Here is a 144,179-nt window from a genome sequence, read left to right on the forward strand (position 1 = left end):
TACAAACTTACTCGTACGCACACCTAAAAGAAAACGAAGAGAAAAACAAAAGACCTCCCACACACACACGCATACACGCGCAAACACTCACACACACACACACACACACACACACACACACACACACACACACACACACGCACACACCTGCTGTACATGTATGCATGCGTGTCATAGATGTGCAGTGTAACAGTACTCTTGTTCCCTTGATTAATATTCCAGTCTAATTAACATTGGTTTGACTAGAGGAGTTTTCCATGGGCATTCAACATGCCTACAGGTATACTGTATAGTGTCACCTCAAACCATCTGCATGAAGGAGGGTGTTAACAAAACAAATAGCACATAATTACTTCAGGGTGCCTGATAATAAGGAACGGGACATCCTCTTGATTTCTTCAAAAAAAATGAAGAAAAGAAACAAATTACGACTTTAAGCAAATTAATTTGTGATCCTGTTGCCGATCAGTGCCGTGACACGATTTCAAAATAAACGTGACCTCATTCTTGGTAACCTTCTATGCCTGAAAGCAATGGGAGAAATTTTCTTGTTTATACCCCTTGCACAGAATAAAGTTAAGTAATGTCATGTGTCTGCTTTTTTCCCACAAAGACGGTGAATTCAGATGGTAACATAAAACTTAAATTTTGATGGTTGAATCTCCAGGATGAAGACTTGTGGAATTGAATTGTTCACTTGCGGACCTAGTTGTTTTCCCTGACTCTGGCCGTGCTTGATACAAAACGTAAGTTTTGATACACGCTGTAGTTGAATCTCCTAGATAATGACTTTCGAAATTGAAGTGTTTACTCGCGTACTTTGTTGGTTTCCTGACTTTTATATCCATGCTCATGAAGTGTGCGTGATCTTTAGCTGATGATAAAAAACCAGGACAGACTTTAGTGGCCTGCACAATTTCACAATCTTTTCCATTCAATTCATTTCTTTTTCTTTTTATGAACATACCGTTACGCATAATGAAATGTATCCCCATATATCACCTAACACTACTAGAATAAACGTTAGCGATGAGAGTGTACATAAAAAAAGCTTCAACATGGTTGCAGGTGTTTCCGTTTCGCAACGAGAGTTTCAGGGACACCGGCCTTACTAATGGTCTGTTTGTTTGGAGTTGCCGTCAATTGTTGAGGTTAATGAGGAAATCGAAAAGTACCGACCATACCCTTTAAGCTAGAAGACTGTACACTCGGTGTAGTTGTCACAATGTGGCTCTTTCTTTTCCAGTTATTCTTTATAGTAAGACCAGGAAACCACACATATGGAATAAAAATCTCGAACTTTACAGTTAATATTAAGAAAGAAATTTGAGTGGTAGAGATTATGCACTTGAATTGCACTCAAAATAGTGATGTAACCTTCAGATTTTATTCTTTAAAAATACATCAAATTAAACTGTGACAATAGGCCAGATAATTTGTCAGAACTCGTCGATAAAAAATGGTAGAAGCAACATATGGGGGGAAAAGACTGCCAGTAATGATACTTCGTGGCTATCCTTTTCGCAACCATTTCTAGCTACTACGTACAGCAGACGTAGTTACGCGTTCTCTTCTCATTTTGTCGGTTTAGTATATAAGAGGAATTGGCATATTGTCGATCACTTCAATTCAATTAACAGCCAATGCACAAATGCACACACACACACACACACACACACACACACACACACACACAGACAAGTGCTGCAATGACAATGCACGACTCGCAAGTTCATTCTACTCGCTTAATGATAGGTGTAGATGCCCTGGAGTCAAGCAAGGAGCTTCAAACAAGCTCCTTTATTCAAGGGTGCTAACGCCCTGCGCTAACGGTGCCATTGTTTCGTTTTCAAGCAGCCACGGAGAGCAATAACGAGTCATTTCACTCTTCGGGTTATCAGCACGGTATTATATCAGTGAAACTCTGCGCAATTTATCAAAAAAAAAAATGTAAGGCACGACTTAATGCCGACGCCATTCCCCCTATTTGGTCGTGATCGTACATACAGTTCCTACTTTGTGACCTGAGCAAAACCTCATAAAAGGAACACCAGAATAGTTTTTTCAAGAATCCCAAATAAGATCGACCAGTGGTGTTGAGATTCTCTAGAAATATTAATTTTGAGGCTGATAGATCGATGTATGTTTTTTGCTTGTTTGTTTGTTCATTTCCATCTGAGAAGATGGCTGGATAGCTAACATTCAGCTACGGTAAGCTGGTCTTCCATGGGGTCCAGGTGGATGTGAGGGGGGACCACTTCACCGGGTTAAACACCCTGCTCTTTGCGATGAATGAATGAAGCGGGATCTTTTACGTGCATGAGTTGTGACTCTCTCATACACGAGACCTCCATTTTATGTCCTATCCGAGGGACAGAGTGTTTTGCCTCTTGCTAGAGGGGACGGTATGTTTACACACAACATTGCTCAGTCCAGACTCGGGTTCGAACCTGGGTCCTTCGGATCGTGAGGCAGACGCGCTACCGACTACCGACTGAGCAAACTCACCGTATGTATGCATGTGTGTATGCCTGTATACATATTACACGATTTTTTTTTTCCAGGCGAGATATATTACAATATTTCCGTTATCTGGTATGGAAATTGAAGTGCGAGTGACATTTGTCCACAAAGAACTGAGATATCTAAACATTGCAGAATATGTTGTTGTTTTTCATACTCATGTTGGCTTTCGTAAACCGCAAAAGAAACTCTATCAATCTATCTATTTATGCACACACGTGTATGTGATGTATATATGTATATATATACATATAAATATATATATATATATATATATATATATATATATATATATAATAAATATATATGTATGGTTGTTTTTTGTTATGTTTATATCAGAAACCCTGACGAAGACTAGTAAAAAGATCGAAAGCTCGGTATCATTAAAGGCAATAATAAGTGAATGACTAGATACAACGTCCGCTAGCTCCTCCTTTGTCACGATTACTTGTATACAAAGTGTGACAGCACCCGTGGCAAAGGCAATTTCACGTTATATCTTGCATATGTATATATATGTGCAATGTATGTGTGTGTGTGTGCGCGTGCATGTGTGTGTGTCTCTGTTTGTGTATGTCTGTGTCTGTGTGCATTGTACATAATCAATCGTTGGATTTCACAGACATACCAATCAAAGGATACCTGTTGATCACAATCTTACAGTGCGTTTAAAAGGCAATAAGAACAAAGGGGGAGTAAAATGAGGAAATATAACAAAACCGCAACTCTAGGCGAAACAGAAAGTTTATTCACCCCTTGTTAACGTCGCTGCATGGAACCGTTCACTCTGTATTTCTTCTCACGTGATACACTATGACACACATTTCCAACTTGAAATCATTTGTACTTGCACAATTTCACAACATTTTATTATTATTATTTTTTTTATAGATAGAGTCTGCAGTACTGATACTGGCAGGTACCATTTCATAATTTACCATCCTCTCCTCCCTGCACGCTCTTTCTCCCCCCCCCCCCCCCCCCTCTCTCTCTCTCTCTCTTTCATTATATATACATTGTATATATATACATATATATATATATATATATATATATATAATATTATATTGCTGATATATATACATATACATATATATATATATATATATATATATATATATATATATATATATATATATAATGTATACCCTACAGAGAGAGAGATTAGACAGGTAAATAGATATTTGACAGAAAATAATGCATTATGAGTTTAAAAAATGTAATAATGCTATAATCGTGTTTGGTTTTCGTTGATTTAATTTTGGGGGTAATCTTTTTTTTTTCAAGTAGGTCTATATCTACTCGTTATCCTCTCATAATACAACTAGGTTATAAACGACTCGCATATATATATATTCATATATACATGTATATATGTATATATATATATATACATATATATATATATATATATATCTCCGCCAGTCGTAAGAAATATTCATGGAATCTGAATGTTAGGACAACAGTGAACAGAACAAATTTGATGATTGTCAACATCTATCTATCTATTCTTTACTAGGGTATGAAACTTCTTTCTTTCGCTTATTCGAGGATTCGCCAAAGAATGAATTTTAGATCCAGAACTGCTGGTTGTTATCATACATCCATGACCAAGGAATAACGAAAGCAAATAGGCCGAGGGGAAAAAAAGGTAAAGGTCCACATTCGTCTTTCCCATATGGGTGAATCTTGTAATAAAAGCCAATCAATTTTATAACCATGGACGATATGCACACAAGATGTATGGCGGAATTGCTGTTATGTTTCCTCTTGTTTTGATATTCTTTCCCAAACCAATACGATGCTATATCAAAGGTAACAACAAACAGACAACACAAAGCAATAATTCATAGGGCAAAAGTTCGTATTATTTTACTCTATAAAGCTGATCGCCATGTTTCTACCAGCCACTCTCATCGTTACATCAATGCTGGCGTATTTAAAACCAGATTTATTTCTGTAAGAACAGGCTGGTTATCATGCAACACCAGTAATGTATTATTAACCCAGTATGAAATACACGCATAGGAGAAATGCAGCTTCTCTGACTATGAGTGTCAATCAATATTGATACGCGTGGCACGCACTGCAAGGACTTCCTCTCTCCGGCTAATTCAAGCAGGTTTCAGTCGAACTCCTGTTTGCTGTGATGCTCATAGAATTCATCACACACCGATGTTAGAGCCATCGCATCTTTATATCTGGTTGGTATATCAAAAGAGTTAAAACTGATGGATCGGCGTGGATATCTATGTCACTTTCCGGGTCATGACCCAAGCCGTGTCGCACTTTGCCAGGTCTGTTCAACAGGCCGTAAAGGGAGAAAGGCGTATAATTCATAAGAAAAAGCCATTAACCGTCATGATCAAAACAGTCCAATGGGAATACGGCGTGGCTTCCAAATAACGGACACTTCGTGGAGTGGTAGTCACTTGTGAGGAAACTACATGTAGTCACACGAAAAATGTTTATTTTCTCTCATTTGTGTTTCATATCTTTTCTCTCCAAAAACCAATCCGAAACAGAACAGAAAAAAAAACAAAACAAAAACGAGACATTATATCCTCACAGCCACAAGTGTGATGCCTATCTACGACAAAACAACACTCACAACCTCGACTAAGACGTTTTCAAACAGAGAGTGACGCATGAACTGCTACCTAGACATTTCACATTTCATTGAACATTTTGTATTTCACATGTGTTTCCATTTTCAAGTTCAAGTATGACACAAGATGAACACATTGAAGTTTGGAACATAACTTGTAATGATAAACATACAACAATGCAGTTGTATAAGGTGGAATATTACAAGGGGAGATCACCAGTAAGGCAGGTATAAAGTTAGTATCAAGAAAGCATGTAAACCATAGAAATAACAGGGCCGGCGGAACGGGGGGGGGGGGGGGGGTGGTGGTCAGGGAGCGCGGTAAGGCTTTTTGTTTGTTTGTTTGTTTGTTTGTTTGTTTGTTTGTTTGTTTGTTTGTTTGTTTGTTTGTCTTTTGCTTGTCAGCTGAAAAAACCCGGAAGTGGCAGCCGATATTGCGCTGAGGGCCTCCCCCCCCCCCCCCACACACACTTTTGAAAACGTGCCGCCGGCCATGAATGACACCTATGGAAAAGATGACTTTGCCTATACCATCGGCAATTTAACACTATATTACAGGACATGTGTTAAGCACTGCTTTAACCGTACATTTTCAAGCTCCATAATGTTTCGCACAGACAAAAAAAGTCTTCTACTTTATTTTTTAGAGCAGAGTAGAATTATATCTGAAAGAGCAGCATTTCGTTGGAGGTTGGTGCTGTTACTTGATTAAACTAGAAATATTTCTCTGTAAACAACATTTAAAATGCGTCTGCCCCTCTTTCTCACTGTTGTTGTTGGAACTATGTTAATGATTATTATCATCACCCACTGGAACGTGTTTGTGCACAACCCAGAATGCCCACTGTATGAAATTAGTACATAGAAACAGTGTCAACAGAACACGGGAGACTGCGAAAAACTATTCGGGAAATAAATGGATTAGAATCGGTTTCTGGATATTGTACCCTTTCGCGGACGATCCGGTGGAAATGAAATTAACTTAAGTGAAATCGCAGAGTCGTCTCACCTGTAGCTTGAAACCCTTACTCATCTTATGTCTCTGGCAGTGTTTACATCGATTATTGTCGGATGGCATCAAGTCTCTGTAGTCTGAAACAGTCATTCTTTTGCCTCTTTAGATATTCCGCTTTCACTTCCGCTACCATTACACAGAACAGTTACATCATCTTAAAAACAAAATGTAATGCAGTGTGGACAGCGGCGGCAATACACTGAAACGTCTAGGATGCATTATAATTCAATCAGCTTCATTCTGGACACACGGAAGTCTCTATAGAACCAAAGTCATTCCTATGTAAAAATCATTATCAACCTCATCCGGGAAAAGGCGACATGTTGTCAGGGAACTGCAGTGCTTCTTTGAACGTTCACGCCAAATATCGGGAAAAAAAAAACTCGTCGACCAATCACAGTATTCCCGGTAAGAAACATCAAATTTTGTGTCTACAAAACGCAGCCTTTTCATCATGCAATATCTCCTCTTTAAAGAATTTCACTTATCATTTATAGGCCTACATCTAAAAAGCAACCATAACGATTTAATCATCTAATAAGCGACAATTAGGGTTGTCAAAACATGACATTGCTCGTACGCTACATTTTTAGATCGTATCATTTATGATGACAGCAAATAAAGAGTGGCCTTCTTATAAATATTATGAATCTGATATGTGCGTTTATGTCATATTTGTAACAGCTTATGCCCACAAGCAATGAGGTCTCGGGTTCGAATCCCCATGGAAGCCCATTTTTCCTCTCAGTTTCATTCAGATTGTACGTTTCTGATTAGTTTCCCTTTGGTTGGCGGTCATAAAGACAGTGAATTCTACTTAAACATCAACATTCATAAAAACGATGATGTTTATAAAAATAGTGACGGCTCTTAGAAAGATTCGAGGAATGTGGAAAGACCATTTTAGAGTGGGGTCTCTTTGTTGTCGTGGAGTGCAGATTTGAAGTGTTGTCATCAACTTCAATGTCTGTCTTCTCGAGGCGGGTTTTGTCTGAACATGAGCAGAAAGACAGATCGTGACTTATGATAACTCCGTAACAAGGAGACGCACCAGCAACGATTTGCCACCAAAGTGATGACACTATCTTCCGCAGTACTTAGTCTGCAATGAAAACTGCACGCACGGGCGCTAATCAAATCGATGGGGGAAAATATGAATCTTATTTTGTTCTAAACTATAAGATTACCTCTGGGATTGCCTATTAAACAGACGCTGAACATAAAACTACCAGTCTTATAACGATGAGAAAGAAAAAAATAAGCAGAATGCTCATCTCAAATGACGTTTGAAATGTTCGCTCCTGCTCAATCCACAGAGTACGGATCGCTCTTTCAGTTTGCGATAATATAAGGGTTACTGACATTTTCATAAGGTTTAACAATGCACAATAGATTTATCAGAGTCCGGTTTTTTTTTCTATTTCCCCCTTACCTCCATGCAGTAAAATGAATATTCGTACACTTAATACAGTGTATATTATAGACATAAATGTGTTTTTTTATTTGTTCCTCAGCAGATACTTTTCTGTATTTTCAAAGTAAATGTTAGCAACAATTATCATGCTAAAGATAAGTTTTCGTTGCTAAACAAACTAATAATAAAAACAAATAATTTGGTATTTTATGAAAGAGATATCAAATAAATATGAAATAAAATACTATACACGTCATGATATCAAGTAAGACAAAGTTGTGATTTGTTTCCACATAATTCGACCTTTTATCACTGATTGTGCAAAATATCGATATATGCATGCACAATACGTACTCTGCACAGATCGGCTGAGGGATGGATGAAGATAGGAAGAAAGACTGGGTGTGATCAAGATTTTAATCAAGAAAACATGACGCAACCATACGCCTCCTCTCCGAACAAGTAATCAACATAACCATTTTTTTCTTCTTTTTCTTCTTTTTTTTTTTTTGCTACGAAAAACTCATATGGGCAAAATTCCGGCTAAATTCAGAGAAACGTTCTTTTGACACCCTTTCCAATCATATTTTCCAGTCCTCTAAATCTCTCCTTTTATGACGTTATCAGTCAATACACATATTCCACACAGTGTCTGACTTTGGTAAGTTCAGTAAATATCCTAATATGTTTGTTAAACCAAAGCAATAATAATGATGGTAATGGTGGTGACGATGATGATGACGATAATAAGAATAGTAATGATAATAAAGCAACAATAATAATGATGACAATTGTAACAATAATGATAAGAAGAAACAAAAGATGATGATGATGATGATGATGATGATGATGATGATGATGATGATGATGATGATGATGGAGATGATGATGATGATGATGATGATGAAGAAGAAGAAGGACTATATTAACGTATAACAATAATGATACTGGTAATGCTGAAATGCTGTGGTCAATGCGTTGTCTTCAATACCGCCTTTTCGTACAGGCAGATCAATTAATTCTTACCCAAATATTGTTAGTATGTTAAGAAAGACGTCAACTGTTGTCTTAAAGGGCAGTTGATACACGTGATATAGAACCGATTTCATCATTGTAGAATGAGTGACTGTGTGCCTTACCGATGTTTCTTGGGAATACATACCAATTTCACATGATACCAGCACAGACTTAAGGCCGTGTCAACCTTTCCGGGCAAGCTACTCGGGCTTGTTGCGAGGAGGGATTTTCCAGCGCGCAGGAGAATTTCCCCGAGCGGACGAGAATGTTTGCGAGTTTTGCACTTGTTTCTTACCAACTAGACGCGTGCTACTTATTTTCTACTTGCCTGTATTCCGTGTGACCTGCCTGAGAGCTTTGAAACCGATCCGTTTTCTGTTACGAGCGACTTACAGGTACTGAGAAGTACCTGCGTTGGAGTTGCCTGAGAGGTACTGCCGGTAAGGGTCTCCTACAGGTGTTCTGCGTGTACGTCTGCGAGCGAACCTCCACGACTCACTCGGAACAAGTTTTGAGCATACTCAAGGCCTTGTCATACCGTATCTGGGAAAGTTTTGCGGCTTGACTTGCGGGGAAACAAATTTGCTACCCGGCGCTCTCCGCAGTTGGCCCGCACCTGACAGTACCTAGCGCGTATCTCGCCTGTAGTTGGCCGGAGCTGCTCACGCAAGTCCCATTTAACCGCAGCCAAGTTTTGAGCATGACCAAAACTTTTTCCGGTTGAGTCGCGGGGATGCCCGGAGAGGTCCACGCAGAACACCAGTAGGAGGCCCTTAGCGGCAGCACCTCGCAGGCAACTCCCATGCAGGTACCTCGCAGTCCCCGTATGCAGCCAAGATAATGACATTCTGTGGGACTTCTGCCATTCCTTCAGAGGAATTCCTTCACTGAGTTGTCAGCACCCACGCGACTGGTACACAGGTCACACAGTATACCCGCAGGTAGAATTTAAGTAGAACGCGTCCAGCAAGCAAGACACATGCTCTGACTCGCTCAAATCCTTGTCCGTCCTCAGAAATTGTCCGGTATGCTGGAAAATCCCCCCACACAACAAGCCCGCGTAGCATGCCCGGAAACGTGTGACAGGGCCTCAACATGGTTGCGGTTAAAAAGATTTGCGTGCGCACCTCCGGGTGACTACGAGTGAGATACGTGCTAGGTACTGTCATGCGGGGACCTCCGGGTAGTAAAAATTGTTCTTCACAAGTCGCACGCAAGGTTTGTCCGGAAAGGTGTGACACGGCCTTAATACATCCTGCAGAAAAATGTGTTGAATAAGATTGAATAACGAAATCTTTGATCTGGGTTACTAGTTGTTTCTTCTTCTTCTTCTTCTTCTTCTTCTTCTTCTTCTTCATTTCTTCTCCTCCTCCTCCTCCTCCTTCTTCTTCTTCATTTCTTCTCCTCCTCCTCCTCCTTCTTCTTCTTCTTCTTCATCTTCTTTTTGTGCTGGCATATGAGTAGACATGTTTATCCTCTTCACTCTTAAGGCTGTGTCACGCCAGCCTTGCATGCGACTTGCAAAGAACAATTTTGACTACCCGGAGGTCCCCGTAGATATCGGCACATGACAGTACCTAGCATGTATCTCAAAAGTAGTCGCCCAGAGGTGCGCACGCATATTTTTTTTTTACCCGCAACCGTGTTTAGGCCCTGTCACACCTTTCCGGGCAAGCAACTCGGGCTTTTTACGTGTAGGGATTTTCTAGCATACCGGACATTCCTGAGGGCGGAAAAGGATTTGTGCAAGTCAGCGCATGTGTCTTACTTGCTGGACGCGTTATACTTGCGAGTATACTGTGTGACCTTTGTGCCAGTCGCGTGGGGGCTGACAACTTAGTGAAGGAATTCCTTTAATGGAATGGCTGAAATCTTACAGAATTTCATTATCTTGGCTGCATACGGAACTGCGAAGTACCTGCGTGGGAATTGCCTGGGAAGTACTGCCGCTAAGGGTCCCCTACTGGCGTTCTGCGTGGACTTCTACGGGCATTCCCGCGACTCACCCGGAAAAAGTTTGGTCATGCTCAAAACTTGGCTGCGGCTAAATCGGACTTGCGTGAGCACCTCCGGGCAACTACGCGCTAGATACTGCCAGGTGCGGACCAACTGCGGAGAGCTCCTTGGAGTAAATTTGTTTCCCCGCAAGTCAAGCCGCAGAAGTTCCCCCGTACGGTATGACAAGGCATGAATGAAAATTGTTCATTCTTGTTCGCCCGCTGAAAATCTTCTACGTGCTGGAAACTACCTCCTCGCCACAAGCCCGCGTTATGGTGTGACACGGCCTTTAGCGGGCATGCACTGCTTACGGGTTCTCAGATTAAAAACTAACTGATTTTATGTTACCCAAAGTTACACAAATTCTACGCCGACACAAAATAACCACAAAGTCCCCTTCAGCTCCAGCTTCCAGATGAGAGAGGTTTTCCAGGAAATCGACCTCATCAGTGACAACCCACCTCTTTTCTCCGAAATGGAGCACTCTATCTTTAAAGGGACTGTACAGTACTGGTCAAAGTGAAGATTCAGCTTTTCACGTTTCGCGAGATATTGAGAAACCACTCTATGGGATGTCAAAGCGCATACAATTCTAAAAGGGGTGGAAAGTTCATTTGATGAAAATTGGTTTTGAAATGACTGAGATATCCAAAATCGAGGTGAAACAAAGAGATCTTAATAAAAGTTGTGGCCTGTCTGTCTGATATTCTTGAAGCGGTCTTGTGATCACTGATGGGGCTTTGAAGAGTCCATTCTCCTGACAAAGTCACTCAGGCCGAGTTCCGTTCTTCTTTCTTGTTTATGGATAACATTCCATCTACAGAGCATGGAAAGAAGCAGGTTTTAATATCTTGTTGCAACCTTCGGTGATTTCCGGCTAAAGTCGGGCTCGTCGATTCCATCCCAAGGCTTTCACGAACACCTATCTCTTCCGTCACGCGTTGACGCTTTTCAGAAATGACTGAAAATCTTCTTCAACACTACGTCATCAACGACAGGTCGGTGCTGCGTAATTATACATAAATAATGATACTAAATGGTGTGTCTGAAATGTGAATTGTCGTCATAAGACCATCACCATTAAGACGCAAGCATGAGAACGAAACAATATTGTCAGTATATGGAATATGGATGACAGAATTAATCCCAAGCAAAGAATTTGAATACATAAGTAACAGGGTGTATATTTGTAGATAAAGAGTATAAATGCAAAAAGAAAACGTGAGCAAACACAATAAAATATATCCAGTTTTATTAACTTGAGATATTCGACATTGAAGATGCTAAAAAAAAACCATAAGATCACCAAACTGCATTTTACATTTTTTTATTAATATCTTTGTTAATTGTTTGCAAATTATATAAATGCATGCGCGCGCGTGTGAACATGTGTCTGTATGTCTGTCTGAAAGTCTGTCTGTCAGTGACTCCCGTAGAGTAACCACGTACGGCAGCTTGACGAAAGCACAACATTGTCTATATATGGTAACCATTGCTGAAATTCTGCCGACAGCCCATGTCCTAGAATATGTTGATATGATCTGTCATCTTGAATTACGAAATGCCTTCATTTCACTTGATCTTGGCACAAAAAAGGAAATAGAATAAAAGAGATCAGATAAATCAGATAACTAAAAAACAGACAAGGGCTCCTCGGGGGCTGCCTTGTCACAAGTGTTCATTGCAGTCATTTCTGAAAACATGGATGGCAATGAACATGACACACGGACATGAAACTGACATGCAGGAACCTTGACTACACTTTCTATTCACCTTATCGACCTGCAACAAAATCCACATAGTTTTGACCAAATTCTTGAGGGGGTGGATTTCGTTGTTGTTTTTATTATTGAGTGTGTATGTGTGTCTGTCTGTGTGTGTGTGTGTGTGTGTGTGTGGTGTGTGTGTGTGTGTGTGTGTGTGTGTGTGTGTGTGTGTGTGTGTGTGTGTGTGTGTGTGTGTGTGCGTGTGTGGGTGGGTGTGTGTGTATGTGTGTGTGTCACTGCGCAGTATAACCAAAATGAATACTGCGCGATTTGCTCACTGGCGCCTAACACAAAATGCATACGATTCCGTCAATCTTTTTTGTCTGCCCAAATGATCTTTTTAAGTTGTGGAGTGAATTCTCGTTCAAGTTAAGTAAAATACAATATTTCAGATTCATATAAAAAATAATGATGTTTGATCTCTGCATGAAAGATACATTACATCAGTCTACAAATAGTTGATAATATATGATCGAGACGATATAGCAGCATGCTAAGAGTACTTGTCTATGGTTGTCGAATTTCAGATTTTTTGGTGCTTACACTGTATTCATTATGACTCTCGAATGGAAAGATAGTTTGGCATGCTTTCACAATTACTGTGATAGTTTGCGTAATTTGGTCTGTTTAGGCCAGGAAGGCGATTGTGACTTGTGTCGACATCGAACAAACAATAGTAGTATGCCAATTTCATAAGGAGAATCGAATTCCGGAGTAACTTTTGAACTCAAAGAATTATCAAATGCCATAAGAGAAATCCCCAAGAATGTTTTTTTTTCCCACAATCAACCAAGTTTAATGCACATACAACACACACACACACACACACACACACACACACACACACACACACACACACACACACACACACACACACACACACATTCATACACCCTCAGGCAAATAATATTTTGTACAAGAGTCTGCACAGCACCCTTCGGAGTAGAAGGAAGGAGTAGAAGAAGGAGGAGGAGAAGACATATTTTGAGAAGAGAAGAAGAAGAAGAAGGAGAAGAATGAGGTAAGGTTAGAAGGGAAAGAAGAAAGCAGAGCAGAAGAAGATAAACAAGACGAAAAAGGAGGGGAAAGAGAAACCAAACTATGCAGCTGATCAAAATCCATTTGTGCAGGAATTAGGGGAACCACTTATAAAGGATTGTGATTTTCCACGAATATTCTGTAGTATCAAAGTAACAGAAGCGTTTAAGAATCGTATTGTCCTTGCCTATTATCAGTGCACTTTCATCCCTTCAAAGCAAAATCGATTTGAGACTAGTTGGTATGGTGAATAACACATCTGAACCGATCAATTTGGGTTCAGGCCTACCCAGAGGAATCAAGCGTTGAAAAAACAAGTTTTGTAGACAGAGGTCTTTCCCTTCACAAACAACGTGAATGCTGTGTCCACTATAGATGGGACCTTCAGTTTGTTCAGTGGGAGGTTCTGCGTGATTTTATATGAAATCTCTAACTTTGTCTGAACTTATCCCAGAAAAGCAGAATGAAAAATCAGAAGTTCACTCCCCCCCCCCCTCACTCCCATGTAGATAATATTCACGTACCCACAATAAGCGCTCACATCGTCACGCATTGACTCCTCATGCTTAATTCTGTAGACATCTCATGGTATTTTCGCCACCCGCTAATCATAGCAACAAATGCCGGCAAAGCATCTCACGTCATGCGTAAGATTCATGTCGACGTTTCTGGGGATGATGAAGGTTGAAAACAGTATCTTAAGTGTGTTTTCGTATAAAAAGGGTCACAAAATATAGGCGACACGATCATTACATTTCTACACAACGTCCTTTCTACATAACGCCGCCCAAGGAAGGAGAATCAGAAGAATGTGTCAAATTGAATTAGAACCCATATCAACTTTAACCTCGATTGGCACGTAAGAGTAATGAGCATACAAGGGCGCAGAGGATTCCTCTTCAATAACAATAATGGTGATACATAATTATAGGCCTACTTAAATAACAGATAATCATGTGTGACACATTGTGGTAGCCGGGCGCCTTTGAATGTTTCTACAGATAAATGGCGCTATACAAATGATACTTCATCATCATCACATGCTGCCAGTGATAATAATGTCTAGACGCTTTACAATTGAAAGCATCTTTGACAATCAAAGTGATGTAAAACAAAAAGATAACAATAAGTACAAAATACTTCAAATGATATGAAGTGCAAACTATTAAACATACTGTTTAATACAAAAACATACTGTTGAATTAAATAAGTTTTGAAGGTTACTGGAATTTGTGCTGTACGAAGAGAGATGGGTAAAGTGCTCCAGAGGGTAGCGCTATACAGAGAAGGAACTTAAGCCGTAGTCAAATCCTTGTCAATCCAAAAGGATGGCGAAATTAAATTCGTAGAGTCGTGGCTCCACTTTGTTAATTTTCTTCTTTTTTTTCAGTAGTTGAATTGTGAGCAGTGCTAAACAAGTTATTGTTTTAACCCCACGTAAACGTTGACAAACATACCCGGCAAGTTACAACAAGTGAATTTCCTTTCAGTAAACTTGGAAAATCTGCTAATCATTACAGGAATTCATTTGCAGGACAGGGCAGGGGCAGGAAAGGCCAGGTGCTGGAAGATATCAACGTCGAAAACGTGTAAATACACTGAGTAAACACTTAACAATGTAAAAAAAATGACGACCGTACAGCATATCATAAGAATGCCTACATACAACTACGTCATATCCGCCAACCAATATTTACGTCAATCTTCTGCCAGAGATTTCCTTTTAAACGCTTTAGAAGGTTTTGAAACATGGAGGTATACATATCAGCATGCTATAAACTGAGGAGAAAAGGAAAAAAGAATTCATAGAAAGAGATTTACAAATATGTATATGAAATAATAGAAACCATAGAAAGATAAATACATATAGTTGGATAGATGAACAGACTTTATAGATAGATAGATAGATAGAAAGAGAGATGAATATGATGTACGGGGAGATAAGCGAGAGAAATAACAATTTTATTTTTCTTTAATTGTATTCCTCACAATCACTGTTTGATATGCCTATGAATACAGCTCGCATCATAATGACCATAATTATCGCATTTAAAGATGTTCAGGAAGAATTAAGATGTCCGTAATCCTATTGGTTCTTAAGCATTTTGATCTATACTAAAAGCGCCGTACAAGATGATGAAGGCAATTATAGCAACGTGTGTGCAATGTGTTACTCTGATGTTTTCTCCATCCGCAGCCCACGCTCACATCGTTAATATGAAGCCCCTTTCTAATTGCTCACTCATCTTCACATATTTTCCAGATGATAAGTGCATCAAAATTGAACAATAAAAAACATACGCACAGTCCGGATACATCCTCTTGAAACGAATACTATTGTGTCGATAATTGCATGATATATTAAGACTCAAAGCTAAATATTACCGTGCTTCACGAACGTGCCTTTGTAGCGTGAAACTTGTGAGAAATATGTGACAATTTTAACCTATTTTCTAAGTATATCGGTTATCGTACTTACTCTCAATATTTCATCACTCACTTACCTTGCCCTTCTTTGGCTTCTGTGATATCAATTCGAACTCTGTTTGAATCTGAATTATGTAGACATGTTCGATCAAACTATGAACACATGGAAAATACGTAAATGTGTTTTCGAGATGTATCAAATCGGAAAACCAAGAAGGTGTAATTATTTTGTGATAATTCGCGCTATTATAGATCGCAGGGGCTGAACATTATCTGAAATGATTGTGAATGGCTGGTCGCCTCAAAAAGGAATGGCGCATGACGGGGCCTGTCTTACTGCTCGTGGTAAGGATCTATAAACAACTCAGCGGAAATCCGGGGTTTTAAGATCTTTATTAAATCAAAGTAGGCCCTATACATTTTTTTTGGTTGCCAATAGTGTGTGTGTGTGTGTGTGTGTGTGTGTGTGTGTGTGTGTGCGTGTGCGTGTATGTGCGTGCGTGCGCGCGTTTTTTTTGTGTGTGTTGAGTAGAGCAACCCCTCCACGTGATCAATATAATGATTTATTATGGTTTTATCTTTTCTTAGATACCTTAATTGACTTTACTCACTTCCTTTCCACTATAGTGTGTGAGTAAAATGCCAGCAGATAGAGTGAAAATCTGGAATAAGAGTCTAACATTGAGGTACTGATTATGGAAACAACCGCGCAGGGAAAGACGTCTTATCCTAAATTTGGATACACTCATGAGATTAAAATATCAAATGTTATACATGTCAAATACAAAGATTGAAGAAGAAATTTTTGTTAAAAGCTAAGGGAAACCGAGTTGAATATTGCATAGTCATAAAAAGCGAGAATTGATTGGCAAGCGATTTCATAAACGTTATTTTTGCCATAGACCTTTAATCTGCGGAGCGAGATTAGAAAATTGTTTTAGCATCAGAGTTGCTGTAAATATGCAGAAAAATAAATCTTAATGCCTCCGACATGACAGTCTCCTGTTATGTTGTCTTCTATTTGTTCATAAAAGAAGTAGATAGCACAGACAGAACAGTTGGGAAAGAGATCAAAGAAAACATCATTGAAAACTTCTTCTCATCGGAACCCCATGCCTCATCCACCTTTCTAATCGATAAACTGACAAGTGCAATGAAGAAACTGCTCGATCGCTCCTTCCTCTGCGACGGGATGATGAACTAAAGACGGTCGGGATATATATTAATATCTTTGTATATTGGGAAAGATCTATGAATCCTAATTCAGTCAGGCTTCCCAGCTTCGACTTAATTTTGGAATTGATATTTTCGGATTACTACTCAAATGTATTTATCTACCTGAAGAGAAAACGCTTGTTACTGCAAATACGTAAAAATAAAGAAATGTACATTGGATGCAAATGATGGCCTAGAAGCATGATCGTCTTGTCAAGATCAGATCGGATGTGAGAGTATGCCGCAGTCTTGAACGCACAAAAGCATACCCTGACGGATGCCTTATCATACAAAGTAGGCATTTTGACATTTTTTCTGATACCATTCCTTTTTACTAACAAGCAAGATAGCAAACAAACTAGCCAATGACAAACAAAACGCAAACAAACAAACAAACAAAACAACGCAAAAACGCAAACAAACAAACAAAACAAACAAAGAGGGACATTATCTCCAACAATCTCCATTTCGAATAGGAGGAAATTATAACATCAATGGATGGAAGTGGACAGCTGACAGCTGTATACGTTATTGTGTTCTTGTGGTCTGTGTTTCTCACTATAATTTCGCAAAGTCTTGATGTAAAAATATATACACTCCGCCTCCTACGAAAGCAAACGCTCACTGCTACAAATACGATGCGACACTAAAGAAATGCACAAAAATGACATAATAGTTGCAAAAGAAGAACACGAAAATTTACAGCAACATAATGCCATATACAGCTTGCATTGACAGCTAGTCATCAACTTACTTAGCATTCCTTCGTCGCATGTAATGACATGGCCTCAAAAAGTGAAAGAAAAAAATACCGAATGCTCTTTATCAATTTTCTCTTAATTGAGACACTTTACAGTAGGCCCCTAACTTCTTTAAAAATATGTTAAAAGATAGTTTGGTAAACGTCGCCCAATCATTTAAAGCTGTTATAAACACACCACAATTACACACACACACACACACACTCACACACACACACACACACACACACACACACACACACACACACACACATATATATATATATATATATATATATATATATATATATATATATATATATATTTGAGAACTGAATTCCGGCTAAATAAGGGCACTACAGTCACACTGTCTGCATATTTAACCTGCCGTCATCTACTTTGTAGGCCTAACCTGTAATAGAGGAGCTTAAAGGGAATAGAAGAAGAATGCGATGGAAGCTGCTCAAGTAGATTTAAAACACATAACCGTGACGTCATCACTATTCTGATTACCTATCCAATATGCCTGCCAGTCACATCAATCTCCATCTGTTCATCACGTTTAAATGTATTCTTTCATCATGAACATCATTTCACATATTCAAGTAGTTCATCTCAGTTGAAAACGGATCATGTCTTGTCATTGTTGGATGCTAAATTTTGTAATTCACGGTGAATGAATAGCCTGACTGCATAGCCTGCTTTATTCTTGCAAAACTGATCACGAAGTGACGAAGTGACGAAGATTATCTCGTCTCCACAGATTCAAGCAGCATGCACCAGCGACACTACGAACGATGTCATCTTCCGAGTTGCGATGGTGGTCAGTGGGCTACATGCTGCCATTTTTTTCCTTGAGAAGAACAGACATAAGAGGATCCAACAGATGTGGAAGGAGAGAGAGAGATATAAAGTGTGTGTACAGGTGTGCTATCTATCGCTTGCACTGACAGTTCTCATTATGCTCGTGATTGATTACACTTAGTATGAACTTGTGCATTATTCAAAACTGGAATTCCTGAATTAACTATATATAGTTAAAGTTTAAACGCTATTTTTATGATACAGTAATTGAACACGGACAACATGTCTTTCGCTAGGCGACATTGCTCTTGTTTTCTTTTGATAATCCTGTGTTCATGGCATATAGGTTTGGTTAACAGCCAAGAAAAAAAAAAAAATGCCAAAGAATGCATCAATGACAATCTGTAGTTTACGAGTAATTTAGCCTCTTGTTTTTTTTTTAAATTTGATTTGTTTTAAAGGCCTAGTGTTAAACTAACTCCTCCATGTCCTCCCGTTGCTGGATGTGGCAGACTAGTGTAAAAGTGTAACTTTGTTTTTTAAGTGAACTCTTTGAAAACCTTAATGAATTCCTTCTTTAAGACTGTATTTTGTGATAACATAATATGATATGAATAATAACGGTTAGTCTAGACCGAGTTCATCCGTGTGCCCTTTCTGGATCTCCTACCTGCCTACGAAGTTTTAAGTAATCAATTCTGATGTATTTATTTATTGATCAATCAATCAAAATATTGATATTCATAAATTCATTTTGGTATTGATGATTTCGAATTGACTACACGTATTTCATTTTCGGATTAACGAACCTTTTGAATAAGCATGATAAGGACATAATGTTTTGATTAATGAACCCTATTTTCTTTTCGGATGAACGAACATCTAGGTATACCGAAATTGTATGTTTTGGAGTAACGAGCATTCGGAATGACGAACTTTTGTGTCGTGTTCGTATTGACAAACCTTCAGAATAAAGAAAATCACCCTTACATTCCTAAGACCTAGATTTAAACTATGAATACTAAAAATGCGATTTTCTTCTGATCCTGGACATCACAAAGACAAATATCCGGCAAGCATGTCATCTTGTGAAGTTTTACAATCATTGCCAAGTAAGCTACTTTCCTTCACACATATCTAAAGAGATCAAAACAAAGAAGCATAACGCCACTGCTGTAGCAGATGTACAGTGCAACCGACGTGCTTCTTAAAAGCCTTAACCACTTTTAACGTCTTCAAACCAATTGATTTTAATTGATTTCGAATCATGACATTACTGAAGGCGGTGAAGAGATTACGGCTATTAGAATTTTTGGGGGATTTCACAGGGGTCTTGTTGTGAAAAGAGAATGCAGTATAGTCTTATCGAATGATTAGATTTAACTGCGAAATTAATCATCATGCAAGCGGAGTTTTTTTCACCATGTGGTACAAACATTATTTCAGAAGCCTCCTCGTTCGTCATCCGAACAGACGTGACTTTTTGTTTTGATGAGATCTACATAAAGTCATCTGAGCAGTATCCGAGTGCTATCATATTTCAGTTTTCTCATTTCACGTTTCCATTGTCTCGACCGAAGCCATTCTAGGTCACTCGCTTTAACAAAGATTCGAAGAAATTTGATGCTATTTTTCATTTTTTTTTCCAACAGAGAAGTGGAAAAGGCAGGCCGAGAGTAGACACACAAGGTGACCACCTATGGCTGTTTACGACCCGCAATGTCGATCACTGTCATTACATGGTCATAGCGACACAAATGAAATTAAGGGGAAAAAACAAGTCGAAATACGATTTTCCATAACCACACCTGAGCCCTTTCTACAAAAGCCAATTTCAACAAAATCTTACAAAAGCATAGACAACCTTAACACCTCATATCAACTTTTAAGGATTTTCATTTGCTGGACAGGGTATTTACGTCACCGATGAACGGTGCGTACGCATGCTGCACAAAGTTAGAAAATTCTCAATTAAATAAATCACTAGTTTGCATTTTACGTTCACATATGAACTGAATCTCAGACTATGTGCCTACAATAAGGAGATGAATAGATAGATAGAGAAATGCTGATAGAGTCAGGTCTACAAAATACGATGATTTGAAATGACCAAGATTGTAAATGTCGATTCGTTTTAACCCTTATATACAGTAGATGTATATTATCTTTATTTTCATAGTAAGAAGTATGGAAATCAACAACTGCACAAAAAATCCAGTCACCGCCGATTGTATGACAAATTTGTTTAAACAATGGCATTTGACAGATATGAATGACTATTTAGGGAGTGCCCTTTCTTGGTGGGAAATGTCACTGATTGATCTATAGTCACATCATAATATCCAGATATTCCCCCTACAGAGAAAGGAAAATCGTGGACAATTATCATATATCGATTAATATCAATACATTTAAATATCTGAGTTAGTTGTTTGCAAACCTGTGTATGACGAAACAATTACAGCAGGACTGAAATCAGAACACGAATTTACAAAAGAGCTGGTCCAATTGGGCCAGCAACCATAATACAAGTAATTTGCAAGAGTCTTGACTTTGCGTTATTATCTTGCACAGATTCGATTGCAGCGTCTCATGTCAGACATTGCTGCATTATGTTTTATTGGTCTGTAAATGGAATGCATTGAATGTAGTATTCCCCATTAACACTCCCCTTCAGCAAGCTAGAACTCAGATATTCGTGAAAGCGAGGGTACTCCTGCGACATGAATAAAGACTGCCCTATCATTTGTGGCGTGTAGTTTCGGATTTTATAGTTGTTTAAACCTTTTTGTCTCAGATTATGCTTATTTTTGTTTTTGGATAGATGTAGATGATCATAGAACGCTCAACGATTTCATGACTAATGCAGGATTCGTAGAAGTGTGAAGGTGATTACAAATATATCATTGTGCGATTCAAATAACTTGCTATGTCTTACTACATTTACTCTAGATTGCCAATGGGTAATGCTTAATCAATTTTAACGTAGTCGCCATGGCAACGAAGGTGCCTTATCTTACTCCACAAGAATCATCATCAGTGTGCTGAAATTGCGATGGAAACGTAATTCGTTGCCACATATTATCACGTTGTCCTGTATGCCAAGAATCAGGATGCGAGTCGTAGTATTTCATATGCTCCACAAAGAAAAAAAAACTCCCAAACGACCTCGGGGAGATAATTTTGACATATTCTTATTCAATTTGGGGATGTAGGTTCGTACATTGCGGGCAAGGAAGCAATTTGGGGATTGGAATGGTTGCTGTGTGAGCAGCGAAATGGTCATACAAAATAGAGCCATTGATAATGGCAGTGAAAGTTTCATGGCTGTTATATTTTCTCGAGGTATATATATGCAAAGATATCGATAAGACTCAAAACAATAAAAAAGATGCCGACATCCATTAATGATTTGAAAACTTCCTTCAGGAAACCAAATATGACAAAATCACAATCAAGTTGCATTTTTTCCTTGCCAATGATAGTCGCTGTGCACCAAGGAAGGGTTTTCATTACTATAGAAACAAGTTGATTGTATAGTATCCTATTTTGTGAGAGATTTCAAAATGGAAAGTGGAATATTCTCAGCCAACACCAGAAAAAACAACAACTATGCGGTAGAGAGTGCATGTTGTAAGGTGTGCGTCTAGGAAGAGTTTATGTGAAAATGTGCGTTCAGGGAGAAGAGATCTATTTAAAAAACTAATATCTACACTCGTAATTGGATAGAGAGACAGAATGCGTGAATGGATGAGTATGTGGATATGCGTGTTTTGGTATGATTATGAAAGAGCAGAATTCAATTCAATTCATTTCAATTCATTTCAGTTCATTTCAGGTCAAGTCAAGTCAATTCAATATATTCGGAATTTTCTGCATGTTACAAATGGTATACAGTCATTTCTTTTCCCAACACAATTAGGCACACAGTTTGTGCATCCGAACATAATTGAAATTTACGCGTACAATAAGCTGTTAACAGGTTGAAGAAAAGAAAAAGGAAACACGTCGATTTGGAGATACTTAGGATAATGAAACAAATGATCTAACTGAATTATGGTACATGTCTTTGGAATGTGAATGCAGAAGACTGTCGTCAAATAAGCATATAGCTTGAAGGTACGACAGTCTTGAAAGAAAAAACAAAACAAAATTGGGCAATACATACATCGCGTGCACTTATCGAAGACAAAAGAAAACAAAAGCCAGATTATGAGCTACTCTGATATCACATTGCGATAACAAAATAAAATTGTTTAGATACAAGAGAGTATAGCGTCGGCCTCATGCCAAAAGGGCACTAATAGTGTACAAAGTCTATGGTGTTAAGGCCCTTTTGGCATGAGACCGACGATAGGTGAGTGTTGTGAGTGTGGTAAGTGCTGGTGCAAGTGAATGTGCTCAGCAGGCGCGCGGTACTAGAAGTATTTTTTTTTAATTCTAGAGATGAGACAGAGACAACTCAAGAGATAGAAGCAAGGTACAAGTGTGATATTGATAAAAAGGCCTTCAAAAAAGCAAACCAATGTCCTGTAAGTATAGAGAAAGCGATACTGATGTGTGTTAATCCACTCGCCTCATGTAGAATCCGAAAGACTGGTTTAGAATCCTATTCAGCTTCATGGAAATCATATTCAATCACTGATGAATAATGCATCAGCAGAACAACCTTCAAGGAGAACTTACGAATGACACACTTTTATAGAAAGCATAATTTTTATAACATTTCACAAAAGAACAAAAAAAAATATGATTGATTATCAAAGAGGAAGAGAGAGTTTGCCTGTTTGTATTGCAATATTTGAATCTCAACAGCATTTCATAAACAATTACATTAGAAACTTAGAATGTCCCCGTTTGTTGTTTGTTTGTTTGATTGCTTGTTTTTTGTTTATTTTTGGAAGGGTCATGGGATCTCCAGTACTATACTGCTCAACAGACGTCAATGTAATTGCCATTCCGCGTAGTCTTCTGGGTAAATCAAGTGCCTTCATTCCTTTAGGGTTTACAACAGATTAGAAAAACACTATAGAGCCCAAATGTATCCAGTTTTAACCTACTGTAAGTGCAGTGTTTAATTACGGGACTGTAAGAACATGACAGTGGTCATGGTGGTATGATAGAATACATTGGGTTTTTACATTTTAATTTTCTTGAACTGTGAATGCTCTGTAGTCATACATGTATTTTTACTCTGTACGCATGGCACAATAAGTCTGAGGACTTACTGTAATGCTTTCTTTTGATTTGCAATAAAACCGAATTGAATTGAACCGAAATGAATTGAATTGAATTGAATTGAAAATCAAACCTAAACATGATGATAAATGGCATGAATAGTAACATTCGTGTTGGTTGTGGTATATTTGAGTACAAACGCTCAAATAATGTGTTTGCCGTTGTTGTTGTTGTTGTTGCTGCTGCTGCTGCAGTTTTTTCATTTTCAATTCAAAATTCATTCAAAATGGCCATCTCTTAGCATGTTATCAGCTCATCTCCCATTGTTATTTTACAAGATAGAGTTACAAAATATTTTTGAAAGGTCAATATTTCAACAAAGTACGCTTACACGGCCCCTTTCCACTGTTTGCTTAGATTATCATCAATGTGACAATTTTATACACAATGTAACGCAAGAAGTTATGAACGCTTTCTTCAACTTATGCTACGAATAAAATTAAGTGAATATTGGTGTACGGATATTCAAAAGACAATCCTCAATAGCCATATAATATATAGGTCACTGCATCAGATTCGCGTAATGTCTTTGAAATTGTTATCATTGCTTTGGGAAATTTTGTGAAATATTGGTATTCGATAATGTGCTCAATTCGTGTCAAATACGGACGAAATGACGGGATATCAAAGTTTAATGGGCCGTTGCAAGAAAGTTGAGTTGCAATCGATTTGTAGTAACTGCATCTAAATTTCATAGCTGATTTTTAGTGAACTATAAGTTTTTCACACACGCTTCTACATATACATATGTGCATCACCCTGTGTGTGTGTGTATGTGTGTGTGTGCGTGTGCGTGTGTGTATATGTGTGATAGTTATTAAAAGCGAGGATCTACAGAACAATACTCAAATGACAAATCCTCAAGAACAGCACTGAATGAGCCCACGCAGCAGTCTGTATAAAACGAGCAATCAAGGTGCATCTTCGTAAGATATGAACATATTTCAAAGTAAGTTTTACTCTGATTGTACTCAATTGACAATCTAAAAGCTTTGTCAGATGTTTAGCTGTAGGCGCAGACTCATCGCAAAGGTTTGACTGAAAATAAAGGAGAATCCTCCAAGAGCATTAGCCATCGTTTAGGGGAGTTACAATTAATGTTTGCTCTGATCAAAGCTGATATATATTTTTGTTGGGTATTTTCTTTTCTATATCATGTGGGAAAACATGTGAAGTCCGGAGCAATCAACAAGGTTGAATTCATTTCAGCTCTCTACACATAGACCAATGAAAACAAATGAAGTGAAGCAAAATTGGAGAAGGAGAACAAAGATTTGTTTTTCTTATAAAATTTTACACGAACTTTCACGTGACAATGTTTGTAAAATTGCAAGCAAAATATTGCCTGGGTTCATCTCATCTGAAATTTCGTAATTTATTAAGGAAGAAAAGGGAAAAAGTCGGTGAGAGCGAGGGTGAAAATTGTGAGGTGAAATCTTCTGATGCAATTTTTCACGAAGTCAGTGTTTTAGAACAAAAACTGTCACGCAGACGAGCGCGTGGTTGCAGAATTTGAATGGGTATCTTTTGAACGATCACGTGCTCTGAAGAGTTGAGATAATAGAGAGTTCGAAAGAGGACAGCGGAAGCACATGCTTTCGAAAGTTAACATGACAACCAGACGGAAGCAGAACAGCAAAAAAGCACGTGCACATTCAAAAGAGAAAAAGATAAACGCAACAAGGTGACCTACATGACCAATGAATGTCACAATTAGAACGAAAAGGTCGTTAATTAACACAACCAGTCTTCTTCCCTCCACATATAGGCAGACAGCGTGATGATGACGAACCCAAACTAATGTGCATGTATGTCGCACATAAACCGACACATCGCTGGGCATTAACCTTGTTGATCATTCCTGTCTCATGTAGTACTGAACATTTTCCACCTTGCCGATTCGTATGTTCTTCCAAACATCCATTGATAAGAATTTTCATCAATTGTGTACAAAATTGGGATTAAGGACGTATCTGTCGCATGCAAGCAAGTGTTATGTTCCTCTGCTGCCAGCCTGAATAGAGGACATAACTTTGAATTCCTATTGTATATTTGATTAGATTAAATTTCCTTATCTTTCATCCGTTTGATTTATTGCACTACCTGAGGCGTCATGCAGTTAGCCTCCATGACACTATGGACCATTTCCTCAACAAAGATAATTTATCTTAACTCATCTTTATTTATGTAAAATCATGTTTCATATATATGTATAAATAATTAGAACATAAAATGCTATCTTGTAAACATTTTATGAAAACATCTGATCCTGCTGCGAAGTCACTTTTTTTTTGGACCCCGAAAATTATTTCACCGAAATCAGCAATGCAGCAAAAAATAACGAGACTACAAAAGTGCAATTTCTATCAATGAGAGTTTTACTTCGAGTTATACCGCAACGACCATCTATACTTTTGCAATACGATTAATACTGATGGTATCACTTCTAGGGTAGCCATTGTTTCTTCGACACCTTTTGCAACTCTCCTGCTTTGCCTATCTTTACTACTACTAGGCTACACTACTACTACTGCTGCTGCTACTACTACTACTACAACTACTAATGATAATAGTAATACCTCTTTAATTTCTATACTCGTGGCGAAAGACGGTACAACATGTTTATAAATAACAATATGGATATTGTCTTTTCAGTGTTACTTTTTTTTTTACAGTAGAAGTTAGAAATTAGCAGGAGACACAACGGAGGAGCGGTAGGAGTTAAGATTTATTCCGAGTATAGGATATTAGCTGATATTTCATGGACACTGGGATTTTATTAGGAAGGGTTCTCGATATGTTCTTGAACATGCCGGCATGACACCCTGAAAAACCAACAGAAGGAAACGCGAATCTTGCAAGTGAAATAATAGTTATTAAGGTCGACAAGAAGCTAATAGGACTTGTAAGAAAAACTAGGCTGTTTCATGGCGTTGAAGAATTTTCTCCTTTCTACTTTCTCTTTCAAGATCACATGACTTGAAGCAAGGACCTTTTAAGGTTGACATTGATTAGTTTGGATTGGCTGACAGGTAAATTCAGCTGTCTCCGGTAGCTGTCTGCTTGAAACGACACGGCTGACAAATTTAGGGGTGTGATGGAGTCATATGAAAGTTCAAGTGCGCAGACAGACGACTGTAATTTGTTGCAAAGAATGAGTGAAGGACGGGAGTTCCTCAAATACAGAGGTGTCGTATAGGCCTACACATTTCTCGGGCAAGGACAGAAAAAAAAGGGGGCGTTTGTCAAGTTATGATTGGATATGCAGGCGATATTTATCGGTTTGTACGTCACTTTTGAAGATACCGTACATCCTTTCTAAGTGGATCGATCACAACACCCCACAAATGCGTCTAACAAAATAGATTAAATCTTTCCTTTTGAGGCAAATCTTGCCATAAGCACATCGATGTAATCGGTCTGGAGACACTCCTCTAAATCAATTGGCAAAACAACACACACAAGTGGTACAACTGAGTGACAATTCCCCTTTATCGACATAAATAATCACTGATTATTAGAGTCCTGTAGTATAATAGTAGCTATGATAAGAAATCATGGGTATACAAACTGTATATCCAATCTTATTATTGTGGTTACTATCAAAACACTGAATAACCAGTGTATGTCAATGGAAAAAAATTTGTCAATCTGTTGCAATGAAACAACTTGACGGAAGAATTCATTGATTTGAACACTTACCTGTAGATTCTTGAATGCATGTTTGTAAATGAAATCATTTCATAATTATGATATAGATCTATGTATTAATATCACATATATATTTTGAGTATGGTGTCTTAGATTGCCGACAAGTGATAAATTTGATTCTTATGTTTAGTACCCAGATTGCAATACAACAAAACTTATTTGGGTACAATGCACATAATTGTCGTCATATACATGAAATTCGTTTTCGGAGATGTTTTTTTTTCTAGACAAGTTTGCAATAAATTTTCCGAAAACTTAAACGTCTCTAAATCAATCACCAACGATGCCCAAGTATTATTATATTGGCCTTTAAATTTATTCTAGAAACTGCGTGGCACCCTCCACCTGCCCCCCTCCCCTTCACGACAATGAGAGTACAGGACTCTTTCAAAATATTCCTGCTTGAAGAAAGAGCCAGCTAACCGGAAGTTGGAATGAAGTTACTCAGGTGTTCTTGCACTCACCCACGAAAATATGAGTGATTTAAAGAAAAAAAATCTTTTACAGTGATTTCTGGTATATGCATCTCAATTTAAAACCGACTTATTGCTGTGTTGCCATCTTTCAGGATTACAAGAAACTATCACAAACCGCTTCTCCAAAGTCACTACTGTGGTTCGTCTAAACAGGATGCATGATGCGTAGGATCCCTCGCTCCATGAAGCAAAAATTACATGTGCCTACGTCATCAAACAACGTTTTCAATTTTAATCAGTTTTTGATTAGTAGCTTCTCCTACGTATTCTTCCTTCTGACATCTCTTCTGCGAGTAAGATTATGATCTATTTATATTTTAGATAAAAAAGGACAAATTACAACCCAATGAAGTATGTTGCCTTGGCACAATGATATCTCTTGATATGTTAGTCAAGATCACGTTCGTAGTTTCTTATCCTATTTCTCCCACAAGCCATTGGAAAGTTATACACACTATACTTGGAAATGAAACTGATCTGATAGGATGAAAATATCAGGAAATGTAACAGTTTTTTTTTAAATCTGAAACTGGGAGTATTCAACGTGGGTTAAGTAGAGGTGGTGGTAATTAGATCATACCAGCAAGGCATCAAAAAGAAATCAAAGACTGCACAAGGCTATATTAGTAGGAGAAAACTATTGTGCGGCGCATAATTTGATTCCTCTCATACTATTTAATTCAATTGCATCTAAGACGAAGTTTGGTTCCAGGAATTTTTATTTTTTCTTATTTATTTATTTAGTTAGTTGTATTTATTCATCTATTTACTAATTCATATATTTATTTACTTATTTATGTATTTGTATATATATATATTTATTCATTTATTAATTAATTAATTTATTTATTTATTTATTTATTTATCTATCTATCTATCTATCTATTTGTTTATTCATTTATATATTTGCAGTAAAGAGTTATGTCCCTGAGGCCTTGTCATTGAGAAATGTGTCTTGTTCACTCGGGAGAAAGAACTATGATGTGAAAAAATGTTTTGCTCTATGCGCATTGCAGAACTTGGCTTCATTATCAAATACTACACACTATGCAGTTATGCAGATATCATCATCATCATCATCATCATCATCATCATCATTATCATCGTCATCATCATCATTGTCACCATCAAATGAATTTAAAAGTAGAAACGAACAGGCTTAAGCAAAGATGATTGCTGTGTGCCATCCTGATTAACCCATTGAGGACCGGCTGATTTTGCTATAACACGCATTTCCCATAGACACTTGCTCGAATATACTCAGGACTCGTCATCACCGGGTTAAGCATGTATAGGCCTACATCTCATGACTGACTTTTTTTTTCCATCACGGAAGCCCATCTCCAATGTATTACCACTGCACAAGTTTTGCATGCACGGAATCGACTCTCTCTCTCTCTCTCTCTCTCTCTCTCTCTCTCCCAGCCACCCACACCTTTCAAACTTTACTCGCTGGTGCTCGCTACGTTTTGTCAGTCTCCGCCCCTATTTGTGACGTCATGCGGTGTTACCATGACGACACGGTTGATCGCGACGTAGCTAAGATGCGAAAAGATGAAACAAAAGTGACAGCAGTCAGCCTTATTGAAAGACAAGGCAATGCCCTGTTAGAACAATGATGATAATGAGCTTGCAAGGGGCTATGTAAAATAGAAAAACAGACGTAAATTCTCGTCATTCTAGGGATAGGTTTTCAGGTGAAAGCACTTACACAGAAATCCCCGACCATTAAGTTTGCTTGAGTGCCGTACAAGAAAAGAATCCGGAAGAAAGAAAAACTGCTTTAAATTTTACATTTTGTGCCAACACAAAGTCGCATTTCATCTTTGAAACCTTTTCTGTTCATTTATTCCAAGTTGCCGTTGAGTTTGAAAGTCTATTATCTCACAACGCCATGCTGAGTGTTCCTTCTCCACAACGCTCCTCTGCCTATACGCTTTGTTTCCACGAATGACAACGCTGAGAAAGACTCGATGAAAGAAACCGTCGGCAACTGACATTCTATTAAGAATTTCCCTTGTGATGTTCCATGCTCGCTCACCACCCCGGTCAGCTTACGCTGTAGCACTGATCACTAGCAGACGGTTCTGTGTGCGTCGACGCGCGTTTCGCGCCACCACTACCAACAGATCAAATTGAAACACGGAAGAGAACACAAACTAGACAGAAAGTGGCGCCGTCGGAAGCTTTCACGGAGCTTGGAGCCAAACACACCTCTTTCAACGCAACAGACACCTTTATTTTAGCCCAGAAGTCACGCACTAATATAAAGGAACTGGTTATTGGACGATAAAGCAGTCTGTGACGAGGATAAAAGAGGAAATTCGAGCTTTTTTTATTTTTTTCTTTTGTTTAAAGCAATATGCGAGGCTACACTTGGATTTTTGCCGTCTCCGTATTTTTGACAAGCGCGGTGTTAGTGATCGCCTCGCCCAGATGGCCCGGGGGAAGTAGCCAGCAGAGGTCGCGGTGGACTCTACACAGCAAGAGAGATTTCCCATCACCATTGTCGGATACAAGTTTTGTCAAACGGGTGAGAAAATGATTAAAATAGTTCAAGATGTTCCACGGCTATGCAACTAGATATAAGTGCATTCTGTCTATATCTGGACGTACTTGATAAAAAACTTCTCCAATTTACTTGTTAGTTCTATTCTGATGAAGTGTGTCTATAATTAGGAGTATAACAAGAGAGCAAAAAAAAAAGTGGAATTTTGTCAAGAAGGTACAGGATTCACTTAAAAAGTGTTCTACCATCTTCACAAATTTTACCCTTTAAGCTGCAGGAACTTGTTTGCTTGTTATAATGCCTTTGGAAATAGAAGTCTCTTGCGATTTTAGATAAAACATCTGGATTCGTTTGTAGATGAACTCTGTTTTTTTCATTTATCCATGTTTTCACTTTTATGTAGGAATCAAAAGCTTGTCTCTCATGATTTGGAGTGGAATTTACACCACGTAAAATTCTAGCCTAGATTGACGGAAGAGAAACTGCATCAAAAATAATGGACAAGTTCGAGAAGGGGCTTCCGTGAACTGCAAATTTGAAAACAGATTAAAGAGAGATGGGATGGTAAAATCAAGTCCATTCAACTTCTGCCACCATCATGTACTAAAAATGACACTAGCTCCCTCGTTACCAAACCACAATCCTACGATTGTAATACAACTGTACACCGATAAGACCCCTTTTGGTAACTGGGTAGCCGATGTGAAGTCTTAGATAAAACTACTATCTGGTTGTATTTTTGTTTAACATCAGAAAGGCAAAGCAGAAAAAACATTCTATTTTTTTTAAAGAAAAAGCAAAAAAAAAAAAAAAGAAGATGATTTGTCTATGGTTTGACTTTTCAATCATAGCAAGTACAGTGAGGAGATGGTGTAAGCCGAAATTGGAAGGCATTGTAAAACAGGAACCTGTAGAGTTGCGAGATGCGACTTTTTATTAGTTTATCTTCTTCATATAAATGACCTTTTTGCTCTGACTTGCTTCGTCATGAGATGTGCACCCGTAAATCTACTTCAATATAATTAAGCTGAACGGTGATCTGCTAGGTCTGCCGTGTGCTGTGGAACCATGTATATTTACTCTTTATTCCAGTTGCTTCACCTCCTTGTTTTATTTCTTTAGTTCATGTTTTAATTTTTTACAGTTTGATACCGTTATAACGAAACCTCGGGACCGGCAGTTTTTTTTTTTCGTTATAACAATTATCGAAATTTCGTTATAACCGAACAAATCAATAAGCGATGAAAAATACATACAGTGGATAACGGTGCGACCTGAATCTTTACTTCGTTGTAACCGGAATTTCGTTATAACCCTGTTCGTTATAACGGGAGTGCACTGTATTGGTGTGTCTTGATCCGTCGTTATTGTTGCTTTCTCTCTTTTTTTTTTTTTTTTGCTTCTGTCTGACTTTTTGGACGAGGTTATAATGTTATCGATGTTGTGAGACAGAGATACTCGAATCGGTTGTAAAATGATCATATATCGGAAAGCAAACTCGTGACGAAGGATTTGAACTTGATCAAATGTTCCCTTTCAAATGGGTCAGGTGTTTTAAATATTGATGTCACTCAGAACTGAATGAACATTCCCACTAAAAACAAAAAAATCCGTTGCAAGTATTTTTTTTTTCACAACGATATGTAACAAATTAATGATACAATATATATTTGCTGCGTTAAAAAGAGCTGCTTTTGGAGCCCTGAAATAATATTTGGCGCCCTGAATTTTACATGATGTTGGTAGTCAGGAGGCAGTGGGGTTGCTAAGTTCCGGCCTGCCTTGGACACAAAACTAAGGTCGCTCTGTAAGACCAGTGTATAGCTCTACAATACCCAGCTTCCGTCTCTCCAAACAAGTTTTATTCCTTCCTTTAGCCAGACAAAGACTCTTTGTTTGGTGTCACGCACCAGCTAGTGACCTGAAAAAAAAAAAGGAAGAAAGAAAAAGGTATGTGCATAGGAGAGCCTGAAAGATCAAATTTCATCTAATATTTTTCTTGTCATTTTCATTTATCATCCTTGAAAGATGCGCATGCGCGACCTATCTCGAAAGGGTTTTTTTTTTTTTCAGGTTATAGGAACAATTACCTTTTGACCAGAAACAGACATTGCTCTGTTACTGTTTCTGTTTTATGTCAGATGCGGAATTGTTAACTTTAACAACCATTGTTATTCATATTATATCTAATTATCTGTCACGGTTGACAACAATGTACAATAGAGTGATATCCATAAAAAAAGAGTGTATGTTGGCACTTACTTTTAAAAGATCTACCGGAATCTTAATCGCAATGGATGACAGACTAACAAATCCGAAAATTTTAGGGACGTCGTTCACCGACGAAATCCACGGATTTTGGTGAGGAGGCAGATAAATAAACAGTGCACGGAATGATTACACCGTACGTTGAACCATTTCTCTTAAACCAAAAAAAAAAAAATGCCTAGAACGTCGCAATGTTTGGAGGAGGCGCTGTTGGCTGTTACAATAGAAAACACCATATTTTACTTAGTTTGCATTAATTTTTTTTTTCATGTACCTATACGCCATCGCAATGGTACATCACAAACTGAGGTTTCTGACAAATCCAGGCCGCCTTTGTATCCAGGCGACGTACCCAAGAGTGTTGTAATTGTATGATTATAAAACTCACAAGATCGTTAAGTATTCAGAAGACAGCAAATTAAACAAGTTGAATTATTCCATCAACAGTAGGCGAGATTTTGATGCCCTGTTTCCGGCATTTGCGATCTTTCTATCAATTCAAATTTTCTACAACTATCGCAAATCGCACCAAATCACTGTATTAGCCCACGCCAAGTTTTGTTGATCCAAGTTGATTCAATTATGCAAACAAAATCAGCAGCAACGTTGAAGCCATGAATCGATCCCACGTCTAACATTATCAAGAGGCACATAACTGGCCCTTCATTACGATGACCACGATTGCTACCTTGTATTCCTTGGGAGATCTGTAAAGGGCACTACAATGTGTCGTCTTAGAACTATTTAATATCATAATTGGACGATAAAGTGTGGCGTGTACGATATTGCACGCAATATAGAACCAATTTGCCCTCAAAACAAGAGACCACACTATTCTGGACCATTCATGGATCCATGTTTAGTTGTTGATTTAATTATCGATGCGTGCACTGACAGTGCTAACGAGATGATCGAAGCAAGTGGCAAATGAATAGATGAGAATGACGCAAAAGGGGGATATATTTATACAGGGTGGTATTAAGATAAAAAGAAAAGGCGCATCAACGTGTGGGCTCACGAGGAGACCGCACAAAGAATTGTTTCATGACTCCTCATGCATACATGAATCGCAAACCAAAGACCAAGTACTTTCCAACTGCCTGGTCAATTTCGTAACGCTGTCCTATCCAAACCGCATGAAGGCAGTCACGGAAAGACATATTATACTCGTGTCTTTCACCCAAGGCTTGAAGGGGGAGCACGCTGTCGTATTTTAGCGACAGGGTGGGAGAAATTGGAGTTGGCAACTCTGTTACCATCATCATCTAAGGACAATGAACTCTTTAGAGTTAGAGAGAGAGAAAACCAATTCCTTATCCTGGATTTCTCTATATGCCAATCACTCCAACCTGCGGCTTTAACTTGTGAGACGCAATGCTCTCTTTTGTTTGACGCCACGCGAAATCGGCAGGACTTTATATCTTAAAGGCATTCACTTTCTTGTGACATCACAGGAACATGCACCAAAGTTAAGATAAGAAAAGGTCGCCGCATGTTGTACTAAGAATAAAAAGAGGGGTTTTCCCCGCAGCCATTTAGGAGGTTGCGGAAAGGGATAGGGAGCGAGAGAGAAAGATTGAGATGTATAGGAGAGGAGGGAGAAGTGGGAAAGTTAGTATAAAGAAAGAGAAAGGAGGAGATAGTAAGGAGGAATGGGAGTTTGAGAACCACAGTAAACACAGTCATAAACACTTCAACTATCGCTAAATCACCAAAATGCAATTAGGCGTGAGTGAAACATCGTCCATACACTCCATGAGTTTTCCCCCTACGGTTGTCAGCTCCATGAGCACTGATGCATGAGGAAGTATGTCCATGGTTTACCAACTTGTAAACCAACATGTATCACAACAAAATGAAACAGGACGCCATCAAACGTACTTCATCATGCTGATATTCAAATGGATATCAAACCAGAAGAGAGACAGTTTGCATCCGGTTTTTCTATTGTCGTTGTTTTAAAAGCTGAAATGCTATTGCGTAAAACTTGACCAAAACCGTGGATAACGCCTATAGTCAAGCAAAATTGTCTACGTTAAGATATGACCAAGAATATGAAGACGGAGAGAGAAAAAAAATTTACACTTTAGAAAGACCATAGAGTAGGAAAGTGAAAAAAGTTCAAACTCCCTAAATAACCTTAACCTTAACCTTAATTTTGATTTCTTGGCTATATGTTTCTTACCTAAGTTAGTTCATCTTTATTTTTTCTGTTGGAAATCTATGTATTTATCTATGTAAGCATTTATCTAGTCATTCTCTTATTTAAAGCGAATGTGCATCCCATTTAAAGCAGTCGGTACCCCATGGGGTTCTTAACAAACAACGGTGGTCAGTGAAAGGTGATGATCAAGGGACACCATAACGAGTGTATGGGGTGAAATACATACTTCGCCGTAGAAATACACACTATGGAATAATATGTGCACGAGGAAATTAAGAAAAAACAAACGCTTGAAACTCCTACACCAATGAGAACTTTCCAGTGAAATAAAGGGCAGCCGCTTGGCTTGCACGTTACCTCACAATCATATGATCGATTGAGATCTAATGGGATATTAACACGTGAAAGAATACATGAATTATTCATGCTCTATCTGATCCAACAGAGAGTGAAATAGTTCTGTGATCGTTTTCACGGAGGCACGATTTCGAAATACTGCGACGGCGGCAAGTCCAAGAGTATCTGCTCCCATTTATTATAGAACAAAGAATACTTTTTCATGCGACCGCACATTCCTCATCTCAGTATGACATATTCGCACAGTTCCCGCGTTGGATTAAGAAAATGTTGCTATGAACATCAAAATAGGCTTTAAACTGAACTTTTGTTCCACAGAGAAGCGTGTTATATTCTCTTTTATTAGTTCCTATATGTTGTGTGATTTCAGTTTCTCCGACTAAACCAAGCTCGTTTTTCAGTCTTTGTAGAAGCCCAATTACTCGATAATTTTAGCGTGGTAAGTGTATTTTGGAATGTATCAGTAACTAAGCAGATAGTTACCACTTTAATGCATATATAATATCAGGGAAGTGTAACTGGAAGATTGGAGGGCGGAGCGAGGGAGCAGAATGTCCGCAAATGACCGAGAAGGATGATTTAGTTGCCCACGCGGTTTGTGTCATCAAAACTTTGGAAAGAAATGTGACAGCAAGAGGAAGTTCTATAAAAGTCAGATCCCCAACATTAACGAAATAATGTAGCAAAGCGGAAATGGAAGTCGGCAGTTTTTCAGGACAGTCTGCAGTAAACACACACACACACACATACACACACACAGACACACACACACACACACACACACATATATATATATATATATATATATATATATATATACATACATATCGTCTGAGGATATTAGTGTAAATGGGGAAACAAAATTTTTGAAAGGTTTTATGAAGACTTAGATAATGTCTTTATTTGGGTCACGTGGATCTTTCTTGAGGTCCCTTTGCAAAATGGGATGCTAAATGTTAATCCAGGTCAGTTACCCTATTACTTGAAATCCCTCAATACTTTCAATATCTGGTCGCAGTCTACAATTGCTAGTAAGAAATGACACGAAAAAAAGAATATGAGTTCCACTAACTCAAATCAGGGGAATGCCTTCAAACTTCTGAATCTTCTCGTGGATAAAACAAGGAGGAGAGAGAGAGAGAGAAAAAAAAAGGTCACGTTGGACTTTGCAACTATTTTTTTACGGAGAGATAGAAAGAATGGCGCGTTACTACAGTTGCGTGAGAAGAAAATGCAAACTAGAAAAAAAAAACACCACAGAATGATGATCCTAGGTTTTCATCAAATTAGCATGAACTCTCCTTTGATCATCATCTGGGGCGCATCGATGCGAAGGTTCGGACAGAAGTTTGTTTGTTTGTTTGTTTGTTTGTTTGTTTGTTTGTTTGTTTGTTTGTTTTTTACCGCTATTTATCTCTCTGTATTATGTACATACATACAAACACACATGTATTGATACATCATTTTGTATTACAATGTGACTTGCCGCCCCGCTTCATTGCTATTGAAACGCAGATCTTGTATTTACGAAAGATTCATGCCAAGGTGATTTCATTGAAAAAAAGAAAAAAAAAATCTGCACATGAAAAACCTTGAAGTCTAGGAGTCTATGGGAGTGTTTCGAGATTAGCAGACTTCCGATTTTGTGTGAAGCACGTTACTGTGATGTTGTCATTTTTTATTGGTTAAAATACACAAACAAATTATCATTTCACTGTTGCATAAAAATATGAACTTTGTTCAAGCGGACCCTGCTCGTCAGCTGGAGAGGGGTATAATGGGGAGTTCCTTCGCACCCCCTGTACCCCTCCCCCCCCCCCCCGCCCCAGTTAAGGGTTTGTGTCAAGATGACCGCAAACTGTATCTAGTGATCGAACTGACGGATTACAAAATAAAATAGAAATTTCTGATCATAGATATGTCAGTTTCCACTGTTACACTCAGTTCATATCTAACACAGACTCCCTTTATCACTAGAAAGGTCCATATTTTACATAAGACTGTCACGATGACTTTTATGGATTAATCTTTTTAAAATCGACTTTTCCAAATTTCATCGAACTACACTGTAGCTTTCAGAGACTGCAGTTCATGAAAGATGTATTTGTTATTATGCAATATGTTAATTCGAAGACGATTACTAAAGAAACCAGAAGAAGAAAGAAGGAACACGTAGACGCATGCATTACACGTATAGCTGGAGAGCAAATCAGTCGTCATCTTGTTTGTAGGGGATTTTATAAGAAACACAAAGAGAACAAATATGTTCTGTTATTTCCCTTGGCAAAAAAGAATGTGGGTGGGGTACCACGAGAGCACACAGAAGAAAGAACTTTGCAGACCTACCTACTATTCTTAGAAATAAGAAAGAAAATAATAGAGTTGAGAAGGTGATGAGAATTAGAAAAGAAAATACGATAATTGTGTATAGCGCGATAGAGGGAAGTGTATTGCTGAATATTGGCTAGAGATGACTGTCATGATTGACAGCTTAGGTGAGCGAGAAGTCAAAGACACACACACACACACACACACACGCACACACGCACACACACACACACACATACACACACACGTATTATCTAAGATATCTCTTACGTAATACTTCACCTTGGATTTGCATTAGTCTATTCTACCTTATGTGTTTGTCGATAATTGGCGGCTAAAGTGATTGCCATCGAGATCTCATGCCATTCAGACCAGTGGTAGAAGGATCTATTGTATGCTATGTACGTGTTCACGGGTTCAAAGCAGGCGATGCGGGCACGTGACACGCCAGATAGAGGATTCTGAATCACGCATGGGCTATTTTCGTCCTCGCGGAATGCCGTCGTATCGAATCAAGCAATCGATACAGAGTCATTATCGGGACGGCCGATAGAAATCATTCCCAATAGAGAAATCCTGCCGGATTATATCGGAAATGATATCGATTTTGAAATCGCCCAATCAGCTTCATTGGCTATATCTATTTCGACGGAGAGAATGACAGGGACATGTGACGGACTCAAATCCAAAAGTATAAATAAGTCAAAGGTCATTTCATTTTCACCTTTTTTGTTTCCTTATTATACCAGTGTGGTACATGATTGGACGTATAATACGCAACTGCACACATTTAAAACAGGGGCGGCACAGCCATGGGGGCTCGGGCCCCCACACTTTTTGTGCACCATATAAAGGAATACATAAGGTGTCATCACTTTGGGCCCCACACTTTTTTCAACCCGGAAGTACGTAAGTGCCACTAAAATGGGAGGGGAGAGAATGAGCTGAGGACCTTTTTTTTTGCTTGTCAGCTGAAGAAACCCGGAAGTGGACGGGGAGAGATGCACTGAGGACCTTTTTTATTTATTTCTTTTTTTTTTTTTTGCTTGTTAGCTCATGAAACCCGGAAGTGGGCCCCCACACTTTTGAAAACAGTGCGCCGGCCCTGTAAAAGTTTAGACGTGCATTCTTCTCGAATTAACCAGGAGTTCGAATCTCTGCAGAAAATCTACTTCAACGGACGAACAAGGGTGTATAGCAATGCACCTGTTGCTCAGTTACTGACACATCACTTCTTGTTTGTTTGTTGTTGTCATTTTTTTCGAGCCGTGTTTGCTGCAAAGTGCAAAAGCAAAAGCTGGAAAGAGAGGGAACCATCCGGGATTGGAGCAAAATTTTTCATAAAATGACACCAAATTAACGGGAAGCTACGTTTGTACCTACGTCAGATCACCACCTGGTGGGCGTAAAGGAGTTGTGATAAGAACATAAGGAAGAAAAGAGAGAGAGAGGGAGGGATAGCGAGCAAGGAAAACCAAGCTCGTGCAATGCAATCAAGGAAATGTGTTGGCTAACAGGAAATTAATTTCCTTGAACTCGGAGTTAGTTGCATTCCGTTAGTGTTTTAGATTCTGAAAATCAGTTTCGCACATTTAGAGAAAAAAAAATGTAGAAGAATATGGACATTGATAGGTGAGTAGATCAGATGAGAGATTTTCCTTGGAATCTGGAAAATGGAATCTGGAAAAATGGAGAGACTGCATGGCTTGTCTTGTTGAATGTCAGAACTCAGCGGGTGGTGCATATTTGAGTATCTGATTCAGAGGCAATATGCTATGTCCAAGTGATAGTGTGGGTTTGTGGGTGCTTGTGCGTGCTTTTAATCGATGGTCAAGAAACGCGACAGGGTGACAGATGTAAAGTAATGAAAAGGGAAAATATCAAAGGAGCTTCACCAACATACTCGTATTCATTCTGAAAAAAAAAAATATCAGCGACATATTAAGTTTAGGAAGTGATATTCTGTGTTCGTTCGCTGTGATGTTTTCACCACAAGTTCAATTTGTATCATGCAACTCGTCTTTTCCAGCAATGGCTATTTTGTCGACTGAATTGAATATGATTTCGCCATTGACGTGGACTCCGGCAAAAGGGCTTTATTAAGAAACAGAATAAAATGCGGACCTATACATATGTCGTTTTCATCAGTTGCGTTTGCAGTCACAGTGATGAATTAATCAACTCTTTAGAAACATTTCCGTTATGATACATTGAATATGGTCAGAAAAGCAGACGACACGAAAGAGAAAGAGAGGGAGAAGAAGTCAGAGAGAGAGAAAAAATGGGAGAGAGAGAACGAGAGGGAATGCAAACAGTAGATATGAACAGATTTTAGTTCATATCTTTCGATATTTTTTTCTAAATTCACCGAGAGTGTGGATGAAACGAACCACGAATTTCGAGGGAAAGTAGGGAGCTGTGCAATGGAAGTTTGTAGAGATGTCGAGAAATACCCCGTTACTATGGTTACGGTTGAAGAAGTAAACCGGGGTATCTGTGCACATATCTTATATTTTTATTTTCTGTCGTTTCTTTCAAATCCAGACAGGATACGTTTTTATAAGAAAAATATACTTTGACTCTGATGCATTGCTATCCAGAATATGAAATAAAATCAAGTAAAATATGAAGTAAAATCATATTTTTAAAAGATGCAATGAAGGTAATCTTTGATATTTATGTACCGGAAAAAACTGGCAGGATATGGAATCAATATTAATGCATATTTACCATCGAAAAGACTAGGGTTTTGGCCACGAAGGTAAGTTAATTAGATTTAAATGTCTAAATATCAGCGAGGTAACTTGATCTTGTCACAGTGAGGAAACTGCTTCAGTTAATATATAATCATATATATTGGACTGTTTTCATGGCATGGACTTTAATTTCAAAGAAGATCTAAAAATCCGTGGCTAGAAGAGTTTAAACGTTTTGCATTTGACGAGAGAGAGAGAAAAGAGAAGGAAAAAGATGTAGCATTTTTCCTTTCTCTCTGCGTAGGCAGGAGTAATATTCCATCTATCATTCTGACGTGTCCTAACCAAAGAACCAATTACTCTCCCGGTCGTTCCACGGAGGAGGTCCGTCAGTGTCACCCAATACGGCTGATAATAACCCCATTATTGCGATTCAGATCAGGTCTGTTCTCGTTTTTCCCCAGGTTTCCATTTTTTGGTCTGTTCCCCCCCCCCCCCCTCCCGAAGTGAATTGATGGCAGCCGTTTGGCTATGACTACGGCCAGACATAAAACTGTTACTGTGTGGGTTATGACTGGACAGATTCTTCTCACCCTGTTGCTAGAACAGAGATCATCACGTTTTTTTCCACACCTATTAGGAAATAGGAAATAGATTTTCTCGTCCATTTATATTTTCGTTTTATTCGCTTTACATTCACTCAACTTCTGTCTTTCCTTCTTTTTTTCACTCGCAACCCCTTCAATGCCATGCTTCACAAGCTACTGTGAGCAATCTGTCATTCATCTTATTAGTTTCTATACTTTCGCACCTCCTGCTGCGGGAATATATTGCCCAAAACGTCTTGGAATATGACAAAACACGTGCGGAAACACGTTCTGATGGTTTTACACCTTGTTACATCCTGACCCTGGTTAGCGTGGGTCAACAACACATGTGCACTCATTTAATGATCGCATAGAAAACAAAAGGAAAACAAACAAACAGACTTATTATTTCACCAGCAAGATCCAAGGTTACCGTGTTACCTCGAGTGAATTCACTTCACAGAATGAAGCGTGAATAAGATACTGTGTTTCCTTGCCCCGAATGCCAGCAGCGACCAACGTACTTAATTAACACTGGCGAAAATGGTGTCTATTCCGTGGATATCCTCATTGCCAGTAATGATGTCTTCAGTTTCATTTCCGTCATTTGCAACGTATGCATACTTGAACATACATCAAGCTGTGATAAATTTCTATCCCTGAAATCTGTATGATAAAGTAATGTTTTATCTGTCTTTCCCGTGGGATTATCTTAGACATCAGTAGCCCTGTACCATTGAATAGTAAGAAATGTATTGTCTCTTTTAAAGCAATGTTGTTCTCTGAATTTGATCGGAGCGCGACCGTTGAATAAGTTGGTAGTGGCATCAAAACAAATATTGAGCAGATCCTCGAAGTGACAATATTCTTAGAGCATTTCGCCATGAATGACACACAATCTCTCATGACTGGTTTTTTTTTCGCGTAAGACACTTCTTCAGATTTATAGAACTTTGGTTCAAAATAAAAATTATATATTGCACCACTTTTATTCGCTCCCAGAAATGGCCGATGGCACCCAAACAATAGGCCGTTTTGCGAATGAATCTATGTGATAGATATACCCCTCTCTCTTTCTATCTATCTCTTTCTCCCAACAAGGTCACAGTAACGAACTATTAGAGTCACCTGTTCCTTGATGCTACATTTCAGTTCTCGAATCCAATTTCATGCATTGGTTGTTGAGCAGACCTCGGGCAGGCTTCCTGGTACTCTTACAAAAAATGGTAATGCACACACACACACACACACACACACACAAATCGTCACAAATATCAACAAAAGCCATGAAGCAATCAGTTTTTATTTAAGAATTGTATATAGCAGAAGGGTTTTGAAACTACAGTGAAATTGTGCAACCTGACCTTTTGAAAAAACGTCCACTCTCCCTACTCTAATTTTTCGTTTTGGGCTTGGACAGTGCAGAATGATGATCTCCTGGTAACAAAGTTTCCAATCGATGAAGCCTGAATATTCATGAAAGAGAAAGACTGGTTCGAACAGGCAGGCACGAATCCCTTTTCTCCAGGAATAGGACCTGTCTGTGGATCATACGTCTATTCATTTTAATGTGATTAAATTCGATTGTAATTTCCAATATCATATAGATTCTTTCAAATACAATAATTGCCAAAAAACAATGTAATGCAAACTAATATATAAACATACTTTTGATTTTGAAAAGGGAAAATAAAATGACTTAAGCTCCAATGTGACGCATATATACGCCGAGACACAGCCACGCACACACACAAACACACACACAAACAGGTACTTGTATACACACAAGCTTAAGTGTGAAAATCCGCCAACACAGCGGCCATCTGTCCATTTGTGACAAAACGGAATCCACACGCCTCGATCCCATCTTTTTTGCTGTGATGGTCGCACAATGGGCCGAATCGATAACTATCCAAACGTCCACCATACAGTTTCGTAGTCAAATATCACCCCTTTGCGGAGATGCGCCTTTATGCTGCACTCATTTTGGCACGTTTCGCTGCTGACAAATTGTCCGCTCATCATCAGTATCAACTAGTCTTCAACGATGCTAGATCCTGGGAAAGTGCAAGGGCACTGGCAGTATGTGCTCCTGGAGCATAGCCAGGACAAAAGGCGGTTTCAGCTTTCAACTTTTATGCGGACGTAAAAGGGCGTCACAGTTTACCATCATCCTTCGTCATTATGGATTGTTCGCCATTGTCCGCCTCCCTCCCGCGACAGAAGACAGTGCGTTCTTTTGATGTATTCAGATTGGTGATACCGCTTTTCAATAATATGTAGGCCAGCCGGATGTCCAAAGGTCATCGCGTAATGGACACATTACCAGGACAGCGCGAACCTCCCTTTTCTTTCGATATCCAAGAGATGGAGTCGACTTTTCACCCTTTTGAAAGAAAACTACTTTTTTTTCCTTCATGTCTTCGAGGGGAAATATTGATTATACCCTTATTACTATATCAATTACCAAACATATTGTTGTTATTTTTTTTCCTTTCAAGAAAAAAATCATAAGGATTGAGATGTGTCTTCTGTATAATACGGACATAACCACATGACCTGGATTGTGATATCAAGGTGTCAAGTTGAGCGTGTAGATAGGGCAGGAGTCAGTTGTCACGCGCAGATAAGATGATTTGATTTTTCGATTAGGTGTCGCTTTGAATCGCTGATCTGTTGCTTAAGTACTTTATCCCAAACAAACCCGACTTTCTCATCTGAAAAGGTATATACACAACACTGACCAGCCGAAGTACGTAATACGGGTGCTGTTCGTTACTCCGAAGGTTCGCTATTCCGAAGGTTCGTTATTCCGAAGGGTCGTCAATCCGAAACACGCAAATTCCCTATACCTCGAGGTTCGTTAATCCGAAAGTGAAAAGGGGTTCTATAAATCCGAAAATTTGTGGCGTTATTCCGAAGGTTCGTTACTCCGAAGATTGGTTAATTCGAAAACGAAATTCGGAACAATGAACCTTCGGAATAACGAAACTTAGGAATAAAGAGCCTTCGGAATAACGAACCTTCGGAATAACGAGCTGTAACCACACCAGAAGGTGGACTGCACTTCACATCAAGGAGAAGAAAAGTTGTATTATGACTGGACAAACAGTGATGTGTCCAACGTCGATGCCTCGAAGCTATTGAAGTCACTGTTATACTTATGACCATGCATTAAAGCACAGTGGTATTTCGTGTTGGTTGTGTTGATCATACTGAATTTGATCTTCATGGATCTGTTCTGTTAAGCAACATCTTGTCGATTGTTCAACAAAATAAGAAAAACCCTCAGATAATTGTAACCATGATGATAAATGACGTGGAGGATGATTAGAATGGTAGTAATAATTATAATAAAAAGTGAAATAAAGTGGGACATAGTAATATGGTCTCATTATATTCATGGAAGACTTTTGAATCATATTATTGCTGTAAAGGTAATATCAACCAAGCATATCCGGGCAAACATATCATCTGGACCATGAGTATCATTAGTGGGTAAAACGTCACTGTGTAGAAACATATCTTTGAACAGCATTTTAACGCGGGACAATTAATGTGACTTCCCTTATTTTCTCTTTCATTTCAGTGTTTGTTCCAATATTTGTTTTGGTTGCAGCTTTTATTTCGCTTTTTTTTTTGCAGTCTGAGGTGGAACTGTTAATGAACTTGTTTAGCTTCAGAAACTAATAAACCAATCAAGAACTCTGAGCTAAACTCCAGAACTCCTGAAAACTCTTCTATACTCCAAAATTATTTTCTTTACATCCTCAAGAATATTTGCGTGATTCACATTATGCAAATGCAGTGTGAAACGTATATTGACGTAAAATAAAGCCTTAAATTCTTCAGAGGACAGAACAAGAATTCCAAACATTACAATTCAAGTAAGAATGCATGGACTGCACTTAGGAAATTTCGTACTTCGTCGGAAATTCAGAGAAAGGCGAAACCACTTTTTCTGCAATGATCTTCGCTCGGTGCTCTTCAAGTTTTAGTTATGCCAAAAATCAGAACAGTTTTGAACGAAGGAAGGAAAGAGAGAGATAAAGAGGAGGAGGTTTCTTTGAAAGCGTTCGATTTAAGGAGCCATTGACATACTTGGAATAGCTCCAACAAGAATTCGTTTAATTTCTTGCGGATTTCAAGTGATTATGACGTACATCAAAGGGTTTCTATATAATGTGATTATCTCTCTGGCTTTTTATTGCCAACATAATTAGTATGTATAAGGTTATGTTATGGTGAACGTCTAGTCTGGATTGCCAATTAGAATTAACTATGCATTCACTAGGAGCAGCGAAGCAAGTTCATCCCATTACGTAGAAAAAGAGAGGCAGGGGGTGGGGCGCGATAGAGAAAGGAAGAGAGCGAGGGAGATGCATCATTGTTCTGCTAACTCCATAAGCTTTTACACAGTTATCTCGTATTGTCTGCCGAATATCACAAACCGTTTTTGCAGACCGATAGACTGGCCTTTTGCGTAATCCATTTTGGTCATCATCCATCTGCCCATATAGCGATTTTTCCCCCATTTTGTTACGTGTTTGCTGCAAGTGTATTCTCATTCGTGCTCCACGGTATAGAGGGGCTAATGCTTGGCAGAATATCTCCCCCTTCTTCCGCTTCCACGAATGAAAAGGCTGTGGGTAAAAAAAAAAAAATGAAGTTCAATGCCAGCGGGGAAACTCTATTCACCATTCCGACGCCGTAATTTCGGTATCGCAGTCTTCAGCACGATTTTACGTGTTCGTCAATGGTGGTAGACTGGTATAGAGCCGTCGCGATGAGAGACGCAAGCACAAACCTGTCCACCAATCAGCCAAAACCCCAGCCGTTATTCAATTTAACATAAAATGATAATAAAAGCGAGAACGCTTTCTTTGTCTGGTTCTTTGCACGAGTCCTTTATCACCTTTGGCGGGGACGCCGCCGCGTGTGGCTTTCTTAGATCTTTTGGATCCTAGGTGGATTTCACACTGCTTGATACCGATATCGATTTTCGCGACGAAAGTCTAAATTGAAGGTTAGTCGGAGGAAAGGGGGGCGGGGAGGGGGCTCACACGAGGCAAAAGATCGGTAAGAATGCACATTTCGCGAAATATGTGAATGTTCTTTTTTCGCCGGTCCAAATTGCGGTTATAATTCGCAACCTTGAGATCGAACGAAGTGTTACGTTGCTCTAATGTTAGGATACATTAATCAGTATGACATGAAGAAGAAAAAAAAAAGAAAAAAAAAGCAAGCCCATAGGCAAAAAAAAAGGTGGGATGTTTGCCTTTGGGCCACCAAAAATAAAAGTTAGTGTGAAGCCCTGCCATAGGAGACTAATCCCTATAATTTTCTTGGAAGAACAGTTGTAATTTGTTGGTGTAGAACTTGAAGGATGGAACTCCTCATATTCATCGTAAATCTAATCAAATGAGAAAACGTCTTCGAGGCTTGAGATAAGAATCAGTTTATGCGTAAGTCCCTGGCTTTTTCAAAGAAATATGATGACGATTATTAAGGACAAGTTTACCTTAATCTGCATAAGGATTGAGAGAATATAGCATCATTAGTGGAACATATCAGTGAAAGTTTGAGGAAAGTTGGATAATCCGTTCATAAGTAATGAATATTTGAAGTACATGTATCGGTATCGCCATCGCGGTATTGACAAAACGTATGATTTGAAATGATATATAATACATATATGATGTACATATAAAATATAAAGAATTTTTAACATTTATACTGTCACTTTTCTCGCGAAATGAAACAGCACTTGATTTGCCTCTTTCAGTTGTTCAGAAGGCAGGGGGATGATTATTACCCTTAATATGCGTCAGTAACAAATCGAGGGAATGTAGGGAATATTCTTTTATTTTTAATTGAATTTCGTAGAATTTTCTTTATATTTTCCTTGTATTATCTTTCTACGCATGTGACATGATTATCAGTTGTAGTCTTACATCCAGCAGTGACTGCGCAGAAACGTTAAAAATTGCTAACTTTTGAATGGATCGTCCGAGTTTCCTCAAACTTTCACTGATGTGTTCTACTGATGTTTGCAGCATTCACTCAATTCACATATACACATTATGGAGAACTTGTCCTTAAACTATAAGTAGTGCTAGAAGTTTAACACTAGGGGCGACTAATCTCCTCGCAGTTGAGGAAAAATATGAGCAATGTGAGAATGTGAGGTTAACTTTCAACGTTTACAGGAAGATTTACTTTCACAAACTCACATGCATTTTTTTATGTGGCAAAAGATCCCAAAGTGCATACAGGTGTTAAAAGCAGTGATGCAAAGCTGAATATTATCTTTATTCTTCCTCGTCATCTTCCTGATTGCATGGCTCTTTCTCAATGTTTGTTTGTTGTTGTTTTTTTACTCACTGAGATACTTTATCCTGCATGTTTTACGACACAACTTTTATCTAAACTTAAACCTCTTACCGGGAATGGACTATTTATAATACTGATCAAATTACTGTGCATTTAACAAACAAACACCGCACACACACAAACACACAAAGTGTTGTCTGCAGCTCTTTTAGAAAGTAAAATCGCTGCCATAAACAGGTAGAAATTGATTTTCTAGTGGTTAGAGCTATACAAGAAGTAAGTGCGTGTACTTTGAAATCCTTTTACTGAAGCGATATATAGTGAGAATGTGTTCATTATATACTTCAGCTTTCTCATCAATGTAACCTTGTATGATGGAAACGCGCACTGCAGCTGACGACATTTCGTACAGACTGATTCAGGCATGAGCAAAGCAATCATAAGAATCTACATCGTGTCTCACTCATATCCCACTTTCAATTTTATTCCAACTAAAATATGCTGATTCCAATACATTCATCCAACTGCTTGTGGCGTAGATTAAGCGCGCTCGTGCAACATCTCAATTGATGCACCAAACAATGTGCTATATTGAAATATTCATGCGGTTGCTGAGCGGCGAGTATGTCTCGATTGATGCTAAGGATTACTTATACCGGGTGAGAGAAGTTCTAGGAAAAGAAGAGTGAGTTGATTGGGTTCGCGTGACATTTCCTGGGAATCATGCCCGCATAGAAATATTTCATTTATTTCCAGGCGCGCATGGTTACTAAAGTTTGTAGCGGGATGTGCACACGAGCAATCAAAGGCGGAAAAATGAATTAGGCCCATTTGATTTACGCTCGCGCATATTGATCCCCCACCTGATTTTAGAAGGAGCATATTCTAGAGGTGTGATGTTATAGATTGACATTTCATTCGACGAGAATAATATTGTGTGAGAGTGGAGAATGAGACAGACATAGATAGAGTATTGAAACAGGCCGTGTCATGTCGAAATGATATAGGTCGAAATTGTTGTCACCCGAGAAATAATCATCCTCTCTTCGTGATACTCTTATTTTTTATTTGGGAGTTATTTTTGGGTAAAAGCATGATTATGAATGACCTAGTTGTCCGAGATATTGCCTCTTCCCTATATTATATATATATATATATATATATATATATATATATATATATATATATATATATACGTATACATATGCGTACATACGTATATGTGTGAATATATTTCATGTATGTGTATGCATGACAGAGAGTAAATGTTGCTCCGAGTTTCTCTCGAGGATAACCTTTCGCAGAGATTTTTTTTTTTGTTTCGGTCGTTGTTGTAGTTCATCCTAATGCTGGTTGTCATACAATAAAAACTAAATTTTAGCGGTGGCCTCTTATTTTGCCCGCCCAGATGTCGCCCTACTTTACTTTGTACAGAGAAACAATCGTAACTGTTTGAGTGCGTGTCCAACACTTGCACTCGAGTCGACACTGCTGCGCGTGTCAACAGCCTTGTCGGACATGCGAAGGCATTTTTTTTTTTACTTTGAAGAAAAGCTGCAGTCTTAGCATTCGCCTCTAATTCCACTTGCAGGAAAAAAAAACAAAGCAAGATAAAAGAAATAGGCATCGTTTTTGACGCTTCTTTGTTTCTACGGATCGTCGAAAAGGGTGGTTTGACAAACTAAATCCCGTCATGAATTATGCCTGTCTTATTTTCATTCCCTCCTCTATCTCACCTTTTTTTTTTACAAATTCTTTTATCGTTTTCACTATTTTCTTATGGGGAAAAATATGCCCAGCAGCAAAATCCTTATGTTCTCCATAAATTTGACTTCCCTAGTAGAGGCAGTGGCTGCGATTGAATTGTTATGTTTTGTGTTAATAATGCAAATTACCGTCTATATAAGACGATAAAATATCGAAAAGATCCGCAGATATGGCATGGTAGCCGGTTCTGCCTTTTCGTCCTTTTGTCGATGTTTACATGCAAGTAATTCTTGGCTGACTAGGATTTACCAGTTTATTCCATTTCGTGGCAAGAATAAAAACAGGTAACAATCTACCAGGACAGAGTTTTTCCCTCTTTACGACAGTAAATGCATCAACCTGAAATGCCAGTCCAATATTTTGTAGAAAAGATATATTGACTGCACAGTTTCTAATAATCCTTAGGACTTCCTCCAAAGGTTGTCTGCAGACAAGCATAGAGTAATTGAAAAAAAAACAACAGACCGATAATTTTCTCTCTTTTTTTTTTTTGGTGATAAAGGAGAGAAAAAAAGAGGCACCTTGTTTCCCCAGCATGAAACTCAAGCTGCTTTGATTGCAGCATCAATGTTCTCATTAGAGCCGATGCAATGTCGTTGTTTTTAGAGCATTTTGAACAAATTGAATTGATACATAAACGCCATGTTTACTTCACGTACATACCTTTTCCAATTTGGGAGGATATACTTCAAAAAGGTTGAAACTTTGCTTTTTCCTGATGAAGACAAGGGGGTACCATTTTGTCATGAGATTACTATTGCATTGGTGTACGTATATACATGACAAGTTTGCATAAAGAAACTTGGGCCTTGAATTTGGTTTCGTCTTATTGATAGAATGGGGATTGATTGGTTCTTACTATGAGAGAAATACGCTGCAGTTACACATTCTAAGCGTTATTTACTGTGTGTTACGAATTTCAGTGACAAACAAGATGAAACTTTAAGGTGAAATTCCACATTGTATCCAGTTGCAGTCAATAACAAAAGGCGCGTTTAATGTAGAATGAGGTACATTTCATAACAATTAGATTGTAATCACGTTGATAGGAACGCTATGAAATGTTAGATTTTGTCACTGACCAGTTTTACTGGTCAGTGACAAGACCCATTAACAATGTTAAATAGGTAAAAATTTTATCTACACGCGACTCACACATTGGTATGTATATGCGGAGAAATAGAAAAAAAAATCATATATTTTTGCGTTCAAGTTTAATTTGCAACTGCAACTCGGATCATACTCTTTCATTTTTTTTTCATTTTGGTTCTTCCCGACTAGATGGCAGAGAAGGGAATCTAGTGAAATTTCATTGCTATCATTGGTTAATGGGAAACTTGTGACGCCGTGTCATAATCTTCGCTGTCATCTCATATTATTTGCTTATATGTTGCTTGTAATATCCCTTTTCAGCGAAAGCACGTGAAAAATTGAAATTGCAAACTTTAATTTCAATAAATTCTCTACCATTCATTTTTTTTTTCAATTTACCTTGCTTTCTAATTCCAACTTGAACAAGGTTTGGGTGGAATTGGATTCCAAAACCGAGAGTCTATACCTCAACTTTATAGCTCATCAAAGTATGAAAGAAAAACATGATGCGAATTATAAAAGAGGAATGACAGGGCTATAGAAAATATCGTGTCATAATTTCCTCGTCAGTCTTCTTATTCTTTGTTTGACGGGGGAGGGGCAACAAATTGAAACAGCTGATAGTGAGATGATAATTCTGACACACTTGTACCCTGAACCTAAATACCTCAATATCTGAAAGTCCAAGTTGTAACAACATAATACAGTACACTGTCTTGTCAAGCAGTATACTCTCTCACTCCCCCCCCCCAAAAAAAAAAAAATACTTCCAAAACGAATAAAAGTGGTTTCATTTGATTGATCTGATTTGATTTCATTTGATATATTCTCTGTGTGGCATTGTTTTTCAATTACATCAATTTGCAACAATTCCATTAACATTGTATGATTTATCATACAATTATGGCATTGCAAAGTATGGTTATTTCGTACGGTTTTAACGATATTTTCCGTTAGAATGTGCGTGTGTTTGTGTAATTGATTCTAGGGGTGTGAATCTAGATCTATAGATGATAAAAGTTGTCCAAGTTGTTACAGGCCAGAGAAACCAACTGATACCTGGGTCTGATAGTGACAATAGGCGGATATTAAATTGTCATAAATTGTGTCAGTAAATTCACTCATAAACGACAAAAATATGGCAAGTTTTCTTAAAACTCCTCTTAAAAACTGTCAAATAAATGAATAAATGGAAAATTAAATGAAAAATGAAATGAAAAAGAGATATCAGAAAGCGCAAACAGTATTTTGGCTACTAGTGAAATAGAACATTCTTACTCTTTGTTTGCAAATGATTAATAAGGTGTTAATTGGAGAGTATTTTAGATCACACTTTATTAGAAGAGGGTTTCTTTCGCTATGTGACGTTTATGGTAGGAAATACACTTCAAAGTCTTTCGCAAGATAGACAGAAAAAGAAAACGGTAGAGAGAAAAAAAAACAGGCAACGAAACAGTTAGACAAGATACTCTATAGCCGCATGAGACAACTAGTGATGTAAAAGATACTGATGATGCTTAGTTCTTTCTTGAAATACCGCATCGGATCAAGATATGAACGAATCCATAATTTGTCTGCGTAAAATGGGAAATATATACGCAGCTTGGGAAATAAAGAAAACTCTGAATTTTTGATCAATTCCTTTCAGTATACATAACCTCCTGGTGACGGCATTTGTACATTAGGCCTATAGAACCCTATGCATTCCTAGGTGAAAATCTATAAATTGTATTCAATGGTGGTTTTCCTTTCCGCTACCAGATTAGCCATGCACCTGAGCAAAATATTCAGATGAATAAAATTGACTGGTCTCTTGTTTAGAATTTCACTGAGTGAATGACTGTATTAAGAAGAATTTTAAAATAAAGATCAACCAAAGTCTATACTTATCATAGTGGCTTGAGCTATGTGAGTTGTTGCTGCCACTGGCAAAGTTAATATGGTACATCGCTAAGCAAGGTCATGTCATCAGTGGGAGACATTCGTGCCGGCATTCTAATCCAAGCAAGGTGATTGAACCTTAATGAGAACGATCATTTTTCGTCACTCACACACACACACACACACACACACACACACACACACACACACACACACACACACATACGCTGATGAGAGTTTAATGGTAATTAACACTACACGAGGTAGTCATACATTGTGTGGGTGTTTTTGTCGCAGTATGATCAAAGGGGCGGCACACGCTCACACGCACACTCACGCAGTCACACTCTCGCTTGCTCACACGCCACTAGACACTTTTACACCAAAGCATTCATCAAATGTTACAAAGCATAATCGGACTTTTTACCCGTATATTTTGATGGCAATAAACCCAGTCTATCTAACTACCTCTATCCATCCATCCCTCCATCTATCTGTCTATCTATCTACCTACCTATCTATCTATCTATCTATCTATCTATGATTTCAATTTCAATTTCAATTTCAATAGTGTATTTATTTCCATCATCAAAAGGAAAGCCAAATAAAAAGTTGACATAATCCAAAGTGATACAATTTTTTTTCCAATTTTTCTTACACTCGTCTAATAGAGGATTTTTTTTTCAAATACAATATAAAGTATATGCACGAATGATATCATAAAAAGAAACAATGATATCATAAAAAGAAACAATGGACTTTGCCATGGCAACCAAAATAATGATTGGGAGATACAGACTGCGAAGAACAATGGTCTTCGTGATGGCTGGCGATAGCTCTTGGTGGCATTGATTTTCGTACTGGTTTAAAACAACAACAACAAAACAAAAAAAACATTGCTGCTACAACACGGTTGCCATACCATTCATTCCTATACCGCGGTACATTATGTTGCAAAATCTCGCACACAGACATGGGTGTATCAACACTGTACTAATATACCCGTACATTATGTATGTCCATGTATGTTATGTAACAGTGCGTATGGATATACATATATTCATATAAATATATATGCCTATCATAATAGACAGGAAGGAAATACAAAGCAATGAGGATGAGAAAGAAGACTTCGTGAAATGAATTTCCTTTAATCAGTGTTAATCTTCAGAAGAAAAAAAGTAGCAACACCTAGTTACACTATTACTATATTTCTTTTCTTCCCTGGGAATTCTTCGGGAACACCTACACCCATTTTCGGTTCACTCTGTTGGAAATGGAGTTTTGTATTGCCCTGACACTGAGAGGAAAACGTGTTTGGTTGTAAAAATCCGGGACTCGGGAATCGGGATGACCTGTGACTTTTCCCGCACTGAGCCTTCGCTGCTCGATTGTCGGGGTTCAGGGTCACTAACCAAATGGGGTCCTGTTCGTTATTCCGAAGGTTCGCTATTCCGAAGGTTCGTTATTCCGAAGGGTCGTTAATCCGAAATACGCAAATTCCCTATACCTAGAGGTTCGTTAATCCGAAAATGAAAAAGGGTTCGTTAATCCGAAAATTTGTGGCGTTATTCCGAAGGTTCGTTATTCCGAAGATTGGTTAATCCGAAAATGAAATTCGGAACAATGGACCTTCGGAATAACGAATCTTAGGAATAAAGAGCCTTCGGAATAACGAGCTGTAACCGTTGAAATTACGTATTATTACTTGCTGTGCTCATCTTCTCTGTATAAATGAATGCAAGGTCTCATTCCTTGATTTGGAGCATATCCTGTCTCTTCTATTCAAAAGCTTAAAAAAGACAATAACCACATATCAAGATGACTTGAAGAGAAGGAAAAAGTACGGAAAATGCGTTTCTGGATTCAAATACATAAATATTATGTTCACAGCGTGGGATGAAAGTAATGAACTATCATGCGGTGCTCATGTGCGTCACAATTAATGATCAAAACCGAAGCGTTCTTTTCAGATGATCCTTTCGTCGTTTTGTTGAAATCTTAAGTTAATGAAATGTCTAGGAACTAAACTACAGACTATATACAGAAATAATTGAATGAATTTGCAACATTGCGAGGTTAAGTGGGCAAACAAAAGTGAATTTGTACAAGAAAAAAATAGCCCGCATGAAGAAACATCGAATGCGCAATTCTGGTACAAATTTCGACATCACAATGTGTTATTCGTTTTTATTTTCCCATACTTTGATGATACAATTCTTTTTTCGTCTTCATGCAACCCTCGAAACGTATAACCATACCATATTTTATATAACAGCCACTATGAATCGTGATGGTAAATAAAAATTATGAATTGCACCTTAAGAAATGGAGATTTTCATCGCTGCTTTCTCTTTCATTCAAGCAAAATCTCTTTATAGTCAAGTGTTTAATCGATCGACTATGCCTTCTATTCTAGCTATAGCTACAAAGTGTTACCTTGACCCTGCAAGGCTCTGTTTTGCAAAATGATTTTTCTAGACTGTTTCAGTAAAACGCTAGACGTAAGTGACCAAGGCTTTACGTTTCTGTATTCGTCAATAAAGGTGAACTCAAATCTGCTGCCAGAAGTCCATCTTATTTGATAAACCCCGGGAAACTGCTCCTTTGATCGAGAGAAATGCTTCGCACTCGCATCTGTTATGGTTTATAAGCTGCCAGTTTCATAGGCCTGTGATCGAATTTCAGTTCCGCCACTCTTCCAGGCGTCTCAAAACAAATCTTGCTTTTGGTGGCAGCCATGAGAGAGAATTGTAGTATCGCTTAGGTCACGTTTTGGCAGTTACAGATAGGTAAATCAGAATAATGCACCGCTAATGCTATCACGACATGGTTCATTATTAAAGGACATCGCTCTTTTGGCTTTCTGTGATTGATAGAATCGCTCTCTGTTCGCAGAGTAACGCAAACAAATAAAAACAAATTTCTTGCCTTTTTTTGTGAGTACAGGACGTTTATTATATGAAACCATACATGATATTGTGTGTATGTGTGTGCATTTGGATGTGTTCGATTTCCGCAGTGTTGTAAAGAAAGGCATTCATTTTCGACGTGCTCATTATGATACAAGTTGATTTCTTTTTGGTCTTTCCTTGTGTTGCCTTCTTTGCCTACCATTTCAGTCAGCAGAGAAGTAGTGAATGGAAAGTATCTTCGATGTTCTTCATCAATTCACTACTCTAGTTTCTGACTCAGAAACCGGAAAGATAACCCAACAGACAGTGCGAGTACAATTTAATGGGTGGGAACCATGTCCATGCATCAGCCCGAAGAACCTGTCTTCATTTAATGAGGTTTGCCCAATCTTTGACCTCTAACGCACACACACACACGCGCACATACATACACAAAAACATGTGTACACAGACAACTTTGTTTTAGCTTTGAGACACATTGACTGTGTGTCCCTTTTGAAACACAAAGATGACAAAGGACCTGTTTTGTACAAAATAGGTTTTGCCGTCTCGAAACCATAAGAATATGGGTTCAATAGCCAGCTTGACACTTTTGGACGGTATACGAATCCACATCAACTCATACAATAGAACACAACCACCCCACCTAAACAAATCTTCAACATTAGGAAAAAAACAGTGAACGCAATGGGAGTTTGACGGTGATTCCAGACATTTTCGTTCAATATTGCATTGCACTTCGAAGTATAATAGTTATTTAACTTTTCCTTTTATCGAATAAAACAATGAAAAAGCGACATCACCACAAGATGGTTTCATTGGCGTATAGACAGATACATACAAATATATATACATATACATACATTCATGGATACGTACAAGGAGATACAGAGAGAGGGAGAGATAGAGAGAGAGAAGAGAGATCGCACTTGAGGAATGGCGATGAAGGAGCTTGTATCTTATCAGGAGGTATTTTTGTCACTAAGATGGGAAGATAGAAGTAAATAAATATTACATCTTTCCAAACGCAGACAAGAAAGAAGGGGATACAATCTATACTGGTTGCGAGTGCAAAGCCCCATTCTTTGTGGCGATACAGTAGGTCCCTTCATAACTCAAATCATCTCAATGTTCATTTAATTTGATAGGCGGAGTGAAAAAAGTGGACATTGTAAAGAATGAGAGGTGCGGGGGGGGGGGATAACAGAGAAAAATATTATTCCAATTATGGCCTGAGCTTTGTGACGCGATTTTCTTTCAAGCTTCATCGCCAATCGATTTTCCACTAGTGATGCGGCGAAAAAAAAGGAAAGGACATTCAGTGAACCGACTTAATTTCATTTGAATCATTTCGTCACCTGCAACGTGGTGACAGAAGTCTCTTATAGCCATATCCGGAAAATGAAACCTTTTAGCTCCACATATCCCAATTTGAGTTTTATGTTTGATTCAATTAACTGAAAAAGAAACCCACCACCGCCACCAACAACGACAACAACAAATATGGGCGTTTTATCCAGCTTCCCTATTTCCCTTTCGAGGGACACTATTCTTATCATTGTTACTTTGTCTTCTTCTATTTTAGCAGTCGTAATTACGTATGCAGAAACTGCCGGAGAGCTGTATTATCTTTCCAACGTATTCTTTGGGGAAATCCAATATTTTGACCTAACAATTTTTTCTTTCTTTATTCCATGTCTAGGCTATAGCAAAGATGAGAAAAAAAGCAACAATGTGAATAAGCAAGATGTGCTTTGATTTTTTTTTTTAATCAACTGTCTCTCTCTCTCTCTCTCTGTAGAAATGCATTTGTAAGATCGCAACTGTTGATGTAATTTTTTAACAACCATGTCACAACGAACATTTTCAACAAACATAAAAAAGAGCATATATCTTCACCTCTTTGCTGTAAAGATCTCTTACGTTTGTTCAATGACCAAAATGTTTTATAAATATTTGTTCTTATATTATTACAACACTTTATTCTTATGATTATAATCATGGTAGTGACAGATGATACACATACGCAAAAATGCTTAAGATAACAATTACGTATTTATCCTCTCTGCAAAAGGTTCCTCTCACAAAATAAAAAGGAAATACATTGCAAAATCACTTCTTGCTTGAGTTCACCTTTCCAAAAAAAAAAGAGAGAAAAAAAGAAACCGTGATTTCTCGCAAATTTTCTCAGATGCCGCTTATTCGATTTGAATTAAGGTGCTAATCTTATAATGATCGGCATTGGCCGTCTTGAAAAGGGGGGTCGCTGCCGGCAGTTTAATGACAAATTTCGATTGAGTGTGACAAAATCCAATTGCCGCTTTACAGCCGTGAGCATTGCGAGGAGAATACGAGGTCTAAAGGAGACTTGGAAGTCAGTTTACCACACAGAGGGGACTGACGAAGAGTCACAAAATGCTGATAGGTAGGGGAAAAAAGTTCGTTTCCCACTTCCGAAGAGGCTAAGTGGGTGACTTGCAACGCTGTGTTATACTGAGTCAAAGAAAATAACCTGTCAAAATCGTGGCAGAAAGCCTCTTAATCTGTTCGAAAAACCTGTCAAAATTCATATACTTTCTTCTTTTTTTTTCTTTCTGGCTGTCTTCTCCTTCTGGTTCATACGTCCATTCGTTTGCTTCCGCGGTTTTGTTGGTGTCATTTTCTCTTTCTTCGGCTGTCTGCGTGAATGTCTGTATGTCTGTATTTCTGTATTTCTGTATTTCTCTCTCGTTACCTTCTAACATGCCCACTATCCTGAAAGCGCAGGTAAACACAGACACATACGCTCATGTAAGGATACCAACACATATGAATAACTACAGGATTGGTCGTGTTGTTAAGGCCATCTGTAAGTGCCACACAATATCATGAAGGCTGTTTTATTATAAATTTCATAGACCATATAACGTAGGCAAAGCATAAAGAAAATGGAGAGATATTTTCACGGAACAAACAAGGAAGCTACATTTATCAGGATTATGACAACTCTTGGTGCGATCGTCACATAACATACCCATGCACACTGAGTATTTTTGTAAAGCAGTTAATATGAACCCCCTTTGTAACTGTACCTTCCATAGTTTTGGCGTGTGCTCGCAGCTTAGTACAGCTGCCTTAGGCAACTTTATGGCATCATTTGTGACTTGCGATTACGTTGTTTTGGGGTATATTGTTCTCTCAGTAGAATTGATTATATGATTTCCGAACACACAATTAATGTATACCTATTGTGGTGTTCCTTGCATCAATACAATTAGACGCTATACGCATCACTGGGTACAGGACTGTTATTCATTATCACAACCTTTCACCCACGAACCTCACAACGTCGATACTGATTCATATAATATGTTTGCCATCGTAAAAAGTCATGCCGAAAAACGGGAAAGTCGTTGATTTTCACTTGTTCTGACAATTTGATTCCAAACGCGATTTCCTCGGCTCAGCTGTTTCCAACTTTTGGCTTCTTTTGTTGTGATTTATCTTTTTGTACGTTCAACGCAACGCAATTGATAACTACTAATTAAAGAAGATATGATCATCCATCAAGAACTTTGTATCGTAATGGTAGATTTTGGCTGTGACTTTATTTTCTAGCTAATTCATAACGGAAACAAACAATTTTGCCTCATCAAGCTCTAGGGGAGAGGGGGCTGATTAAACACGCCCGCTGAATAAGTTCCGGCGATCAATCAGAAATCTGACGGAGATATTTTCTTTGCTTAGAGCCAAAAAAACACTTTGAGCTTTAAGCAGCCGGACAAGTTGAGTCGTGATTGATCCGCTTTCGGATTGTTGAAGACGAGTACAGCGCCAAATATCATACTCCGACATATCGCCCGATCGCTAAATTCCGTGATGATATAAGAGTACACGGTACGCGAGAAGAGCAGCTGCGCACCGCGGGTTCGGAGAGCTTCTCGAGTGTCTGTGACCGAAGAAAGAATACAAAATAATGAAGAAAAAAAAAAACCCAACCCGTCAACTCCATTCATACCACGAGTACAACACACGTTAAAACGCGTACTCGACCGAGTTCATTGCCATCGGTGCACTCTGCGCGCGCAAGCTCTCTTTAGCTTAAACAAAAAGGGAAGATAAAGATGCTTGTTTGTGTGATTTGCGGGCATCTATTTCGACTTTCGGGTCGAAAGTGAAATGAAATGGGAAACCTTTTCAATTTAACATATTTCCAACTGCCGGTATGTTTCAAAATAAGCAGAATGTCGAGGAGCCGTTACATCAGAATCTGAAACGGTTCATCTTTGTATCATGATGCATGTATTATGAACAACCGAGATCAGAACGAAAAAAAAAAAGTTATTCTTGACAAAGTAATGTTTTATCAACCAAGAATTTGCATCTATTAGCGACGAATCCAAAAGAAAGTTTGTATCAATTTCTCAAGAAACCGGAGTTCTTGTAATCTAGTGGACGCCAGTGCTTCCGAGGTCACGCAGCAGTGCTGATGCCATTATAAACAGAACAAAACTTAAGGGGTTATTGAGATACGATGCAAGAATTGCAAATTACTACCTTTACATTGCAATTGGACATCTTTGACATAGTGGAGGGAAGACGCAAATGATAAAAATCAAACTATCAGCTAACAATCAGGAGAATATTTGCAAGGAAAATAAAGGTAACATAACTAGTATTGAAGAAATTCAAATGACGAACCACTCTCGTGGATGTTTGTTGTTGTTGTTGTTGGTAAATCTAGTTTACTTTGGTGTCCTTTATACAAAATAATCTCGTGCAACGGAGGAGAAAATGAGTCCTGAATATCTCGTACTGAGAAGGAAAGAGAATCCATGAGGATATGGTAGTAAATCTAGATGATAATTGAGACTTAATATCACGCGATGCGGTTGTCATGGGAACGGCAAAGTTTGGATTATTCATGGCTTGAAAAGGGGAAAAAAGAATGGCATATGCAGAACCATGAATATTGTAGTAGGCGCGGAGTACAATTTGCTTCTGTTTGCATTCGAGACGGTACAATTCAATATCTCTCAAAAATGTCAATTACTTCTCAAAAAAGTTGAAGATTGTCATGGAGCCTTGACGCCTACCGCTGAAACAAAATTACCCTCGAATGCCAAAAGATGACAAACACACCCCATGCCGTGTTCTTTCAATAATATTACCTAAACGCAGTCAATGATTTTAGGACACATCAATTCTACTAGCTGACAAAGCCATGCACCTCACGGGCATACAATATAACAATGATGATAGAGAGATAATAATTTTAAAAGCTTTACAACAGTGATAATCGTTGCAAATTACATTGAGGTTGAAGGATAGTTTGCGACATATTATATTCTAAGGAGCATTATTTGAAAAAGCGATGGTCTTTCAATATGCCATCAAGAAGAGTGGGCCACGATTACATCAAACTGAAATCTCATTGTTAATCTGTCTTTCTTATTCTTCACCAAGTGGAAATCTATCTTTTGGTGATAAAAAAAAATCACACCCGATCGATGTGAGAGGGAAAGAAACACTGCAAAGGAGATCGCAATTTTACTCCATCAGACAAAATCAACATTCATAAATCATATCAATTTCACAGACAATTCAAACCATGATTTGCGTCATGGTTAGACATGTTTTCGCATCAAATTTTGATGACATGTTGCGAAGTTGAAACATAATAATCTCATCATTATTTCTCAAACATACATTTCCGACATATATGATGTTGTGCAAAAAATAAAAAATGAAAAAAATGCACTGACTTTTTTTAATCCCCTTTGGTGATTTTCTGCTTAAAAAATTTATATGAAGATGAGAAGAATGCAACAAATTGGAATGAGTGAAACAGTAACAAATGATAAGAATTTCAATGCTTTTACATGACGTGGCACACGTAGAATGTTATGATGGCTCCTTTGGAACTTACAAGATGTAAAGAATCGCTTACCTGCCTTAGTCTAATATCAACTTCGAAGTTGGGATGCAAATAAAACATATAATGAACGGGTACATATTGCACGCGCATGCGCGCACCACACGCACACGTTGCATGCATCCAAAAGGAGATTGTCAACTGATTATTTCGCGTGTCCGAGTGTGTCTGCGTGTGTGCGTGCGTGTGTGTGTGTGCGTGTTGTGGGGGGGGGGGGGGGGCTTTTCCACCAATTCAAGACCACTGTTCGCGTTGCATCACCATATCTGGATCTTTCCTATGATCGTCAAGGCTTTCCATGCAGAAACTATCTCACACTGTCCCTCTTGTATTCGACTGTTTTGATGAAAAAGCTTTACGCCCTGACAGATTTGCTTTAATTGCTCCGAAAACAATGCGTTTTGATGATTGATGTAAAGTGCTGTAGCGTGTGTCATTTTATCGCGCCAGGTATTTTCTCGGCGATTCGCCCAGATAGGGAGTTGCTTACAGGATCGATCCGCGCAAATCCTGCATCGCCAAAGTTTCATTATAGTTGATGCTGAGATAGTAAACAGAAATTTCTGTGGCTGTCTTATGTAGGATTTACCCACAGTGAAACTGCATCAATCTTCACGTCATGTCCAGGTGTGTACATGCATGCGTGTCCGTTTATTCTTCCGTTCGTCAGTGCGTAGTCTGTCCTGTTACTGCACTTGAGCTGTGAACGCGAACAGCTTTTGTTTCTCTTCTGATGGCCCGCCGTAAGATATCGTGTTCGAAAGTTGTGATGGGTCAGTGATTCAGGAAACAAAGTTTGAAATCATAATGAAAATGATAAGTATTCACATACAGTACCAAAATTGAGATGGACCCCAAATTAAACAGTCTCAGTGCGCAATGTTCTTAGATACGTGGCTAAAACAACATCAAAAGAATCATTTTAGCCTAGAGTTTGAGTAAGCATCGTATGAAAACTAATGGAGAAACACACTGACAGACATGATTTATGTACTGTTCAAAAAAAAATACGTGTCAAACAGCAAGCAATTAAACATATTATGTATATGCAGCTGTCAAAAGATTATGAAACTCGTTCTGGCTTAAAAGTAACAATCACAAAATCGGATGCAAACTTGGTCGACAGAGAAAAGCCTCTATACCGCAAGAATGGCACAGCATGGTAATTCATGTGACTGTTATTAATCATAACTGACAAGAAACTATATGATTAGGCCGTGCCATGCATTTGGAGGACAATGGTTTTAATCCCGCCAAGTGACGTGCATGCCTATTAAGTACAGTCCGAAGTCGAGCGTATGTAACCTCCTCTCAAATTCGCCGGAAGGAACCAATTCCAGATAAACTATTATCAATAAGACATCGCCGTACCTTCCCGTTGTACTTTAATGCCCACCAGAAAACTTGTTTTGGATGTTTTCGTTTGTGTTAGCGTTGTTGCGTGTACTGGGAAATAATTTCGTATCCTAGCATGAATGATATTTTTTCTGTTGTTTCTTAAAGCAGATACATGCAGCCGAGCGCAGCCCGTAGGTCGGGGAGTAATTTATACTGTCATCGACTAATTGGTCCATTAAGGCTGCACTGAAAACATTCAATATGTTTGGTTATACTTCAAATATTGGGTGATAAAAAACACACACATACGGAAGTTTAGAGAAAAAAAAACGCACGTGGGCATTGATCTTTGAATGCATTAAGTTTGTGTTTATCTACCCACTTTGACTGATTTTGAATGGCCTGAGATGGACACAATTTCACTTCATGAATCATTCATGATTCCATAATAATGAATTACTATATTTTGTGGCCTAAAATATATCATCAGCTACTTTTTATGTGTTTTTTCCTTCGACTTTACCCGCAAGATCTCCCTCTCTCTCTCCATTTTTTTGAGCAAGCTGGCATATTCCCACGGCTGGCGCGTCAGAGAGGGCAATTACGACGTCAAATTATTTGCCGCATCATAAACATCGTCCTTTGTGTCCCTTCTTATAACGTTTTTGTGATTATTAACCTGAATAAAAACCGGAGCAAACACCAGCACTCGGCATGTTTGACTTTTACGTCGCGGTGACATCCATATATTTATTTTCTTGCGTGTATGTTCAATGTCATGGCATAGGGCTACCCGACACAAATAGGATACGACGTGACATATATTTATAATGAAAAATTATAAGGAATGACATAATACCATTTCTTCTCATAGCACCGTCAATATGCGTCATAATAGCATAGAATGTGTTTCCCTCATTTTTGTTTATCTAACAATTTATTTTCGATGGGCAAATACACACTTAATATTTCACTGTCAGTATGCTGACATGTAAAAGTTCTAGTGGCGTGCTCACTATATAAGGCCGAACCCTGTACAGACATTTTACTCTTGTTTAATTCTAATCGTCATACTCGCCAACTTTGCCCCGCAAGAATGTAAAACGATGCAGCTAGATGTATCCTGTCGACTTTAAACAGAAGCACAGAAGCATATATCCCAAAGAGTTAATGTATCTCTCTATCTCTCTCTCTCTTTCTTCATTTATCTATCCTAATATATGCTATCTATCTTATATATTCATCTTTCTTTGTCTCTCTCCTTTTCTCTCTATCTGTATATATCCATCTCTATCTCTTTCTTTGAGTGTCTCTCTTCATCTATCTATCCTATGTATACATATATATATTACGATATATATATATATACATATATATATATATATATATGTTTATATTTCTCTCTCTCTTTCTCTGTCTCTTTTTCTGTATATCTCTATCTCTATTTCCTCTCAGGCTTCACTGGCTTCCTCGCCAAGCCGAATTCATCACGCATATTCATATCTCTGTTCATTCATTATGATGCTTATATACTTAGACTGAACCAAATATTCTAAGATATAAAATAAAAAGCACTGCAACACGACAGTTATGAAGACATGAGGCAAATGCCGTGACTTTGCCCGACTCACATTACCGCTGTGGTATCCGAGACATTAGCAATCCAACCGCTACTGAATTTTGAATGAGTTATCAAGAAACATGCAATGAATATTATGTATTAAATTCTATACCGATCACGAGGATTCAAATGCGTGACCCGGGGGGCTCTCTATATACGAGTGACATTTTGCCAGACTATGATTGTAAAAGTCATGTCTCACTGGGGGAGCTTTTTATTTAAATCGCCTGTCAACATTTTCATGAGTATATGATCGAGATGGAGTAAAAAAAAAAGAGAGAAAACAATATAAAGAAACTAGAGTTCGTAATTCAGCGCAATACTATCTCCACTTGCTTTCCCGCCACCCCCTCCCAACTCTGTACACGCAACTGATCAACATCGCGGTAGAAACGGAAAGCAGCCAGCTTACCGTGAGCGGGATTAGCAGGGCTTTGGGATAGGGGGAAGAAAAAAAAAGACAACAACATAACAAAATCACATCAGAAAAGCTAGGACTAGTCATTACACTTGTTATCAAACAGCAATCATTTTTGCGTACATGTCAGCGCCCCTGAAAAGGTCTCCGACAAAGTTAGAAGAGTGCGTCTCAAACATGTAACCCGGAGCGCAGATGAACCTACATTACCCTCTGCCAGTTGACCCTTTTTTTAAATCCTTCCTTTTCTGTGTGAACTTTTCCTTAAGTGGCGCTAAATGAATTTCCTGTCATTTTTCAATCTGCCTTCGTCTGCTGCGTAGACAAGAGGTCCGCTGTGGGCGTAGACGCCCTTACAACAATGGCATCCTTACGTGAGGTACAATACAGAAACTGATAAATCGACATTCTCCAGAGGTTTTTCTGTAAGTGACTTGCAATTTAATCAGTGGGAGCATCAGTGTACACATGATAATAAAACGAAACATTAATGGTGGGGCATCACCTCGAAACGAGTGCCTTCTCCTCTAGGGTTTCCATTAGCAGCGTGCAAACAACAGAAATAGATAAGCGAAGAAAAACAACCAGTGAAACATATAGCACAGGGAATTTAAAGGCACAGAGATAGACATGCATATTCTATATTTATAAGCCTATTGCCTGAAAGATTAGGGTTTGAGAACTTACTGCATTATAACATACAATAATCAACTAAAAGACCTTGTGCCACATCTGTGGCTCTTAATAAAATGTTCATTCTACAACTTTACTGTAATGGAGAACGCTCTGTTTATGTTTTATCCACACAAGATAATGTCAAAGGATGGAATCCACACTGTCAAGCATTGCCTACAGTTTTCGGTTGTTTGTTTGTTTGTTTGTTGCTTTTGCCTAGTCTATGACGTATAGCATTCCTGCAGCGTACGTCACATTCGAGATCAAACTTCCAACTAGTTGCCGAGTAGCTTCTTCTTCTTCTTCTTTTCCTCCTTTCTTCATTTATTTTCTTATTTTTCTCTGTCTACTTCTTGGTATGGCACATTATATACTGAGCTGACACGGTTCACTGATTATGGTTTGTCACGTGTGGGCTAACCACGTGTTGTCAGTATCATTCGTCGGCTTTGGATATGCATAACAAGTAGCTAAATTGGGATTACTTTGTATGTTCCCTCTAAGTCATCTGGAATCTCACAGCATCCTAGGTTCTGTTCGGGTAGAATCCAAGTAGAATTCTCTCGTAAACTTCTTGCTACTTGGACTGTGATTACGTATAGTATCATCTATACCCACCGAATCAAATACCAGTGTTCATGTGGAACATAGTCCAGGCAGGGTGTAACCTAAAGACTTGAGTTCTTTCCAGAAAATTAATTGCATGTTTACCAATGTGATGGTAGCCGGCTCTAAAAATCAGAAGCAAAAATAAATAAATGAATAAATAAATGAATAAATAAATAAAATAGCGGCGTACACGGTACAGGAAACCGATATACATCTCGTGAAATGCGTATTATGACTACGGCCTGATAGAAACACTTCTAACATCTTACGTAGATATGAAGTTAGTGAGTTTCCTGCCACCAATGAAGTCCGCTGAATATTAACAGTTTTGGGAATACAGAGAGGTTCATGTTGAATTAACTGTATGGATTATGAATACTGGCCTTTGAGGTTTGTTCTCATGCAGTTATGGCACATTCTTGCAGTTTGAGGGAGTGTCATGGTATAACGGATGAGGTTCGGGATTTTCAACCTGAAAATGTTTGGTTCACGTCCGGCCAGACGTCTATTTTTGGAGTTTAGGAACACTGTCCTTATTGAACCAAAAGCATTATGGAAACCTTACTCACGGGCAATGATATTCCCATGGCCCTCTACTAGATCGTAACTAAGTGGATAAAGAAGACCATAGTTATCCTTGTCATTATCGTAATTGATTATAAGATTACTGTGTCCACTTTGTATCACCATCATTATGAATAACATGAAGTACAGTGAGTCTTGCCTTGTGCACGTCTTGTCCTTCTTTCTAACGCTCTTCGCTAAGAACTGTCTGACCACCAAATTTCTCAGTTTAGGCCGCAGAAGTAATAATTATTTCAACTAAAGTTTGCAGCTGTAGGAAAGTGCTCGACAGCCTTATTCATAGCTCTCTACCCCCCCCCCCCCATTTGATAGTGAAAAAATAGAAGCACACTTTTTTATGTTTTTATGTTGTTGCATCACAGTAGTGACATAGTTTTGCTGCCAGTTATGAGCTTTTAAGCTTCTTTTTTTTTGTCTTCGATTTCAATAGATTCTCTGAAAAAAAATATCAGTCGGTTTTGGATGTCATCAACTTTGGCATTTCATTGTTTTGTTATTTCTGTTTCAGGCCAAGATCCTCGTGGTGCCTCAAAATAATTCACTCTTCGAACTTTTAGTCACTTCATACGAGGGCTTTCGTATTATTGTTAGAACATCATACATAAATACTCATATGTAAGGTCGTAGACACATTGAGAATGTAGTTGATTTCATTCTTTAGATTTTAAAGTGCTGAAAAAGAATATGGGTCTATGTAATTAGTGTACTTGCGTGGGTGTGCACGTTTTAATAATACACTTGTATAAGAATGGTCTATTCTTGTGCGGTGCCGTTCATAATGCAGTGTTCAAATTGACAACCATATTTTTTTTCTTTGTATCTCGACTTTAGCAAAGGTTAATAACCTCTTTTCACGTCTCAATAGCTGTGTCTGAAATGTGTAATGACATATTGCCTTCTGCTTAAAGGGCAAAAAGTAGTTCTCAGAAGGGCTTGAAATTCATCCACCACCATTTGGAATGTTGCTTGTAATGCATCGAAAGGGTCTACCAAGAAATTTGTCTGGCTTACGCAATTTTGCCAAGATGATGAGTCGTTTTGGAGCATTTTTGAGATCAGAAGAGTAAAATAATTTCAATCTTTGCCTACAAGCCTACTACTCTTTGTTCCTGAAAAGCACTCCCCTTTCAGTAGTAGGAAGATATAACGTAACGTGATGATCGATAGTTCCCTTACAGTCTTAATTCCCAACAGCTGCGTGCGATTCACCCTCGCACGGTGTAGATCGATGGATACTGTTTTGGCCAGTTTTGTCGACTATCAAAACAAAACTGTAAAACCATTCCGTAGCAACCGATATGTTTATAGAGATTGCAATACTATAACCGTACCTTTTTTGACCAATATTTCGCATTCGTGTAAATCGTGTATAATCACAGCGTTATTTTATGCATTTCTTATGCATTCATGTCCTTCCTTAGAGCACAAATCGACAATTTCTGTGGGCGTATGGAAAGGTGTAAGCTTAACCTTTAACGATGAAATGGAATAATGGTGACCGGAAAAGTATCTTTTGTTTTTCAGGACATCCAAATTCACGAAGTTGAGGGGGAAATGTGGAATGGGGGGTATACTGCATTAGCCTAAAACAGGTGCCTGTTCCTTGGAAGGTGATTACGTAAACCACCGCTAAGTTGAATTGAGTTGGGTGTATGTCCACTTATACAAGGAAATATCTTCAACTGCTTCAAATTGTTGACGATCTTTCAATACCGATATCTTTCTGAAGTGCTCATGATATAGCAAAGATCTGTATAACATGACGTCACGAGAAATTTGCATTCCGCCCCTGGCAAGCTGATTGACAAAAAAGGGGTGTATACTACGCTGTGAAGAGTTTTATTTGCATGTCTGACTCCAGTAGTACTGAGACGTGAAGTGTTGTGCAATATATTTTCCCTCAACGTGATAACCTACGTGTTTTCATTCTTTTCTTACGGTTATTTGATTCTAGAACGTCAATGATGCCAAAGAATCCTTAGAATGGGAACGCGTCAATGCATACTTTGCTCTGATGTAACCACGAAGATTTTGACGTAATGTTTGTTTGGTCTTTCCACCTTCTTCCATTTAACTTCTATGCATCTCTTCGCTTCAGAAGAAAGAGAGCCATGTATTCTTGGGCTGCTAAATAAGAAAGCTACGCGGCGAGAGGAGGTCCAAAATGATCAGCAATCCCTGGTATCGGGGGAATAATTATGATATACACAGTTTGTGAAAAGGAGATGAGCTGTACGGCTTTGCAATCACTAAAATTTCAAAGGGCTGCCGGTTGCATAAAGACGAGATTAGATGGGTAATGATAACAGGAACAACTAGATTCAACCTGTCACCTGGTCCTAGTTCTTCGTCACACAGTTCCCTTTGCAAATGCGCATTTTGGCTCCTACCGTCAGCTTTCCCGCCCATAATGAAAAATTAACGCGGCGGGCCTACGGCAGCTCTTTAATCGCCGTGCCAAGCATTTAGAGGGTTATTCGGCACAGACTCTGCCGCAGGGTCTCGGAGGGCTAAGATGTAAAAATAAGTAGCTCTTTGTGACACTTTGACCATAGGCGAGCACACGGCTGATTGCTAAACCATGTGGCACTTTGTTTGGACGCTATCACCTCGCAATGACGTAAATAAATATTCGCGCATACAATCGCATCGCGTCCGCTATTTCCTGTCCACGGTGCTAACCAACTTACGTCATTTACAATATGACTAAACAAATATGTCTTGTCAGTAACGCCTTTTTTTATTCTTACGACAGAGATTCTCTGAATTCAATATCGATTCCGCGGACTTGCCTCGACTACAGTAGCCAGTTGATATTTGCTGATTTCCTCCGCGGATACTGGCGTAAACATGACACTCTAAGACAACATTATGATTCGTTACCGTGGGAAAATTAATTGAAATCATGTAGACGGCAGTCCTATTCTGATCCAATCAAACTATTGCATCCGATTTGACAGCGCCATTTTGCTGGCAATGTTAAGCCTTGCCAACCCAGCCCCACTCCTCCCCCCCCCCCTTCCTCTTTTCTCCGTTCGTTGCGACTAAAAAGGCCAGTAGGATTGATTACCACAGAATTGCGTTACTGATCCCGATCTTCTTCAAATCGCGTGCAGTTGGTGTCCCAAAGAAGTCACTGTGGACGGATAACCGGACGCGAACAGTCGAATTGGAGCCCTCCCTTGTCCTTTACTCTTGAAACGCGGACCGTCTCCTCAAGCGATAAACTTTGAGGCCGCGGAAAATGGAGGATGAGGAACCTTACACTCGGAAGGAAATCGGCCGCGCTCTCCGGGCATATTGTTCCCTCGCCGCGAGATAAACTTGTCATGGAATTTCACGATTTTGCATTTGCCGGCAATAAGCGACAGCACTGGAAATTGTTTGGAAGGAACAAGAACTCCCAATTTCATTGACAAGTCGGTGTATCCTCCCCTGCTGCTTCGTTTCCATAACCGAGGATGTTCCCGCGAGATCGCCTCGCGTCCTCTTTCCGCGCGTCCGCAAATAAAACAAAACAAAACAAAACAAAACAAAGCAAAACAAAACAAAAGATACCCTCCATTTTCTTACGCAATCAACGCCTAATCTCTACGACACTAGCACAATCTGTGACATTAAGATGTGTAGAATGAGACCGCTGATGTTCTGCGACTTGTTTCTATTCTACACATAGAATATTTCCACTACCAGATCATTAGTCCTTTAATAGAAACCATCGCAATCTTATTCAAAATGCACGCAAGGACGATAAATGTCAATCCCTTTCTTTGCTCAAATAACGAGTCGCCTTGTTAGTGTTTGTCCCGTAGGGCCGCCTTACATTGTGGCTCCAACATTTTAATGACTTTGCATCCTTGAGCTGAATAAATGACCACGCTGATTATTGAAGGAATTGATGTTTTCTATTAAAGAAACATATTAATGAGGGGCAATGCCGATCGGTTAAAGGGCAGATTGACGTCTGTGTTCGAACTCATCACTCCTCCTCTCTACTTAGGTGACGGTAACCTTTCCTGAAGGTCGATCAAAAGCCAAATAGAGTAAGACATTTTCCTTTTGAGTGGGGGTACCATTCCAATTTAATTTTAGCTTACCCAAGTTGTGTGCGTGGGTAGTTGCGTGTGATTGTGTTATGGTATGCAGCTGTGAGTGAGTGAGTGTGTGTATGTGTGTGTGTGCATGTGTGTTGTGGTAATTGTGTAGAAGTAGATGTCTGTCCTACTTCATTATAGTTAATGGTATGTCCCATGGGTTGTACTCGAATGTCCTCATGACTAGGAATGCGCAGCTTTGATTTGATAAAGGCAATAAGATTAATGACACTTTTAGCAGAGATCCGTGTGTTCTCAATAGTAACACACCTGACCCTCACGCTGTCGCACTCAAGATGATGGCGAGAGGTATTGCTGCACGTCAACACACAATACAAGTGATTTCATTAACGGTGACATGATTGTGTGGGCGGGTGTCCTAATAATGTGCGTACATAAGTATGTCAATAAATATCATGGCACATGTCGTGCATGTGGGTACATTTAGTCATTTTCTATTTTAGTCCCGACGTAACAAGAAGTTCACCGCTACTTCAGCAAAATTGTGTCATGAAGTCAAAGCAATGTAACGTGCCTTTTTTTTCTTCTTATTCTTCGTACTCTTTTTTTTTTTGGCGGAAATAGTATAGAACAAAACGTGTGGCATTGCTAACGTCTGTTAAGTGTGAGCAGCAGGAATGCATGCGGTGAGTAAAGATCGTCAGCTTTAGCATCGATGACAAAAGCACTTCAAGTAGCCAGTCGTATTGACCGATTCACGACCTGGGAAATGCCACTGGACAACTTTGCAGCACCTATCGATCTTTGGGTTCAGAGTGGCTTAGCGTTCGATCTGACATTTCGCTTCAAGCCAAAATGACATTCAGAGGATGATAATAGTGTGGACATTCGTATCTCGTTATGCCCTATAAAAAGAGTCAATGCATAATTCCTGCTGCCAGAAGCAAAGCAAGAAAAGAAAGAAAATAAACAAAATCCTAGGATGCTTCTATTTTCTTGAACATTTCTTGATATTTAATCACTTTCAAATCGGCGACCAGGATACCCGTTTTTAAGTGAAATGCTTGTCCAACATAAAGTCTGTGATTTGATTGATGATCATACGTACACGGCAGGCATTCAGCGTTACATTTTTGCGTCTATATCTGGCTTAAACAATGAATCTCTGAATCATGACAAAATGTGATTCCGCTGCACGGCAAAAAAAAAAAAAATTGCAAAGAGACTCAGATAGCTCGCCATTGTTGTGGAGTAGTCAGGGAGAAAAATGCCAGTGACAAATGCAAGTCTTAAGGATATCTTATTCAAATCTCATGCGCCATTACACCAATTCACTCTAGAGATATGGAGTATGGGAGGAGAATAGAAAGATAGATTGAGGAAGAGAGAGAGAAAATGGGAAAGAAAGAGACAAATTAAACAATAAAATGGGTTTACCCACAGAAATAGGAGACATTGTAATGTTGCTAGAAGTTAACATTCATAGAAATTTAGCTGTATCGTATCTGACGTCCAAAAGCTATTTTGTTTTTCATCTGCCGTCGCACGGCTGATTGTATATGTGACAGTGCACCTCAAAACGAACATAAAGTCGCACACACTGATTTTGCGTGAGGACTGAAAATAAGTGAAATGGGTCAACCTAGCCGAACTTGACTTTTTCATATTTTCTGAAAGAGCGGGTCTTCTTTTACATAATACTAAAATTTGGTATCATAAAACGGGCAGGAAAGTATTTTTTTTTTAGCAGTTTATCTCAACTTTTTTGGTAGAATAGTGTGATTAGATGTGCCTTTAGAATCCCCTTTTCATTTCTGAAAAACCTTGTCCACACTCTTCACTTTCAACTCTAATAACTTTTGGAAGGATAGTGCTACTGCTTTGAAAGTTGGCATTTATTATGGACAGAATGTGTTAATGAGGCACGCTTAATTTCATTTTAATCTGATAATCCCTTCATTGTTGTTACCCTGGTGGTTTACTTCCTGTTTTTTGTCCCATTCATCACACAGCCAGCACGGTTTGGTAAAGATTAAGCGCTTGAATAGACACTGTACTTCAGAGCCTCTTTTCTCAGTTCACACTTTTCCTGAGTTTGTGCTTTCTTTCCAATATTTAGATAGGTTAGGAGAGTCCATTTGACTTGAGTTATACATCATTTTAAAGCTTAAAGTCTGCTCTTTTAGAATATGGTCTTAACCCAAAATTCATGTCTGGCGACTTTTTGTTTGTTTTGAGGTGCAGGGTCACATATGGGCTTGGTCTTCTGTTGAAATTCTGTATGAAGAAGCGCGCTTCTGTAAGAAGAGTGGCAGTGTTGTTGTTGTTTTTTTTTTCTCTCCGCTAACCTTTCCTTTCTTCCACAAAATTATGTATTTCAGTAAAACCGCGACTACCAAAGCCGATGTGTATTCAGCAGACATTGACACGTACATCATGACAATTTTTTCTTTTTAACAAAGCAAGTAAAGTTCTCACTTTATTTTGATAACTATAAAGGACGGCTTTTTATGTTACAAGACACGTTTTAGTATTGTACCTCATCATAATGATTGTTATTTTTAAAATTCGGCGTTAAGACAACAGACATTTTTGAATCGCGTTCAGGGGCTGTATCAACACATCGAACATGCAATGTAGCACTGATTGATTTTAGGGGTTTTCCGTTTCAGTTTACGTTGCGAGAACTGAAACAGTAGCTTGGGTGACTTCTATACCACATGCTAATTTGGTTTATTACATATTATACGAAAATTTTGAGGTTCTCAGCTAACTGGGGGGTTCAGGTGGATTAGCGAATTGTGGCAACGCCACGAAGACGTCATTAAAATATAGGGAGAGGTTAGATATGATGATTAAACAGTCTGACAATGATACAGTCGTTAAAGAGTTAGTTTAGTGGTGTTCTCTTGTGACAGAAGTATCAGTTTGTGTTCCGTCTGTCGTCTAACTTGTCTCTTCTTCCTTAACTCTTCTTACTTGCTTCTTTCAATCTTGCTAATTGGTTTTTGGCTCGCCCCATAGATTCAGTTCAATTTAATTCAATTCAAATCAAATTTTACTTCATTTTTTGACAAAAACATATTGGACCTACATATCACTTTCTTTGGTAACAGCGAATAAGGTTAACAAAAGAATGTGAAATGAAAAGAGTATATAATACAGTAATTTCGGGACCGTGTAGTAATCATACACTGCAATGAAAATTGAAGTGATCAAAATGAAATAAACAATCCGCGAAGTGCGAAAAATCTTCTGAATTGAAGAAAAAAAATCCAAAGCTAAATCGTACATTTCAAAGGCCCATGTAGGCCTGCTTTGGGGACTAGTTTTCAGTAATAAAGCATTAATTTTTCTCACTCAAAGGTAATTGCTCTTTTCTATAAGAAGAGTGTTGCCATGAATGCCAGTCTATTTCTAATGAGAACCGTGTCTGGACACGCCTACTTATTAACCACCCAGATGTCTGAGTGCTGCCGTGTTCTCCGGGTTGAGTGCCACGAGTGGTGGCCGCGCGCTCCCCGGCAAGCTTCCGTTGAAACGTCAATCATTACAGGTGCCTTTGAGACCTGGCAGAAATTGCCGTAATTGCTCTTTTGCTTCGGCACGATTGTTATATCCGCTTCCGCGAAGATCTAAATGACAAAAGCAAACTCCGTTAGGTGAAATAGGGCGCCTAATAGCAGCTTGACACGGGGAAAGCGGTCATAAATGAAATTATGTTCGGCTTCAAATACCACACGTTGGCATAAATAGAAAACCGATATCATCATCCAAGATCTCTCCAGGACGGAGTACGGGTTGCTATAGCGTTGTGGAGCCCAACATAGCTAGGTCGATCTTCAGCCAATTTGTGTTTTCTGGGTTTTTTTGTGTGTGTTATTGGGTGACATGGAGTAATGGGTTGGCTGGACAGGCGGCTTCTTTTCGTCTGAGCCTTGACCCAGTTAAAGTGATTAAACAGTACAAGGACTCTGATTGGGATTGCCAGTGACTTCGGACAAAGGCACTTTCGTAGAATGCGAGATGACTTTGTGGGTATATTTTCTAGTGATACATGACAGACCAACGAATGATTTATAAGCGAGAGAGAAGGAGAGAATGAGAGAAGAACAAGAAGAAGAAGGAGGAGGAGGAGGAGGAGGAGAACAGCAACATGACAACAACATGACAACGTCGTACTTCAATGTAAATTGCTTTTCCCATTTTTTGTTGTAACTGCCTGACAATTTAATCTCAGGATAACCTCACGTCATACATGCACCATCATGCGTTTAGCGGGCTTTATATAGACAAAGTTGGATGTGAGCCGGTGAGTCAAGAGAAATCATGATATTCGAAAGGTTCACTGCAAATAATGAAACAGGCGAAAATTGTAATGTCCAATACCCATCAGTGTTTCGTCATCGTACACTGTTCAGAAAGAATAAGCGCATATGGATTGCCTCCTATAGCATTGTCTGGCAGCACTTTTGGTTACAATGCAGACATGATATCAGAGCCTTTTCTTTTGAACATTGTGTGATGATTTCTAAGTGTTTTTTTTTTCTATAGGTTACCTAACAGTGGAATATTACAGTTTGTGTAGTACGCCTTTTGCGTATAATCTTTTATTCCTGGAGCGTGAATGCAACCTGGGGCTTGAACGAGATTCGAGCATTTCATTTTCGTGCAGCAGGCAGATTAAAAGCAAACTTTATTTCTTTCTATCTTTTGTCTGTATGTTTCTCAGAAAATTTGAGCACGCAGTATCCTTTGTTGCTTTTCATATAAGACTCTACTCACCACCCCCCCCCCCCCATCGAGGTGTAGTCAAACTATAGATCAGCCTTTATATTCATTGTCTCAACGTGATTTCAAAAGAATTGGTACGTGTTGTAAGACGTCTTTCCTCCCCCTTCACGACCTTTTTTTTCTGTGTTGTGGGAACCATGAGGGCGGTATTTTATTCCAGTGGGCAGTCACCCGCTCTCCGATGCCTGAAGAAGCTTTGTTTGGGTCATCAGAGATTCCGTGTTTTGTGTCATATTTTGCACTGAGAGGAAAACAGACAGTGTTCGACAGGTAAAGGATGCCACATGGATAACGTGACACATGTGATCTTATTCCACGTACCATGATGTAGTACTTAGGCCTATATCAACCCCCCCCCCCCACCTGAACCATATGTCAATGGTATGGCACCTCAGGGAGAATTTTAGAATGGAAATGGAAACATTATATTCACGTTTATCCATTTCTACAAATACAATTCGAATGAAGGTAAGTCTTTTTTCCTTACCCTTTTAGTCCTCTTCGTTAAAGCTTATATTGAAAGATGGATGCTTTAATGCAGAAGTTTTTAGTGTGTTTCAGCTTTTATGCCGTGGTAACATTGCGCACCCTCAAACTTCGAAAGAATTGGTCTTGCACGTACTGGTTCTCTTTATTCCGAAGGAAAAAATTGGAGGTGACAGCTAAACGCACTTTCCCTGATGAATGAAGTGAATCAACGACTGCATTTATTTCGTGTACGCGTGTTTGCTTCGTCATCACGAAAAAACAACATTTTAAAAATTCCGTTCCGATCGAGCTAAAATTGACATTTTGCAATCAAACGAAATGTTGCATTAATAGGGTCAATAAATTCCTTTCTTTTCTTTCTCGCGGGGGGTGGGGAAGAACAAAACTTTCTCCGGTAGTATTCACTCTAATGTGCCATTGTGAATTTATGAAGTAAAGTCATCTCTACTGCATCGAGTCCCCAGTTTGAGCTGCGTCAAACATGATCTATAATTCATGAACAGACCCCGCGACAAAGTGTCCTGGGGACAGTGGGAAAATCGTCTTAATGAAACTGTCACATCCCATACAGCAGATCGGAGGAGTAATTATTCAGCTTGTCGACATCGATTTGCTCGTGCGGTGTTGTCGTTTAGTAGCAATCATATCCCTCCTCTAGTGTTCATACCGACACTCCTTTATTTTTTCTTTTGTTTTGTACTTGGTGTTTTGTGGTTGTTGTTGTAGTTCTACATCATACGCTACTATGTGCGCATGTAAGGTGTCGATTGTACATCATTACGGAGAGTGCACTTTTTACCATCATTGTCAACGAAATCACTCACAAACATCATCGTTGTTGTAGTTGTGGGTGGTGCGTGCTTGTGTGTGTGTGTGCGTGTGTGTGTTGCATAACACACATGTTGCATAACTGTAGCTTCCATAGCAATAGTTTTAATTGCTCGCAGCCGATAGCTAGATATTGTCCGCCATCGGCTGTCCGACAGCGGTTGTCATGGTAACTGCATTTTTGTGCCTTTCATCTGAAGTAAAGTTCTGCATTCATAGGGTTTACCTCGGAATAGACTATCTTTGTCAGCTATTATTGTGTACTGCATGACATACATTGTCACAGTATAATTGAGATTTGGTACAGTCCAACCTGTCTATATCGGCCGCGCAAGGGAGATGAAAAGAGTGGCCGTTATAAACAGGTTATATTCTAGATGTCGTGTGTATCGCATACATGTACAGTTATCATATATCATATACAAGTGCTTATATGTACATGTATGCGTATACGATAGTGTGTACGTGCTGTATGTATTGAACAATGCCGTTATTGATTGAGTTGGTCCATGGAGCAATGGTAGGTGAGACAGTTGAGGCCGTGTAGCTACACTAGCTCCATGGTTATTCCAAATGAGTGTGCATAAAATACAGTAAGCAAACTTTTCATGAGTTTATTACCATGCCTGAATGCATGGCCGGCACTGGGACTGTGGCCGCTATACACAGGTCAAAATCTACCGTGGGAAACAAAATTGATGTGGCCGCCCCTACCGCGTTTAGAAAGATGGCTGCTATCACAGGGTCTTAAATTGGCTTTTTCTCTCGGGGGATTTTTTCAGTGGCCGTACAAACCAGGTGGCCGCTATGGACATGTGGCTGCTAAGGCAAGTTTGACTATGGTCTCGTTATTTCGACTATGGCATTGTCATGAACCGGGCGGTTAATGCACCACGAACCAACGCCACGAGACAGGTCGTGTCAATGACCAACGGACGAAATCGAGAATCCTCGCTGCGCTGGGCACTTGAGCTGGCGAGAAAAACGCGACATTCTGCACCCACTTGAGGACAGCTGCGGCTTTTCTCCTATACCCCTCGTCGTTCTCGTCTCCTTTCCAGACTAAAGAATGTGCACACAAAGATGAATTCCTACTTAAATGTCATGATGCCTTTGATCTCCTGACAACAACAACAACAGCAGCAACATAAAAAAGGTGAAACATGTTGCATACCTGGTTGATCGGTATGTCAAAGTGTGTTTCTTGCATATACTCATTTAAAGTACGATGACTTTAATAAAACGTTTTGAAATGATTCATGTGCTTGTTTCTCTTCTACCTGATGGCATTAAGAAAAGCAGAAATGTCATTTTGTCAAATGAAAATATTGTTGTTTTGGCAAATTTGTCTTCGAATAACAACGACATTTCGCAGAAATATTAGAAAAGGAAAATGAGGGCATCTGAAGGTCACGGAGAAGCCATTAAGCACTTAAAAAACGTGGGTTAGGGAGACATGTCATCTAAGTAATATTGCTTCCTTCTGAGTTCCCCTTTTCTCTCAGTATCCTTTTGTTTGTGCAAATGCTATGAGTGTGTGTTTGTATGTGGGTGTTCTTGAGTATTGCATTATTTGATTGTTTTTCATCGTTCCTACGCTTGAAGCTGAAGTTCCATGGCACTAGTCTTGGCCTCCCAAATAAGAAAATCATATATTTATAAATGTTCACGTTCATCTGAAAATATAATATATGTGAATGCGTATAGGCCTATATATTTCGGCTTTAACATTACTTCGGAGACAGACAAGATTTTGACACCTTCATGATAATATATAATTATGTGTGAATGCATAAACATGATAATGCACATAATGTAGTCATTCAGATGCCCCCCCCCCCATAAGTGCCTTTATCATGATTTGCTTGCGAAAGCTATTATTGATCTACTCCGGAGGTATGAGGTGAAAACAAATACCCTGTAAAAAGAAGTACTAGACAAAGTCTACGCTCACTAGCATTAAAGGTATATTTTTATTATAATATACTGGACTATCAGTATGAACATCCCTGGGTTTCTATTTTCATCGTGCAAGTGTCGTGCATGACGTAACTGTCGAAAGACATTGATGCATCAAACTGGTTTGGTTCACGTCGCTGAACGCAAAGCTGAAAATACCTTCTGGTGACAGAGAAAATAACTCCTTTTTGTAATACCCACTCCACAATGTATGTCTTTTTCGTTTACCTTCTTGCTGAAGGTATTGAATAAGGGATCCCTCTTGTTCATAAATCCTTTCTGAGATTACTTGCTGCATGACGAAAACAAGTAGAGCAGAAAAGAGTTCAACTTGTTTTGTACGTATTATATATAATGTGACCCTGCATCACAAAACCAACAAAAAGGTCGGTAGACATGGATTTTGAGTTACGGGTAGATTCTTAAAGAGCAGACTCTAAGCTTTAAAATGATGTATGACTCAATTCAAATGGACTCTCCTAACCTATCTAAATATTGGAAAGAAAGCACACGTTCTGGAAAAGTGTGAACCGAGAAAAGGGGCTCAGAAGTACAGGGTGTATTCAAGCGCTTAATCTTTACCAAGCTGTGCTATTATAGCTGTGCGATGAATGGAATAGAAAACAGGATGTAAACCACTGGAGCAAAAACAATGAAGGGATTGTCCGATTAAGTTGAAAGTGAGCATGCTCGATTAACACATTCTCTTCATGATGAACGCCAACTATCAAAGCAGTAGCATTATCCTTTCTAAAGTAAAGAGTTGAAAGTGAAGAGTGTGCAAAGGATTTTCAAGAAATGAAAAGAGGCCTCTGAGACATACTTGATCTCACAACTCTACAAAAAAAAAAGGTTGTAGAAAGATTGCTGAAAACACACTTTTCCATCCATTTTATGATCCCAAACTTAGGAATGATGTACAAGAAGAATAGCTTTTTCAGAAAATAATTATGAAAAACTCTAGATGGACCTGTTTTGCGTCCTTAGGTCAAATCAAGGGGTGCGACTTTTTGTTCGTTTTGTGATGCACGGTCACATATATCATACATATCATGTATATAATTATATGTATATTTCAAAGAGAAGGGGAGAGAAGAGCGTTTTATATACAGATCTAGATACACAGATTATGAGATCTAGAGAGAGAGAGAAAGAGGAAGAGAATTATTATAAAAATGTGTTATTTCTATTTTGTTTCCGATCACTTCGAATCGAAGGTGATTGAGAAATTGGTATAAATATGTGTATATATATATATTTACATATATATATATACACATATTTATACCAATATATATAACACATTTACATATATATATATACATGTATATATATGTAAATATATATATATATATATATATATATATATATATATATATATATATATATATATATATGGATCATTTTGTAACAAGCATGGTTTCGATTTGATTACATATTCCTCTAAAATCATCTTCAAGTAGTATAAATGACATGCCTCGTGAACGGAGAGAAAATACTCCGCCTAGAACATAACCAAGAAGAAAATAACAACAACGTGTAACAGTGTGAATGAGATGAGACATTGATTTCCTATAACACAGTATTGATCATTAAGGTTAGATTCGGTCTTGAAAAGTTTTTGGTTATCATGAAATTCATTCTAAATCAACCTAATCCATTCGTCACACTGTCAGGTTACAAAAGGCAATTTGAATGGACAGTGCTATTTTAGATGATATCATCTTTGAGCAGAACACAGATAACAATAGCAACATCAACAACAATAAAATCTGCATCATCAGTTATCAACACGCCTTCCCACAAAACGTAAACTTTTTGACAAGTGCATTGACCATTAATTTATACGGTGAGCACATGTTACGTCAGAACGCGTGGCCTACAAGTAGAGTTCGGTTGCACTTAGATTAGCGTCGCTCACTACTTTCCATTCGTTTTCTACGACGTACAGTAATATAATAACGTTACTCCGATATTCTACGAATACGGATTTCTGCACTCGGAATTAATCTTACCATGCACCTGATACATTTTCCCTTTAACGAAGATGTCACTCCGTACGGTACGGTTACTGCTACTTTCACAAGCGGCTTTCGCGTGTGTGTGTATCCACCTCATTTGGTTTCCCACTTTCCTCTCATTTGTAACATTAAGGGCGAAGTGTCCTTTCCCGTCTTTCCAGTCCTTGCTACTTCCAAGTTTGGCCGGCCATACGTGTCGTCTGCTGTCTTAACTTGCTCTGCATGAATTTCTTCCCGCTTTTTGTTTTTAATTCCAGCTTTTGTTCTATATCTAACGAAGAAAATGGACCTTCGCCCGTGTGTGTGTAATGGCTAGTGCCTGCTTATTCTTCCTACGTCAACCTTGATCTCTCTGTAACATTTTTCCCTTCTTTTCTCACTTATCAGTAGAACTTCTTCATTTTGGATCAGTATTAGTGTCTTTGTGGCATTGTTGTCCAAAGGGAAAAAAAATCCAGTCGCATCTGTGGTGACCTTTTTTGAGCTCTGGTCTGAAGAACTCGGAAAAGGTGCACTACTGTATACGGCTGATATTTTCAAGCGCGTGCGTAGCAAATATCTTGTGTAGCTGACACGATATGATAAATTGGTCTTATCTCGCATACATAATGGCTTGTTATTGGTTCGATTTGATATGGCTCAGTGGCGTTATCAGTCCAATAATACCGCGTACATTTTAATTCATTGCCGGCCCTCCTGCCAGAGTAATGAAAGATGAGCGCAGTCATCGCCTGACCTCTTTCGAATGACAGTAATTTCATTATCCACCATAACTTGCGCCTTTGACAAATAGGCTAAAATATGCAGTGCTACTGGGATCATATTTGCGGTACTTTTCAGGATTTAAATGACCCCCCCCCCCCCCCGCACTTTCTTCAAACCATTCACGTCAGTACTCCAAACACCAACATGCATACAGGTATTCGCATTTAAAACAAAACACACATCAACATGCACACCCAAACATTCATTCCTCGATATACGCCAATATCTGCTCAATTCTATATCTACCCAGAAAATTGTATGAAGGATTTACAAACATCATACTTAATTTCTCTTTAATGTTGACAATTTAATTCGCCGTATTGTTTCTGCATATTCCTTCACATTTAGAAACTTCGCTCCATCCGGCCTTTGCCGATTGAATAACTCGCTCGGCGGTTTATACTTAAGGATTTATCGCATTCTTTATCATTTTTATAGTGACAATGGTTGAACCATTAGGACTACTATTGAGGAAAAAAAAAAACGTAAAGAAACTCGTAAACGAGACAAAGTTCGCCAGAGAGGTACCGTAAATCAACGGCTTTCTCTTTTTTTAGTTTATCAGTTTACCCTCATCAACAATCATGTTCTCTATCTACTGAATGATATATTACGTCCCATAATGGGCACAACCGAAGTATTCTGTCACGTGAGGGCATATACCTTGACATGTGACAAAATGTCGCCCCGACACTTTCTTTAAAGCATCTTCAATCTACAAGGCCTCCGCTTTGATATGATTAATGGACCTTGGCTCTGTTCTTTGTGCAAGGATCAATTCAAAATATAAAAAGGACGAATGAATATGCCGGAATGATAATGTCATGCGATTGAAAACGCATAAAGAAAGCGCAGCCTTCAAAATTACAAACGCATAAGACTTCGAAAAATCGGGAGGGTTTTCCCGCCGGAAGAGAAAATAAGAATTTTCCCAACGCAGCTGCTATTCGTAAAATATTGACATGAACCTTTCCAATTATCCAAAACGATATTTCTCCATTTGCATTCGATTCCTCAGGGTGGCGCGGATCTAATATGACGGTGTTGTTTCAAGAGAGAGAGAGAGAGAGGGAGAGAGAGAGAGAGAGCGAGAGAGAGAGCGGGTGATAGAATCAGAAAGAGAGAGAGGGAGGGAGAGAGACAGAAACCGAGTAAAATTATCAAACTAGCTCTCATTATACTGACCATCTCCCAATAGTAAAAAAGAAAATGATTAATTCCACTGAACCGTTCGTGTGAAGAGAAGATCCACGTCATTGATTTTCATCACTTCTCGTTCCCTCTTTCCCACCTTCGTTATTTCCTTCCCCCTTTTATCTTCCTTTCTTTATACATAATTATATATCATATTTTTCTATTCCTTTTGTCTTATTTCTTATTTTCTAGACAGATTTATACTCCTGAGCTCCGTCTCTCTCTCTCTTCGGCCATCTCTTTCCTCTCGTCACAATTCTTCTACCAACTCCCCATTCCCCCCCCCCCCCCCCAATCATCGTTCGTGTTGGACGCCATTGTCCATCAGAGAAAAGGACACGTTGTAAAAGAGCACGTGTTCGGTTGCGGGTAAAATTGATAAAAGACGTAAGACGCTAAGTTAACGCTTCATTTTTTTCTTTCTTTTCTTTTTTCCCCATGAGTTCATTTTTGCAGGCATGTTTCATATACGTACTTTGACCGCGCGTAACACCTTATTCGATGCATAGTTTTAAGAGGAAAACAGTGAAAAGAGGACAATAAACCGCCCTTTGAATATTTACGATGAAGCGACTCCTAATAAGATGATTGGTTGAGAGTAAATAAGCATTTATGTTTTGCCTAACATGTGATTTTGCCTGGAACAGGTATAATGACCGGTCATTAGCACTTTCACTTGGCAGTTGTGACCGGCCGAGATTTCATCGTTTTCTTTACTTGCGAAAATGACCACATTTGAAGTTCTCTTGACTGAAGAAATACAAGAGCTGTTTTGTGGGACGAATCAAAAGACAAGAATCTGAAAAGAAAGTATTCACACCATTTTATTGTGGCATTAGTATGATTACCTGCACCCAGTACCTTCGAAGAATTAAATACACGCTCATTGCAGCTATCGCTCCGGGTGTGTTACACTGTTCCGAAGGTACCTTGTGTTATGACAAATCCTTATTAGTTACTTTTATTAGTTACGTTAGTTACGTTTATAATTATTGAGTACCGTCACTGATTTGCTTCGAACATACTTAACCGAAAACATCACAAAGAAAGAACTGTACTAATTATATTGATATACATAATGTACGGGATATTTGAAAATATACCATTATGTACTCATATAATTTATTTATATTTGATATTAGTAGACACGTATGTATATGCATATATACATACATACATACATACACACATTATTACAGTATATATATATATATATATATATATATATATAATATACATACAAATTGTGGAGCATACATACACAATATGTATGTGTGTCTGTGTGTGAGTATGTACACTACGTGTACTTGTTTGTGTGTCTACATCACGCCTTTTTTTCGATTGTTTTCAGACTCCTTTATAATATTAGAACCGTATCTCTTCGACTTGGGTACTTCACTTCCTTTTGAGGCAGTCTCCGTAAGTCGTTAGGTTGCATATCTGCTTGTTTCTTCCATCGTGTGGACGATATTGTCGCTGAGAACTTCATGATGACCACCTGGTATTTGGCGAAGCACTGCAATTTTCTACCGCTGTCCCCTTTGTCTAACACCATAGGTGAAATCTTCGCGATGTTCTTGTTTTCTCATCCGCGTTGATGCTGGAAACTGCAGCGACCAGTGCGTGCTATTTAGAGAAAAATGTGCCTTTTGTGGAGGCACGGGTCACGGCAATGAGAGTCTGTATTGAGCGCGTGTCTCCTAAAGGTGAAAAGGTTCGCGATCTTTTGACCAGCAAACACAATACGACGTCCCTCGAGCATTTCTGTATCAGAAGTTCACTCGAAAATGTGTTTATGCTGCGGACTTCGAGCTTTGCGTTCGATGAACACACACAACAGACACGACAGGAACTGTGCGTGGCGTCTCATCGTTCTTAGTCACTTACTTAATCATGTTTAGTCTTTTCTTCGACCTTATTACTTATTATTACCTATTACTTACTGTCACTATTTTTTTTTTGCCGGCGTTGGTTTGTCTGTTTGGATGTATGTATCTATATTTGTTTGTTTGTTTAGCAAAAGATTTGGATGGAAATTTCAGGTAAAGTTGATATTGACACAAGAAACAGATGACTAAATTTTCGTCTGGATTGATGTTTGGGTTTTTTGGGGGTTGTTGTTGTTGTTATTGAGGTTGAGGTTTTTGAAGGATTCTTTTGTCATAGGGAAATAGGTCCATTTTCAGCACAATAACTCTACAATAGAGAGTCAGATTACTTAGCACCGTCATCACTCTTTTGTACATCACAAACACCATGTTAATGACCGTGAATTGATTTCTATTATGCAGTGAGAGTAAAGAGATGTAACATAGGACGGAAATCCCAATAATGTGGGTGAAAATAAGCTGTTCGACTGATGTCTCTTCGAGAGCTTTTTTAGTTTTATACAGTAATGGATATTAAGATAGAAGGAGAGATTTTAAAGAACATTCCCCGTTTATAAAATAGCTAACCTCATGCAAAGCCTAGTAATGATCACGCTAATGTCACTGCCTGAATCTCTGGCTAACATGTAACATGGGACTCTGAATCAATCATTATTCCTCACTCGTTCCCTCGTGTAAAGATATGGTAATCTTCTTCGGATATTAGCTCAAATGCAATTGTGGATGAAATCCGGGGTGAGGTGAGGTCCCTGCAGTCTTTACGTAAACTTCCTTTTTTTCCGTCTTGATTTCTATTTTCTGTCCTATAATTATTCTCTCTGGTTCTTTGTCGGGATTCATGTAATAAGCAGGTAGCTTTAAAACTTATTTAAAACAAAATTGTATGTGTGTAAAGAGAAAATTGAGCACTCTCATATTTCGCACGTTTTGTTTCATGGCGTTCGCGCCTAGAATAGGAAAAGAAAAATTTTATCAAAATTGGCCAGTGCCAATCGTCTCGATACCTGCGTACCTTGTACGACTAGATTGAATTAGATTCACGACAACTTAAAGCTCCAGTTTCACAATTTTTATAGCTGTCCATCCCATCCTTAGACAAAAGGACAGTCCTTAGTGAAATTTTTCACTTTCATTTTCCAGAGGTCCAAATCGCTTGCTTCACACGTAAAAGAAAACGTATACCAGTACTGGTATATTAGCCTCCAATTTCACTTCTCAGAAGTCCTTGCATACTATATGCTGTTTCTTTCACTAGCAATGTGCAATATTAGATTCACTTTTAATCTACACCGATACGCAAAGAGCTCGCACTCACTTTTTTTGTAATGATTCTTTATTCGAATGTTTTTATAATTTTTATAAAATTTATATTCACAAAACAGGAAACATTTTTACAATAACAACAACAGTATACACACACACTCTACAGTGATAAGCCAAATCTTACATCATGACTCATTAATTTTGATTAAAAAAAACAAACGAAATTCGTTTTTTTTTCTTAAGCGCACATATCTCGCGAAGTGTGCAAAAACTGGGAACACGATAGCTTGCTCAAGGCAAACACATTTCACTACCTATTTCCTTAAAAAAAAAACACATACACACAGATTTCATTATTGCGAAAAACTGACCACTTGAAACGGAAGAACTATAAGAAATAAAATCTGAATTTAGTTGAGCAAGAACAAACAAACAAAAAACAGGCTCCATCCAGTGTATGTGCGCAGACAGACAATCAAAAAATACGTGTAAAAATTTTTCGAATTAATATTGTGTGTGTAAGTGCTATTCGCCCACACGCACATATATATGCACGCACACACACTCTTACACGCACACCCCCTACACACACACACTCACACAGCAAGATATATAGACACCCCCAGATAGTCGGTAACTTTGTTTCCGTTCACACCACTCCTCTGCTACCAACTTGCCACACATCGCTAGTCAAATCTAATAAAGGTGCCGAGTTGGCACCTCGCGTGTCACTCTCATGTTACGGTCTTCAAAAAGCAGGTTACACTTTTTAGAAAAACATTACTGGTAGAACAGTGCATATGGCAACCATATCGAAGTTAATAATTTATTTCCAATGTGAGGAAATATGCTTTGTTTTCCTTTTCACTTTTTCCTCTGCCTGTCTGTCTGTCTCTCTCTCTCTCTCTCTCTCTCTCTCTCTTTCTCTTTCTCTATCTCAACCTCTTTTTAACGCTGCGTTGTAGAATACCAGCTAACTGAAAGTAATGTACATACCACGAAAGGTCAATAAATTTTCCATATAGTAATGGCCATATAAGCGGACGTGCATAAATTTTGGCTTCTCGTGTCGACTACTTGGTGGTATATGTATATTAGAGGCAGGAATGATTGCAATGTGAATGACAGCAACGCCACTGGACGTGTATTAATGGCACGTGACAATAAGAAGAGATGACCAAAAAAAAAATGAATGATGAATAGACAAGGATGATGACAAAAGGCCGGAGACAAAGAAATATGCCTGAGGATAAAAATGGCTGACACACACACGAAGAACATTAAAGCACAGCTTATCAGGCAGCTAGCATTCATCAGTATCACACCTCTAGAACAACCATGCCATACAAAGACACGCGAAGAAGCAGCCCACCAAGTCTCGTGGTTAAATAAGTCGAAAATTAATTACTGACAAACACGAACACATAGGCATACATACAAATAACAACGAACGAGACACGCGGGCACGTTTCCATTTGTTACTTGTGGTTGCCGCTTCTCTTTCTTTCCTTACCCTTAAAAACCAACTACAAAGTGATTGTCAAATTGAATATCGAACGAACCTATATCAGTGTCACTTCTTTTCATCCCACTGTGTCTGAGAAGGAGCATATCCAAGATGTAGATTACTCCGTCCTCGAAATAAAGATCATTTTCTACTAACATTTTGGGACGCGCAGAGGTAAGGTTAGGAGCTAGTATCAATAATTGATATACTCGATCGCGGTATCTGGGTTTGGAGATGGCTTGAAGGCTGATTGTCCTGGGCGACGAACGGGTAATTTTCGAGGGTTAGTAGCCTCGAAGATCATTCGGGACGCGGCAGGGGACAGTCTGAGGGACAGGTTAATGGAAGGATCTGCAGCCCGGTTCTTAAAAGAACACTTCGAAAACGCTTTGGGGTCTTAAAAAAAGGGCAATCCTGCAATCTAATTCTTCTCCTGACGGTAGCATAGAATATTGGAGTGAGAGATAGTGAGATGAAGAACTGTGCTTTAACATCACAGAGCTCGGCTAGCCTGTAATAGTCTGAATTGCGTTGTTGTGGCACCGCTGGTCATATTTCAAATTTTCCTGGCATGATATCAAACAATCTATAGCGTACATTCTGTTGGGGGAATTGTGCAAGTTGACCCTGTGTGTGATCGATTGACAGTTTGAATGCATTGTGTCGCATGTGGAGTCCAGATTGTGGAGTTCATAAAGATCCTGATCAGGTTTCTAAATTGCTGCCACTATACATTATGGGTTTTTCTATCCGAAGAGTTACAAAAATTTGATCCTTTGCGTCATTGATTTAATAAATGTTCAAACTCACGCGCAAGTTTCAGCTTTTTTTTTCGAAGCTATATATGAAGAGCTTGCTTCCAAAAGGCGCTAGAATCATCATTTTTCAATGGATTTAGCGCCTTTTTGGAAGCAAGCTCTTCATATGCTGTCAGGTTCATCCGTAATTGGTACAGGACCAGGCCTGTCCCCGCCGAGACTCGAATTCCAGCAGCGGAGCCGCTTCCCATTTTGTCGTTTTCAATTTCGTCATGCCGTTCATCTGGGAATTAGTCCCGAGCGCTCCGTCTGTGTTCCTTGTTAATGTTACGAAATTGAATCGATTTACCGTTTCTTCTTTTTTTTTCGTTAGCTTAATAGGAGACAGCATTGAACTCATGATATGAGCTCTCAAAATCACACGTTCTAAATTTGTGGACGTCTTTTTTTCCCGCCTCAAAGAAGACAACATGGGTATGGTCAATGCCGAGGTCAGATTCAACATGGTTTAAGAAGGATGCGCAGTCTCCATTTCCCCCGTTAACTTCGGCACGAGGGAGACCGGGGAAGACAAGTGGGAGGAGAAGGAGGAGGAGGAGGAGGAGGAGGAGAGACTACTAAAGACATAATCCCACTGAGAGAAAATCACAAAGGCGATGCCTGCGCGTCTAGCGATTACTGTTTTAATCATACCCGAGCGAGGAGACGTTGGTGTCCAAATATAGCAGTACATGAAGATAGGCAAGGAGTGTCCGGTAATGGATTTTCAATTAGACTTATACGCTGGCAACGAGAGACAATCATGTAGGAATCTATTCGGAGAAGCCAATTGTGTCTGGGCAGAGTGGAAGCAACATGGCGTTGCTGCATGCGCTTCAGGAAGATTCTCTTTTTTTCTTTCTTTCCAGCGCCGCTTCGATAAGATAAGACGGAATCAGGGTTCATTATTGTCCTTCTTTTCCTCTCACACTGTCCACTCGACATTCCTAGAAAATTTATGAAGCATTAAGTTTCCTTGCGTGCGCAAGATAAAAATCAAACAAACAAAAGCCGAAGATGAAATGTTCATATTCGCCGTCAAGCAGAATGATTCATCAAGGAGGGAGCAGAAGGCAAAATCGAAGAGGCGGGACTGATTATCGAGATTCGAAAATAAGACTAATCACTACGATAAGAAATGGCGATTATTCAATATTGCAGCCTAGAAAGGCAATTACGCGTTGAAGGTAACCCAACGAGTATTTCCATTACTATCATTACATTCCACTTTCTTTGATGGGAGGGGGCTTGCAGAGCAATAAAAAGATGGATGGTATTTAGGGTTTTAAGACCAGCGTTTATAGTGAACATGAAGACACAAAAGCAGACTTGTGATTTCTGAAATAAAGGCAAATGGCATTTGGTTGGTTATGCACAAACAGTGGAAGTGCCAATGACCGTGCCATCAGAAACTCATTTTGAACATAATATAGCAGGCAAACTGGCAGTGTAAACTTAAGCTGATATTGAAAGCTATATCTTTATGATTATGAATTGCGAGAGTACATTAAAAAAATATGCATTGACCTTGTTAGCAAAAATTGGTTTCAAAGTGGCAGAGGAAGAATGGAATGTTTAAATTTTTGGATAAAAACTATCAAACTCTAACGGGTAAGTGAGACAGTGATACTATATCTAAATCAATACCCTACCGCCAACTAAATGTGTGTGTGTTGTGTTTTTTTTTTCCTAGCCTTGTAGACAAACTAACCTCTCTACGTTGCTCTGATGCCTCCGGTATCTCTGCGTATATGATTATGAAGGATACCGGGGGAATAACCACAAGATTGAAGACTACATCTGATTTCTTAAGCCATCGATGATTATTTCGCCTACGTAGGCATACCAACAAGGATCTGAATGAAACATGGGCGTAGGCGTTAAAGTGCCCTGAACTTGGTGTGGTGATAAAGAGGTTGTATGCATCTCATGAAGGCCCACACTTTTCAGCGTGATGACAGTGGTGACGGTGACGGTAATGCTGGTGGTAGCAATGGTGGTGATGGTGGTGTTGGTGGTGGTGATGTTGGGTGGGGGGGGGGGTAGGGGGTGGGGGGGGGGGGCATGTCTCTGGGTCATCAGAGACAGTGAACCAGCAGGTGTGCCATGAGCAGGGACTGTCAGAACCGATGCTGCAAGACCACTTACTGCCCCCTGGTGTCAGAAACTTCACTCGCGAATCAAATTGAGACTTGGATATAGAACGACCCCCCCCCCCCCCCCTTGTCAGCCTTTCACTCATGACTATAGGCTTTTGACTCCCTCTTAAAAGTAGTCTATTGAACCTATCAAGGTGAGCTCACCGTTTCAATAAGATTTGTGTGTTTTAAAGGGTGATTGTGTCTTTATTTGTTTGTTTGCTTGTTCGTTCGTTCGTTCGTTCGTCCGTTTGTATGTTTGTTTGTTTGTTTGTCTGTTTGTTGTTTGTTTGTTTGGTCTTATAGGCGATCACCCTCATCACCAAAGCGTACAACTTGGGTTACCTGATGTAATACCCGAACAATAATAATGGCGGGGATCTCTCTGCGCCTTTCTAACTAAAATAGCCATCTTCCTTTGTGCTAAACTTTTTGAGTTATTTTGATCTTTATTCAGATTTTGCTTTAAATTTCTTTTTTGACCCGCCAATGGGCGATGTAAAGCGAGAGAACTTTTTACAAAATGAAACACACGTGAACCGGCCGGCATGATGGAATCGACCCCTTACGATGTCGGGAAATGTGTGGGGGTGCAGGAGGAAGAAAAGAATCTATGCGATTATGTACTGAGAGAACAGTGCGGCGGAAGCGCAGTCACGCTTGTGAGTGTTTGGTGATTCATGTATTCCTCTCTTAAGAGGGGAAGAGAAGGAATGAAGGGGTCATTTCTACTTACATGTGTGTTTCAGATGGTCTGGTATCAGAGGGTTTCTCTCTCCCCCCCTCCCATTCCCATTTAGTTCGTGGTGTTCTTCGGTCTCTCGTTCGTCTGAGTTACACGTAGTGAATAGACGCTGACACCTGTTAGTGGCCCTGGCCGGTATGCTGCGCACGAAAGCAAACAGTCAAGGTGTTGGCTAAAGCGTGGCTGGAACATTGAACACGTGCCTCTGTTCTCCAACCGCGTGAGCGTGGGAGGATCAAGATCCTTGATTTGTAACTCGAAGGCCGACACGTTGCAACTGGGCTGTATCATATAGATGCTTTTACAATGAGGGCGGAACATGGCTGTTTCATCAGCAACGCAGTGATCCTTTCGTCCATTCAGGGAGAGAAAAAAAACATCAAAAAGAATCTCCGCTTCCATCCGTTATGAATGGCGACAAGGCGGAAGAGCAACTCACTGTACATGCTTTTCCACGTAACACCATACAAACACACTCCACACAAAACAGTTACTGTCATAAGCTGTGGTTTAACACAGAGCTTTTGTGTGTTCACATCATCCCTAGATCACAGTGTGGACTGCCAATTCTTCTTCTCATTTTTTTTTGGGGGGGGGGCGGGCGGGTGAATATTTTGTTTTTTCGTCTTTTTCGGTTGTTGCTGTTGATGTTGTTGTTGCTGTCATGGTATCGGTTCCTAATGTGAAACAATGTGGTGAAGGTTTCTCAAGTATACGATCTTATGAAATACACCTGCAAAAACGGAAGATCAGACTAGTTCATGGCAAAATGCATACAACTACAGACAGATGTCGCAATTCTTTGGTGTCTACGTTAATTCCTATAATTCTTCTTTAGCATATAGTCGATATCATATACACTTGGCCGGCCATGTAGCCCTGGCAGGCACAACAGTTTCACGTTGACCATCATCAACTTTTGACTACTTCATCTCTGCATTTCGGTTCCTTGTAATCGGAAGACCGGAAAAGGGAAGCTGTTGTTGCAAGTCAAGTTCGCCTTAAATACTTCATACACCCACTGCAAATCCCTGCAATGTGCTGCTTGCCCGTGTGTGAATGTAAAATAAGTGCCGGTAAAGTGATCGAGATGAATGGATGAATTCTTAGTTCAATCGCAATGATGCTTCTTGCCGTAAGAAAATCTCAGAGCTTGTTCTCTCTCAGGTTTAGTTGTCACTTTTATCCATGACACGAGTTTGATATTTCCTCTACTGTATTCTTGAATGCATGTTTAACCCTTTTTTTATCGCTTTCGCTGTTGCTCCTTAACAGAAGATGGCAGGTTCAGAAACATTGGTCTTCGTGCAATGTCTAGGTTCCACGTACCGCTCTACTTTGGCGTCTGAGATGAATGAACTTTCTGAAGCTGATCTTTAATACCCCAAAGATCAAGGGTAGTAGTATGTGCACCGATATGAATGAAGTTTCTCTAAGTGGTGCCGCATACCTTATTGTGAAAAATGATAGATAGCAGTGAGAGTAACAATCTTATCCATTAGCATGCGTGATGCCAATGATGCGTTCAAGCTCTCCCCGCTGGTATCTTTAAGGACATGACTATCACGCATTTCGACCGTGCTCAGATTGGCGCCAAATCCATTGGACGCCGCGTGGCTTCGATGGCGCAAACTCCAAACGGAGCGACATGAGCATTGCACGCACTCTACTGAAATGAAAAAAAAAAAAAGCGAGCGACCTCCAGTTCGGCTCGTCAAAGGCGTGATTGTTCCCTGGAATCCGCCATCCCCTTCCCCCCTTTCCCTTTCTTGTGGTACCATTGGTTTACCGATGTTCATCGGCTCATTATTATGACATGTATGAGAGATGTTTCCTACGTCGTAACCTCTGAGGAGGGACCAGGGACTTCCTGAGATGAGAGTAACATTTTCGTTTTCTTTTGAAATAAACATGGAAATAGAGGTGCAGAGATACAAAAATGTATGACTGCGAGCTTTAAAGGACAAGTCCATCTTCATATACGTGTGGACTGATGAATGCAGCAATATTAGTAGAACACATCAGTGGAGGTTTGGAAAAAATCAGACAATCTGTTCAAAAGTTATGAATTTTTAGAGTATCTGCACAGTCACTGCTGCATGAGAAGACTACCGTAGATTGTGATGTCTCATGTGTACACCGATATAAAGAAACAAAAGGAAAATTCAACATATTTCGCTTTCCTCGCATGGTAAAAGAATGCTAGACGTCTCTCTTTCAGAAGGCTGGGCGAATAACATTACCCTAAACATACGTCAACGACAAGCCGATTAAATGTGCACTTTTTTTTTCAAAAAAAAGAAACAATTTTGTGAAATTTTCTTAATATTATCCTTATATCGTTCTACGCATGTGACATCATAAACTGTAGTAGTCGTCTCATCCAGCAGCACGTGACTGCGCAAATACTTAAACAGTTCATAACCTTTGAACGGATTGTCAAATTTTCCTCAAACTCAGTGCAGCATTCACTCAACCCATATATACATGAAGATGGACTTGTCCTATAATGAATATTCGATAGGGCCTATATATATATATATATATACATTTATTTATATGTATATATATATATACGTATATATATGTATATATATATACATATATATACATATGTATATATATATATATATATGTATATACATATATATACTAGTATATATATGCATATATATATATGTATATACATATATATACTAGTATACATATATATATATATATATATATATATATATATATATATACATGTATGTATAATATATATCATAGTGAACAAATTGACAAAAATAAATGAAAAAAAAAACACAAGGATATGAAGTGGACAAATTGGCATGCTCTAGACCATGGTAGTTTACTATCATAGAAGCATATGTTATTACATGTGTAGTGTGCAAGCACGCACCAGCTAAATGGAAGCTGGGTGACGTATGATCATGTTCGAGTTTCTCCCGAAACGGCGCCACCATTCGGAAACAAGATTGCAGTGTTCCTCTAAGGCAATCACTATTCCGTTAGCATATGCCTTATCTCATTTATGATTTGCCATTTCAAGTAGATTGCTTTGAACCCGGGACCCTGCTTTAATGGTTTAATGCAATAGGCCGGATGCATGACAGACATTATGTTTACGTCCACATCGGTGTTAGGAAACACACACACACACACACACACACACACACACACACACACACACGCACACACACACACACACACACACACACACACACACAAAGACACACTAACAGACACGCGCGCAAAGCATACGTCTTCTAATAAGCATGTATACTTAAACTATTCAATCTTACTTTGTAAATCCCCACTATACGAGCTGAACGCAATTAGCAGAGACCCCCCTATATTGTGTAAGTGAATGCGAAATTAGATAATCGTCTTGAAATATATCTTCTGCGGTTATCGGCTTTTGTAGCATGTGACGAATTATTCTCTCTCTCAGAAAAAAAGTCATACTTTATATTGAAGCATCGCCTTCATTTCAAAGTGTGATCTGACTTTTTGACCAGAATATGTATATGTGTATGGAAGACAACATCTTTATCCATTCTATTTTCTGCTTTGACTGTGTCCTGCATATTCTTATCAACGTTATCATACATCATCGCGCAATCACGTTGTGCCATGCATGGGCCCGACGACACAATATTATTTGTCGTTCCTTCGTTAATGCCTTACCGTGCACTTGAGTTTCACGATTCAAATGACTGTAAATCTACAAACGTGAAGAATCAAGCATGAGTGTAGCCTCGGGGGAAAAAAAGAAGAAGTTCTGCCAATTTCTTCACCGAAAGTGGAGCAAATATTCTATCGAAGCGATCAAAAACGCCCTGCAGACCATGTATGAATATCATGCTATATGATATAATTGTAGAATCAAGACTGACTAAAACTGAAGGTGTGGATTGCCTCTATATTCAAAATTTCAACCATATACGAACACGATTGTCGGTAATTTCTACAACGATCTAGGAGAATAAAAAATGTCCGAAGGTGACAACGCCCTCAAATGTCAGAAACGAAGCGGTGAAATTCAAATCCTATTAGGAGTCTATGTGCCCTTCATCACCGCGTCGACTAGATCGCAGAAACATTTATTGTGTAGTAGTATGTGTAGTTTTAATTTCATACGTTGTGTGTAAGTATGTTTGTATGTGTAGGTGTTTGCGTTTATGCTCTACAAATACTCTATAAATATATTATATATATATATATATATGATTTATATATGTATATATATATATATATATATATATATATATATATATATACAGATAGATATAGATATAGATATAGATAAAGCTATAGATATAGCATGGCTCAACACTAACTTATTTGTTTGGTGGCCCGACGGGGCCACCAAAATCCTAAATTTCAAATTTTGGTGGCCCGAGAGAAAAATTTGGTGTCCCGAAAAAAAAAAACAATGAAAAACAAATGAAAAACCGAGGCGGGCCACCAAATTTGCCCTTTTATGAAATTTGGTGGCCCGACTTTCATTTTTGGTGGCCCCGGGCCACCGGGCCACCGTTAGTGTCGAGCCCTGGATATAGACATACAATTTGTGCTGTAGGAGCGTTTTCAGACAAGTTATTGTGCCTTAGTTCAAATGTGAGCACCTCTTGGAAAGGATAAGCATACAAATATGATCATCATTAGATTAGGAAGGTGTTACAGAGATGGAGTGGCAACTCTTCGTAATTCATGCAAATACAAGTTTGGGTTCAAGGTGTTACAATGGGATGTCTAGCATTCCACTACGCTTTGAAGTCATGCTCGGCACCGCTCTAGTTGCAAGACGAAGTTCGGAGACGAAGAGCGCATTTCACCTTTCGTTGAATTACAAGCTTTATTTCATTGTAAAATTTTAAATGAAATACTCGAATTGATTTAGAATAGTTTAGGAAAGAATTCAATATGTATTTCTAGTTTCTTCGTAATGCGCAAATCGAAATGAAATGAAAATTAGGTCGTCTTAAAAAAAAATTATATTTTTCTATAATGCGCACATCTCCACATGTCAGTTTTCTATCTTTTAATCTGGTATATTTTGATCTTTCAAATAAAGTACTCCACTAAAGCGTGTTCCATCGTGCTTTTAAACTATGTGCTGTTAAAATTGTCAGTTTTACACTGCATTTTGATTCGCTGCTCCAATTCAAGGTACACAAATTCATTGTTGAAATCACATTGAAAGAGAGAGCGAATTGCAGTAGGGGCAAGTATTTCTAGATGTGAGAGCGCTAGTCCCGATTATTGATGCTCTCTTTTGTCAAAGCACACGGGTAACACATGTAGCTGAACGCATAACTTCTCGGCGGTGCCGCGCATGACTTCAAAGGAGAGCAGTAGTTGTCTCTCCTTCTCTAGCACCTCCCTGATTAGATACACAGTAATAACAGTAATACATTCACACTTACGAATACACACATGCTAATTAACTTTCTGCAATATTGTTTACAAAATCTACAGGACACTGCCCCCTAACATGGAAAATATCAGAGTTTATCCTCTCCGTAAAGTTTTTTTTTTCTTTGGAGTGAACATATCATTTCGCTCAAATGTCTCTCCCACGTAAAAGCAAAACCGAAAACAATAAACAGCATCGACATTGCAAAAGAAAAACAAAAACAAAAACAAAACAGAAAATAGCATCGTCATCAGAATCGCCAATATCTCGAAATACTCTCGTGGCCGCAGCCAAATACAAATATGAAATGGAGAGAGCCCTGACAAATATATCTTTATATAATATTTTTGTACTTATTTATTTATCTATTTCGTATTCGTACAGACATGAAATCAATATGCGCCCCGGACAAAGAAAACGGTCCACGACTCTCAGTGAAATTTAATGACAGGGAGAAGATTCATGCACGACATGTTGATTGTTTCGGGCTGTCGAATTCTCAGCGCAAGTATGAGAAAGTGAAGGCGAATGAGGTAGAAAGGGAGATAGAGTTCAAACAAAAACAAACAAAACAAAGATAATACCGCATATATAATATTCATAATAGATATTATATATCAATGTGTGTGTCGTCTTTTTTGCGCGTTGATAGCCGGAGATGGTTAAAGATAGGGAAACTCTGAGGGTAAAATGACAGAGAAAGTGCAAGCTGAACAGTCACCTTCGATTCGAATTTCAGTGATAGTTTCAGCTTTACCCCCCTCCCACCTCCTTTCCCCAGGAGTATTACACAAAATTCAATTATTAAAGAGCTCTTTCATAGCTTGCTTTTTCTTTCGAACACATAAATTCTAAGGGTTGCTCCATTCATAATGGTGAGTATACAAACGAAAAAAAGGGACGCAGATATCGAAACCCACTTTGCTTACTATAAACGACCCGAGAGAAATAAACTGCGTTCGGTGTCTCGTATGAGGTAATGCATACCAATGCAACGTTATTTGGAGCCACGGTTCATCGTTCTCAAAGCGCGCATTAGATTTTCTACTACGTGGCGGCGCACACGTTATTACGGCGACACAATGAATAGTGATCCCTTCCTCATAAATGCAATAGTTACCTGAAATTACTCACCATTTTCGTGTGCGTGTTCGTAGGCGCGGGGAGAACTGTTAAGTTTGAGTCCGTGTTTGCTCCATCCGTCGCTCACGATTACTTTGATCTGTCGACTGGTTGAAGACTGAAATATTCTTGGTTAAAACGAACATGTTTTGGGTCATTTAATCGTCGCTGGCTCCCCGACCTGCTTTAATGCCCCTCAGAGGTGTAATAAGACCAAATATCACTGTAATTAAAGACCGTGACTCAATTCATGATTGAAATCTTGAATTGAATCGTATTCATAAAGCAATTAACGCAAAATGATCAGGGAGGCACGGTTATCATTCTTTAAAAGAATTTGATGGATCCTAAAATTGCACGGTTATTCAAAGATCGCAGAAGAATCAGAACATTATCTTTAGATGAAAAAGAAAGAGAAAGTTCTCTGAGCTTAATGTTAGATTTTGTTCCCATGTGAGCAGTTTTCATAAATTTATTCTAAAGTGGCGTGTTGATGATTTAGATGTGTCTCAAGAGAGCAGAAACCAAGTAAAAAGTGGAATTACCTCAAAGATACACGAAGTAAAATCTTGACACTGTGATCTTGAGCGACATCAGTGGTTACACGTTTTTGTCCAAGGATGTAAGAGGGCAGGATTCGAAACCAGGACTTCCTGTGTGCAAGAATCCAGATCTGTATCCTCGGGTGATGTTCGTTATTCCGATGGTTCATTATTCCCAAGGTTCATGATCCCGAAGGTTCAGATTAGTTGATCCTAAAAAAAATAAGGTTCGTCATTCCGAGGGTTCGTTATTCCGAAACACACAAATTCAGTATACCTAGAGGGTTTTTTTTTTTTAATCCGAAAATGAAATAGGGTTCGCTAATCCAAACTATCGTGGCATTTTTTCAAAGTTTGGTTATTCCTAGATGTTCGTTAACCCGAAAAAGAAAGTTGGTTCGTAAATAGGACGTTTGTGGTGTTAATCCGTAGGTTTGAAAGTATATATTAAGTTCGTTATTCCGAAGGTTCGTTTTAGATAATATGGGTCCAAAAATGTAATATAGTTCGTTAATTTGAGAGTGGAAAAAACGGTGCGTAATAACGAACCATAGGAATTACGAACTTCATACCGTTTTCGGATTGACGAATCTTCGGAATAACGAACCTTATTTTAATCTTGGAATTACGATCCTTCGGAATAACGAACTGCAACCGTATTACTCCGAGCCACAGTACCACCACAAACGATTTTATTCATGACATGAACTCACCCAAGTATTTCCAAAGGCAAAGCTGTATTAGCGGCGGATCAGTAAGAGTTTGAATCACACTATGCAAGTTGGCTGCCCACGATCAGTGGCGATGGCGAATGCTCCGATTTTATTATACCTCCTCACCGGTGTATTTTTGCATTGTTCAGTTTGCTAGCGAAGAAAAATCATTACACTCTAATCATAAACTGATTTATTAACCTACTCCTCCCAGCCTTTCCGCAAATACACAATAAGACTACAATGTGTTACCCTCTTACAACACTTATTTCAGGTCCCTTACTCTGTCTGCTGGAACATCTGGGGAAAGGACATCCCTAGATCTCGCACGCATCTATAAGACTCGAGTGTCGCCTTAAAGATGGGTAATATCGCTGCATTTCGATTCACTGAGGCGAAAATTTTAGGTCACGTGCGTGACTGGTATTTCATCAGTAGACCCTCTCCACATAAAAGAGTTTGCTGAGATGGCATCCCAACCATTGTTTTTGGTGATGTTTTGTTAAAGAGGAAATCCAATCCAAATATAAGTTAGTCGTATAAACAAAATGTAAAATCTTACGAGTTCAACGGTAAAAATTGTACTGAAATCGGATGAAAAATAAGGAAATTGTGACATTCTAAAGTTTTGCTAATTTCTGCAAAACAGTTCTCGTACAGTGGATATGAATATGTTGATGAGTGAGGTAACCATGTCATAACCTCACAATTTTCGATTGATCGTGTAAAAAAAAATGACGAAAATTCAATGTTCTGTCATTGAAATCTGAAACATGATGTTATTCCTGGTTGAATAACTTCAGAATAGTGATCAGTTAGATATACGAGGATTTGAGCCTCGGCCATAATTGCGTTAGAATGAAAAACTGGAAATTTAAAAATTTCATGTACAAACTATGTGGCAAGTTGTGAGGGGGTGACATGCTCACTTTACCATTTGCATATTCATATTGACCGTTTGAGAACTGTTTCCCGAAAAATTAGCGAAACTTCAAAATGTCATAACTTCCTTATTTTTCAACCGATCAAAATAATACCGTTGAACTCGTAAGATTTTACTCTTTCTTATCAGATTAACTTATATTTGGACTGGATTTTCCCTTTAACTTTACTGAGAGAGAAAAAAAAGGAGTGGTAAAAAAGATGCCTCAACCTGTTCTATTCTTAAACACCAACGTACTGAGAGTGAATTAACCTTTCCGTGTGTATGCATAACGTCATTCAAATGAAGCGGAGACAAGACATTGAAGAAAAGCAAAAATAAAAGAACAAAAGGTATCTGAAGAGGTCAATGAGATTAAGATCTGGAACCTCGGATCAGAGATACAGAAAGGGCAGCTTGATATGTTTGTGAGCTTCATGCATTTTGGCCTCTGTTTAGATTGTTTGTTTTCCTGTGAGTACGAAGTTTCTTCAAGTCGTCACTTCCTCCATCCTTACCACGACCGGTAAAAACTTTAAATTTTCTCGGTTATCACTTTTATGTGGATTGTTTTTGGCAAGGTTTTGCTTTAATTTCTTTTCAATCATTCGAAAAATAAAAAAAGAAAAACTTTATGTTTCACAGTGAATACCACTTTTGGCACACTTGTTGAGTATTTCCTCTCGAGTATGTCCACTGACAATTTGTACTACTGTACTCTGTAAACTTTGTGAAGACCTGTCGCACAAAAAAGCTATAAATGTTACGAAATGCAGATGACATTACTGTTATTTGGACAGATACCCCAATGGGCATCAATCGGTGTAATGGGCATGTGTATCATGAATATGAAATGTCTTATGGGATAAATGTGGACTGTTGTCGTCAGTTACTAACAAAAAAAAAAAAAAAAACCAATTCGAAAATTATCGTTGGATGAGGTAGAATATCATTTTTTAATACTGTTCATCATTTTCTCATCTCCATGCGCATTCTATATTAATTCGTTTGTGTCTGTCAAGGGCGAGGTATGAAATGGCAATTTATCAAATTAAAAGCCTCAATCATTCTGGTCGGATCTAATCGCATTTATACACACATATGCCATTCACACAAGCACATACTACACACAGGTACACATGCATATCAATACATACTCGAAATTTTGGGTAGTGAAATGCCTCTCTCCCTAAAAAACAGGAAAAGAAAAGGAAACCATGTTATCATACAAACGAAGAAAGTATATTTACATCCATTAAGGTCAAGAGAGAGACGGGAAAAGAGGAAAAGGCATAAGTATCATGCAGCGCGTGGGCACTTTGGCATAGTGGATAAGACTCCTGACTTTCAATCGGAGGACCTGAGTTCGAATCCCGTCATATAGTGCCTATGTCCTTGGACAAGATGTTTTTACCACCATGTCCCTCTCGACTCAGGTGTACAAATTGGTAACCTGGGCAACGAATATAAACAGGGCCCTCTGGTAGAGCAGTGGCAATACTGAAGAGGCTACCCTTGACAAAAGAAGACGGTGTTATCATTAGGTTATCTAAGCAGCGTATAAGATGATTATCTGAATTCAGAAAATCTAAGACCGAGGGTCAACGGCACCCTTCTCATTTAGACCGTGGGGTCACTGCCTGTGATCTCCCCGTCTATTTCTCTGGAGTAAATCATTATTTTTAATGATGATCAATGATTGGTCATGGGTTCACTTGAGTCCACTTCTTCTGCCCTCTCAAAACAATAAGGGAAAAATGAAAGTTTAAACATAAGCGATGATCATCTTACGTATACACGAATTATTGATTACATGTGAAGTGCACATCAATCAAAAAGGCCGAGCACAGAATCTTGAATCAAGAGTCCCCCCCCCCCATGTTACACTCCATCAAATTTCAGAGAAAGAGGGAAGAAAAAATATAATAATGCATAAATAAATACGTGTCAGCTCGTCATCTTGAACGAATGAAAGGAACGCCTTGTTTAGATTAACTATACCATTTTATGTCAAAATCAACCCATATCTCTAAATAGCAAAAAATAAAAAATAAAAATCTAAAGAACAGACCGGGCCAGTTCCGGGTGGTGAGACAAATGGCCCTGCTTATCATCATCACTGCCAGCGGGTTCTAACCAACAACTTTTCATTTCAGCCTGGGGTTAGTTTACTACAATTCAATTCAATTCAATACAATTCTCTGATTGGAATGAACTCCGTGAAACACGTGGTAAAGTTTGGTTAAAAAGAAGGAAGACCGTTGTTGCACGGTAAAACGAGAGGCGGCAGAGACTTGGGTCGCTACGGCGGTAACCCTAAGAGCAGCAGCATGTCCCCATTTCAGTCACCACTCCCCCTCTTGTTTTCCTAAACTCATTGACAAGTATCATGGTCCCTTGTAACACCAGACAAGTCAATCACTCCTGTTATATACTGTTAATAACTCCCAGCCAGAAAGGTGGAAGCGACCCATGCGACAACTTCAAAATACAATTCTACCTTCAAAAGCATCAACTCTTTTTAGTGAAATATTGGGGGGAAAATGGAAAATTCATTAATCATGACAGGTCTGTAGCTTTCTTGTTCACCTTTGTTTTCTTCTTGTTTAAACTGCAAGCACCTGGCCATATTAGAATGGTCAGGTTGATTTTATTATTATTATTATTGTTATAATTGTTATTATTGTTATTGTTATTATTATCGTTATTATTATTTTTTATCCCCTACGTAGAGCAGAGCACCATTCTTACGCTAACAATACAAGAATGTTGGGAGCATTAATTTTTATAGCTTACGTTAATTTTTTCCCAGGGTCTATCTCTCTGGAAGTGTCGGGAAAGTAGACACATGTCATCAACTGCATTGAGAATAGAAAGAAGAAAAAAACGGCCCAAACGCAGTGATACCTCGCCTCAAGAGACACAGAAGCCGCCGCATCATTTATTCATTAACTAATTGCTTGGAGGTTTTTTGACAGGTCTTGGGAAACGAGCTCTTACAAAAAAAATGTGTGGGAGCTGCGACATCTTTACTAAATATTCGTTTTTGTCATGATAGATTTGTAATAACGGTGTAGAGCCATACAGGAAGGAGTTATTAATATGATTGCAGAAGGGGAGAGAAGGAAGAGAGAGAGAGAGAGAGAGATGAGAGAGTGGGAGAGGGAGAGAGAGAGAGACGAATGGTGGAGGTGTGTTCAAAGATTGAAGTTCCCATTACGATAACGAAGTAGTTTTCATGAAATTCTGGAATGCCTTGCGACGACGGCCGTTATAAAATAATTTTACCGGCGACTTAAAGTATTCAAAGAATTACAGGAGGAGCGGAATGACAGATTATATTAAAAAGGAATACATATTTTCATAAACATAATTTCTTTTTTTTTGGGGGGGGGTTTCATGTTAGAAAAGACGCGAGAGAGTGGAAGAGTACGACAATTTGAAGTTGAGACTCGTCATGACACACAAACAATATTTTTGTTCCTTGCGTCATATCTTTTAATTCAGTAAATCATTCTGTTCGGATGAAATGAAAAGGAGAGACTGTGTTACATTACAATCATTATTACCGAACTCCTAAAATCTCATTTTTTCCGTGTTTTCTCTCTTTGTCTATGTCTATCTTCGTGTGTTGGTCTGTCTGTCTGTCTATTTATCTATCTATCTGCTTTTCTTTCTACTTTCATCAATAGTTGCTTGGAAGAATACACGAAGATTTACGGCAGGAATCTCAACAAGCGCCTGACTTTGCAGCATCGAGTCCACGGGGATTTGAATTAAAACAGCTCTCAGGTAAGGGCAGTCTTTGAAATCTTGGAACTTCTGTAAGATTCAGAACATTGTTTGTTTTGGTGTTGTTGTTGCTGCTGTTGTTGTTTAGTGCGCATCTCGAGAGTTTTCAAAATTTGAAATGCTGTGGTCATTTGAACTACGTTTCATTTGCTAATTCCAGTTGCTAAAGTAACATATCTCATTATGATTACATCTACTAAAAGAAATAGAGCAATCATTAGCATCATCAAAAACCATGATATAAGTGATCGAATTCAAAAGATAGACATGCCCAATGATGGATGGTCATTGAGATAATGAGTTGTTGGCAATTTAGTATCATTTTCAAGGAGCATGAATTGCAGGAATCAGCACGCATTATGGTCGACTTATTTTCTTTTCACCGTAATATTCCCTCCATGAAAAATGAGGACAATTATCAAAAAGCTTTGAAAGATGAAAACCGGTCAGAGTGAAACTAATCATTCGAGAGTTGATACGATCAACACATGCCAATTCTGTGAGTGATCACTCATAACGGATTCCTGGGAAAGCATTAAATGATCACACATGGATATGGTTTGTTATTCATTGCAATACTGCACTACTTCAGTCGATGTAAGTATGATGATGTGTTTTATTTTGTTTGTTTTTATTTCCCGTTTGTTTGTCTGTTGTTATTATTGTTGTCAGCCGAAGAGAAGATACACCATTTCAACTTTGCTATCTTTACCTCTGGAAAAACATTGTTTGTGTGGTTGGATTGGAGCTATCATTTATTCATTTCATACTGTCGCTTTTAGGATTTGCAATTTGAGCTGCTGTTTATAGATTGTTCTTTACATTGAGATAAACCACTGATACAAGAAACATTTTCATTTCCTTCCGAGCCATTTTCGTGCAGAACTGAAAATTATTTTGATCATGTGCCTCACATCTAGCGAAAGCAGGTCGAAATGAAATACTTTATAGTCATTTATAGTCATTTCAATTAGAATCTGCGTAACATTAGATTGTGTGCGATGAACTATTACGTAAAGTAAACATATATGCAATATTTCAGAATTATCTGTAAGACTGCTATCGCTAAAATCATGCATTGCCTTGTTCATAATCTCAAATTAAATCATCTCTATCCATCTCTATCTCTATCCATTTATCTATCTACTTATCTATTTCTATCTATCTATATGTATCCACCAATCTATCTCTGTCTATATCTATCTATCTATCTATCTATCAATCTATCTCTCTATTTCTATCTATATATACACCTATCTCTATCTATCTATCTATCTATTTATCTATCTATCTATCTATCAATCTATCTCTCTATTTCTATCTATATATACACCAATCTATCTCTATCTATCTATCTATCTATCTATCTATCAATCTATCTATCTATCTATCTATCTATCTATCTATCTATCTATCTATCTATCTATCTATCTATCTATCTATCACTGTCTTCCAATGTAGATAATGGTGACGGATTACCAGGCCAGAACGTACGGCAAACAAGAGGGCGGTGTATGGGCAGATTTGCTCCATACATGCTCAACTGCAAAAGAAGCTCTGGAGCTACGATATAGCCGGGAACTTCAGGAGTCCTGCAAATTCTATCTGAAAAAGGTCATAAGTTTCTAAAAAAAAAGACAATACCTTAAACCAACAAAAACAAACAAACAAACAAACAACTCGTAGTGATTTAATTTCTTCACAATATTACGTTACGTAATTAGCCACCGATACCATGTTAGGGATAATTATACAAAAATAAAATATCAGACAGTGTGCCCTTATCTTGGGTTATCGATTTATTTAAAGAAAGAAAAGAAGAAAAGAACAACTGTAGTGGAATGCCTCTTCCAAAAGGGTTATAAACTCGAACTATAAGATAGTGATTATGGGTCTCAGTTCCAATTTGTTTTTTCGTTTCCTCGGAAACACAGAAACATCATCGCAAGATACCGATATTTTATCTTTGATTTTGTACGTGTAAATACATTTACAGATCAATATCAAATGATCGAGAATTTATCAATTTTAAGTCGTAGACTAGTGTGCTTTCCGTGTTAACGAAGCAGTCTGGATTTCTAATTTTTCCTCCTGCAAAACTTCTTTCGAATACGATTGAGAGAAAAATTATGACGGTAGATTTCTGTGGTTTTTACATAATCGACGTTATTCTGTTATCAATATTCATTTCTTTGCAAATCATGCAGACGTAGATTTTTCGTAAAAACTTCTTTCGCGATAAACACTGGCAAGTGCTTCTATATCCCTGCCGTAAATACAAAGGCGTCTTTAGTGTGACAAAATATGATATTCTTAGCTACTGGCGCTCTGGCGTTTGCTCCTAAGCCTTCACGCATCGGAAAATACGAGTCTCTGGAACAGGATTTCCACTGTAGAAATTTGTTACAACTATCAAGTATATCAACAGTCAATAATGTACTTTGGATTTGATTCGTGGTGTAAAGAACTTTTTGAAAATCTTCTCGAGGACATCAAATGATAACACCTTTGTTTTCTCTCAAATAGAATTCAGACTCTGCGTCAGAACGTTTTGCCTTATGAAGAGATTTTGATGATTTAAATTTTTCATATTTCGTTCAGGCGGTAGTGATGATATTATGGAGATGCATTATTGATTTTACAATTTGCTTCGCTCGTGATGTTAAAAATGTTTTCATCTAGAGTAGGTAGTAGGAAAAAAAGTGCTTTCGATCATGATGTGACACTTAGCTGATTAATAAGCCACGGTTTGGTAATTTTTCGAGATAGAATTCTACACGCATCATTTGTGAAAGACAATGGAAATGACTCTGTCTGAATATGCGCCAAAATGCGATTGCTGGTTGTCGATCAAATCGCTCGTCACGGATGTACATAACTATTTCATGTTTTGTGCCGACTGGCGAAAACGTTGTCAGCGTGCATCAATATCATTAAAAGGCTGCTGATGCCTGGTAAAGTGAAACGGAGAAAGATCGAACTGATCAAACTGTTTTGAAGGCACATGACAAATAGAAATAAAAGACAGAGAGATAGATAGATAGAGAGAGAGAGAGAGAGAGAGAGAGAGAAAGTCCAAGCCTGATATTTGGAATGTTGCCAAATAGGAACAACCTCTTGAACAAAAGAAGAAGAAGAAGAAACGTATTCTGCGTTCCGATTAGTTGGTGCACGTAGTACAACTTACTTATTGTTTTTGATAATTCTTTCCGTTAAAATCACAATTCATTGGTAAAAATTCTACGACATCATAAAGTGAAAGAGATTGTATTGCGTAAAATCTACATGAAATGGAAGTGTCGGTATTAAGCGCTTAAAGCAACACGAGGTTCTAGTAAAAGCGCTAAAATTAACTATTATTGCTATTATCATTATTATTATCGTTATTATCATAATCATCATTACTATCATAATCATAATTGGCATTACTATGAAAAGCATTCGTATTCAGAGTTCCGCTTTTGCCAAACCAATGGAATGGTAAAACACTACCGATTTTCGTACTATTTGTCACCGCAAAAGGAGATGCCATGGCAGTACATTGTGTATTTCTGTCGCGTACCGAAAGACATTTGGCCCCTTTCAGTTGAAGATTGGTTAACCAGAATTAATTCGAACAGTGTAGAAGAATTGTCTGCAATCATTATACTATGATCAGTACTCGTGATTAATACTAGCCACTGCCATGTCTGGATCCGCTTGAGTTCAGTAATCTCCATGTTGAGTGATATTATTTTGATACATTTGAAATAGAATGATTTCGAGAACATTTGAACAAAAGTATCACACCAATGCTGTAGTTCACATCAACATGCAGCATAGATATGATAGAGCAAGGGATATAGTTAACTCGTCGACCACTGCTACTGGATGACTTATGATTTTATGGATTACTTACGAGTTTTCCGTTTTACACGCTCTAGTAGCAGTAAATTGTCGTAAAAGATATTTATGCCAGAACGTAAATATGAAGCAGGTCATCTTAATTTGTCGTTGGTCATTTGTGACTTTTCCGCATAATCATCGAGAATGTTTCCTTTTATCCACGGCTTGCTATACGTCCAATTTCGACTCCAACCCGCCTCTGACATCACACTTTTTTTCTTTTTTTTCCTTTTTGCAGTTACATATTCTGTACAGACTGTTGCTGTTTATGAAGAAAAATACTGGTAATAAATAAGTGTCTAGTATTTGATTAAAGATGAGTGCTGTTATTGGTTGTACTTGTATGATGTCCTGGTTGAAAGCGAGTGCGAGTGAACGGGGACAGGATATTCCTCGTTATCGTTGTCGTGTCTGAGTTCACTCATCTGTAAGAGCCAATGGAAGAGCAAATTGTTGACTTTGTCTGCATTATAGACTGACAAATTGACCTTTGAATGACAAGTATATATTATCGCTCAAAAAGTTAGCCAGTTTTTTTTTTTTTTCATTTCATGAGGCATGAAATATAGGGCACGGTAATTTCACTGTGTTGATGCTCAACATAAAACATGAGGCAATAATAAGTTAATAATCCAATTGGTACACTAAGACGCTATGCGTCACGATAATGATGATACGATATCAGATAATTTGTCTAACCGAATTGATATAGCAATATATACATATAAGTGAGTGTCTTCTATTTGACTTTTGTTTAATACTTTGCTTTTGTCTGTTTTAATCCTTCTTTTCTGTTTTGCTGAAAAGTTTGTCCACAACAATCACCAAGACAATTTATCATAGACACATAATTTGTTGTGTATAATATATATATATATATATCTACAATTAACAACAAAATTATTCATACCCCTGGGAAATTTTTAGTTTTGAGCAGATTTCTTACAAGTAAAGGATGGAGTGACAGTGATTGGGTGTTATATCTCAACATCTCTATTATCATGCAAATGAGGTGAAACTGGAATTAATGTCAATTTATAGAGGACGAATAAGAGTAAAGAGTTAACACCCAATCACCATCACTCCATCATTCACTTGTAAGAAATCTGCTCAAAACTAATTATTTCTCAACAGTACGAATAATTTTGTTGTTAACTGTATGTATATATATATATATATATATATATATATATATATATATACGTAGCAGGTGATATTGGAGTTGCGTCCTTCTTTCTCTCACGATGAGGTTTCACTCCCACACATTTTCACTATACACCCTCCCACGCACAAAAGTTTCCGTAGGATTAATGCATGAAATGGCTCACCTATATTATATAGCTAGTCCAAACAAGGTTATGATGAGATGAAGCTTACATTCAACCGAACAAACGGTAGGAGTTTCCGCGAAATCGGAATGAACATAGGCGAGTTACGGAATTTCAAGGTCTCGCGTGTTTTTCATAAAGAAGATGTTGTAAGAAGAGAGCACAAGGCAAAATAGATGGGGAAATGGTATCATGACCTCACAAGTTTTCCACTAATTATCATGAAAATTCCTCTTCCGACATGCAATCTAAGAGAAAGACAGATAGTTTATGTATATACACACATCACACAAATACACAAAGAAAAAAAATTGCATCCAATTTGTAACTTTAAGCAGCATGATGTGGCTTCGATCAACATTATAATTCCCGTGAAAACAGGTGAATTAAAAAAAAAAAATTATTTACTTCGTGCCTATACAATGGAAATCCTGCTGGTCGGTACGTCTGAGTCTATACTCTACTTGACCAACTTAAACATTTTTTTTCCAAACTTTTAGCCCTCCATGGACTATTTTATTTTCTCCAGGTCAACATAATGCAAATTCAAAACATTCAACCATAGTCTTTTTTTTTCTTAATATTTCTCTCGTAAACATTTACACAAACAAATGTTGTAGTGACTGCCACGAGTTAAACCTAGGGACTTTGTTTTTTTAACTTTTGTACAAAAAGTTGTTGCTTAATCAAAATCACAACACAATTTAGAGTATCGTTTTCTCTTTTCTTTAAAACCAAAAATAATATCTTTTAAAACATTGTGTGAATTAAATTTTTGTGTCATCCTTTCGGTCGCTTGCGGTATCATACTAAAGTACTCGCCACGAAAGTATAATTCACATTCATGTGAGTAACACAGATTTCCTTATAATAACGGATTCACCTGGTGGTGGGACGCTCTTCCCATAGAAAGCATAAAGATTATGAAACAATGCTGACTGAGATTTCTCACGTTATTTTGTTGAAGTCAAGCGAGATGCTATAAATATGAATGACAGGTAACCCCTAATCTGACAAGGTTGTCCGTGGCCTTTATTCACCTGTTCACCCTGATTCTAATGTGAAATCAAGTCACTGTTACTTTCCAGGTTAAAGTCTACTTACCATATTTCACGCAGAAATCGTTCACGGTAAAATCCAAAATTCTCTCCAACGTATACCAGTATGCTTAACATACATTGATCATTGCACAGCATTGATGAAGAATAGATTATAAATGTCAAACCAGCTATACTATTTTTATGTATTTAACACAATTATTTAAGCACAATTATTTTTAGGATTCGCGGATGTGTAGTCTAGGCAAGTGATGTACTTTGAATCATTCCAAAAGTAATCGAGAAGTGTGGCATTTAGTTGAACAATATATATCTTGAACAAAAGAAAAGTTGTTTTCTAATATATGAATACAGTGAATATTCTAAAGGATCTCTTCAATCGCTGTTCGGTCTTATAGAACTCATATTCTCAATCTTTTTTGTGACGTTATAGTCAACGAATAGCCAATTACATTTTCAAAGAAATGTTGGAGACGTTTGTCTAGCGTCGTGTTCGTTATGAGATCTATGAAAGCAGAATTAATTCCACTAAAAAACAAACAAGCGAAGAATTGATGAGTCAAGGAAAACAGCTGATCAGAAGCTACAAACCAGAGCGGTTCAATAACAAGTAAATGGTTGTATAACGGGATCGATTTAGTGTGATGATATAATATTAAAAAAAAGTAATCAATTTTTAATCCGCTTAATCGAAACGACTTCGAGCAAATTTTAAATGAGTCACGAAAATGCAAAAGAAAAAATGGCTATACGCAAGAGTAAATGATCATTTCCGGAGTGCATTTTAGTCTTGAAGAATGTATAATTTATTAGTGTTCTATAGAATGGGGACCGAATTCATAGTAATGAAAGCAATGCATACCCATGCTCACAGGAGTACATTTATTGCGACAAAATTTGATTGTCCGACATTCGACATTTCAGAATACGAAGTGATTATTTTTCGATGTGTTATTCAAATTGCTAAATGTCAGTACGGATGGAAATTTCATAACGGTGCTTTTCGTGGAGAGTTACAACACTTTACGACTTTATTCATAGCATTCCTCGGCCGATCAGTGTCTCTTCGCGTTGATGGCGTCTGCTTCTTTCTATCACTGGGCCAAGAGGATGAGGTGTGAATACTAAAACCGGAATTGCGTCCAGAGGCGACGACATCCTTGGAGTGGTCTGATTCGGAGCCAAGTCTTCCTCAGTGGACCATATTTTACCTCCCGTTAAAGATGAAGAACAGAATGGGAAATGGCGACGTCCGTGCATGGAGGCTGATGAACATTTCCAGATGACCCTTTTAGGATTTGCACTTCCCCCCATTCTCAAAACCTTGAAATAATTTTCCCCCCATCTCTACTAAATAGAATCAAAGTCTGAGTTAATTAATTGGCGCCCTCACAGCAATGCGACGTACCCGCTAGAGCGGTACGCCCGTTTGATTTGAAATCACTTCACAAAACATGGTCATTCTCTAAGTTTTTCCCCCAACCTTTCTCTTCTTCCCGCCTCCTTTCTTTTTTTCCCCCCTCCTCCCGCTCCTTCTCCTAGAGAGGAAAAATAATTTACCTGGTTGATGGAAAATACCCTCCGAGGCTAACGACATGATAACGAAATTAGGGCATGTATTGTAGGAGTTAATTTAGCGTAAAGACACGCTCGATGCTTCCTGGCGAGTGTGCGGAGATGCCTCCGCCGCTCGGCGGAGAAGTCAGGCGAGAAATATGATTTGAAGCACGCGGTACGCCGTGGTGGTGGCTTGGTGTCGGTGGATGTACGCTTGTTGCCTCTACATGCCTAGTAATCACAAATCGAACACGTCAATGTGAGTCGTTAACGACTGGGAGGAGTAAGTCCAGCCACAGGCAAATCACAAAGTTGCTGTTGTTGTTGTCTCTTATTGTGATTATGTGCATCCGTTTATACCGTTTATACATATATACATAAAGTATATATATATATATATATATATATATATATATATATACATAAAGTATATATATATATATATATATATATATATATATATAGCTATTATACTATACACATATATAAACCCACATATGTATACATTTATATACATACATACAAACATACATTTAGTCATATTTGAAGGGGTCGGTGCAATATAGTGCTAACCCACACTTTTGTCAAAATTGAGTTACATACATTTTCATAATCCTTATCCTTCACTCTAACCTCCATACAAATATCAGATTTGAATTCAACCAGTAAGATGGTTAAAAATGCATGCATTCATGTTTTATTAATGTACAATGTATGGACTTTCCAAACATTCTCTCAAAATGACCATTGTGTGGGTTAGCATTATATTCCACCGACCCCTTCATTTATGGTAAACTATATGATATGATAAATTATATATATATATATATATATATATATATATATATATATATATATATATATATATAAATGTATGTGTTAAAGCTATGTATTTTACATATTGTGAAAGGTGGACATGCGATGTGTTTCGAAGCTTACAGTAATTGTTTGCAACGTCTCGGATTTAAATACACAAAAGGGGGAAGTGTTAGTCTAGGATTTTAAGAAGATACAGAAAGGAAAAACAAACAAAAACGTATTTTTAAATATGAAGATTTGTAACAAGCATAAAAGGTAAAGCAAAAACCTTACAACACATCGCCAAACAAAGCTCACATGTTTCCACTACCAAACAGGAAACCATTTTATTTTAATCCACAACAACAACAACAACAGCGTCAACAACACCAGCAAATGTATAACAATCAGACAATACAAGAGCGCTATATATGGTGCTGGTACGTGGGTCGTCTATTTACGAGTTTATTGTTGATGGACAGTGATAGTCGCTATACGCAAACGGCAGTACATAATGTTTTATTAATTCATATCTATATTTGTGATGACCCGAAACAGCCTTCAGTCTCTAACAACAAAGTATGGATGGAGATTTTGACTTTTACAACACATCCTTGAACCTTGGTGTATTGACAAGGTAAGAAAAAACAATAAATTCACACAACTAAATAAGAAGCGCTTATTTCAACGCAACATTTTCCACACTTGCAAACAAAAAACAACAAAAAACTTCAGGTATGACATTGTAGAGGCATACCATTCTTCTTGACTCTGGACTGTTAATGCATAAAACATATTCAATATCTTTCTTATAATTATGGGCTATTAACAGTTATGTCCATACATCAACCAAACTATTGATTTCATTGTTTGAACAAAATAAAACCCTCTTTGAAAAGGGAACGCGAGAAAACTTTCAACCATATGGTAATCTGATTTTTGTTTTCCTCCGTTTTAAGCTGTTATCTTGTCCAGAGAGATGGATGAACTCGATGGCCATAAAAGGTATGAAAATTGATATGCATGCGAGACAAAGTAAATACACACTGTGTGAACAAAACCAGTTCCTTCTTTGTACCTAAATATATTTCGCTCCATATAGCGCGATGCAGAAAACTTTGTATTCTCACAAAATTCCAGCAATGATATAACGTTAAAAAAAAAATAATATGCTAATTACCACCATTTCGTCAAGTGCTGCATGCTTTTGATAGATTTGAACACGATCTATACGAGCAGAAAATTATGTGAATGATGTCAAAGAAAACTCGTCTCTTTCATATTCGGGTTTAAACGGATGGTACAGTGTTGGTAGAGATGAGAATTGGGCTTTTAACTTTTTGCGAGATACCAAGAAAACACTTATGAAATAGTACAGAGCATACCATTTTAAGAGGAATTCAAATTCAATTGGATGGAAATCGGGTTTGGAATGACTGAAACATCCAAAAACAAAGTAAAACAAAGCAATCGTAATGAAAGGTGGGTCCCACACTTTATTAGAATCGCTCTGTTTTGGATATCTCAGCCATTTCAAAACCAATTTTCATCAAATAAACGTTGAATTCCTCATGGAATTACATGCTCTTTCATATTTCACAAGAGGTTTCTCATTATCTCATCAAAAATGTTAGAAACTTGAAATTAGGTCTCAACCCAAACTATACGATCCCTTTAAGAGGTAAAAGACGTTAAAAAGATAATCATGGCAAACACGTACACATTCAGTTCAGTTTAGTTCAGTACAGTTTATTTCTGCCTTCTGTTTTCAATACCATATAACAAAATCTGACAATATGCCATATCATCATATGAATTGTTCCAAAGCAATAGTACACATTGTAGGGTACGATCGTAGAAAGAAAACGTAGGAGAAGAAAATACAAAACAATGTCAAATTGAAGGCACACTATGCAACAAGGAACACATCGAATTGATATTGCAGAATATGTGTGAATTTGGAAGTGCAGGGAAACATCTTCATAAGAAGAGTTTAAAGTACGTCATAATAATCAAATTGATAATGTCTTGATTCAGTATATATTATTGTAATGAATAGCAGTCTAAAGGGTGTATAGTGCTGTGAGGTGTGCGTTATGATGTGATGATGTCGATCTGTAAAAGTATGTTAAATAAACCACACTTTCTGTGTATATGTTCATATTGTGTGTAAAACATTAAATCATCACCTTAAACTCTTTATTTAGAGTAAGTAAAAACAAAAACTTATAACTTGAATAAAAGAGATCGGGAGAATATTGATAAATAAGGATATCTTTTAGTTTTCTTTTAAAAACTATATTCAATGATAAAGTGTTTTAGATTTAGTGGGAGAGAATTCTACACATCTGGCCAATGATGTTTTATTAGTTTGGGGGCTATGATGAATTCAGGGTTTTATGATAATTGGATGATTGACCCGTTTCATATTCAATTACATACAATACCATATCAAGACTTTTTCTTTTCTTCTCAGTCATTGACATTTCCACGGCACTTTTGCCACAAAGTATTATAAAAGAGAAAGAGAACTCAATTTCATTTTTCTCGACTTTTAGAATGGAGTACGAATACTACCTTCATGCCCCTTACACTTCATTATGACGTCACAGTCCGACGTGTTCTGGTAGCGCGCATTCGTCATTACTAGTATTTCACAGAGTGTTTTTTTTTTGTTTTGTTTTTTTCGTCGCAGGAGTGATCGACGTTGTGGAGACTTTCACAAGCAATAGACGGAGAGGGCGGGAAATCAGTTCGCCGATCACCCACGCGGTGTAGCGCAATTGACACAGTGGGACCTCTGAAAGAAGGTGGATGCGTCATTATAGAGTGCAATCATGCGCCTTGGATCTTTTTCTCTCCTCTTCTCGGAAAACACCTGCAATTAGGGACCCTACTTGAATCAGCTAAGTAGGGATGGATATTTCTGCCTGGTAAACTTGAAATATCCCTTCCTGACGTGTATAAGTGTTTCCCTGTCTTGGATGCAAATTGAGGAATACAAATGGTCGTTTTTACGCTTGTAATGGTCATTGTACACAATGATATCAGCAGCTGATGTGCACTATAATGACCACGATATGTATTCCCCGCAGGTGGGACCCTAATGACCAATACATATTTACTCTGAATTTTTAAACGTCCCAAAAGAAGTCCCATTGGGCCCGATGGAAAATCACGTGACCTATATAAATGGAACCCCTGCTGGAAGATTTTCTTTTATGGGAACGATTTGTCAAAGTTAACATGCATTTTGTCTTTATTATTTGGGGTTGATTTTTGCTTTTGTTGTTATTACTATTATTATTGCTGTTTGTTGTTTCCTCAGCGTGCAGTGTAACAAATTCTACAGTAGTCTTCATTTTTTAGGAAAGTAGTTATGAAATAGCACACTATATCAGTCAATTGCAATGGAAGGATAATTGCGCAGATGTTTTGAGGATCAGAAGTTGTTGACCACACCTTAATGAAATATGGGGGCGGGAGGAGAACGAGAGGAATTACATTAATTTATAGACATTAATGCATTCGGACAAAAGGATTTTTTTTTCATTTTATTCGTGGGCATGCTTTCTTCATCAAGACCGTACTGGACTTTGCAGATAACACGTAAGTGAAAGAGACTGACCATTCCAAGATGATGTTGTGACCATCAGCCGTTTTCGCCATTAAAAGGATGGTACAGTATTGGTGGAGATAAGGATTGAGCTTATATATTTTTTTGCGAGATACTAAGAAACCATTATGAAATGTTACGGAGCATACCATTCTAAGAGGAATTCAAAGTTCATGTGATGAAAATGGGTTTTGAAATGGCTGAGACATCCAAAAACAAAGTATAACAAAGCGATCCTTATAAAAGGTGGGTCCAACCTTTCATTAGGATTGCTTTTTTTTTTTATATCTCAGCCATTTCACAACCAATTTTCACCAAATAAACGTTGAATTCATCTCGGAATTACATACTCAAAAGTTATTTCAGAAGGGGTCTCTCATTATCTCATCGAACAAAAGTTAGAAACTTAAAGCCAGGTCTCAACCCAAACTTCATAATTCCTTTAAAATACGGTGTGAATGACATTATGGAGCGACTGTGGAGCTTCATGTTATACATGACACAATGCCCCTGGTTGTCACCTGTGGCTGAGTGTGTAGTTGTCATCCTATATTCTGCTTGGGTTAAACCACATGGGGTAATCAGTCCTTGCCCCCTTCCCAGCGAGTGAGTTTGGACCTCTCACCAAGGTATTGTTTTTGTGAGTCAACGAGACTGGGCACCACACTATAATGTCCCCTTTAAAGTACAATTTTTAAGCTCTTATCATTGAAATAGGGAAGACAGGCTCTCATTAATTTAATCTTAAAATCGAATCATAAACTGGCTTTAGATCTGCGGCGCGAACGGTAAGACGACGCAGCCTCCCAGGTTGACGATGGAAACAGTTGTATTGCGCATGTGGAGAACACCATTTTCTTGCCTAATTAGCGTCGTCTTAGCGTTCGCTTCGCAGATCTAAAGCTCCCTAAAAAGCAGGGTGCCACAGTGGAATCCTACAGTGGCAAGCGCTTTCCTCTGATGCCGACTTAATCTCGCCCTCCAGCGTCCTCTAGCGAGGACGAAACTTGAGTGCACTAGTTCGTAGAGGTCGGCAGGTGGCGCTATTTCAAATAGAGAACGACACGTTGAACCCCCTTCCCCCCCCCCCCAAAAAAAAATAAATAAATAAATAAATAATAAAAAAACACACACACACAGAGAAAGCTACATAACATAAATGAAATATAAAGGCTCATAACTTCAGACTGCAATGACATTAATCATCACAAAGGCCGAAGCAAAGTATAAGATTCTTTTTTTATCATTGCATCATAAGAATGATGCAATTGAGTGGTCCACAATCTACAAGCACTGCTTTTTAGTGGACCTCTCAGTTCTCTTTTTTTTTCTCCTCAAAACATAACTTTGTATTTTCCCGTAGGTATACATAATTTATTTCAATTAGTTTGTTGACTATTGTTTATCCTTCGCACTTTGTAATGTATATATGCTTATGATGGATTTTCTGATTTACTCTATGTTTTGTTGGAAGAAAAATGAGAATGAAATATATGAATTGAATAGAATTGAATTGAAGAATCAGTAGTGTCTTCACCAATCAATAACTTGTCTATTAATAGAGGTGATAGATGAGATAGTAGGCCTAATCTACAGACGGAAAATCTATGCACTGTTCCTTGTTGACAGGCTCTGAGCTAGTGTCACAGTAAGAATGACATAAGATGCACTCCCTAGAAAATAAAACATACCGAACAAAGGGACAGCACGTCGTTCAGTCGACAGATGGCGCTATATCCAACTACGTTATTTACGACTCTGCTGTAAAGTACAAACTGCGCTGGAACGACGACTGCAGTCACTTTGCAGAAAGATGAACCTCTGGTAATTTTTCATAAATCATAGATCTTACCAAATGAAAAACAGATATACAAGTCTGTTTGATGGAAACAGAATTTGATTGTGGTTGGACAATATTTAACATAATTGCCGTTTTTTTTTCATGCAACAATTTCCCATGGAGCTTCGTAAATAGACATAAATAAATGTACAAGACTGTTATTACACTACGTTAAAGCGACAGACTGTGATTATTCGCTGGAAAAAAAGAAAACAGAATAAGTAAATAATCTGTGTGTAATGAAATGAAAGAGGAATACTGATAATTATGAAATTATGAATTCATAGTCTTTTTTACTTTTGTTTTCTTCTTTAGTTTTTTTTAATTGTTATCATTCACAACAAAGGTCGATAGCCGCTGTTGAAAACAACAACAACAACACACACACACACACACACACACACGCACACACAACTTAAACTTAGCACAGGTTTGCAAGTACTTACAGTACATGTTTGACAGAAGCAGTGTTTTTGGATTGGATTGGATTGGATTGGATTGGATTGGATTGGATTGGATTGGATTTTTTTTTTTTTTTTGGATATGATTTGGAAACACCAAGGAGCTAAACACACAGCATATGTATATAGATACATCATAATTATTGCATCGTGTTTAAAAAGTTGACTAACAAATCTATTCAGACTTAATTGGTTTAATTTGCTTCTTTGAGTTCTCCTTTAACCGAGCGTGCCGACGTGCGTGCGTGTGGATAAAAAAACAGAAAAAAAAAAAACGAAATCTTGAAGTGACTTTTAAGCCATCGATATTTTCGAACCTGCAGAAGCCTTGACTCCTGTAATCATAGTCAAGGATATGATTTAATGTTTCTTAACGTCATAAATGGGGCTTATAATTGAGTCACAGACCGCTTATGATGGTGGCTGCCACGTGATTTATCTGTGCTGAAGTGATTTCCTGTCCTCTAGTTGCGCATCATTTTGAACGACTGTATACGTACACATTTCATACCAGACACTCCTGACATGTATACTGCTGTCCGGGACTATTGTACACAGAACAGATACAAACGAAGTACAGTGTAGTACAATGATATTAATAGGCAATGGATGGAATTTAATCCCGTCAGGAGAGAGGAGAGTCGGAACATGAACAAAAAAAAAAAAAAAAAACAGAGATGAGAAAACAACAGCATGCAGATTAAATGGACCAATATTTACTGGTATTTTAATGTTTGTTTTGTGTAATATGTATATACATTAAATTGAATAGAATGACAATGATGATGAAAATAATAATAATAATGTTAATGATAATGATGATACTACTGCTACGCCTATACTACTACTGCTACTGCTACTACTACTTCTACAACTACCAATGATAATAATAATGATGATGATAATAATTATTATTATTATTATTGTTATTATCATTATTATTATTATTGTTATTATTATTATTATTATTATTATTATTATTATTATTATTATTATTATGGTAATAATGATAACAATCATAATAAAGATGATAATAATGATTATTATGGTACTAACTTCCCTGCTGTGTGACTGCGCTTGCCCAAGCGATGATGGAGCATTAGCGTTATCTATTAATCTTAAGAGTTGTATAGTTGGCTCAGTTTCGTTAACAGATTGCCATCGGATCTCAAAACCGCTTGATCCATAGTATCAAGTGTTAACAAAAGGGAACAGATACCCCTCTTAAGACCTTTTTGGAGATAAAACGATTCGATGTGAAATAGTTTTGGAACTCTTTGAAAGGTAAATATGATTCATTGCGTGATTCACTTCGTGTATGTGGCCTTGTATCGCTCAGCCAAGAATATTAGACAACGTTGTTTAATTTAGACCTATTCAACCTTATCTAAGCAACTTGATTGAAATTTTGCTACCTGTCATAACTAGTGAAGTACAGATGTAAATATTTGAATATTTTGCTTTCAGTTAATCATGTTGTGTTTGGGATTGTATGTAATTTTTCTCTTGGAAATGGGAAAATAAATTGAATAGATTTTAAAAAAAAAAAGATAACCAGAGGATAAAGAGTGACAAGTGCGTTGAAGAGGTGACAAAGATTTGATTTCTATGTGCATTTACAATATCAATAGGTATATGTTTTTAGATACACACAGAGACAATCACAACTATTTGTGTGTGTGTGTATGTGTGTGTGTGTTTGTGTGTGTGCGTTATCAAGCTGTGGGTAGTGGTGTATTGCGTAACACGCCTTTTATTTCTCATACAGGAGATGAAGGAAATCATGTTTGAAGTACGCCGCACGTTGCAAAGAGCATTGGGCAAGACATGCATCACTCCCGTATCTCTCTTTTCCCAGGTGTGTAAATAAGTGCCTAGCGAAGCTGGGTGTAGCTATAATGGCAGGGTAAACTATAAAGGGTTCCCTGGATGAGTAACACCACATCATTACGATTGTGACTAATAGTCTTGTCACACTTCTTGTTGTTCTTTGTTTTAATTTCCATTATCACTTTAACTTGATAAATTAGGTCATTATACTGTATTTATTTGGCTATTAATTTATTAATCCAGCCGTTTTTCTAAAAGTTGAGGTCTGTTATTTCTCAGAATTTGTATGTCTAAATAATTTCATTTATTTCATTTAATTCATTGGTTTCCATATCCAAATAAAGCAAAATAATTCCAAAGTAGCATAATCGATTTGTACAAGAAGGTGATACAAATGCAAATGATAATAATATTACAAAAGTATAGTACATGTACAGTTGCACCTACACGTAGACTTTTTTATTTTCTCGAACTAAGAGGCTTTGACAGTCAATTTGTGTCTTGCCTTGTAAGTCTTGCCGTATGACCTGGCCAAAGTTTTACGTGACCTGTACCTCCCATGTACCTTGAGTGCCCCTGACTTGTCAATGGTACAATGGAGAATTACCAGGGGAATTCACAGCCTAAACTTTAAAGGATTACGTAATCACGGGTATAGCGATGTTCTACTAAGTTCGGCAAGATTATCTAAGTAGAGATTCTCACATTAAAAAAAGGCAGTATACAATTATGGTTGATATCAACCGTCATAATGAAAACTAATGTTTCACGAATTCCATGTCTCATTTATGAAAGCACTATCAGCAACTCGAATTAAGTGAGTGAAAAAACAAAACAAACAAACGAAACAGAAATCAAAATGCAATAACACGCATCATCGATTTTTTTCTTCCCGACTGGCTTCCATTTCCCAAAATGGTGGATGCTGAAAAATGTTCAATTCTGGTATAAAATTTGAAAAACGAACCAAAACAAACCTCCTGTTGTTTACCGCCGTAAATATGAGTGAAAGCTTCAAACAGAAGACTACTACCTTTAAAATGGGTGTCAGTTCAAAAACTGTACCCAAATATCCCGGTTAAGAACGTCAATCCCAAGCGAAAGATTACGTAGTCTGCTCACTGGTGAACGAGCTAATTATGGGCACACCCTAGTTCGCGTACGCGGGACGATGCGGGGGAGATTGGATCGCAAATGCCGCCGGCGCACCTTCCCTTGCCTCTTCTTGAGGAGAGAAAAATGATGAAAACTATTTATATGTCGTTGCTATTCTTAAATCCATTTCTTAACCCTGAAAGCCTGAGTCATTGTTCCGTTTACCTCAGTCGGGGGAAATTCAATTAAAGCGGCAGGAAGTCACCGCACTGGGACCCCCACAAGAATATATCCCCCAAAATGACTAGCAAAAGGAACCTCCCGACAGATTCGGGTCTATACCCCATACCAATGTGCCAAGATGGATGCAGAAGTTCGTTCGCATAACCCCTGGCGCATTAAGTCAAATCTAGCCTTCTGGTTGATGTATAGATTCACAAGTCTGTGTTCATGTTTGAGTGGTTTTGGACACTGTTTCCATAAGAAGCCGTAGCCTGACATTCGTTTATAAACGCACATTACGCCACTTTAATGTATATTGCGTATGGGTCCATCACTTCATTTAAAGTTGAGAATGTCACATTCGTGAAAGACGTGTGGAAATGGCTGGTTTCCCCGTAATCCTGAAGAATGCTCCTAGCTTCACATTAATTAGTGAGTCAGTGGCGTAATTTTCTGTCACGTGAACCAACGGCACAGTAATATATTTATATTATATATATATATATATATATATATATATATATATATATCAATAATAAAGTCACAACAGAGGAATGCAGGGAATGCATTAATAGCCAATCTTGATTTAATGAATTATCCGAATTTTCGAGGAACCTTCCTCTTCTTCAGGGATGACAGTGCGAATACATCCCTGAAGAAGAGGAAGGTTCCTCGAAAAATCGGATAATTCATTAAATCAAGATTGGCTATTAATGCATTCCCTGCATTCCTCTGTTGTGACTTTATTATTGCTATTTCTAGTACTGCCAATACGCGGAACAACTACGATATATATATATATATATATATATATATATATATATATATATATATATATGATTATATATATATCTCATACACGTACATACAATTCAGGATGCATCGCTATTCCTCCCACGGTCGTACATGTTAATATGTTTCTGTGGCATCAGTCATTGAACCGCAGCATTCACTGCAGAGCTTGGCAAACACTGGCTATGATTAATTATTACGTATCAAAGTAAAGATTTCGGATGGACGCCATGTAATACATGTAAAAGCATTGTGAACAACTCTGCAGAAGCCTGGTGAACTGACTCAGACCTCTCAAAATATCTGCGTACTGTCGTCGCAGTTGCGTTCTCCTTGACACACTGTAACAATGATCACCTTCGAGAGATAAAGCTGCAGTTGACTATCAATGAGAGTCATAATCATGTATGCATAAATTTGAATAATCAAAGCAAAATTATGAACACGCTGCTTATGGCACAATGGCGACGAGAATCTTAATCGGCGAGAATTTGACCTATGTTTCGTGATCACCAAAAGAGCGAACACAAAGATGACTAATTCATCTATTCATTACACGAGAGAATGTAATTTCTTTTATACTGGTATACAATAATGTCTCTGATTATTGCTTATTCATCGACTGAGTGCGTTCAGGTCTTCGAATAACTTTTTTTTTCTCGTATGTTGGTGATGATTTGAGGCGATGTTCATGTGTTTGCTTGTTTTGTTTTTTATTTTGCTCTCTTAATAAAGGAGGTCAGATTTCGTGACCTAACACATAATATTGTCTTCATTTAATTTTTCTTGTTTTCTTCTCATTAAAAATTAGAGGATTTACGTATTTGTTGTCATACGAACGCTGCGCAGTCTTGATTAGCGTTAGCCCCTGTCTCGTGGTTCGTTTCCGTGTGCGCACTTTCATCAAAGTTTAGTCACTCAATGCGCACTTCCCCCATTTGGATATCCACGCCCATATTTTGCTCGCTGGGCGGATCACTTGCTTTGGGTGCCGTGTGCAAAAATCATCGCCCTTTCGCTACTTACGCTATGACCATTCATAGCTGGGTGGCTCGGATAGATAACACACGTTGAAGAGACTGTCTCCAAAACTTTTGGCGTGTTCAGACCCACGTTATTGTGCCAAGCAGAAAGTTATCGGCACGAAAAACAGTCATGAAGTTGTTGGCGTTTTTGCTGGTTTTACCTGCTCTGTGTCACAGTCAGGTCCAAAACGCACCCAATGCACCCACTGCACCCAACGCACCCAACGCACCCAACACACCATACTCGGCAAAATGTAAAGGAGGATGGTTCCTGCTCGGTCAGCAATGTTTCAAAATGATTCCGAGGGCCATGAAATGGTCCGATGCCGAGCTCATGTGCGAACAGAATGCTCCTTGCGGCGTCGCCGTCCTCGGTGGCGTCATGACGATCCCGGACTTGCCGTCATCAAACGCCGTCATCTCCCACCTCAAGAGCTTGTCGTCAACGCCAAACGCTATTGACATTCCGTTCTGGACTGGCTTGCGTAACTACTGGAACCAGCAACTGGAGAGGTACGAGGGCTGGAAGTGGCCGGCTGGATACAGCACGACGCAACAACCGATGTCGTTCGTCAACTGGGCGCCTGGTGAACCTAACCTCCAGCTTTTGGACCAGCAGCACTCCTACTGCGCCGGCATGAACCGCATGGGACAGTGGTTCGTACGACGTTGCGACGAGCCCATGTACTTCATGTGCTCAATGCCGGTTAACCCACCTCTCCAGGGCAACGGAAACACCCCGGCCATGACCCCAGGGATGCTCCTGAGTGCACCGCACGCAATCATGCAGAACCACGTCGAATTCGGTGACAACGGACTGCTCATCAGGACGGACGTCGGAGGCCCGTAGATCGTCTGAACAAAACTAACTTTCTAGCTTTCAGAGAAATAAATATTTGTAGCCAAATCCAAGATGGCGGAATTATCTGTCAACTGATGCTGTTATAAATTACAAGAAGATTTGCCGCAACATGTAACTGTCAAAAGGACTCGCCATCGGTAACATTACGCATTGTTTCAGCCAGAAATTCAGGGACATTGCAAGCTACATCACGAGTACCGTAATGATGAACAAATTCTCACAATCGCTTTGTTTGGACGGAAGTTATGTTTGAACTACAGGTGCATATATCTTTGTGACTTTCAAACAAGTTTTTTTTTTTCATTGGGACAAATAGACAGTGGACTTTTATGATACACGTTGAAGAAAAAAAAATGGATGTATGATATGACATTTTGAAATAATGTAATTTCCAGTAAAAAGAATTCATTGTAATAACATGAGTTTGTTTCTCACTTTGTGGTGTTTACACTTATGTCTTGCATGCATGCATGCTTGTGTATGTGCATGTACAATATATATATATAAATATATATATATATATATATATATATATATACATATATACATATATATACATATATATATACATATATACATATATATACATATATATATATTTACATATACGTAGTATCTGTTCATATGTTTGTAGATTATACATATATATGCATGTGAATTTATGCACACACACACACACAAACACACACACACACAAACACACACATAGACACACACACACACACACATATATATATATATATATATATATATGACTACTTGTGATGGTTAGATGGTAGTTTCAGTGCTGCTGATGATGTTTTCAGTGATTGATATTTGGGTTAATTGCTGATGATTGAACGATAAAACTGATACTTTGATTGATGATAACTTCACAGTTCTACGATGACTGAGATTATGGTGCGGATGTTGACATCGACTGCAATGTCGAACACAACGGCGACGACGAAGAAGATAATGGTTTGTGAGTGTGACCGTGATCAAAGGAAAACAGTGGCCAACATTTGCCAATACCAACGACACTCACAGGCACATTTATAATGTAATCAACAATGAATACACAACAGTTTACACGACAGTTTAGACATTGAAATTTCTCAACAAGAAGACATAAGAAGAGAAAATACACACTACATCTTCCATATGATGTTTCCACCCCTCCCACTTGCACGTTACGAGTTTAATTGACAAAAAAAAAACCCAAACAATTAGACATAAGGAAAAACAAACCAACAACAACTGATCACGATAATGAGCCGGACAATCTATTGATAACTGCGTTTTCACGACGAATAAGTGCAGACTCTGAGGATTATAACAGAAATCGTATCGCACATTCTAACAATAATATTATAAGGTGAAGTTGGGAAAAAGTGAAGCAAAACACACACAAACACATGCATGTACATGTTGATATAGATAGATAGATGATATATTTTTGACGTATTTAAGTAAAATCGCATTTAAAGGAAATAAGATGACCATTCCGGAAAGCTTAACAGTTGAAAATTGACACTTTGTTTCAGTAAGATAAGAAAGAACATACCATTTTTAAACATCTATGTGGTTAATAAATCTAGCTTTTTAAGTCGAAAAGATTCTTCAAAACTTTCCACAGCAGAGAGCAACGATGAGCTTTTGTCGACGTACGCCGATCGGCGAACGATCGCTTTGAACGCCGATATATTCTTGATCGGCTACACTCGTTTCTAAAACCGATACTAGGCGGTATATCGATACCGATATCTAACATGTCTAAAGAGTTCTGCAACTACCACGTACATGCGGCTGCGATTTCGATGCTGGCAAACCTTAGATAATGTCCATGATGTGCCTTGTATCATCACTATCTCGCCATGTCCCTATAGATCTATACTTTTTTCTTTCATCAAAACTTTGATGTGGATATCCTCGTATCATTTGTAATAAAGTATTATTGTTTATGAAGATAAACAATATTGAATCTGCCTAAAATCAAAAGACACCCTATGTCACGCTTTCAGTGCTCCCCTTATGCGGCTAACAGTTTCCCTTGTCTAATACTGCATTAACATTCAGACATATATCGCAACTGTTTCTTGACTAAGTTTTTTTTTTTTCATTTCATAGCAACTTTATCTAATATTTACTTAGAGCTTTGTTGTTTAGGTTTTTTTAACCTAAAATTTTATACATGCAAGATTTGCTTTTTAAATGAGTTCCACTATTTTATGTTCTTTCGTTCAGATATCTTTATCATTGGGCAGAATATTTCATAGAATTTACTCCGTAAGCAAGTAGTTTTAGGTTTGCTATTTCATACCAAAAGCTAAAGGTATGTGTTTCTTTTCAATTCATTTTATTTACGTTTTCAACAAACAGTCAGACATTGATATACATAATTACACAAAATAAAGACAACAATAAGAAAAAAGTATAATGAAATGAAGTACAATAAATATAACATTTATGAAAGAAAATATAGGATATACTGATATCCTAATTGTACCGACAGTTCCTTCTTTTCTTTTGCTATCATATGCGCAGTAACGATTTCGAAGTTTTTGAATATTTACTGCATTGTTTAGCGATAGAACATCTTTGAGATCGCTAACATGAGAGATCCATATTTTTGGACGGTCAAAAGAGCTGAAAATGGACGTCAAAATTCTTATACATGCATACACATTCAACCTAATATCAATGAAATAATCTAGAGAGAAATCTTTCGATTTATGTGAATTTTGACTTAAACAATCGAATGTTTCTATCCATCCGGGTTTTTTTTTTTCTTCGGCTCGGCCATTTTTTTTTCTTACTTGTGACATGTCGACAAAGGCGTGGTTGACTGTATATATCTAGATATATACAAAGACGTGTGCATGTTTCCGTATTTATCCTTACAAAGTTCTTGGCATAATTAAATCAAAAGGGCGACAAAAACCCGTCATCATACCTGTGTCCCATCTAAATTTTTATAACTCCGGGTCACGAAGTAAGTTGTCGTGTTGGTGTATTTGATTATTAAAGTCCTGGTTAATGAATACGACATTCGTGGCTAGGAAAACTACTCCATTTCATCTATTTCATTTAACTTTATTCCATTTATATTCATTTCCAATAAAAATACAATTACAGTAAAAGAAAATACATATATATATATGTAGAGCTACATATTTATACAAAATCAATAAAGCATTGTAATATAGGAAGATATTGTAAACGGAAGAAAAAGATAATGTTGTGAATTGTACGATTGTACCGGATGAGAGTTGGGGCTATTGTCTCACTTCGAGTTAAAGAGATGACTGTAGCGTAAAGACGTTTAATTAAAGAAGAGGAAAGTACTCGTTTGCTTTGTTTTCGAAAAGGATTTAGCGGCTAGCTCCCCTGCGAACAGGTGCAAGCCGTAACACTTACAGACACTGGTAACGTTTGACCCATTACGAAGGAAACTGGGACGATAATAAAGCCGTTCGCACTTTGGAGAGCAGAGATAGTTTCATTCCCCTGCATGTTTTGTAAAAACAAATATATTAGGAATAACAGGAAAGTCGAATCTTGATAACATCATGATATAACCTCTATCAAAAAGTAAATGACACAGTTTTCATTTTCTTTTATTACTAATAATGGCTGTCAAGTTTATAACATTGTTATATGTTACTCTGCCTATTCTTTTCTTTTATCGCAAAACCGATCAACTGCACAGCCCCTCGCAGCTTCGGCAAAGGAAAGTTGCCTTTATTTTAAGCAAAAGTAATGTTTATTCATTGGTAACAGGTATGTGGAATTTCATGTATCTAAATATGCGCAATTTACATTACCTTATAAGACAAGGGCGCAAAAGAAATGCAAATACAGTTGTTTAATTAAAGAAAATCCAACAACTAAGCTGAATGTTTAGATAACAACACCTTATTAACAGGTGTCATTTCACTTCAATATAAAGATATGGAATGAAGTATCTCGCTTTCACTGTATCCGTCCCTGTCTTCTGTCTGTCTGTCTGTGTCTTTTTTTTTGGGGGGGTGGGGAAGAGGATGGATGGGACTGTAAAAAAGAGACTGTGCATAGCAAGCATTTGTTGCATATTCACGTTCGGATGCGTTTCACTATACTATTCGATATAAACGAAAATTTCAAAGCGTCACCAAAAATTAGCGCGATTTCAAACGCGTTCAATAATGTGGAAATTAATGTGCAAAAGAAAAAGAAAAGAAAAGAGAGAAAAAATATGCAATATGAACTTTTTCATGGCCGTTCCCATCTCCCTTTAACACACGCCAGACTGAGTCCTGTTGACCTGCCCCGCCTTCTCAACAGGAATCGGATGATTAGGTCTCGGGAAGCATCTGGCTGATGTGCGTCACGGCATCCCGTTAGGTCACATGGGACCCCCAGAGCTGCACGAACGTTTCGATGTAGCGAATGAAAGTTAATATGTAGCCATAAATAGCAGGGTCAGTCTTTTTCACTTTTTTCATAATAAATGATTACTTTACTTGAAAATCTGAAGATATGGATATGTATCATTACTCGCTTACTGAATTTCACCTGTAGATGAGGCAAAAATAATAAATCAATGCCAGGATATTTCTTTTTTTCTCACTTTGTAGTCTACGAGTCATGTGTTTCTTCCCAAGACGACTAAATTGAAGACAATGATTACTTAGTATTTGAAATATTGAATACAGACATTGCGGTTATATAACATTGACTTAAAAGAGATTATCCTTAATTCTCCCATATATAAGTTATTGCAATGTTGTATGGGAACTTGCGGCTCTACCAAAATAAATTCTATTTTCAAATTACAAAAGAAAGTTATACGTATTTGAACAGGATCGCATTTTCTGGCTCATACTGATTCTTTATTTCATGAACTTAAAACATTGAAGGTTTTTGATTTAAATGTTATTCAAGTAGCAGTAATTATGTTGAAATATATACATGATCAACTTCCATCATCGTTTATTAACATGTTTAGGTTTAATAATTCTGTCCATTCGTACCCTACTCGTATATGTAGAAATTTCCATCTTTTGAATCCCAAATTATTATAACATAAAGTCCTGCTCAAGCATGTTATTCTTTGAAAGCTCCACTAAAACGATATTTGATGCAATCATATTCTCCAAACCAATCAAGATAACAAATACTTATGGTAAATGGTTGTTTTTTGTCGGTCTCGATTTTCTTCCTTCAACTGCATCTTGCATTCACACCTGCAACTGCACTGCACCCATCTGATCACTCTCCTCCAACAGAGTTGCGTCGTTGGATAGTCATTTTATGAAGCCTCCATCCATTTCAAGCTTAATCGCTTACGATGGTGGTCTCCTGCATCCAATGATCTCTGTTGTTTACTGAAAAATACTGTATATTCTATTTTATGTTTCTGTGTATCTACATTGCTCAATGCAATCACCTATGTGTATCTATTTGTGTACTGTTATCGATTTATTTCACTGCACTTGCTATTCTTTGTCTTTGTACTTGAAAATTTGTATTCAGTTTGTATCTGATTGAATGCAGAAATGAAAGCAAACAAACAAAAGAGATTATCCCATTGATAGAAATACTAGAGTAAAGTGTGAAAATTGAATAGATGTATGCAGATAGTGAATTGACCATACACATACCATTTATGTGGCTCATTTTTACATTCTTTTGTAGATTTCGGTTCCCACCTTCCTATCAAAACGTCAAGAAAAAGAAAGAACGAAACAAACAAACAAACTACCAAGTCAACAAGATAGTTAAACAGCGAGGTAGTTTGATTCAATATGATTACATTCCACTGTTTATGCTGTGTTCTGAAAATTTGAAAAATGATTTTAAAAGAGTATTTCCAAAATAATCAAATGCAAACGTTTACTACACGTTCTGATTATAGCGTGTGTACGAGGTACTAGGGCAGTGATAGATTATGAGTACTCAAGTAATGAAATTTATCCTATTTTAGTACTTTTCTGTTCACAACAATTATGCTCAACTGAATTTATCGAAACCAAAGAATTTGATGCATCGAACAACTATATGGCAAATAAAAGATCCAAAATTTCGTCACCAAAGTAGATACTTGCTTATGATACTGATTCTAGATATATTGAGATGGATAACAAGGCTATATGGCAGTAAATAATAAACAAAGGCATATGAGCAGCACAGTCATCCCTTTGATCAGCTATATAGCTAGCATCAGGAACACAAATCTTGATTATTTAGCAGCACATTCACACAACCACAAGCAGATGACCCGGTAGATCGATACATTCATGTAGAACGCACCACGTGTAAGACAAGCGTCTCCTTCTAGAAAGAAAATAGTTGCATGCATCCCAAATTGAAAAGAATACCATGAAAAAATACATGTTAATATGATAAATAAATAGGAGGTTACTGGAATGTCAACTATTCTCAATCATAGATAATTATCTCTCCATTCATTCATTTGCTTTTTCTTTGTTGCTTTTCTTTTTCTTTCTTTCCCCATTAGCTTCTCTTTGTGTACGCCACAAACCTGGCGCAAGATACTTCAATGGGAAATTGCCCACTTTGTATGGTAGTGTATTATCATGTTTCTTATTTACTCCTTGAGGCTACCATCACCATAGGATGGCAGACTCCTGTATTCTGTTTTCTTCCTCTTTACCTAGAAAAAAAATGTATCATCGATTACTTTGATCACATTTTCGTTACGTTTAAACATTAAAGATTGTTGTGATTATTATACTATGAATGTAATACTGTTTTCTTTTCCTATTATCTTGTCAGATATACGTGTTGTCATTTTAATGTACGATTTCCTTGAAAAAAAAAAGTGCAGAGATAAATTACTAGTAAACTGAATTGAGCATAATCGAATTTGTGTAAATTTACTGCCATAATCTCACAAAGATAATGATGTACGTGAACGTTAAAGTAGCTCATACAATGCCTGTGAGGGGACCTCAATGAAGCTAGCTCTGGTAACCAGATCGTCACGTGCAAGGGCTGCTGGTTACGCGCGCCGTCATCATGGGCCATAACCGAGTGACTCAGGGACTAAAAAAGTGAACAGTCACGGTGGCTGCGTCAACCCGACTTCGCTGACGTAGATGAGGGGGCAAACTTTCTAAAACAATGGCCGTATCTGTTGTCACCTGTTGTTCACCCCCTCCCTGCAGTTGTCTGAATTTTTTTGGGATGCATTGTTTCACCGACAATGGATATCAATCATCTTGATGACTGGATTTGGGCTGGCTTTATCTTCTTTTGTTTGTGTATTTAGGGAATTCAATTCCTCGCCTTGAAAACAATTGGAATGGAATGCAAGAGAAAGGGAATCTTGTTTTTCCGAAATGCATTTTGACTTGGGTATCTTTTTGTGTGTAAATTCGCATGAAAAAAAAAAACACCTTTGTATGATGTGAAATGTGTGTGTGTGTGTGTGTGTGTGTGTGTGTGTGTGTGTGTGAATGTGTGTGTGTGCGTGTGTGTGTGTGTGTAGCGCCAGGGTAGGGAGTGTCAGGAAATAGTAGCCCCTGTCCGACGGGGGAGGTTCCTGTGTGCGGGGGGGGGGGGGGGGAGGGGGTACCTTGCGTACGTGTCAGGTCCTTGCGAGGAATGAAAAGAAACTTGGGTTCTTCCTGGTGCAGGAAAAGAAGGGATAGGCTCCTAGTCGTGTCGATCACAGCGTCCCTCGGACCGGAAACCGCAGGCTAGCTTTCCCCCACTGCGCGGGGCCCATGTCTTGGCCATCGTGCCTCATTTGTGCATAGCTGCACAGCACATGTATCATGTTATATGGTTGTCATGTTAATGTTAATGTGATGATTACGTAACATCAAGACGATTGATTCCCCCAAAGAACTCATGTTGGGAGGGGGGGGGGGACAGAGGGATTTGTTTGTGTGTAATCCTTCATTTCATAGCCACTGATTACCATTTGCAGATGAAGGGAGAAAAAAATTTAGTGCGTTAGAATAGATCTAAAATGTGAGTTAGTGATAGAAATAATCAATGTAAAAATGTTAATCAGTATCATGGATGTTAAGTATTTTTGAATATTCAAAATATGAACAATTTTTTGCTAAAATTGTTTTTAGAATAAACCGTCTACAGTAATGGTTTACTGAGAAAATTAACGATATTTCCTTACATTTTAGGCTTTATTGCGAAATTTTTATATGGTAGGATGTGTTGTGATACCGACTGAAGTATCTATATGCATCAAATGGGAAACCGAAAACATTTTTCTTTAATCTCTGCTTCTAATGGTAAACAGTGGCTTTAATAGTTAATACCCTCTTTACGTTCAGTGTTTTTACTGATGTAACTATCATTCAAGATATCATGATAATTCCTTTCAGATTTTGAACTTATATTTTTTTTTTCTATATGTATAGTGAGTATAATGTTTGCTTCGGTTGATATTTATTACACTCCATAATATTACACTCCAGAATCTCTCTATACAGCTCCTATCTACAGTATTTTATATCTGTCGCATTAAAGTTATATTGTACTTCATCAATCAGCAATGGGCATGTGCACTTTTTGTAAACACACATCTCATTTACGCATAATATACCAAATTAGTTTCATGTATTCCATCAATTTTAAGTCTCTAACCATATCATATCACTGTGAATAGCTTATAATGTATCATACGATTCGATCAATTGACCGTCTGACCATACGTTTGAACAACATTATGACGTCAGTGTATTATAGGACATTCGACAAGAGATAAACTCCTCCCCAATACATAGGTCAGATAAGGCCTAATTAAGATTAATGCCGTACTTCATGTATTATGGTCTCTCCTAATGACACTATGCCTTGACTTCGATATGTGGGTTGATTGAAATTAATGGTTAGCATGTAATGTACGTAAGACTTAAAAGTGTTAATGGATTTTCGCGAATCTTTCCGCTCTTGCGAGAGCTGGAAACAGGTGTGGATCCAAAGTCAGGGATTAATGGCATCGAAGTAACCTGTTAACTCCAACATCTCCGGTCTCAACTTATTTTTCATCCCGGAATCAGTGGCTGGATAACGGGATGTGACACGTCGAAAGCACATGTCGCCATATCGCAACTTTTAAAGGTTTCTTAATTTTGGTGACACCCTAGCTGCTGCATGTTATCGCAGATAATGATTATAGTCTTACTTCAAGGTCCTATTTTTCTTTTCTTTAATACATAACTTACGAAGGTTAGTTCTAACTTTCGCCCACAGAAGTAATTAGCTTTGCTATGTAACTCCCTTAATTCCTGGGGAAGGTTATGATTCTTGATTTCCCTTTTACCCTCTTTTCCCATCATTTTTCTCCCGCCTAAGATCTTGTTGGTGCTTCTCTGCATTTTCCTCTTTTTTCGCGATCCCGGGGGCAATGGGCATGTGTGTAGAAACATATGCTTTACAAAGAAAAATAAAAGTGTATTCTTATTATCAATGTGACAAATGGTACCGTCCAATTCTGCAGAAAAACAATGTTAGAAATGTGATACGATTAATAGAAATTTGTGGTAATATTGGAAACTGTTGATCATGGTTCACTTTGGGATGGAACTCTCAGTGCATACGTCCTCTGATTTTAACCTGCGTTTTCTCCGTCAAGAGTGCTCACAAAGTTTTCTTATTTCTCGTTTTTCTTTGCGGATTATCTGCGACTGCGTGTAGTTTTATTTTGAGGTTATCACTTATGCCGTAACAGATTTCTGTGAATTCAACCATCCACAATGATAAGCATCTACACTTTAATTTTATGATAACATGGTACATTAAGTCAAAATGCATTTTGTGTAAATGAACTCTCGTATCAGCTACATAACTCACGAGTGTGATTTTCCAGACATTGCGATCATGTAGGAAGTTTGTATTTTTCAATCAAACTATACCTTCATCTTTAAAAACAAACACGAACACACACGCACACACACGACAACTACAACAGTGAAAACAATTCGTTCTACAAAGATGTGAACAACGATAAAGGTGTAAGTAGACATCAGCTGATGCATTGAAACATTGCAAGTGGTGCTTAAAGAGATCCGCCCTTGTCCTCGTAATTTATCTCCTTAGAAGGCTTTATATTATTCCTTTTTTTCTCGAAGGGTCTTGGAACAAGGCTTTTCGTCTGCCAGGTGGTGGTTTCAGGAATCAAGGTGTAGATGAAGATATTTAATTAACTACATCCTCTTTCGTGCCATGGTGGTGTCAATGCGTGACAGGTTGTTTGATAGAGTTACCCCTCGGAATTTTAGAGCACAGAGTGATAAGATGCTTAAACATTGCGCAACGACTTCCAGTGATAATTAGTGCATGTCATTATTGAACATATGGCTCTCAAACATGAGCACAATTCTCGGTTACACGCACACACAAGGGTGCACACGTTCCCAAATAATAACGTGATTTGTCAAAGCTATTGCTATCACCGCTTTGTTTTAATGCCAAAAAAAAAGACCAGATGGTGTCATTAAGAAACATTTGAATTTTGTTTTTGTTGAAATGAGCATAAAACACAATGGTGTTTTTTTGAGGCGTACTGTGCTTGCCATTCAGCCCTTAAAACTAAGTTGTTTTCAAGAAAAAATGTCATCATTTCAATATGACAAATGATGACAACATTTGGTAAGAAGAATGAGTATGATTTTGTGCCGCACAATTGGTTCAACATCATATCTTTCACGCTAATCAAGGTTCACCTGTTACATTTGATTGTTGGTTGTTGCTTTTTATTTCAAAACTTCTCCAAACATAGGGGACTTGAGAAACAAACAGACACTCCCGAACACTGTACGCTGTCGCTTTTCTTCCCTTCTCTTCTCTCCTCAGGTCTTCACTTTTCCTATTCGGGTATACCCTCTTATCCTTGTCCCTTATTTTCGTTTTTGTCCTGTTACATCCACCTTGTGTTGCTCTCTTCCGTCAAATGACATTGAAAATATGACATAGAAAATAGTTAAAAGATTTACCTTATTCACTCTACGTGTATGTGTTCTGTTCCTTCAGTTAAAACAAGAGAGAATTGTTACAAGCCATAATGTCTAGAGGCCGTTACCCAAGTCTAGAGCTATGTTTATCGATTTCGGTCTCCTCCACCTGCATATTACTTACAGACATGCCATGAAATACATACTATGCGTATCTTTACATAATTACATATTTGTAATGATAACTCTTATTTATATTTTAATAATTTGTGCTTATCATACTTATTTTCGATTTTGTTACACTGATTCTTTTTTTATACAAGTGGAGAAAAAAAACTTACTAAAAGTGCAACTGAAACAATGATGAAATAACTGTGAATGAGAGTTGTGGAGATTACTGATAGGGAGACATATTAGTTTGATTCAACTTCTGACAAAGAATACATTAACTTTGTTTCCAAGTCGAGCAATATTCTCTTCGTATGATTAAGACCGAAGCCTTCACTTTTTTATACGATTGTTAAATGATCAATTAACGTAGCATAAGACAGGGATCTAAGATTTTAACTAAAAAGCGCGCCTTCTATGTAATATCAGAAGGTCTTAGTTTCAGTATTCAAACATTCCCTTAAAAACTCCAACTGAACTGCAGCGTTGGTCAGGATTTTTAATTTCGATATTAAAATGCTCTTTGATAATATCGAACAAATGATATTGAATAATAAGATCACATGAAGGATGTCATCTTTACAGGCTAAATTTGGCCATGTCTGTAGGGTGTGGACACGATGGCTAGTGCCTTTAAATCGTTGATCTTTGACATTTTCTCAACCCCTGCGTCAGAAAGTTAGATATCTCCCCTCTTGCTAAGCTGTCATCCGTGACGACAGCACTGGTTGCTATTTTCGGCCTTGGATCTTCCGCCCTTAATGCGAACATCCTCAAACGGCACCTATCAAAACTACGGACTTTAGGAGACTCCATAATAGTTGTTGACGAACTGTTTTGTTTCCATGGAAAGAAAAGGGGATTAAATGCCATAATCTTCTAATAGTTATTTTCTTTTTTGTTCTTGTCTCCTCCCTCTATTTATTGCAATATTTCTTCTTCTTTTTTGTTCTTTTTTGTCAAATCTTTCTTTTCCTAACCCAACGGATCTTGGGTTGTTTTTTGTTGTTGTTTTTATTTTTTTAGGGGGATGGTTATTCATCTCCGTATGTCTTTTCAGATTTGTCAGATAACAACGAAACTGCTGTCATGGCTGTGGATGTTATTTCTAGTTGTAGGAAAGATAGTAGTTTGAAATCAATGAATCGAATATAAAATCGGATGTCATTATAACGTCAGGTTAAGTAATGATCGGTGATGACAAATAACACACACAGATATTTATATACATTCATATTACATGAGGTACATTGTCTCTTGAACGGTTATTTCAAGCACGCAATCATCTTACTTGAGAAATGACAGTCTACACCCGCGCCATGTCCTTCGCAATATGATTGAGAGTTTCCACCTCACCCTGTTTTTGTTTTGTTTTGGGGTTTTTTTGGTCGTTTTTTGTCTATAGTCTTTAGAACCTGTGGCTTCTTCAGAAAAAGTTTAAAAGACAGCGTTATACAGTTATTCCCGGAAACGATGCTAATCATAACCACATGATAGCAATATTTGAACTTGAATGATTTTTTTTTAACTTATGCATTGGTTCTTATAGTCCTTTAGCTAGTCACGTGAACGTAGGCGTGAGAGTGTCATTTTGCCAAACCTTAAAGTTGTGTCGTTCAGGACTCCCTGAGCGAGATATAAACAGAAAATGTTTCCTTGGTAAACTTTTTATTGTTTGCTCTCCCTTGGACGTAACTAATTCTGTTTAAAGCACCTTATAATTTTAGGTTCTTCATGCCTACATGCCCGATGAAAGCATACGCAGTAATGACAATAAGTAGGAGTATACAATCGGTTCATTTTCAATACCTTTTTTTGATACCACTTCGCATATGACAGACGCATAAATGAGTGAAATCAAATCAAATCAAATCAAATCAAATCAAATCAAATCAAATCAAATCAAATCAAATGAATGAGCAGCATGGATTTTCAAAGACGTGTATATAGATGAGATTAGAAAAAGTGTATGTGTGTGTGCGTGCCAAAAAAGGCCATTCTAAACACCTCCGACCTCTCGTTGCACCTCGCATGTGATGAATATGGCTATTCCGAGAGCAGATCACAGACTTTATAATTCACTGCTGGCGCAAAGTCAACTTACAAAAAGCTTTATATAGCACATCTTGACTTCCATCCAATTGCTATGGATAAATAATGTGGCCACGATACTCAGAGGTTTGGCATACTGTCACCGGCAATTTGTTAGTTTTGTTGTTGTTGTTGTTGTTGTTTTTCTCTCTCTCTCTCTCTCGATAGCAGGGGCGGATATGTTTGAAAACATTGTGATTTGCTCGATGTCGTGTAGGATCTGAATTATTGCTTCATCATGTGCGGGATTAAAGGTCAATGGCGGATCCAGAAGGGGCGCATAGGGCGCGCCCCATCTCTTTATTTTTTTTTAAAGAAATATAAAGAAAAAATGATGGCGCGTGCGCCCCCCCCCCCTTTAATTTCGTAAAAGCGCCTCCCCTTTACGGAATTCCTGGATCCGCCCCTGAAGGTAGTAACACTTGCGCCGACAGAATGAACGATATCCCAGGATGCCGTGCTTACATATTAGTGATTTTGATTCCTGCTATCAATTCAACATCTACGTAACTTATGTCATTACATCCTCATGTATATTTGGGTTAAATTTTCCTTATAGTGACCATAACAATGACATAACATGTCCATTATATGCCATGTATATAATTATTCAATATATATATTCTCTTTCGTTTTTCACACAACTTTTGTTTTCGATTCGATTGTATCGTGTGAATGTGCATTTTTGAAAAGATGAAAGAAAATTCTCATAATCTTCTGTTCTGATTTCCTGGCTATTTTGGTGTGTTACATTTTATGGTAATCTACGGCAAGTCACGGTACGTAATGGTCATGGTATGATGGAATGACCGATTTTAAAGATATCGCACAATGAAGGGAAAGTATTCTGTCAATATTTCCCATCATAAAGCATATATCAGTAATACACAGGAAAAAGAAAAAGCAAAAGAGAAAGTCGCCACACGTTATGCAATGAAAATTGATTAAATTTCACTTAAGTATATTGGAAATCACTCATTACTACTAGAGTAGAAATTTGGGTTAATACACTAACCAATGTCATTGCTCATTTCATGCTGTTTTATGCGAGGCCTCAGTCGCCGAAAGTGCCTCTTGAGAATACATCTCAAAAGTATATCAATATCTGCATATGGTGATAACTAAAGACAAAACCCCAAACAGCTAATGAGTTAATTGCTGAGGTTCTAAGTGCCAAGGGGGCATTCCCATGATATCATTAAGCTGGAATTACGAAGAGGGAGGAACTGTCATGACACTTTCTTTTTTCAAAGATTTCCCACATTCTTGATGACTGATATAGAGGTCTCATTTCGTACTCTAAGTTGGTTGAAGACCGAAAAACGCATGACTACAGCATCATCGTCTAAATCTGAGCTTAAGGTGGGATAGACAGGTCTCGAATGATCAAGTACACATGAGATAGTGTGATGAGTCTTAGAGGCGGGGGCTGAATGTATGTGTATATATAAATAAATCAATAGTTAAACATAAATATATATATATATATATATATATATATATATATATATATATATATATATGTATATACATATATATATGAAGAGTTTAATTGTAAAATGAGCTAAGCTCCATTTCTAAACATTTCGGAATAAGTCCATCATCAGATAGAGCAAATGAAACCTGTCCAGTAATGCCTCACTTGTAATATAGCAAGGAATATTAGAGAAGTTATGATTAGAAAAAGTTCCTGTTTTTTATTATTTTCTTTGTTTTTTAGCAACTGTAATCACAAATATGTCAACTTAATAAGAACGAATATAGCTCGTTTTGCGATAAAACTCTTCATATACAGATATAGATAAAGATAAAGATATAGATGTATGGCTCCAACAATAAATCAAAACAAATCAAATATATACATGATTATATATAATAGGGGTATGGGTGTCGGTTTGTGGGTACATTTATTTCTTCACAGCAAAAAAAAAAAAAAAAAACACGAAAACAAAAATCATCAACAACACAAGGAATACTGTCTCTGTCAAACTGATCACCAGCGATTTGAAAAGCACAAAGCAAACGACTTTACAAATGAATTTTTCATATCATTTTCTAAATACGGAAAAAAGAAAAAGGAAGTGATCAACAATACACTGTGGTTGGAGCCTGATGATACCAGACCTTCCTTAAGCGTGTTATAGTACACTGTATCAAGATAATTGATGGTGATGATTTATCTTAGTGAAAATGATGATCATCGACCATTATCACTGATTATACGTGAAGGCCACGCTCATGTGCAAATAATATCTACTGAAGTTGGAAATAATGGTCCTAATATGACAGACTCCCTTAAAAGTAGAAAAAAGAGTCTTGCCATTAGTGCTGTTGTTCGCACACCACAATAAACTGAAACATTACTCTACATGAAGAAAATCGAAAAGCTGACCATCTTGCTCGTAAAGGTTTGTTTAGACCCCTTTTTGTCCTTTATTCTGCTTGCTAGCTGTCTATTGTATGATTGTATGATCTGGTGTGATGTATAAATATAATTATATGTGCTCGTTGCATCTCGTGGCAGTCTACTTTAGAGCGCAGCCCTTCCTTGCTAATCATATTTCCAGTGAAAATAGCTGTCCTTCAGATGAATTTCCTGGAACTGTCACTTAACTTCTTTCCTTCAACGTCTACTATTCAAAAGCGAAATTAGACTGAAAAGGAAACGCGCCGCTATTTCGCTTGCAGCTTTCAAAAATACTTTTCAGCATTTTCATAACAAGAAAAAAAAATGCATCGAAGGAAACAGGATAAAAATAATTCCTGGAGGACGGTCACGTTTAAATGACTCACTGGAAATTCTTATCATTCCTCCTCGTTATTAACCTGACTTATATCAAATCGTTCCGTCCTACAATATCTTTGAGCCTAAGAGCATCAGCAGGAGCTTACAACACCACCTACACACAAACAAACAAACTCGTGCAAACACACACACGCACTTAACATACGATCATATCTATACACAACACTTTTTTCAATTGAGCTTCAGCTTCAGATTTCGAATCCTCTTGATCATTCACGTGACGATGTTAAAGTCTGTGAGTGCAATGGTGCACATAACTCATGAATTTGTTTCATCCTTTTTCGTTTCCTTCTTGCGATTTATTATCTTTTTTACTTGTTCGCTCGTGTCTGTAACAATCAATTTTGTTAACTTATCAAACTCAAGTTCTGGTAATCTTGTATTTCCTGTTTGAGAGTTTCCTCAATTTTATTGTCCAAGTTCAACTCTACAAACATACAAGGCAATCTCTCACTTCTATTCACACTCATCATTTCCAGTTCTCTCTTCTCTATTTAAACTATTAAGTTGAGTGGCCATAAAAATTGTTTTGCTTTTTTTTTCATTATCACGTTCTCTGGAGATTGAGGATTGGAAACTTTAAGTCTAACTGAATAAAAATGTCACCGCCAGAAGCTTGGATATTGTCATTTTCAGATTAATATCATTGTGTAAAATGTGATTAAAGCCAATTTATCCAGACAAAACATTTTCTAAACTCAGACGGAGTACTTCCAGAAAAATCATCCATGAAAGTATATGTTAAGGCAACTTTGAAAAAGAGAAAGAAACGTCAAACGACCATTTATCATCTTTACAGCTTTCCATGATCTTTTATTATATCAAACTCTACAACTTATAACTTTGCAGTACAATACAAATATAACCACATATATAAAACTTTCGACAATTCATCATGCAGTAGAAACAATCTATCTATACTGATTTTTGGCAGGAATGATGTCTGTGGATTTCGCAGCATGATTACTCACTGGAGAGCTATGTCGGCATTATAATCTATGCCCTTGGGGAAAATATCCCTATTTGAGACAAAACTGTTAACATTTGGCACTTGAAAAGCTAATTAAATTCTGTAACTTGGCATCATGACGATTTTCCTATCCTGATACCATCAACCCAATCATCATTGAACGAATATATACGCGAGAATATCATCAGTAAGCACGAATTCTCCGGCAAGGAATTCAAACATTGTTGAACTATTTAAACTAAACATTTGAACTGCAATTAAACCTGCCTTTGCGGCCAACTGTCTATAGCGTCCGACTGCCGTGTACGGCCACTGTAAACAATCTCCCAGAGAAAAGCCATGTCAGAGACCCTGTCTATAGCGGCCACCTGTCTATAACAGACACTTTTTTCGTCTCCCTAGGATGGCCGCTACAGACAGGTTTGACTGTATTTTGAAATCAAAAAGATTAAAGAGCATTGTCCATCCTACACAATATTACGACAAAAACTTCTAGACAAAATTACTTCCCTTATCTTTTTTTAACCTTGGCGACGAATTCAGGAGGCCCAATCTTGACGAGCAAGACGATAGGGAAGATTTCTATCTTCCAATAATACAAATATACTCCAGACATGCCAGAAAAGCATCGATGCATTTCAAACTCAGTTTCAAAGTGCATCCGACGCTTTCTAAATATAGCCAGTCGTGGACATGGTTTTCTGACTTCGTTTCGTCAGTGCCGGTGTTGGATCTCTTCTCCTGATATCGATCGAGCTGCTGCTATAGAACAAACTCAACTACTTAGCTTCTGCTGTTCTAGTTTCTAACATTTGTTCTAAAAGAGAATAGATCACGTCCCTTGATGAACCCAGTGGGCATGGCATGGCACTTCTTAGGGCGTGGCAGTCCTCAGAAGATATCCTCCGGGCTCACTCCTTGGCTCAGAAGCATAGCAGTTGGGGCCGGATCTCCACCCATCTCACAGACGTAATACCGACGAGAGTTGCAAGGCCTGCTGGCCCATCTGCCTCGAAGCGCAACGGTGCACATGTTGTAGCCCCTCCTTGGGTTGCCGGGCTGCGTTAGGGAGACGTTGTGGAGCCCCGATGGAGACCGGATGTAAGGTTGATGGGTGTTCACGTTTGTGAGAGCGTGCGTCGATTGATCGATTGAGAGAGAAAAAAGACATATCGAAATTAGTCTGGTCCTCATGCACCTCCACAGGTTATGGTGCAGATAATACAAATCTATATGATAAGCAGATAACGAAGATGTATGTTTAGTTAGTGAGTATAGATAAGTTCGTGCACAAAGAGAAAACTCACAAACTGTGATATAGTATTGTCTGCTCTACAATGATGCTCGAAAAGCAATACATGAAACAAGATGTGGCCATTTGACAGGAGCCTGAGGAGGTACTAGTAATAGTTGTTTGTTTGTATTTGTGTTTGCTTTTGTTTTTTATGTTTGTTTTTTGTTTTTGTTTTGTTTTGTTTTTTATTTTATTTTATTTTTTTTGGGGGTGGTTCACGTCAAACTTTCTCAAGACGATGTGTCGACACGAGCCTTGAATAATTATAGATGCATAGATGGTAGTGGTAATGTGGGTAACACTATGGGGAAGATGGACTTCACACGCAGACCTAGAAGATGACCAAAAGCACACGTGAAAGTATGCTCATATCAAATGTAGAAAGGGTGACAACAGGTATTTACAAAGCTTTGAAGTAGAGGTTGATTAAACATAAACATCAGAGCCGACGACAGAAATTATCTGCGTCCTTGAATCTGATAAACATGATGCTGAAATTTACAGATTAGATGCTTACATCTCAGACCCAGTCATACAGGATCTTGCTGATAACTTGGAAACCACAGTTAAAGCTCAAATTCAAGGAGGGCGTAAGTGAATATCATAAAGAAGACCTTTATACTTGTCGACCAATATTGGAGACTTTTAACACTGGTCTTGTATGATATTTGTTTGAATGTCTTATGACATGGCTGACCTAGATACAATAGTGTATCATTTCCGGCAATCTTGCAGTCGAAGGCAAATTGGCAACAGCGAGGTAATGAATGTTAGTGACCTTTGACAACGAGGACAAACTGAGAAACACTATTTTTAGCCAAGGTACCCATGCTGTTCCTGCGATGAGAGATATAGGCACACAGGAAGACGTGTCCAATTTTGCGACGGCGATACGGCAATTATGTCACCATCTATAACCAGCAGTGTTGAGCACTGGTATTTTGATCAACTCTCAAGTCGGCAGATTGTTATCCAATACTGATTCTATCGTTTGGCAATTGTGATAAATATCTTAACGATAGCAGTATGCAGATTTTTTTCGTTGCTGGTGTAAAATCATAACATTAAAATAGACCTTTCGAATCTTTTTTTCGAACCTTTGTTACACTGTCAGAGTTTCAGTGACTCAAAGAACATTGCAGTTTAATACTTCGAATGAATGTATAGGGATAAAAGTTAGAAACTTCGTAACCTGTGAGCAATGCAGATTAATCTGCATTGCCAAAGAAAGAAAAGAAATCCTCATCACGATGGATTCATGGCTCACGAATTTGCAGACCTTCCCTTGTTACGTCATCGATTATAGACCTAACGAAAGTTGTTCCAATTGATAAATCGGTTAAATTTGTATGCCCTTAACATCAATATCATCATAAGCAGACCACGCTCGACTGTCGAACACCAAGGAAGCATTCACTAAAAGAACTCTTTCTCGTAATCTTAATGAAAAAGTACTTTCCACAGTGAAGACAAAAGAAACAAGAGCGATATATTCCTTACAATGTGCACGGATTTATACTCGAGCAATTCATTTCTCCATGTTCACAACATATTATATTCCTTATCAGTAAATCCTTGATCCCCAACCCCACCGCCGTTATCTTGATTGTTCAAAGCATAGGCTATACTCACGTGCCAGGTGTTCCTCAAGGCAGGGTTTAGCGCTTCACCACTCTCCCAAGCTACGGGTCCCGCCGGGGTCCTCAGTCCGAGCCACATCTCGTTGTTTTGCATGTTGTTGAAGTTGAGGACGTCCATGACCTGTTGGTTCTCGAAGCTCGTCGTGATGGCAACGAGGTGACCGGCAAAACCGGACGCGCACGAACTGAAGCGGCTGCAAGCTCGTACAGCTCCAACCCACGTGTCGGGCTTGTCGGAGATACGGTAGCACGAGCTACCGGACTGCGACCACCCGAACGGGCAGGCGCTCACGACCACGGCAAGGACGGCGAAGATGGCTAATCGAAGCATTGTCGCTTATCGATTTCAGGTTATCTCAGATTATCGATCACAGTATTAGTGTCTTTTCCTGTTGAACACAAGTCCACTGCAGTATGATCTCTTTTGATGTCTTGGGGAGAGAGAAGACTCTGATAACTTTGTTGTGTTTAATGACGAACACCGGACTTAAGAAGGAGGCAGTCGAGAGTCCTCTTGGTTTCTTCGAACCAGTGAGTTTACACATGAAAATCCTTCTACGTCGACCATGGATTAGTGGTTGGGTCCATGCGTCAATGAAAGGGAACGTGATGTTGACAGAGTTAAAGGTAGATATTTACGTCATCGGCCCGAAATGATTTCACGTTTGGACTCAGGGGATTGGCATAAAGGAAAACAAGGACAGCGATAACCAGGGAGTGAGAAGAGGACGGGTGGACAGAGGGGTTAAGTGGGTGCAAAGTGTGTCGAAGATACAGGTGGATACTGTAAGGGGGTGGGGTGAGAGTGAACGTGCACACGGGCTGCTATTGGTGAATCATCCTCACAGGTCCCACGTAAATCCGTCGGGCGGAACTGGGCTGGTAATGATGACCTTCCGACCTGGGGAATAACGCCATTTAGGCGATACC

General features: G+C 38.2%; 2 protein-coding genes and 1 long non-coding RNA gene across 3 annotated transcripts; 2 read left to right on the forward strand and 1 right to left on the reverse strand.

Moving 5' to 3' along the window:
* Positions 1 to 30,063: 30,063 nt before the first annotated feature.
* On the forward strand, positions 30,064 to 104,612 carry LOC139727434 (uncharacterized). Its single transcript, XR_011710753.1, has 3 exons — positions 30,064 to 30,523; positions 102,905 to 103,004; positions 104,466 to 104,612. It is a non-coding gene; the product is annotated as an uncharacterized lncRNA (long non-coding RNA).
* Positions 104,613 to 122,543: 17,931 nt separating this feature from the next.
* LOC139727435 (27 kDa primary mesenchyme-specific spicule protein-like) lies at positions 122,544 to 123,690 on the forward strand. The gene has a single exon (XM_071638389.1). The coding sequence runs from the start codon at positions 122,642 to 122,644 to the stop codon at positions 123,359 to 123,361; it is 720 nt and encodes a 239-aa protein (XP_071494490.1). The 5' UTR covers positions 122,544 to 122,641; the 3' UTR covers positions 123,362 to 123,690.
* A 17,516-nt stretch (positions 123,691 to 141,206) lies between these two features.
* Positions 141,207 to 143,580, reverse strand: LOC139727462 (snaclec coagulation factor IX/factor X-binding protein subunit B-like). Its single transcript, XM_071638435.1, has 2 exons — positions 143,242 to 143,580; positions 141,207 to 141,374 (listed from the first exon to the last, which is right to left on the reverse strand). Exons 1-2 carry the CDS (start codon positions 143,578 to 143,580, stop codon positions 141,207 to 141,209), a joined length of 507 nt encoding a protein of 168 aa, XP_071494536.1.
* Between the last annotated feature and the right edge of the window lie 599 nt (positions 143,581 to 144,179).

The sequence above is a fragment of the Diadema antillarum genome, unplaced genomic scaffold (assembly GCF_040938485.1).
Source record: "Diadema antillarum isolate AM-2024a unplaced genomic scaffold, OU_Dant_1.0 seq00000131_RagTag, whole genome shotgun sequence".
Lineage (NCBI taxonomy): Eukaryota > Metazoa > Echinodermata > Echinoidea > Diadematoida > Diadematidae > Diadema > Diadema antillarum.

Excerpts from the sequence above, each read along its gene's own strand:
- LOC139727435 (XM_071638389.1), top strand. The coding sequence starts at position 122,642 with ATGAAGTTGTTGGCGTTTTTGCTGGTTTTACCTGCTCTGTGTCACAGT.
- LOC139727462 (XM_071638435.1), bottom strand. The coding sequence starts at position 143,580 with ATGCTTCGATTAGCCATCTTCGCCGTCCTTGCCGTGGTCGTGAGCGCC. Across the intron at positions 141,375-143,241 it reads CCTTGAGGAACACCTGGCAC|CCCGGCAACCCAAGGAGGGG; the intron begins GTGAGTATAGCC and ends TCCCTAACGCAG.